At 41.7% G+C, this 104,644-nt stretch overlaps 1 protein-coding gene across 1 annotated transcript; it reads right to left on the reverse strand.

Annotated features, from left to right (window-relative positions):
* Positions 1–3,538: 3,538 nt before the first annotated feature.
* Positions 3,539–90,926, reverse strand: SLC25A26 (solute carrier family 25 member 26). Its single transcript, XM_054387375.1, has 10 exons — positions 90,894–90,926; positions 88,813–88,969; positions 87,047–87,156; positions 71,179–71,283; positions 69,608–69,655; positions 29,855–29,899; positions 18,468–18,537; positions 10,456–10,520; positions 9,214–9,287; positions 3,539–3,990 (listed from the first exon to the last, which is right to left on the reverse strand). Exons 1-10 carry the CDS (start codon positions 90,924–90,926, stop codon positions 3,894–3,896), a joined length of 804 nt encoding a protein of 267 aa, XP_054243350.1. The 3' UTR covers positions 3,539–3,893.
* Positions 90,927–104,644: the final 13,718 nt, after the last annotated feature.

Here is a 104,644-nt window from a genome sequence, read left to right on the forward strand (position 1 = left end):
GCTGAGTCTGGTGGAAATCCACCTTTGCTAGGGGCTCAAAACAAGCATCAGAGATCAGAGCAGACATATGTCATTTTCTGTTCAGCCCCACCACTTACTTGGGGCTCTGCTGGAGCACTGCCATGCCTGTGGGTGTCAGCCAGCAGTGAGGTGCTGCCCTGATATGAGGTGCTGTTCGGTTTTCTTACAAGCTGGTCCTGCCCAGCCTTACCTTGAGGAGTCATCACCTCCCATCAGGGAAAGACCTCTGTCTGCTGGTGAGCTTCACTGTAGCCTGGGCAGCTGAAGATGACCTTGATGAAGCAAGGCATAGTTGAGCCAGGTACCTGTCTGTATCAGCTCCTGATTATTGACACGTTTGCACTTTGAGACAGGTGGCCGATTATGTTGAGTGCCAAGTTTATGCAAAGCAAAGGAAATGGAGGTTAGAGAATTACAAACTGAGTACGGTTTTCCCTTTCCTGAGGGAAGGGCAGCTGCAGCCTGACTGGTCAAGGGGAGCACAGTGGAACTGGGGACATAGGGAGGATGGGAATGATTGGACTCATTTGCTGGCAGAAATGTCATCACCACTGCAGACACAAAGCACATTTGCCACATTAACATTGGATAATGATGTTTCTGAATAAAGTTAACTGCCTAATGTTATGACTTCCACTAAATATGTGAATTTGCTGCTTCTAAGAGGCAATGTGAAAGAGGAAGTATTACTTTTGTGTACAAAGTTATTTATTTATTAGAAAATTTGGTACAATGTTGTACATTGAAAAACATGTAAGATATTGAAGTGTCTAACAAACGGCATTGAAGTGTCTTTAATAAAGGTTCATTTATAATATTACAGCTGTTTTGGTGAGAGTGAGCTTTTGGGAGTTTCAGTTGAAAATTAAATAAAATTCTAATCCGTTGCTCTACTCTTTTTCTGTCTTTCTCCAACTAAAATGCAAACTAACTGCCAAAATACCTGCTGGTGAAATGAGGCCCGCAGCTCTACTGGGACGTAATATACGTCAGCACGAGATTCTGGCAGCCTGGCTTGTGGATGGGCTGGAATTTGGGGGCTGTAGTGAAAGATGGAGTAAGGAACTCATAAGAACTACATTTCTAATACATTAACTGTCTGGCAAGTGAAAACAGAACAGGTAAGAAAAATGGGGCCAGGATGGCACCAGTCTGCGCTGCAGTTGTGAACACTCGTGGCTTTCTCAAACCCAAACCCCACCCTGTATGGAAATTCCAGAGGCAGCTTTGGAGATAAGCTGAAATTCTTGCTTTAACTTAAAAAAAAAAAAACACAAAAACCAAAACAAATTATTAAAAGGTTTTGCATATTTAAAAAAAATAGAAGTATTTCCTCCTCCAATTTATAACTTTGGGTATATAAAGCAGATTTTCTTGAGACTACTCTGGTAAGTCCCTAAGCGGACATAGAAGTTAATATTCTTCAAAATGGAAAAGAGCTTTCAAGAGGCTGCTGCCAGGGCTGAGGTTCGGATTTTGTTATTCTACCTCATCCCAGTAATGGGATACAATTAATTTTTCTTTTTTTGGTAAACTTGAAACATGATTAAAACTGAAGGCAAACAGGCAGTAAGGGGAAAAGCAACCATATTTTTGGGTCTTTTCCCCCCATAGTCCCTAAACTCTCATTTTCATCAGGATCAGACAAATCTGTGTGTGCAGAAAAGCCCTGGCCAGGGCTCCCACTTGCCTGTTGTTGTTCCCAGGTGACTTTGTCCTTTCCACAGTGGTCTGGATGCAGAGCTGGTCCATTGGCACACGGGGTCCATCTTTCCTCCCAACACTGGCGTGGCTAAAACAGTTCTCCTGTACCAACCCTGGTCAGCAGGGAATGGGGGTGGGGCTGTGCTAAGCTTCAAATGATTCCCTTGGAGTAAATAAAGGCTAAACTATGCCAAATGGCTGATGGCAGGATTATTTTCAGCTCAAGTAATTAAATGCACCAACTGCAGTACTAACACTCTCATCATGCTTAAAGAGCTTTAAAAGAAAATAAAAATTAGCTTTTAAGACAGAATAATATATCTCCTTCCCAAAAAGTCCCTAAAATTGGTTCCACTTTACACATAGAACTTCATGAAAGAGACAACCTCAAGAGTGGCAGAAGCATTTCACTGTGCTGTGGAAATGGGAAGAACTAAGCAGCCAATAGAGGACTTGGCTGAAACTCCCCATTTTAATTGAGGATTATTTTTAAGAATGATGTCCTCTGTTCTGTATGTTTTACTTGCCTGCCAATTATTTTCTAAGTTTTGGCCTCCAAAAAGTCTCATTACTGTACTATGGGATGACAGTGTAATAAAGCATCCAGCCTAAGTAAGCCGGGCCTATGCACTAGCCTGCTCTGGCATTTGTTCTGGCTACACCTCTATACCTTCCCAGTGAGGAGAAAAACCTCCAAGTGAAATTGCAGCACTCCAGGGGAGCACATCATCATGGGCATGACATCAGATAACAGAAGCATTGCAATGGCCTGGAAGATACATGCACAACCCAGCAGGCACACCTGCATGGTGCCAGCAGGTTGAAACTGGTGGCCTGGGTGCTGCTGTGGCTGCACCAGCTGGGCTCTGCCACCCTTCTCACAGTGCACTGAGTCCCTGCTCACGCTGGTGCAGCTCACTCCACGCAGCCCCTGTGGCAGCCAGCACCCACCTCCCCACTCCCGTGGGTGAGGAGCCCCTCAATCAGGGCAAACATCTGAACAGCTGCTGTCTGACCCAGCCCCACTTACCCCATCCTGATGGCACAGCTCCAGGAGGGTCATCTCGGCATGTGCCAAAGTTGCCACTGCAGCAGCTTGGCTTTGCTGCCCAGACATCCCCCTGCAAACACCCCACATCTAAACATCTCCAAGCACCACTTACACTGCTGGTGTAAACTTGGGGCCCCCGACCCCGCAGTCTGGTGATCATTCTGAGCGAGTTCAGTTAACACCTTCCCACTGAGTTTATCCCTGCACCATGTTGGCCACTACGGCTTCCATTTCCTACCATGAGAACAACAGCAGAGGCTTGCTCTGCCTGCCAGCAGCCCCCAGAGAGCCCTCAGGATCCGTCTGAACATTGGCAGGAGAACATGCAGAGTTCTCCTGCACTGGCTGGCCTCCCTGCCAGGCTTCAGCATTTCCAACCTCCTTCCTGCTCCTTCAGCTGCAGAGGGAGGAAGACCAAAAGAAGGCAAGGCTGCCTGTCTTTGCAGAAGCACAGCTGTAAAATAATACAAGCTCCTACTTTTTCTGGAGAAATATGAGTCTAATTAATAAAGCTGCACTGGCTCCCACACAGGAATGCTTGCTGAGCACCTGTAGGTATAGACAGGGATATAAACTTCTCCCAACACAGCTCAAACCAGAAACAAGTGGATTGTTGTCTTCCACAAAGAGCTCTCCCAACCTGGAGAGCTTTCAGTGCTGTTGGAAGGCAGGGGGCTGTAACTCTATCAGTCTCCTCCCTGACCAGAGAAACCCTCCCTGGGTACAAGGCAGGTGCCAGGGCATGATGAAAACTTGCTTTATTTCAGCCTCCTGACCCAGCCCACGAGCTGGAGGTTTGCAAAACATTTCCCCTGCAGGAGGTTCTAACAACGCCTTTCTCAGCCCCTGTAATTAGCTGTTTACCCCCAAAACGTTACTTTTTTGGCACAATTCTCACAATGACCTCACTCATTTTCCATGCAGGAAAATTTCATGTTTGGGAAATTGGATTATTGGAGGATTTACTTTTCTTTAACAGCGAAAGCAGCTCTCAGGCTGGGGAACAGCTGCTGCTGCACAGCCAAGGGGCGGCAGGAGGAAGGCTGCACTCACGGGCGGGCTCCTCCCCTAACTCGGTGGCTTCTCCAACTCTGCGGTGACCACTGGCAGGACCGGGTCAGAGCAGCAGCTGGCGAGTCTTCTCGTATGTCCCCAGGAAGATGAAGCCTCCCAGGCCGATGGCTGCCATCCTTGGGACAACACCAGCAAACAAGCTGAAGACAAAGAAAAGGCGGTTTCAGAGGATGAGCGGATGCTGCCCAGCTGGCTGCAGGGGCCTCAGAACACAACACCAAGAAAAAAAATATCTCTTGCCATTTTCTTAAGTCTTACCCTATGACTCACTGAATGAACCTGTCTAGACTGTCCTAAGAGTACTCCCAAGCCTTGTGATTTTTAACCCCTCTCCACACTCCTCAGGTGCATAAGCAAAGGTGCAGGAGGCTCTGGGCCATGTTAGGGAAAGGGGAGCTCAGACACACCCCCACAAAAGGCTGCGGACAGATGGGAAGTGTCCCATCCTTGGCTGCCAATCCATCCTTGGCAGAGGGACCTCCTCTCTGCCAGGAGCTCCCCCACCACAGAGACAGCCTATCTTACCACAGTGGCTTATTCCCAGTAACATCCAACAGTAGCCAGCAGGGAGGGAGCAGGAATGGCTGTGTGTTCAGTCACCACGATTTTTAGGTGCCTGATCCCAATAGTTCTTGGAAGTTAACAGGAAACTCATGTAAAGCCAATTGCTCAACACATCTAAGCTCACAGTTGGTTTAACAGCTTCAGGATAGGCCACTGTATCCTCCCAGAGGATTACAGGCTTCCTTCACTACAAGCAAGGATTAAACATTAAGCTTGAATCTGTTCAGCATCCCCTTGCTGATCTATTGCCTGCGTGGTGGGAGCCCTTCACAGCAGAGTCTGGCTGAGCTCCACAGGGATGCTGCCATCCTCAGCTTTTTCTGAACACTGCATGGTCCTTGCTAGGAGCATGGCCACTGTGGGACAGGAGACTCAATTCCTGGTGAGACAGGCTGTGCAGGAGATTCACACACTCCAGGGCTTCTCAGGAGCTCCCTTGCCTGTGCCTGGCTACTCACACTGCACTGGGGAAACCTCTGGCTCCAATAACTCTGGGTTTTGTTGTAATGAGCCTTGCTAAGGAGCCTGGAGCTCACGGGCAAATGGAAACATTTTATGGCTTTACTAGACAGCAATTGGGTCATTACCATAATGACAGCTTTAAAACAAGAGTAATTTGTACAAGGCATGTACGGACAGAGCGCTGATAGGGTAAATCCTACGGTGCAGCATGGCTCTTGGAAGACACACACCATCCTTCTCCCAGATCAGGCAGCCCTCATTATGGAGCAGTGGCAGACATTCATTTAGGGAACAGCCCACTTGAGACACAGCTATTACACAAACAGGGGCAGATAACTCAGTTACCCAGGAGCTGCATCCCTGGCAACCTCTATTACTAAACACTGCTTCCAAGAATCCTGGCCCTGCTCTCCCCAGCTTCCCTTTCCCACCTGTCCTTTTGGCCTTTCCAGCCCATGCTTCCCCTATGGATTCCCTTCTGCAGGAGGGCAGAGCCAAACAGCTCTGGGGCTGCCCTGAATCTGTAGAGCTGAGCTCTGTTGCAGGCCTGATCTAAACTAACCTCTGCTGAGCCACACTTCCCTCACCAGCAGACGAGATAAATTGTTGGCTTTTTCTACAGGCCCCATCAGAAACTGCTCTGCTGGGCAGAGGTCTGTTGGCTGGCTGTTGTTTGTTACCTGTTTGCACAGATTTCACCTCGTACCCTGCCACTGCTCTCTGTCCAAGTTTTCCCTTTTGCATAAGCCACTCTTCCAGGTGCTAGTCACCTCCAGCACCAAGAGCTGGAGGTCTTCACCCCCACCTTCACATCACTGAGCTGCAATGCATGCAGAGCGTGTCAGTAACTGGCAAAGACCAAGCACAGGCTTTCAGGCAGAGACCCTGTGCTCTCCCAGCAGTGTGGGGAATGGCCTGTTAGGACTCACAGTCCAGGAGCCATGTCTGAATCCCAGGGTGAAGCCTGGCTGCAGGTGTTAAACCCAACGTGTGCCTTTGCCAACCACATGCATGCCCTCCAGGGTGCAGCTCTTCGTTTCAGTGTTCCCAGCCCAGCAATACACCTAGTTCCAAGCTGCCAGCAGCAAAGGTGACATTTTTTAGGTGACAATTCAATAACTCAAAGCAAATTCTTTCTCACTAGAGACTAACCAGAACCCCTGAAGTTATGCTTTGGAAAAGGCACTGCAGGGTCTGAACAAAGAATAGAGGGGCCAGAGCTGAAAAGGCACCATGGGATTTTTGGTCACAAAATCTCCCACCAAAGAGGTGGCTGTGCTAGGAAAAAACACCACTTTGACTGCAGTGTTGCACTGAGCTTGCTCCTGCAGGCAGCATGTGTTTGACCAAGCAGCAAGCCCTGAGCACAGGGACTGAGTCTGCCGCTTGCATCGCTGAGATCACTACAGTGTGGTTAGTGTCTGCTGTGCCATGTCCACCCTGACCAGGAAGTTCACCCAAAGAACAGGACACCTGGTGCAAACCACCAGCTCCATCCCCAGCTACACAAGCTGGGACAAGCCATCTCACCAGATTTATCATAGAAGGTCTGGGTTGGAAGGGACCTCCAAAGGTCATCTTAGTCCAACCTCCTCTGCAGTAAGCACGGACATCCTCAACTAGATCAGGTTGCCCAGAACCCTGTTGAGCCTCATCATGAATATCTCCAGGGATGGAGCCCCAACCATCTCCCTGGGCAACTTGTTCCAGTGTTCCACTACCCTTATGGTAAAGAACTTGTTCCTAATATCCAATCTAAATCTACTCTTCCCTAGTTGGAAGCCATTGCCCCTTGTCCTGTATCACTATAGGCCTTTGTTAACAACCTCTCTCCATCCTTCTTGTAGGCCCCCTTAAGGTACTGGAAGGCCACTACTAGGTCTCCCCAGAGCCTTCTCTTTTCCAGTCAAATAACCCTCATCTTTCTCACCAGCAAGTTACAAAGCCTCATCCATGACTTTCCAACACCACCACCCCCTTGTGAGAAAAGCAACTGGACAAGATGTAAACCTGCTTTCACATCAATGTCTCATCTACCCTGCTGGTAAGTGTGAAGAGGCACAATGATTGGCTCATCCCATCCCTGTCCTACCTCCTGCCACAGGCCTGGCTCTCCCCAGCCAGAAAGGGATGTGAAGTTTCGTGGTGTGAAGCAGAGGGATTTACTAGGTGCAGACCAGGAAGCTGAGCCCTGCGCTCTGGTTTTAATAAGGTGGCAATAAGCAATGCGTCTTTCTGCCCTCAGAATTCCTCCTCTTCAAGTATGAGATTTATTAGAGGAGCCATAAATCATTTCATGTTGAAACTGGCCAAAAAGAGCCCGACATTTTTATTGTTTTTGATTAATAGATCTATAATTGGCAGCAGGCATGGCAGCCTCTGCGTTTATTTTCCCCAAGACTTTCTTCCTTTTCCTTGCAGCTGACGCAGCTTGGCCTCTTTCACATGTTACTTTTCCTCCAGATCACTTATTGTTTTGATTTTGATTTGAGTTGCATTCCCTTTGGTCTCAGGCCATGGGTACTATCTTTAGGCAGGGTTTAATTTGGTGGTGTTTAGGAAAGGGCACTGCTGAAATACCCTGACAAGAACACAAACATACATTTTCCTTTTCTGCTGGTGGCTGGGGAGAGCGAGAGGTTTTCCCCAGACAAATCTATGCCTCTTCACATCCATCCAGAGTTCAACTGCCATCAGCAGCACGAGGTCTCAGCTCCCTGTTCCTTTCAAAACATGTCCTAAAGTCCACCAAGCCACATAGGACCCAAAACTCATCCACTGCTGCATCACTTGGTTACCTCAGAGAACAAACCTAAGACAACCCATGTCTGAGCACTGCCCAGGGGCACAGCTGGACATCTTCCTGCAATCGGTATTCAGGAACTTCCTGCAATTTGTTTTGAATTATTTCCCACATGTGTAGAAAGAGGATTGAACTTTTCTTAGCTGGGTGAGCAGAGATCAGACATTAAGAGAAAACTGTCCCCCACAAAGCTATGATGTGCATGCTGCTTTGAGCAACAGTTTACAAATGTTAAACCAGCGCCCTAAAAGTATCAGCCACATGGAGAGGATCAAAGGCCCAGGAGAAATTGCAGTGAAGAGCCCCAAGTAAAGCTTCCAAAAACATCTCCATTTCTCTTCCAGGCCAAGGGCAGGTGGCACACAAGCCCTACCAAAGGAAGCACAGGCTGAACCTCACAGTCTGGAGAAGTTGTTTAAGAGACATACTCACTGCAAGCAGCCAATAATTGGCATGAATCACGCACTCAAAGAGGGCAAGGTATCATAAAAAGTAGCAGGTGTCTGTAAAAATCCATCTTAATCTGGAACCTCACAACACCTCAAAACATTCCACAAATGACAGCAAGGGACTTTTTGTTCAAAACACCACTCCAAAGTCAGGAGAACAATGCTTCATCTCAGGACTGAGTAAACTGAGACAGTCAAGAGACTGGCTCCACATCACCCCAGACTTCCACAGCTGGTCAGAAGAAAGTCCAGGACATTTCTACACTCTAGCCACAGCAGGAAAGCCTCCAAAGAGCTGCTCTGTGGCTGCTCAGACTTAGATTCTTTGCACTCAAGCCTGTCTCAGAAAATGTATTTTTGCAACAACTGCCTCACTAGAGAAATCCAAGCTGGCAAGTGCTTGAGCTTGGACTTGACAGGAGGCTCAAAGGACAAGTCAGGGAGCACTTGGCTCCCTTCCTTCTGCCTCAGCTTGTCCCTACTGCTGGCACCACAATGGCACTGTCCGTTCCCATCACACTTCACAAGCACAGTGAATATAAAGGAACAGAGAAGACCTTGCTGGTGTTTTCAATCAGTAGGAAATTGGCAGGAGGAAGAAAGGACTGTCCATAAGTGACACGCAGCTCCTATGTTAGCCTTCCCTGAAATCTCAGGAGGGACGATTCACACACCTCACGATAGCACTGTGGCACTCGCTGCCAGGTGAATGTGCATGCCTGAAGTTTAGATGGATTCAAAACACAAATGCAGACACTCACAGATTAAAATCAGTTGTGGACCAATTCAACACCAAGCCACCCTCACCTCCACAGGCTGGAGCTCAGCTTAGAGATTGTGCCACAGATAGACTCAATAATGCCCCATGTCTGTGCTCTCTCCTGGACACTGCTCCCAGCCTATGCTAAAGCAAGGACACCAGATCACCCTGACGGGACTTGTGCTTAGTTACCTGACGGCTGCTCCCTGGCCATGTGTAAGACAACCAAAAGTCTTAATGACTTAAATACAAGCAGACCACCCAATCCTCTCCCACCCCCTGACACATACAGAGATACAACATCTAGCATGTAGCATGTCCTTACCCCGACAGGCCTTGTGTCCTCCAGATGCCACTGAGTGCGGACAGAACGTTCCCGCTAGCATTGCTGGAACCAGCCTGTACCACAGAGAGAGAGACTTGAAACTGCTGGCAGAGAAGTTTAGATATTTACTGACCTCCCTATCCCAGGTTAGTGCTACAGTACAGGAATTACAGACATCCTAATGGCCTCTCTACCCCAAGTCTCCTTGTCCCCAGGAATGAGGCAAAGAGCAGAAGAGGAGGCACAGCCATTAGGCTTAAAGTTTGGATCAGGGGGCTCACCAGATCCCAAATCCTTGGAGGTGGATCATTGGGTTTGAATCACAATGTGAATAGGATAGGGAAGTTGAATTACAAGGATTCATGGAACAGGATCAAATTACCAGGAACACAAGAGTGGATTCCTGCCCCAACCAAACCACATTAGTATGGATTTTTTTAATTCATCTCAATTGGCTACTCCAAAGGCAAAAGAGCCACAGCAGGTACAACACCCAGCAATGAGCTACACAACATAGCAACATGGTGAGCATAGGCGCGTGTGACTTGGCTGAGGAGGTGCATGTCATCAACAGGAAACACCCCCGTACTGAGGGACATGAGCAATAGGGTAAAAACCACCCAGAGAAATTCCAGGATGCCTGACCTTCGCCAACACAACAGCTCTTTTCAGGACAAGGAAAGGCTTTAGGAATATCCATCTGCTGAGGGCTCTTAGCTATGTGTCTGCTCCGGGTCAGCGAGATGCTGATGGGAACACCAGACGTACCAGCAATTTAACTGCTTATTAAACTTGGTGATTTTATAAGCAATCTTCCCTCTGCCCTGGTTGGCAGACATAAGCCATCACAATCTCTACAGCTTAAAATTCTAGGACTTTAAATCCAAGTTCTTTAGAAAACACACACACTGCAGCCTGACAACTATCAAAACAACAGGGTAATAAATCCCTGATGGGCAGTCTGACTCTGCAAGAATTTCATCCTAAAGGCACTGCAAAAGGCTCTGGAAGTCTAGCACAAACACGAGCCCTTCTCAAACAGCTCCTTCGGAAAAACAGCAGAACAGCAATTCAAGGAAAGGAACACAAGAATTTCATCAGTTCTGCACGCTGTACCTGTTTGTATCTAATCCTGCCTTCAAGGACAAGAGCACAAGTCGTTATTAACAACTGCTGGATTTCATTCTGTAGTGACCATACAGAGCCATTCACCTGTGTGTCTGCTGCCTCCTTCTCTCTTACCTTTGCCAACATAATTCTCGTCTTCGCTACATCGAGAGGTGTGGTGACTGCAGCTGCAAATCCACCTGAGCAAAATAAAATACCAAACACAAGTGAGACATTGTTGAGTGAATAGGAATGCCACACTGCCTATAATTCCCAGTGCTGTGGTCAACACTACTCTATTATTAATGCCTACAGCACATTTCCTCATGTCAGAGTCCAGGTTCGTTTTATTCCTGTGTGCTGACTTAAGCCAGCTCCGTACTAGTTAACTGTAAATCCAAACATCTCCAGTGATATCACGATCCCTATGGCTTGGATTCTATACATATAAGGAGAAGGGCTCTATTTCCAACATCTACCAGGAAATTTGAAAGGAAGATCCTGATTTCTCATTTGCAGAGACAGGAAAATAAGCCCATCACACTGTGTGCTGCCTTTATAGTCTGACCACTCAAATGCTAGAAAGACAGAATGAGAGGAAAGATGCTCCCTGTCCAAAACACATATGCTTCAGGGACAAAGCTATCTAAAAGACACAGACAGACTGGATCTGGACTTCAACTGTTAGACCTGGGACTCTCAGCCAGTGTTCAGGATGGAGCTCATCTCCAACTAATTAACTCAGCTCCATTTTGGATAATGACAACATGAAGCTGCCCAAAGGCCTTTGGAAACTGTCAGAAGTCTGCTGCCACATGTACCATCTTCCCCTCACAGGCATTTTTATTCTCTCTAATCATTCCCAAACTTCACCCTTGGAGCTCATTACTTTCACTTGGAGCAGCCAGCTCAGCTGTGGCTTTCCTCCTGAAAGCCAGAAATCCTCAGCTTATCCATCTGAATGTCTCACCCACAAATGTGTGTGTCTGTCTCTATATTTTAACCCTGTGACTACAGCCTGGCCTCTTGTGCTACCTAGGGACCAGCTTTGCTGCTTATTCTCCCAGGATCTTATTCCCCTTGCCTTATTTCCCCATCCTAAAATTAACTCTAATCTCTGTCTCCCTCCTCTGTTCTCAGTATTTCAAGCAAATAATTCATGGTTGAGGAAGAGCCAAATTGAAGGAAACTGTTAAAATCCAGATGCAGCCCAGCAGAAGTGAAGAAAGGGAAAGAAAGGGGGGAGAAAAGAAAGAAAGATTTGTTCTGAGATCTTTCTTCTTCTTCCTATTTTTTTTTTTTTTACTCTGTAGCTTGTATAAATCCTGTATCTGCTACAGCAGAGAAAAAAGTGACTCCAAAGACTGAAGCCTCAACAGTACCCAGGGAATAAGCTAAAAATAATCTATTTTCTGTTCCAAGTTTTAAAGAATGTAGAAAAATTGCTCTTTCTTTTCTTGGGATGGGAGAGAGGAAAAGCATCTCTAAAATCTGTAAGTAATGAAACAATCCATCTTCCCCACTGCCTCGTCTTCCTACCTGCATCTCTCTCTCTCAACCACCTCATCTTGAACACACTAAACCTTGCTCAATGTCAGAAAGGAGGCTGGGCCAGCTGGCAGACTACACTGACTTCTTAAAGTTCATTAGGGAATGTCCCATGACATTCAGAAGATGCACATGCTGTCCCCTGGATCTCAAAGAGGAAGAGCAGTTAGTGAACTGGGCTGAGATAGCCCACAGCACAAATCACCTGGTTTTGGAGCAGCTTCTGCTCACCTAAGGTTGGGCCCATCCACTTTGCTCTGACAGAAGCTTTCTAGCAGCGATACTTCACTAAAAAGCAGAACAAGGGGCTGTATTCAAGAAGCCAAAGCAGAAACTATGAGCAAGTTAAAGTCCAGCCCATTCTTGGACCTTCTTTAATGTAAAAAAATCATTTTATTGTGAGCCAGTTTTTAAGCAAGTGACCCAAAGGCTTTGAGAGAATGGTCTGGATAGAATCTTTGGTACTCATGTCAGCAATGTATTTTTAGAACAGCAAAAAAAAAAAAAAAATCTCCACGGAAAATAGTGGCTTTACAAGTCTGGCTGTAGAAGTCTGTCCTTTGCCCAGAAACCAAGATAAAATTAAACAGTGAGCCACATGGCTGTAGGGCCTGTATCAAGCAAAAAAAATCTAAATGCATCACTAAGCTATAGAGTTGGTGGTAACACTTCAGCAGACTTATTTACCTTATCAGATCCCAGTGAATTTTTTAAATGCGTTCATTCCCCACAGTTTCTTATTGGCAAAAGCTTCAATCTTGGCTGATAAAAGTAATTAGAACAAACACAACTTCTTCTGATATGATGTTCCCAGAAAGGCTGATTATCAAGGATCACTGGTTTTCATTTTTTCCCCAGTTAACCTCTGGATCTTCCAGATTCTTTTGTTATTAAGATTTCTGTTTCTTTCTCCCTCACTGGGAAGTATTTGGTACTGATTTACCAATCAACTTAGAATGACAACAAAAAAATGCTTCATAAGCACAACAAGCAGCAGGATGGCAGCTAAATTAAATGCAAGTTTATATATGCTTGACAAAAACACAAGATTAAAGCTAGCATTTTTTGGGAACCACATTTTATTGAAGGCAGGGAGCCTGACAAAATGCATTTACTCCAGCCTTAACCCTAAATGTCCAAAGTAATTTTAGAGTGACCTCCTTAATGTTAGTACACAGGTGTCCAAGAATGGGGCTACAGTGCCAGCAAGGCACTGCTTGGTCCCACCAACTACAGCATGACTGGTTCTGATCATCAGATTAATACAATGGATACAGCCAGAGTACACACATTCAAAATCAGAGGCTTGTGCACTGCACTAAAACACAGTAACACCCAACAGATCTTTAAATCACTCCTTTAGGCTATTCCTGCTGTCACTAAACTCTTCAAGAACTGCCACTGGACTCTGCTTGACTACTCAGCAACCAGGAAACACAGATACCAAAGTACCAGCGGGCAAGAAAGGTCCAGACACATCCAGCCTTACACCACTGGCTCTTCTGCAGAGCTGACAGAAAAAGGCACCTTTGCTAACATCTGCACCACACTCACCACCTCACTCCTGAAGAAGGCTTCTTTCTCCCTTGCCCTAGAAGGATCTGGTGATGACTTGGGCTCAGAAAGTAGGCACAACGATTGGTTTTTGCATGGGAGAAGGTTCTTGGTTTAATACTTCTAGCGAGTAACAAACTCCTCTATTGGAAAAATAAAACTTCACGCAGTAGTGGAAAATTCATCACCTGTCTCCCAAATATTACAATGGACACTGTATATTCACATGTCAGCTCTGCTGCTAAACTTTACCAAGTCCAGGCTGTTAAACAGAAAATCCCTCTGCTACTCACACTTTCCCAGGGACCAGTTGTTCATAGAAGTGCTAGTGACAGACATCTGCACAGAATAATTTACTTCTATTTCACAATAAGAATAAAAAGCCTTGGAAACTTGGGATATTCCCTTAGATTCCTGCTGGCATTTCCTACCCTTTTAAGCTGTCCCTTGCAAATAAAAATTGAGAAGCATCAAATAGAGTGAATTACTTCACCTGAGAACAAAACATAACCCTAGGTCCTTGCAGTAAGGTAGAATTTACTGCTATAACATAATGTTTCATGGGTTCTTTGTCACAGTCCCCAAATATCCTATGAAGGAAGGAAGACAAGTTCTTCAGTCTCCATATATTATTTTTCCCCCCCTTTACCATTTTAACATCTCTTTACCCTTTCTAAAAGGTGCAGGCAACCCTTTTGGCCACCACAGGAGATCCTTCTGATTCTATATTTCATTCATCTGGCCAGATCCCTGGCACTCTCTTCTGCAACACCAGCTCAGTTCAGATGGTGAAGCTCATCTTGAGACACAGGAACTTGCACTTGACTAATGTTCTTGCTTGAATTAGCCCACCTTAGGAAACCGACTGAAAAACAAAACCAAACCAAACCAAGCAGAGCTGTATTATTCCATGTCTTTGCTACTGTTTTCTGTACTGACATCTGAAGGTTACTCAGGACACTCATTCAGGACTGGATCCCAAATCCAGGCTGAAAAACTGAGTTGCACAGGTCCAACATAAAACTTTACAGCATCCTCTTACACTGACTGATCACAATGGGTCTTTTTCATAACTCTTCAATTAATCAGTTCTTATTTGAACTTTTATTTTGTTAATATTATGTTACATTTCTCTAAAAGGAAGATTATTCTGGTCCTTTATCACTGTGGGAACAACACCTGCCAATGGTAGAGCAAAGTCACCCAAGAACCTCCTGGATTTCAGCAGAAATACCAAGAGGCAAAGCACTGCTCCTCCAGCAATTTAACCAGTTCAGGTTTAGAAGCATGGTCCAAGCAGACACAACAGGGAAATCTTGAGAACTACTCAAAAATTTATTCAGAGCTATGGAGTTAAAGAGGCTTTTAGACACAGTGTGTAATCTTGTCAGAACTGATTAGATCAAAACAAAAGTGATGGAAATTCCTCTCTGTTAATGTGCAAAAAGCTCTCGTTAGTGCTTTATTATTCACTAGACTTGCACCTCAGTTCTCAGTGACTTTGTCACCACAGAGCATTAATTATTAATGTTAAGCCACACTTTTTTTTACCATAGGGAGAAAGAAGGCGTCTTTAACAGAGGCAATTTTCAATCACATTAAATAGACACTCAGGTTCTTTGATTGCCTCACTGCTCCAGAGCAGTGCTTTCCTTTCCCAACAGCTAATACCCAACGGCAGGATTTCCCTATGACTGCCCACCTCCATGGAGGACATACTATGAAACCCACCCAGCAGCTCTTCTGGGACAGCTTGCCCTATTATGGTGCAGGGCTGGGGTTCATTGGTCCAGCCAGGCAGCCTAAGTCCTGAGAAGAATTGAGCAGGGAGCACAATCACAATCATTCCTGGCCTGCCTACTGTATGGCAGGGACATGCTTCCCTCCTCTACCTCCAGCCTGCCAAAGCCTATGCCCAAATCTGGGCTGGTGTCCAAACAGCTCAGACATGAGGTAAGGTTTGGTTCAAAAGCAACCTTAGGCTTAAAATATCATGCAGATCTACCTTTGGGTTCCTCCCCTCTGGCTGCTCAGGTATCACTTTCTCTGACTCCCAGACTGCTCCAAACATCTCCTCTAGTTAAGACATCAGAGACGTTGATAAAGCTGGACAAGGCCTCCAGGGATTAAATTATAAGCAGATGAGACAGAGAAGATTCCAAACCTCTGATATTTATGCTCATGCCTGTTATGTTTCTATAAAAAGCTCACGGATCACACACACACATCTTACATGTGTGCTCAACAAGGAAGAGCCGGGCCTCTCTCGGAGCTTTGGCTGGAATCGCTGCCATCTCACAGGCACTGGGGATGGAATCCAATACATTGTTGATCTTGGTTCTGTCTTCGCCAAATAACCAATTATGATTTAGCTAGGAACTAACCAACGCACACAGACACACACTTACATCTGTGAGTGTGCCATAAAGGGAAGCCAGACAGGACTTTCTTTCAGTTTGTTTCAGCTCATTATGCTGCCCCTCAGGACCTCTAACGTATTTTTAGAAAGTACTGAATTCAAGCAAAGAACACAGGAGAAGTGATTTCGCCATCCCACTGCTACCATGGTGGCATTTGACAGCATCTCTGTATTTAAAGGTTGTTTCTTTGGATGATCTTCTCCTTATAAGGTTTATAACATGATGATTTTAAATCACTTGAATGCACACATCCATCTTATTTTAGTTATGGGGTGCTGGTAAGGATTTTTTTTTGTTTTGTTTTTTGTTTTTGTTTTGGGGTGGAAAGAAAAGGATAAAGAGATTGGTCTGTTTTTCCTTCCCTTGTTTGAAGATATATGTAGCTAGTTAATAATTTTTAACTGTAGAAGCTGTTCTTCAGAAAGCAGGAAATTATTTTTCCACTGTCCCCATTCAGGAAGAGGCTAAATATTTTCAGTGAAACAGAATGGATGCAGTACCAGATTAGATCAAACAGGGCCTGCCTGTTCCATGTCTGCAGAGGGAGGCAATGGAGATGGAAGGGGAAGACACATAAGAAAGGAAGTTTACAATAGTGAAGAGGAAAGCACAGGGAAACACAGAAGGAAAACCATGTTTGAGGAAGTGGAGCTGGAAGGATAACCCAGAAAATATTTATCATCAATCACAATAAAATGTACAAAATAGGACTCCAGGTCTGTAAAGGTTTGTGTTTGGGGAATAGAGCCTACAAAAACAGCTAGGCTGAACTGTCTCATCTACCAACACCATGGACCTGGAAGAAGTCTCTGTGCTGCTCCACAGGGGACATGGTGTCTCCTCTAGCACGTTATTAGGTCTCCCCAGTGTCTGCAAAGGGCAGTGAAGCAGTCATGCACAGTTGTGCCTCTGGAAGTTCCTTCTCCAATATTTCTGCAAGAAAGTGAGCAGACACCACTGAACAACCATCAAACAGCAAGCCCAAGCACAAGTGGTCACAATCAAGACATACAGAGAAGGAAATGGAGGCACTGAGCTACATTTCCAATTGAGGCATCAAATTGGACTTGAGGAAATCACTCTGCAAGGCCTTGGGTAAATCAGATAACCTCTCCAGTTCTCTGAACATGCCTGAACACAGTTCTGGTATCAATCTGACTGCAAAGAAATCATCAGAGCTAAATTAATGATCCTCTATCACACCTGCAGATGTACAGCTCGCATTTTAAAGCATTTTTAGTGTGACAGCTTGCTTTGTTTTAAACCAAAAATGAATGATCTGCTTCAATCACTCTGATCTCATTTGCGCTTTGACAGTCAGTATAAATCCAACAGCAGACCAAATTTTGAGCAGAGTAAAACTCCCTTCTTATCACATAAGCACAGAAAACACAGCTGGGCAAGACCACAAGAGATCATCTAAAATATCCCCCGTGCCCCCAGATGGAATCAGTTCTACCTAAACCATTCCCTCACTGCTCACATGCCTGGCCTACTAAGCCGTGTGCAGCTGGAGCCACGCTCCCTTCTCTCAGTCACACAGTTCCAGCGCCCATCAAACCCAAACTTCAGTCTCTGCTGGAATTCTGCTGCTATTAATACTTCAATTCCCCTAACAGAGCTTATTTTGTAAAAATTACATATGATGCAATGGCTCCAATTTTGTAAGTCATCAAAAAAGATCAAGCTTTGCTTTTGATAATCTCTATTTCAAGAAAAGCTATAATTTCTCTTTAAACAGGATTTATTTTTTTCTACATACTCTGTTACTGGTTTGGAATCTCAAAATGTATTTTAGCTCCTCGGGGAAAAGGCTCTGGCTACCCATCTCTTAACTACTAATCTGTTTTTTCTATTAAGACAGTTGAGTCTTTCCTCCCTCAAACTTGTCAGTTTGATGAGTCATTATTTTTTTTCTTTCTTCTTTTTTTTCTGTTTTTGTTTTGTTTTGTTTTTTGAAACAACTACAGTAGGCTAAATTCAAGCAAGAAGCCTACTGAAGAATTCAATTAACTTTTGGCTTGTTTGGTAATAAATAGTGCAGTATTGTATTCTGCCACTCTTTATTCTTGTTCTAGCGTCTGGAGATTGCCCAGATGTTTCGTCCTCACTGGGTTTTTTTTTTTGGCGGAAGGCTTTTGCCTGCAGGCTGTGCAGTGCTAGCCTCTGCTCTCCTGACTCTAGTTAATCTACATGGCTGTCAGAGCTGTCACATGAATGGTGAATCATGGCCTCTCGCTGCAATCACTTCATCCCCTGGGGAAGTGCTCAGAGCAGACAGCTGCACAAACCCCCACCCAAGCAAAGTTTCTCCTGGATGAGGATTTTACAAATCAACTTTGAAATAATCGCAAAGCCTGACTGACAGGCCTCTGGTTTTTAAATAACAGAAATTTGTCAAAAACAAATTGGTTGTCTTTCAAACAGACACCCTGTTTGAGTCTTTTTTTTTTTTTTTGCCTTCTTTCCTTGGCTGACTTTCCTATTTCCAAACAACAACTGGATCCATTTTCTTCTAAACAAACTTGAATTACAAAGGAATGTTGTTCTGCTATACTTAATAGATTTGCACATTTTTCTCTTTCTTCTTTAGTCTTTCCCAGTGTAACATATAATCCTTTGCACCTGCAAAAGCTCCACAGACTGCTGACTGCCAAGAATCCACCACGTGACCCTGCTTCCATGACCAGAGATCCTGTGTTTAAAGAGAAAGGAAAATAAAAAGTTATTAAATGTTTGAATCTATCTGATCCCCATGTGAGTTAACTCTGAGGATGGGAACTTAAGTGAAAAGCTATTTTTGTGGCATTTTTCAGTGATGTAATAAGTGATTTTTCCCAAGGAACTTGTGTACATGAACGAGCAGATGGAGTGAGAAAGATGTCTGGAACTGAGGAGGGCTTGAAGCAAATTGCTTTCAGGGATTTCATATGTATGTATTTAAGCCTGTGGCCATGCAACTTTGCAAATATTTTGTGAATTTGTTTTCTTTTTTGGCAGATAAAACAGTGCAAAGTAAAACACTGAGCATGCAAGAACCAGTATCAGTTCAGCCCAGATGTACCAAAGACTCTCACTTAAAATGAACAGTCCCCAGCACGACAAGAGACAAGTCCTGTTTGCCCCCAACATTTCTTAAATCAGCCCTTCCCCTCACATTCCCCAAAATCCCCTGTCATTACAAAATTACTCTTATCATTCCCATTATATCCCAAAGCAGGTGTGTCTCTGTTTTTACTTGGCGTCATCAGGGACCACACACCCTTCTCCTCTCCACTGCTCCCACACACCATGCTCCTATCCATTAATCCACAGCATCATTTAAACATGCACACTGAAGAAGACCAATGAGAACAGCACCTTCTAAAAACCACCTACCAAGAATCACGTCAAAGAGTTCGATGAGTCTGATCAGTAACAGCAACAAAGGCCAGCGTGTGCTGGGATGGTTTCCATCATACCAGCTACAGTCACTTTGTTCTCTTCTCCTCCACTCAGCTCGACCACCCCCTTCCCACCTCCTGAAATGCTTAACATTGGAAGTTCTATGGAGGAGAGGTTTCTGGTTTACGACGTGAGGATCAGTGCTAAGCAAAATGGGATGGGATCCATGGCATTTCTGAGGCCTACCGCGGAGAAATCAGCAATTTAATTTTATAGCTGTGGCACTATCTCATTCTTTTTCAAGATGTGTTACTTCTAAACTATAATTTTTTCTTAGAAGCAACCTGATATCTGTGCTAGGCTGAGATATGGCTCTCATGCTCTTGCTCTGCAATACAATCCTTTTCCACCGGGGGAAGAGAACTCGTTTCCCTCCTTCACTGACTTCATTTAACATGCTGTCCTTGTGACTCGCCTCTTCCAGCTTGGCTGGTGGTTCTATTTCAGTTGAATGTTTTAAGAATCAAACTGTTCAAGCAACAATGGCCAGCCACAATGTTGTTTGGTACTCTGCCATAGCTAAATAGCTGCAGCTCTGCTGTATGAAAGCACTAAAGGGATTTCAGTCTCTTTAATGCTAGCCATTCGTTTCCTGGTGTTTTCCGTATGGGTTTCTATTCTGCTGTCACCCACACAGCAACTGATTTTCATCTTATAAATAAATAATTAAGGATTCATAATTCATCAGACTCATAAGATGCTTTTCTGGAATAACTTACACTCTTTGGACAAAACATTTTCTTGCAACTCAATCCTGCTGGATGAAAGACACATCCTCTAAGACAAGAGGCACTACTTGCAAAGCATCTAGGCATTGGCAACGCATAAATCTTACCTTTGAAACACTTAAGGTGCTTAAGGAACCTCAAACTGAAAATTAGGATTTAGAAATTTAACTGCTGGAGCCACACGATAGAAACAGAATTACTGTATTTATTTTTTTTTATGAAGCATTCTCCAAAGGTCTATACCTCTACCACTACTCTCAAGAACTCTGAACAGTTACTTCTGTCATGCAAAAAAGAACTACAGAAGCTGGAGGACTATGAGGAAAACCAGCACATTAATACAGACATTCATGGTTCTGCCAGAAGTGCAGCCTATTCTCAGTCATGATGGGGTTTTATGCTAATACCATTGTCTGAAGAAGCAGGAAAAGGTCATTCTCAGCATGTAGCTCTGAATTCTAGTTTCCGATAAAGCCTGACTTCCCCGCAGTTCTGGATGAAGAACCTTTGCCAAGCAAGGCAAGTGGTGATGAATTCCCATCCATTATGGCTGCAAATTGACAACAGGTATTTGCAACAGTTAGGCAGTATGGAAAATTGTTTAGAAGGGTGGAGGCAGGAACAGTTCAATTAAATTAGGGAAAAGGAGAATTGAGGCTAGAGAACAGGAAGAAAATTCCCCAGCAGTGAGGTCTACTGAACAGCAGAGCCAGCCTCCCCAGGGACAAGAGGAAAGCCCTCTCCTTTGAGTCATTTAAAAATAAGCTGGAGAAGGCACTCAAGACTGTACTATGGGGAATAATCCTGCGTTGGCAAGGGCAAGATGAGATGACTTCATGCATTTTTTTTTCCATCTCTGATGTTGGTGATTCACCCAGAGCTCCAAACCTGAACATGCAGAAGAACAAGAGAGAAGTGGAGCATGAGGACACCATCCCAGAGAAAGCCAAGATGAACAAGTGCCACGGGGCCCAGAGGACTGGCAGGACTCTGGTCCAAATTCCTTCTAACCACACTCACACTGCAGGCCAAGCTGAAGGTCACACATGTTTTCTCTCATAGCCCACTGACCCACTAATTGACAGAGCTTTGTGGTAAGTTGGGCTTCTAAGTTCTTCAAAAACACTCTCCTGTGAGCTGCACTGAGCATGGTTTTAATACTACTAACTCAGGGCAAAACACAGAAGGTAGCAGAGGCTTGTAGACCACCAGAAAGGGCATTGTTCCAGGAAAGAAATACAGGATTCATACATATCTCCCCAAAACACTGTCCTTGGACACAACTGCTAGTTCTTTGCAGTGATACAGCGCCTAGATCATGCTCTGCCATCCTAGATGCTGCACAAATTCAGAGGAGCTTTCCACTCGTCAGGATAACAGCAAGAGCTTAGGTCACTCAGAAGATGGGCTCAGAGCTCATGGGCTCCCTTCTCAGGGCCTCCAAAGAGGGCAGAAGGACCTGTGCAACACCTGTGGAAGCCCTGCAACTATGCTGCTTTTCTACGTGAAACAAACTGGGAATTACAAGCAACACAACTGCAATAATTGGATCAGCCTGGTTTTCCCAGCTCCTACCTGCTGACACTGTGCTCCTCCTGCAGAAGGCTGCAGGAGATAACGGGACCTTTCCAGGGCAATACCCATTCCCACTAGCATTCACAGCCTAGGAAAGCAAAATGACAAGGAGCACATTACATGAAAGCAGGCCGCCATGCCAAGCCTGTGTCATGTGTATTCTATTAAGCTGAAGGCTGAATAGAAGACTTTGTTTTCCACTTCAAAGGACCCCATCCCAATCTCTTGCTCTTCCCTTATGAATAACAAATTGGAAATAAATCTTCTGGCTGAAGCTCATGGAAACTCGTACGGTTGGGGCCCTCTGCAGCTTCCCAGCTCAATCACATGCTAATTCTTTTTGTAAACACTTTTCTGTGATATATATGTAAATCTCACTGTGCATTGCTGCACCATGTAAAGCAATACAGCAGGCATGTCCTCAAGGGAAGGGACACAGTGGGAAGCCTGAATGCAGATTTCCAATTATTCACAGGGATAATGTTCACAGAGAAGGGTCAAGTTTTAGATGGGAGCAGAGCCTTGCTTTTCTTCCTAGCGATCCCATTTCATACTGCCCTATAGGCCAGTGTCCTCTACTTCTCACCACAAATGTTATTCAGTTCTTTTGATACTGCGAACACAAGGACACCCCATTTTGCTGGGCAGAAGGTATACCAGGAAAGTCACCCTTAGGATATCCCAAAAGCCTTGCAGTCTTAAAAAGAAAGAAAAAAGGAAAAGATTGCCACAGTCTTTAAATACAAGGGGGAAGTATATAGTGCCTACAAATAAAGGCTCCTCACATGTCTTGGACACCTGGCATCCAGATGGCAAATAACCTTTGCCTGTCTCCCACAACTCCTTACCTGTGCATGCCTGTCACTTCTGCCATACATTTGTGGTAAAAGTTTAGGGCAGAAATCATCTGTCAGCTTTGTGCTTTCTATGTATTTAGGCCTTGACTACATTCAGGACACCTAAGCTATGGTGATCCTGGGAGAGGGCAACATTTGCATCTCTCAAACCTGATGACCCAGACCAACACTCTAAATGCTGCAGGAAACATCCCAAAGAATGACACATCTCTGCTATTTGGGCACTAAAGGGCAAACAGATCTCATGGCATACACCAAACTTGAGGTCTGCAGCTGAGTAAATACCACAATTCACTCCGCTGATAAGCATCTGCAGTATTTCTGCATGCCCCTCTGTTCAAGGCAGTGTTCAACTTCAAGAAAACAGAGGGGAGAAAAATCTCTCCGAATTAATCACATGAAGTTGTGTGTTTGTGCAGTCCTGCAGACCGAGGAAAGAAAAGCAATTTTCACATTTGCCTTTGCTACTAGGTATTTTACATGTAACGTGGCATTCTGCATGGCTGAGCCTTACAGATGCATGGCACATTAGTAACAGGAGAAACAAAAAGAAAAAAACAAACAAACAAAGAAAATCAAACTGATTGCAGTTTCTATACGTGAAGTCAAACACAGAGCAATGAGCCAAACGTCCTCCCCAGTGAATTTTTATGTACATATGTGCAGCATATGTGCAAGTACATGTGTATATTATCTTGCAGAAAACATGCAAGCCTAAACATGGGGAAAATTCGATGGTCTAAGTTTACCATTGACATAAACCCTGCAAGTCCATTTACACTAATGGAGATGCACTCACTTATGCCAGTATTGAATTTGGCCCTAGAATGAAACCCATCCAAATCCTAGATAAATTGAAAGAGAACAAAAGTTGGCCTACATGCAACAGCATATTTTTTATGTTAAAAGCATTTCATTCTCTTTTCCTCCCCATATAATACTGCATTGATGCCTGTGACCCATTTGGTTGTAAAATCAAAATGGATGTGCTAAAAGCCTGGTTAAAGAAAATGTCTTCAGAACAGTATTCCCATGGCAAGGCAGAACATAATATGCTGGCTATGCTCAGTTTCCATCACACGAAGGGCCATGTATGTGCCTGGGGAGGAAAACGCACTTCTGAAAAATCACTTTGAAGTTAGAATGGCTTTCCTTGAGCATTGGCACTGCTACTACCTGCTAGTAACTCTCAGCTTCATACAGGCTTGTGTGAATAAATTACATGAAAGAATGACATGAATCTTCTAAGGTTTTCCATCAAGAAGCCAGTGTCAGAATGCAACGGTGAACCCTTCGCATTGCTTAATTCTATATTCTACCAGATGTCACTGGCAAGCGCAGAGTCTTCTAGAGAACTGCTTGTGGTTGAGACATGGCCAAGAGCATCACAATCTGGCTCTGTATCTACAGACTGCATGAGTCCTGTTTTACTTCTGCCCTCTTAAGTGCTGCATTGATGATCCCAAACCATCTGACTTTCTCAAAACGTGTCTGCAGTACTGTAAGTAAAGATTGCATTTGTTTCTGTCTCTTTGGTGCAGATGGCGTGTAACATTCCTTCGACTGTGCTTCAAGACTGTGTGAATGACACTTATTGTGACACTAATAAAGCCAGGGCTGTTTGCTGAACAGCTGTTGGGTACATTATTCTTTTGTGAGAAAAATGCAGCCGTTATGCTAATGGCATGCACACGCCGCATCGGCCGCGAGTTACATCACGCCTCGGAACGCTGCCGTGGAAATCTGTTTTCCTGATACAGCACCTAAGCAAATGGCAGACACGTTAGTGCTATTTAACGATTAGGACTTAATCCCTAAATCAGCCCCAGCGTTACTCAGAGAGGGAGTGAAGCATGGTAGAACACTTACTGCGCTGCCTGTGAGGAAATGGGTTTAAAGCTAGGCCTGGATTTCATTTACTCTTGACTTAAATGCAGCTGAGCGCAGCAGAAAAGAAATACTAGACTGCTTCTCCAGGAAAAAAGGAAAGCTGTCACCTACCTACAGAGTGGGGAAAAAGACGTTTTAGGCTCAGTTTGGCTACATTCCTCTGTTTTCTCCTTACCCTGTTAAATAGCAACAGATTCAATTGTAAATTTTAGGAGGGAAATAGCATGTGGTTTATTGTTTCAATGGTGGAGTTATAAACACGTATTACTGCTGAGAACTCCAGCTGCCTGGGCAGAAGCATTCTGTAAACCTTTCATTCTTATTAACTTTAAAAATCAGGTGCAATGAGCTCAAACCATGATTAGAGTCCTCACTCTCCATGGAAACCCACCAAGCAATCTTTGCACAGCATGCTTCAAGGTACATCTCAAAGGTACCTCTGCACTAACGCTACAAGCAAAGCTGAGCCCACTCTAAAACCAGGGTTGTTCACACCCCATACTGCCTATACCAGCCCCTAAAAGCTGAGTTCTCTGAAGAGGGGAACCAGCAGAACTAAGCAAACAAGTACATGTGCCAAGGCCTTTATGCAGATCTACAGTTAAGTTCACCATCAGATTCCCAAGTACTGTTCTTCTCAACACAAGTGCTGTGTGCCCAGGCTTACAGATGAACCTAGACAGAAAACAAGGGACCTAAGGAAATATAAACCCAATCCTAAGCCTGCTCTCCATTGTTGACAAAAACCACTTTAGGAACAACATGGGGAATCTCTGTTACAACACAACCAACCTTCTGATACCATTTATCTTCACAGGGGAACAGCTGAACTGTCTCCATCCTCTCTACTAAGGTGCTTTGGTAATCTCAAAGGGTGTAAACGTGTCTGTGCATACTCTTCAAACCTTTCTCTTCTCTTGAAGCCATCAAACCACTCCTCTGCTATTGAGGTTCTTCCACCACTATCATATGCCCATCCTAGTCATTATAAAATCCCACAATACAAAGCTACCCATGTATCTCAGTTCCCTGTCTCCAGCCATTGCCTCTAAAGGTTCAGCCAAGTATCTCTTGGTTAAACACCTGTTAATTTGAAAGACTTACAGACCTGAGATAATTACCCCATTGCTAATGCCAGTAACAAAACACACGAGCTCACTACAGCTGCACAAAGTCTAAGACCTCCAGGTTCTGCCCAGCCACAAGACAGAGAGAAGTCTTGCCCCTGCTGAGGGTGCTAGAAGAGGCAGCACATCACCCTGAGCATGGTCAGTCTGAGATTCTTATCTTTCATTACAGGTCCTGGGCCAGGACAGACAGCTAGTCCTCCCAAAGAGGCTGTGTGTGCAAAAGCAGGACTTGCTGGCACACAGGGTCTGAAGGGTGAAGTCAGCTGAGTCATAGCAATGTCCAAGTGCCTCATCTCAGAATCAGACATGTCTAATAGACAAAAGGTTCCCAGGACAGTAGGCTTGTTTTCCCTCCTTAAAAAAATATAATCAACCACACAATCCCCCCCTTATTTTTCAAGTCTACTCATTTGAGACCTATGTCCTCCTGTCCTGCCTGTTCCTTTCCTCCTCACTTGCTACCAGAGCCTTTTCTCTAGACATACAATACATTTGGTCTATAAAGAGAGCATTCTCCATGTACAGCTGCACTGGAGAAACTCTCAGGGGCTCTGAAGTGCAGCCAACATGCAGAAATATAAAACCCAGGAGGACTGAGTCTTATTTCACCTGAGAGAGGTTTATCTTACACACAGCACCGTTCTCCAGGGGACCTGGCCATTTCCACTCAGACATAAAAAGCAGGCATTATTGACAAGATGTTGCAGGACTCAAACCTAACCAGAGACTCTTGGGTTTTTTTTCTTTAAGCTCTATTTTGTTGAAAAAAAAAAAAAAAAACAACAAAACCCTGATGCCCTGTAATTCTGCAATATCCCCACAGCACAAGTTAAACGGGTCTTTTTTTCTCAATTAGGTCTAAAAAAGAAAATATATGGATTAAAATGCCACAAGAAACAAATGATACATTATCTGTGTGCTGTTGGTAGGTACTCAGATATGATTAGATGTGCTGAATAGAAGCCCTTAACAGAGCAGTATAAAAAGGTAATACAGAAGGGTTGAGCTCCATACTGCTACAGTTATCTGAGTGTAGACTACATACCCCTGTCAGCAGGCTGAAAGCAAGAAACTTGCACTAGACTCCCTGTAACCCACAACAATTTCATGCCAAATACACAGCCCTGTAATTTGAAATTTCCACAATTAAGAACATACATATAGCATTTCCAAAGCAAGTTACAGAGGCACCCTGGAAATTCCAGGGCAGCATACTAGGGTACTGTATCTTACAACATTATTCCAAAACTTGAACTGATACAGAAGGCAGAGTTTTGCTGGCGTTTGGGAAGCCCACCACATCTATGCTCTGCAGCCTTTCTTCATGGCTAGCTGGCTTTGAGATGGGATCAGAAGCATTAGCTACACCTAAAAGAACCTAAATCTGAACAAGCTGCTACAGTGGTAATCAGCCATGGTGCTCCTCTGAGGGTTGGTGTAGCAGAGAGGGAATGAGATTTGCAATGCCTCTTCTTTCCCTGAATTCTGAAAAGAATTCAAAATTTTTTTAGCTGTAAGGCTTGACCTAAAAAGACAGAGAAGCACTATGCTAACTCACCCTAGTAGAGAATTGCAATGTCTGCCTGAAATCTGATACACCACAGCACAGTTTCCTTCTCCCCTTTGGTTTTTATCAATATTCTGTGCCTAAAACAAAACGTGGAAGAATTGGGACGAGAAAAGACATTAAGCATGAATTATAACAGGGGATGTTACCTACTTCCAAAAAAAGAGAGGAACAGGGTTTTTTCCCACTAAAATCACCATAATTTCTTTACTGTTGTTTCTTGAGACACTATGAACTAAGAAAGGAGTCTTTTAACCATTTTTAATTGAATCATTAATTGATCATTAACTGAATAAAATGAAGCAGTATTAATTTCTTGCTAATTACTGCAATATCCCCTTTGCCAGCACCCATGGTGTAGGTAATGTTATAGTTCAGTAATCTATACAATGCACTCTCTTCTTCTGACTTAGTTTACCACACACAGGACAGCTGCTCTACATTCACAGACAGAAGAAAACTGTGTGTAAACTATGTGGCAAAAGCCCCCTGGAAGCATAAAGAATAACCAGAGCAGTTTGGAGGAAAGGAGACAGAGAGAGTGGGATATAAACCCACCTGATTCTACCTCTGACAAACCTTTATTAGGCTTCTGTAAGCTCAACATCCTGCTGCTGGCTGCAGCCAGCACGTATGTGAAGGAAAAGGAAATTCTCCTCTTCCTCCATTTGCCTTGCTAACTGCTCTTTAAAGTGGAAAGGTATTTCCCCTCATTTTTATGGTGATTAGCTTCTTCAGTGAATTGTAAGACTAAGTCTAACTTCCATCAGTTTACGTAACATTGTGACTAATGGTTTTAAAAGTGACACAGCCTACAGCACTTGTCCTGTTCTCCTCTGCAAGAGGAACCATGCGCATCAGATGCAACTGCTCCTGTGTTTACTTTCTCAAGTAATCCCATTAACACAGCACAGAGTAGTCCCTCAGACATTACCTCAGTGATTCCTCTCTGTTCAGGCTGCATGCCATTTGTGTCTTGTCCTCTGTACTCCTATCTCTTCTTAATGACTGTCTCTTCATGCACCCGTGAGAAGCCCCAGCCTGAATCATACTCCTGTTGATGCTACTGGCTACATCCAGCCTGTTGATGGGATCATGGTGTCTTTAGTCCTTTGTTGTACTGTCAGGACAATTTTTTTTAAGAGCTTAATTCAGATAAACAAAACATATTTTGCTTTCACTGCCTGGCCTTTGATGTGACAAATCTTGAGCTCTCTCTATGTGCTAAGCTAAAGTGATTGGAAAATGCCAGACTGAGTTTTGTAGATTTCTAGTCCTGGGTTCCACGGTCAGAAGAATGCATGGCAATAGATTCATGCACAAATTGACCCAGTTTGTGGGTCACTGACCTCTTTAGATTAAATGTGATGACTCACTCCTATAGTTAGCTAAATTCCAACTGGCTTCTTTAAAGCTTGCAATCTAAACACTATGTTTTATTGTCACAGCTATGCAGGCATTAGTTGAAACTTTGCATTCTGAAAACATCTACACAAGGTTGCTGGTTTCCATGGTTTTGGCAAGAACACTGCAGGATTCTCTCTTTAAGCATTGCCACCTCTTGCTCCCAAACACAACCGCTGCACTAACGATTAGCAGGCAAGCCAGCATCGCTGCTGAAGAGTTTACAGAAAGCCATTCCTAGACACTGGCAGGGAAACAGACTCCTAATAAGGCAGCCAAAGCTACCCTGAGCAATGGGATGATACCCAGACACTGCACTAGGCTGGAGTTCATGACCTACCTACAGAAACCTCTACAAAACACAGCTCTGTTCTGTGAAAGCTCCTGATGGATTTCATGCTGCTCCTGCCTGTGGAATCCCCTTTATATTTGAATCCCTGAAGCCTCTAGATGAAAGCATTCACTCTGTGGGTTTGTGCCCTCCAGAACAATCCAAACTACAGACACAGCAAGCAGACAAGCTATTCTCCCAACTCAGCATTCAAGGCCCAAGGAGAACATAAGTCTTGCTCCTTAAATACAGTCAGCAAGGGGTAAGGAAGATCACTAGCTCCCACCTTTCCAGTACCTCTGCCCAGTTTGTGTCTCAGTGTTCCTAAGTCCAGCACCCTTATCAAGTAAAAAGCTACTCTCTCTCCACCTCCTCTCTTATAAATACTGTATTTGCTACAACACTTTTAATGATTTGCAATAATTTTCTGTGCTTCCAACAAAGCAGCATCTCTAAGCACCTGAAAAACCCTTTCCTTCATCTTTTGCATTGAGTTAAAGCAAAAACAGAGGGATGGTGAAACTTCATCTTTGAATCCAACCCTATGCTCAAAAATCTGTCCAGCTGGTGGGAGAACACTACATCATTCTGAAAGACTGCACTAGTAAAGCATCATCCATTGACACCTTTAAATAAAGTACACTCAGCCAACCAAAACAGCCTGTCAGTGATGCACTGAGAATCTCTCCCTGCATACCAAACCAGACTCAATCAGTTTTTTTCTCTACCATTCACAATTTCTGCAAAGAGTAAAATGCTAAAACGATTAAAATAAAATAAAAATATGTCAAACAATGTAGGACAGTTCCCACTTCTCCTTAATCAGTAGAAAAAGCTAGTGCAGAAGATAAGATTTCTGGCATGTTAAGGAGTAAAATTTAGACTGCATGCCACTTCTCAGTGGTTAGATATTCCCTGTTTTTTCAAATATTCAGGCAAGTTATCTCCACATGCACAGGTAGGTTGGTACATCCATACTGGTTCTTGGACATGCCCATAAATGTGATGCTCGAGGTAGGTAAGTTACCATGGAAAGCCTTTGCAAAATGCCTTAAGCTTACATTTCTATCACTAACAAAGACTTACCTTTAAGGACTCCCAGAGGGGAAATTGTACCAGAGAGAAAGGAATCTGGAGAGGTGACGAAAGGAGAAAAAAAAAAAAACAACATAATGTTACAAAAGCAAATTAGGTTGGCATGTTCCTCAACTGACTAAATTAGTAACAGTTATTGTTCATCCAGTGAACTGCAACTTATTACATTTACAAATCTTTACGGACACTTTATGTACGCTGCCATTAAATGACTGGTTTCACTAGAGCAGTTTTACTTTGTTTATCACATTCCCTGCAGAGAGGTTAATGTATTGTTACCAGGGTGGCCTAGAGGAGCAATAAGCAGTATGATCTAGTGCAGGGACATACTTGGTTTGATGCTCAGCCAAGAAAGCCATAAGGATGGTTCAAGAAACACTTTCCTGAGGCCAGGAACACAGCCTGGCAACAACAAAAAAAAAATCTTCAATACACAGCCTCACAAATGCTGAGCTGAACAACGTTGTGCTCCAACCAGGACTTTGCAGTTGGGCATCAGCGACAGAAACTTTCCTTAACTTTCCTCCCAGTGATCTCACATTAACAAGCTCCATTAAGAATTAAAAACAGGTTAGGAAGAGCTACCACAACGCAACTGAAACCCATCGGAAAAGCTTGGCGATTCTCTTCTTAGCACCTGTAACGAGAGTTTTTTTCTGTGCAGCAACAGCCTGTATCTCCATCTAGGCTCATTAGTGCTGTCATGAGCCCCTAGCAGTACATGTGCATTTCCAGCTCCTTTACATAATTTTGCCCTGATAAATGCCTTGTGATCAACTCTCAACACATGAGGTAAAAAGCAAACATACCCCTCTGTTAGCTCTGTAGGCTGGGCAGGGCTAACACGTGCAGTCAGTCAGTTTTCATCATGCACAGCGTAATTCTTTGCAACAAGAGACATCGTTTTCCAAGATAATTCCTTCCCTTACAGCTTCTTCGTCCTCTGCTAAGTTCTGGCTCTTCCACCACTCTGACAAACCCTGCCCAACATCCACTTCTAGAACTGACCTTGCTTTTGTCAGCTCCAAGTCCCAGTATGTGTCTCAGGTCATCTTAGAGAAAGGGGTGTCTATGAAAATACTACCCTGTGCTAGAACTGCCCTACAGCTGTACCTGCAGGTCTGCTTTGCCCCTTCCTAAAAGCTTTTAGAGTTATCTCCTCCACTTTAACATCTGGTCAGCCCCAGTTTCAAATCTTCTTCCAAGTATCTATTTTCTTCTTCTACTCTTGCCTTCCCTCCCCAGACAACACAGATGCTGGGTTAGCTTTCCCCTAATAAGGCTGATTTTGCAGTTGGCACAGCGTTTTCTCAGTCTCAGAAAGTCCTTATGCAACTTTTGCCACAGAAAGTAGGAGGCATTCAAAACGGGTGACACGTAACCAATACATAAATCTTTGCTCTTTGTAATGTGAGTAATGTCAGGTGAAAAACATTTGCAACTCAAATACAGATGGCTTATTAAATTCAAGTTCAAGCTACACAAAGGAACCTGAAATGCTGCATCCATTCAACAGCACAAGAGTTAAAGAGTATTGTCTGCTTCACTGTGTTACAACTAATGATTAATAAATGAGCCTATTAAGTTAATCTGCCAGGCAAAACTAAGCTTGACAGACACCTGCCACAGAAAATTTGTTATCTATTCAGGCAGGAAATGGGGAGTGAGAAGAAATCAATGTCACTGCTGTACATTGAGCTGACAAACTGAAATCTCAGAGGAAGTTTGTCATCTTGAACAATGAGCAATATCCCTGGTGGCATCTCAGAGCCCCACAAGAAAGGTCAGACATGCCTCTTATTTATCAGGGCCCTGAAACTCTAGTGTAGCAATTAAATTTCATTTTTAATACTGGCTGAAAAAGTACAGCTATTTGACAGTAATGTGTGGTAATATATTTAGGAGAAGAGATATATATACACGCATATACATATGTATCTCCACGTGCTGCTGCATCACTGTTGAACTGGAGTTAAATGACATGATTTCTTTGCAATGTAAAATGAAAAGCAACATAATCTTCTAATATCTAGGCCAAGAAACAGAAAAAGAAACAATACCAACTACATTTGCTTCAAATTTGTTAAAAAAAAAAAAGGAAACACTCTGTATCCAGCTGTACACCAAACAAAACAAGCTTTCAAATATGGTCTCCAAGTTTTGCTTTTTTTAAGTTTGCAAATGAGTGGTAAAATTATGCAGCTGTTAATAAGACAACAAGAGAAGCTCCTAGCTAGAAGCATTTCAAAGAGGAAATCTGTTCATGACTGCTGTTTGATTTTCAGCATTAGTGGTGGGGAGTTCTGGTTTCCCCTTTTCCTGTGCACTCCACAAGATGCTGTGAAGCACAGGATTCCAAAATGCCTGAGAAGATTTCAGATATATTTTGTAGGATCTGCACAGCCACTGGGTTCCCTCCTCTCTAAGATGCCTGCACTAAACAGAATCATAGAATCATTTTGGTTGGAAAAGACCTTTAAGATCATCAAGTCCAACCATTATCTAATTCTACAACATCCAGTACTGAACCAGGTCTCTCAGCACCATGCATCTGCATCTTTTAAACACCTGCAGAGATGGGTAGTCTGTGTAAGTGTTTGAGAACCCTTTCAGTGAAGAAGTTTCTTCTAATAGCCAACCTAAACCTCCCCTCATACTTCAATAGTTTGAAAACTTGCAAAAGCCAAAACAAAACAAGAACTAGGAAGCAAAACCAACAAAACTAAGAGCAGCAGCATGTTTGCCCGCACTAAGAAGGTCCTAATGAGATGTTCTCAATTTCTTACAGTCATCCCTTGGAGCCTGTTTAAGTCAGGAGCCATAAAAACAAACTCCACACAAGCAATTTCATGGGTATTGGAAGGAAAGGGAATCTTGGCTTAGTGTGGATTTGTTTTTTGTCATCAGATTCACTCAGGACAAATAATTTCCAAGCCAGGTTTGGTGATCTTCCCATGACAGGGATCTCAATCACATTTCTTCTCAACGTCTGTTCCACAGCCCATGCTGAAGTTCAGTTCCTATTGCAAGCCTTCCCTCATAGCCCTTTAATCACCTTTATTCTCTCCTCTTGCACACATTTGTGAGACACTTACAGGACATTTCTCTTTGCAGTTGCTGCCTTTCCACCACATTTCCATGCCAGCAGGTCCAAGGGCTGTGCAGGCTCCTGAGCATTCACGTGTGTTTACACCCTGTTTGCATAAGCCTTGTTTTGCTGAGAACAGACTAAATAGGCCATGCCTAAAAGCAGGATTGATACATTCAAAAAGAAATAGTTCTGCAAGGGTAACTCAGCCAGCAATGAGAAAGCCTTTAGATGGCTTATTGCCCTTTAATCCTCTACCACCTCAGACGTGACAAAAACCTTGCAGTCTGGGGTCAGTTCTTAATTTGAGCAATCACAGCTTTTCATTCCTTTTCATATTTGGCTTTTTAAAAGAAAAGCTCTTCAGCAATGAACAGAATCACACCCTGCCAGGCAGCAGTATTTATGCCTGAAATAGGCTAAGGCAACAATAAAAATGTGGTCCACACATGTGGGTAGCTTTCTGCCAGCAAATACGAAACCCTGGCAAGCTCCACCAACCTTTCATTCAATGTTAATACAAAATAGACAGTACCAGTTCATGTGTCTGCCCTAGTGTTATATAATTCTGCTGTTTGTTCAGTCAACACTAATACCAAAAAAGCTCAAAAACCTAAGGGCCCCAGACAGCTGTAAATCATTATTCAGAAATGTTTTAGAGATTAGTGAAATTATCATTTACTCTGGTCCCTGTAGTCCTTAGCACCTGATGCCTAACTTAGTGTAATGAATGTTGCAGAATCATATTTCTACAGCTCAACGTAAGTCCTTTGATACAGAAGGATTTAAAAGGATTATTTCTAATCAGTTACTTCTAGAAATAATTGCAATTCATGTCCAGAGCAACAGATACACACATCTCTTCTTCTAAAACAAATACCAACCCTTCGATGACAGAGCAAAGGTCCTCCCAACAAATACTGAATAATCAAAATAAATGTAAGGAGGAACTTAATGATACTCTTTGTAACTACAACAGAACATTTTAAAGTAACTAAAAATTCACCCATTTACTATCTGATGCTAAATTGTAAGCTGACATTGTCCTGAAAGAAACACAGCAGACAGAGAGCAAGGAGAGTATGCTGAAGGAGTGGTAGAGAAGGAAGGGAGAGGGTGGACACTAAAACAAAAAAAAACAGCCTCATCAGCCCCTTTAGAACTGGGATTCCCTTCCAAATATGAGAATTCTTTCACACAAAGAGGAAACAGATGTCCATGGCTGGAATTTGCATGTGGCTTTATTCTCTTCTAGGATACAATAAAACTACTCTTCTTCTCATCCTCCGAGCTAGAAATTAAACAGTGGCATGTCATGCAGAGTCCAGCTGTGCTTTCTACTTCCAACCTTTATTAGCAATATATTTTAAAAGAAGAAGAAAACAGAGAGAGAGAAAGAAAGAAAGAAAAATTAGAAAAGCATAAGAAATGAAAAACTACGTGGTATGTGTTCTCAAAACAACATAAAACCTACAGATGTTCTTACTAATCTGTGGCACATGTTTGTTTATTCAGGTTTTCTCTGTCTCCAGTTCAGCGTGATTTGCTCTCCAGAAGATCTGTTTTTACAAACAGAGTAAATACTGAAGGAGAGATTGGCACAAACAGCCAGAGGAGGAAACAGGCTCACCTTTCGAAGAGCTTTCTCAATGTCCCTGAAACCGTACCTCTGTTCCAGAAACTCCTCTCACTCATACCTTCACTGTTCTCTCCATTAACAGTATCATAGAATCATAAAATGGCTCAGGTTGGAAGGGACTTTAGAGATCATCTACTCCAACCTCCCCATCACAGGAAGGGATGCCTCTCCACTAGACTCAGCTGCTCAAGGCCTCATTCAATCTGGTGTTGAACATCCCCAGGGAGAAGGCATCCACGTTCTCCCTGGGCAACCTATTCCAGAGTCTCACCACTCTTGCACTGAAGGACTTCTTAAGATCCACTCTAAATCTACTCTCCCTCAACTTCAAACTATTTCTCCTGGTCTCATTGCTAGACACTCTTATAAAGTAGTGGGAGTAAAGGCAATAATTATGAAGAAGATTTTGACAGTACAAATATCACAAAGACCAACAGCAAGAGCATCTGTTCCCTTCAGGGAGAACGTACTGCAGTCATCACAGAGTAGTTCTCAAACTTGTACCTAACCTGGAACTTTGGCATACTTTGACAAGGCTCATGGAGATGCTATCACAGTTAAGTCTGTATTTACAAGGAATAAGTACCACAGTGTCTCCACTGCAGGTGCCAAATGGTTCCTTCTCCATTGCAATTACAAAGACAAATCTAATAACCCATTTCTGAGCATCAAAAACCACACTGCTTTTTCCAAGGATACGTAATGCATAAATTTCAGGAGAACAAGTTTCCCTTTACCTAAGTCTCTTTCACATTCATTTTTTCTGTTTTAATCAGCTTCTTTATAAAAGATTGCTCTTTTCAAGTAGCAGAATAAAACAACCCTGCCTGCCCACTGGGTTTAACATCAGAACCTTCCATTCATAATCACAGTAAATCTGGTTTGGTGTCTTGTCCTCCTAAAATTCTTCACACACTTGCCCAACACAGCTGGATTATGATAAATTGATGTTTAAATTATAAATATACTTTCTCCACAATGGGATTGGAAAAGACAGCATGAAATGAGGTAAGCCTCTCCCCCTGATCATGTCAGGGGTCATGGTAATAGACAACTTTAAATACAGTACAGTAAGAAGACCCATAGTTTTCCCACCATACTGACTAAAGGTGAAGGTATAGAGGGGCTCAGCACAGCCATCATCATCAGTATCCCAAAGCTGACATTGTTGGCTTCTTTTCTTGAAAAGTTTCGATTAATACCACCACCCAGATCCTCCTTGATACATTGCAGACTCCACAAGGAACCTAACAAAGGTAATTTGTAATCTTAACATCATTGAAAGACTGTCAAAGCCATCAGCCAAGTTCCTGCAGCTCCAAGATGAAAGGTATGAGCATGGGTAAGGAATGGACAAGTTTATATGTTATATAAATGATGAAGGGTTTTGTTAATAAACATTGATGCAATTAGAAACAAAGTTCTTCAGGCAAGTATGACAACACTGGTATAGCAATGACCAGAGATTTTTTCTTAGCTCCATTCCTTTACAGACATAGTGAAAGACTAAATTCACATTCAGCACCGTCCTGTAAGACTGCATGAAGCCAAAGAGAGTTGGAACCCCAATGGCAGCTGGGCCGTCACAGGTAGAACTATAAAGCTGCCTTTACAACAAACAACTTTAAACAGTTCTGTGGAGTTGAATGCACGGCTTTACAGCACTGCCAGAGGCAAAGGAACAGCATTTAGGATGATAGAAACACTGGTCTCACTAGCGCCAAGATTATCATTAAAACAAAAGTTTCAGATGATGCACCAGTAGCTACATGAGATAATCAACAATTCTCTCAATTTCAAGCAAATAACATTAACACTATATGAGCTGGGAAACAATTGCAAATGGGAAGAGATACAAAATTCCTGATACATACTCATTATTCTGATTCCAGCATTCAGTAACCCTCAAATACTTGTACCTCGCTTCCTCTATTTTCCCATCCCTAAGCTCAAAGTATTTCCACTTGTCACCTGGCCCATGTGAATGTTTGGAAGTAAATCGCTTTCTGAGACAAAACACTACATGCCACACAGCATTGCTTGATTTGGTTACAAGCCTTTCCCACAGATGGCCTTGGACCTCTGTGGCAGAACTTCACATACAACAGGACATTCTTTTACATGGTACCACACGCTTGTTAGGAAAGAGACGTATAAGGGACATCATGCAGAGATGGATAAATGCAAGGAAAATTCTATCCAGTTTATGATTAAAGAAAAAGTTTTTCTGGAGGGGCAATGCTGATCAGTGAAGAGGAAAGACAGTCAGAGATCCAGCACAACTGTGTGTCCCCAAAACATATGAAAAAGAGAAGCACTGAGGCAGATGCACAAACTCAATGCAGGCTGGATTGATTTAAGAGAGCCTGATGATCACAGAGTCCTAACTTTGCACACAAAAGACACACCATCATTCAGCTATTGGAGGCTCCTTCCACAATCCTATCCACAAAACATATTAACTAACAGCCTCTTAAAAATTTCTTCCTCTTACACTAGCCCCTTACTTTGCTGGAAGGACAGAGAAACTGCTAGAAACTGTACAGTGGAGCCACAGAAGGCAAACCTACTGTACTTTAAACAGCTGCTGGACTGACCGGCCCCCAGTCAGACAAATAATATCCACATTCCCCCATTCCCCAAACAAGCACTGAAGGAGATGCCTGTTTTGCTATTCCTTCTCAAAAACATCAAAAAAAAAAAATCCTTAACAAGAAAATGAATATGCTGACCGACTTGTACATGCTGTTTTCAAGGTGCAGATAAAAATCTTGTAGGGTAAAAGATGAGTTTAACAGCTCTAGAAGAATGAAGGTATTGTTTAACAGGAAGCAGATGTATGTCAGATGGCAAACTCATTAAAGTGTCCCATCGTTAAAGGAAACGGGATAACAACGAGCCATCTGAAAAAACCTGAACTGATCAGGAAATACACAAGCCACAGCTAATCTCCTATTTATTGGTAGGTAATGCCTTTAAGTCATGCACATGCATTGAGTTTAGGACCATGAAGGACTAATCTTTGTTCTCATGAAAAAGAAAAAAAAAAAAAAAAAAAACCACCAACCAACAAAAACACAGGAGCAGAAGTGCAGGGAGCACAGCATTTCTGGAAAACGTCTTCTGAGGAAAAACTCAAACATTTGGAGAAGCTATTACATCAGTTTGTGGGTGCTCCACACACAGAGTTATGTGTGCTGCTGCCTGGGCAGCCTGTCAGTTCACTAACTTTGAAAGCATCTTAATGTACATTTTACAGACATGTAACATTGTAAATATAATTATGAAAATTCCTTATGAAAGGCACCTATCAAGGGAGAGCTTCTAAATGCAAACTTTTAAACTCTAATGAAAGAGGCAAAAATTTATAGTCAGGCAGCAGACTGACAGATTTGCAGTATCACAAACAGTTCCTCAAATGAGAATTTTGCAGATGAGGGATCCTAAGCACAAGGAACTAAACAAGTTTGACTCACAAGGCAGGTGGATGTATGGGAAAGAGTGAGAATGTTGTTTCATCCAGTAAATACTCAATCGAAGAAACTCGACAGCAGTGCAGCTGTAACTGCACTGACAGCAGCAGAGGAACTCTCATCCTCTGAGTAACAGCCACATAAGAAACAGACTGGGAAGAAACGTGCTTCTGCCTTGCTGGATGTATCTCAACCTGTAGCAGTTGTTACAAATGCCTTGTTACAACATTATGATTACAAATAGAATACAGCAGCTCTCACCATAAAAATTAAATACATCTCTCACTAGGAGATTTCTGAGTGTCACTAAAAGAAAATTTCATGGGAAAATCTGTCTCTGCCTTTGCATATGGGCCTGATCCAAAGTTCATTGAAATTGCTGGGAATTTTGTACATGTGGCTTCAATAGCTTCTGGATAAGGACCCATGCTCAAGATGGAGAGCAGAGGAGAGAGCAGATGAAAGGGTTCTAGCATACAATATGAGGATCAACTAATTTGGAGCTTATCATGTCCTACCCAGGGTGCACACATTCAGGTTCCTGGTGGGAGCAGCATCTAGGATGTGCTCTTCTTAATTTCCTAAGCAGGTACTGCTGCAGATTGCCTGCTTGTACACAGGTGTACACAGCAGCCCCACTGATAGCTGCATCTGAACCCAAACCACATACATTTAAAGTCCCAGTAAAGGTAATGCAAGCTGAGCAAATTCTGTGTTACCAAATAGGAACTTCGGTGTTTTGTGGTATTGATAGCCCCGAGTATTTCGCAAGATTATTCCTGCATATTTGCCTGTTGTGGAGAGAAAAAAAAAAAAAAAGCAATCAGGCAAAAAACTAGTGCAAAGCCAACATTAATGGAACAACTACTATAAACCACCAAGTTGAAACTTCATTCTTTGAAGTGCAGAAACCATGCGGCACTGTTTATAGATCTTACACCATTATCTCCATCATGTGGCAGAGAGAAAAAATGCAGATTAATGTCAAATTCAGGAAATGCTCATCATGTAAAGATATTTTGTTTCTTTCACACATGCATATGCACTTAAGTGTACACACATTCAAAATTTGGTGTCTCACAAAACGGGGCACTGCTAAGCTTCCTCTGTCACTTCTATTTTCAGCTATTCAGGATGTTCTGTATCTGCACTGCACACCACAGGTGAAAGAAGAAATCATCTTGTCCTGCAAAGTACTCGCACTCTCACAAGCATTGCCCCAGTGGGTGCCAGTGAAACCATGTGCACAGGGGAAGCTTCAGCAGGTGAGGGTGAGCCTTCATTTAGGTTAGGAAAGACCTCTAACGTCACTGAGTCCAACTATTACAGCAGCTTGACTAGCAAGTCTGTGCAGCTGGCATTAAAGGCCTGATCTTCACAGACTCCTTGAAAGAGTTCACCACGTGTGATCTCCATTGGTGTTAGCTGAATAGGAATTGTTTCTGCAAAGCACTAAAACACATGTCTAATTTCCTCCCTCTTTACAGAGAAGCAGTTAAATACGTCCTTAAGTCCTGCACTGAATAGTCTGACTATCTTGTGTGCCTCAAGTAAGACTGTTTTCTCTCCCTCATCTACCTGTTTTATTTCTTAATGAGCAGCTGCAGTGCTTTAGCCTAACCACAAAACATGGTTTCATAGAAGTCACAAAGTGAAAAGACTTCCCTATGTTACATCAGGGGACCTATGAGCTTGCGACAAGGATCTTTCCTAACTTTTCTGTATTAAACCATGAGCTTTCCTGAACTGCAGCTACAGTTCCACAAACCTTAATCCCATTCTACATTAAGGGACCTAATCTAAAACTCATTAGAGTGAACTGAAAAAAAAAAAATCAGTTCACTTGATCCAGCCTAAAAAGATCAGTGCATGTGATCCAACCTAAACGAACAGTTAGAAAATGCATGTACAGATATGGGAAGGATGGTTGCTTTAGGTTTGTTATTTTATGCTCTGTAATTTTTTTTTTTTGACAGTTTAACCAGTTCTGCAGACTCTGTAACTATTTAAACAGGAAGCCCCCCCGGACCCTGCAGACCTCCCTGCCTATGCAGCTGGAGAGCTGTTCTGCTCCTAATGGAGCATTTCTTCCACCCCCACCCAAAGGTAGCAGCTGTACGATGTGAGGTTGGACAATGTGGGGCCACCTGGGACTTGCTGCCCTCCCAGGTGTGGACTTGCAGGCTTGTCCACAGCAATTGAGCCCCTGGGAAAGCCATCTCGCTGCCTGCATCCCCCAACTTCCTGCCTGTCAGCAAGCTGGGAAAAAGCTTTAGAGGAGGCTGGCTGAATAGGCAAGTGTAGCATGGAGAGAGTAGGGAGGGTTTGCTTCCCTTCAGGCTTTATCCAAGGAGTCTAACTCTGCTTGCAGAATTGCACTGCCATTTTAAGACCAGTGGAAATAAAAGCTGTGACTGTTAATGATTTGTTTCAATTCATGTATGAGGAAGATGCTTTCATCACAAACCTTCGAATTCACTTACATGCCTTTATACGGCCCCTTCCTTTCTGTTTGCCTTGCGGATCTATTGTAACCACACCATTAAACCATAAAACTAAACCAAAACAATTTCACAGAATCGATAAGGTTGGAAAAGACCTCAAGGATCATCAAGTCCAACCTGTAAATCTCTCTCAGCTACCCAGCTTGGACATAAGCAAAGTGTGCCAAACTACAAGAGCATGAGAACAGGATCCAGAGAAACAAGAGTGCTTTGGTGGCAAGAAATAAACAACTGGAACACCCCAGACATACAAATATTTTCACTTGCTCGCCCCAAAAGGCTGCCCACATATCCCAGCTATAGGTTTAGGCTACCTTCAGAGCCTCATGGGAACTGAACTACAGGACACAGCAGCAGCTACCTCTTGTTCTACAAGATCCTGGTTATAGCTGTGATCAGCAAAACAGACACTATTAAGTTGCCTCTTTACCAGTATAAATCATCCCATCCATGCTTCACAAAGCACTTAAGCATGTGCTTAACTTTCACTATTGCTGAATAAGAGCAAGAGCATGCTTTAAGAACATAAAAGACCAGATCCCAACAAGTTCTTAGACTTCATACTCTTCTTTATGCTCCCAATTTCCCATTAATCTAAAAGCTCTTCCAGAGCTGGAGTTGGGCCAAAGTGTTTTGTTGAACTGACGCCTAAACAAAGCTTTCTGCTAATTTGGGGCTGCAACCAATGTGGTGAATGAAGAGAAAAGCCAAAGAAAACAGTTGAAACTTTTCTGTGGGTTACTTTAGATACACAATAAAGAACTCAAAGTGCCCTCAAACACCCAACAAAGTCAAGGTAACAACACAACTGTGGCTCTGCCACAAGATTTTAGCATCACAACCAGCAGTAGAAAAATCCAAGCAGCCAAGGCCCCATGATGGGATCAGATCCCACCATTTCCAGCACACTTCTCTCTCACACAGCAGGTCTGAGCACAGCATCTGTTGCACTGATGATCCCTTTAAGAAACGTATTTCTGTGGAAAACATTGACACCAAAAGGAGAAAGCCAAATTGCACGCCCACTGCAGCATGGTCTCTGAAGAGAAAGGGATGAGAAATGCTGCTCTCACAGCTTTAATTTATTTAAAGGCATCCAGAAGGCTCCACTGAGATGATTTCTTTTCCTCATTGGTTTTGCAGCCATGTCAAATGCCCATCAGAGCCAAGCGGCAGGTTTGCCAATTCCCTGCTGTCATAGGTAGGTTCATAAAGCTCACAGTGCAATGGTTTAAGTTGTGTCACCTGGAATGGACTTTTGTCTGTGATACACAGCAGCAGATGGGATTTACATATATATGATTTGAACCAGTCTGCTCAATTGTTTTCCAGCTGGGAAACAGAAAATCATCAACGAAACAATTTTCACACTAACAAGCGTTACTTGAGAGGAAAGAAAACCAAACACAAAAGTTTTGGTGGGAAAGTACACAAACACTCCCTAATTATGAGAAACTGCTAGAAATTTACCTTTTAAGTATTTTAGTTTCTGGAAAGCATTTCAGTATCTGCTTCAGAAGCCTGCCTTTAGATAGGTCTCAGGACTGGTTTGGTTCCTGCAGCATTTGGATGCCTTATTTTGAGTGCCACTCACAGACTTTGTAACATGTGCATGATGCTCATTTCACATAGAGATTGACTGGGATGTATCTGCCCAAATTAGCACAATAAAATTGAGAGGCAGCATCTGAAGAAACAAACACTGACTCTGATCAAAGACATGGCATCCCTGATGTTACACAGCACAGAGCTGGACTCAAAGCACCGGACAAGAGGCAGTGCAGTAAAGTAAAATTAGCAAGTAAGTTAAGGACCAAAGAGAAAAGGAAAGAAAGCAACACTATTGCCAATGCCTTTTCTAGTGCAATGTTCATAACCTTTTGGATGTATAGTATATCCAGGTGACTTAAACTAGGATTTTTTTCTAAGGAGATTAGCAAGCTATCCATTGCAAATTTCCATAATGGTTCAACCTCAAGGCATTTTAATTACATTTTTCATTTACCTTACCTGGGATTTTCTAATTTAAGCCAGAATACTTTCTTCACTACTAACACAATTTGTATCTCAGCACAAGTACTAATAAATCACTCCAAACAAAACAACCAAAATCTGCAGAACTCATACAAGAGCAAAAGTCGTCTATGGCTTTCATTCAAAAGATATAATACCATTAACACCTTTCTTTAAATAGTATCACCAAATGCTGGTAGTGGTCTTCTGGATCATGACATGAGTCAAGAAGCCTTCAGAACAGTGTGCTGGTTCAGCATTTGCACATACAGTTGTGCAAGCTCAGTTGACATGATGCCAGTCTGACCTGACTTCATTTGGACATCCTACACCAAATATTATCAGTGTTTTAGACATAGGACTAATCTGGGGTGGAAAGGAGATTCTCAAATTCATGTTGAAATGCTGATAGAAATGGTGAAAAGAACCTGTTATACTGGAGGGAAATTTCCAGTAGATTAAGAAAGAATTTCTGAGACAGAATGAGCTCTACCTCTCCAGTCTGTTTGTACTTCCCTTTCCAGCTGCAGCCATGGGGACAGAGGGTTTGTTTGCCACTTTCATCCTGCCCCCAAGTAATGATCACAACCCCTGCCACACATTAGTGTCTCCATCCTTCCCAAGTGTTGGTCAAGCTCTTTACGTAATTGCTCCATCCCTACTTTATGCCAAGTGGCCAAGTCAAAGATGGCAACCAGCAACAGGGGGCTGTAACCTCTTCAGCTGGCTGTGCAGCCAGAAGAGGATCTCCAAGTATGGCTTAAAGAACAGACAATGCTGGCTTAACTTCACTTTTAGGCTCAAACCACAGAGAAGGTATTTCCACCAACACAGCACACCCAGCAGTAGTCATCTCAGCAGAGATCCTGAAGTGATGGCCTGTGCCCACAGAGCAGCTGGTAAGTAGACATTCAGAAAGCATATCTGAAAACTGGGAAGATCCTATCCTGAACAACAGTCTTTACAATATGTGTTGATTGGAGAAAAAAAAAAAAACACAAAAAACAAACCACAAAAGTAAAGAACCCATACCTGTGCTTTGCAACACGTAGCAACTCAGGAAGATAAATGACAAAAGCCTTTACTGTGGTGGAATGGTTAAATACAATCACAATAAAATTCCACCTGTCAGCTCCAAAAGCACCCCACATGTAGAATTTACACAAGCTGAACTGGAGCTGGTTCAGGGCATGTCATAACAGTTAGTCATTTCTGCACTGTGTGCTGTTAAAATTGGCCTCAAGATGAATGGAGTGTCTGTAGAGGGCAACCATATTTCAAGCAAAGCAGGACACGCTCAGGGTAGTTGGACTACCCCTTCAGCTGCATTCCACAGCCTTCAATTTTTGCCACTCAGTTTTCACAAAAAACATCTACAGTACACTTCCAAAAACTTCTGAAATCCAGTAAAAATACTTTGTGGTAAAACTCTGGAGAAGGAAATTTTGAGTTTCTATTGAAAGGAGTTTGCATAGCTTTATTCCGGTTGACACTCCTAAGTGAAAAGTAACAAGCACAAGTATTTCTTTGCTCCCACAAGTTGCTTCCAAGCTGTCAGTTCCCACAACTAAAATATGGCACTTCCTATCTAATAGCATCACACAGGGTTTTCTGAATGGCAGCCTCTTTTGTTTGTGTTTGTGTTGCTTTCCAGCAAAAGCCACTGTAAATTATTTCACTCTGATGTTTCTCAAGGGACTTTTTAACTCAAGAAATCTTCTCACTGTGTGTGAAAGACTTTTGAACCAAGCCAGGAAGTGCTGAAGCACCTTCATTCCTTTTTCAAGTCAACATAATTTCCAGCAAACAAGCATGGGAGAAAAGCAGGCATAGCCCTTTCCAGAAGCTGTGCATGAGAGAAGTCAGCCTGACACAAATTAATAGAAATCCTCTTGGGCTTTCTCAGAAATTAATGCCCCAATAATGTAAGATTAATGTGTAATAATGAGACAATTTGCTTCCATGTCACAAACTACATATACTGTATCAGCACACTACACACACTTTGACACCAGAAAATTACACTGCCAGCAACAAATACGTTTCAGATATAGCAACTAGACCAGTTAGTGGCAATTTTGCAGGGAAGACTGAAGAGAACCCATATCCCCTTTGCCCACACAGATGAAATAAGTCTTGATGCTATGTTGCACAGGTCAGACCATTGGTAACATTTTTGCAAGGTTTTTGCTTGATTTTGAAGGTAACTGTTTTTGTCAGTGATTCAGTTTTTAAATGTTGCTATGCTCACAACCTTCACAAACAGTATCTTAAAACGTCTAAAATTAAAGAAAAAAAAAATCAGGTATCTTGGGATTTTCTCTTACTCCAGGTAACCTGTACCATGTGCAGGCCAGCTAATTAGTTAAAACTTCCTCCCCTATTTCCTGATGCTACTAACACCCAGTTCCCAAAATCCACTGCTTGAAGAGATAATGAGAAATCTGAATGGCCAGCTGGGCTGCACAAAGTCTGTGGTACCCCCTGAGGGTAAGGCATTGAGCAGGGAATGATGGGGCAGCAAAAAATGGTCACACACTAGAGAAAAAGAAGTAAAAAGGCAGTTATAATTTTGTTGCAGGTCACTTTTGCACCAGACATCCCACAAAAAAAAAAAAAAAAAAAAAAAAATTCTACACCTGACACAGGGCCTATCTTCCTTTCATGATAATTATAGTTTTAGAAGCCTCATTTAAAGGGTGCAAATTAATTTCCAAATTCCACCTACTGTCAAAGAGTGTATTTTATTGGGTGATTAATTACCTGCAGGAGCACTTCAGGAGATACCTTGGAGGCAAAGAAGGATTGCTGTGACAGCTCCTTTAAGATATGGCTCTGCTCTTAAAGCTCGATGAGCCCAGAGATAAAATAACTGCATACAGGTGTTATCTTCTACAGCACCTTGGGATGTTTGTGCTTCAGAGAATTGCATTTCTCATCTAGAACATGCAAATATTTGCCTCAATGCTATAGCTCGTGCTCTGTGAGAAGCCCCACAAACAGCATGGGGCTGGGTCCACTTCCACAGCACGGCAGAAGGCAAGAACAGGCATGGGGAACTATTCTTCCTTCATCTTCAGTATACTCCCGAAATCTTCTGCACTCCCAAAACATAGACTGCTTGGCCTTCTCCAGCTTATATGCCTGGACGACATACAAGTGGGTTCAAATTTCTGGACTGAAAATACTTTTTTTTTTGTAAGTGCTATATAAGTCAGTTATGGAGGTGTTAGCATTTATAGCAACTTTTATGGCAGTTTCCTTGCTCTCATTTTGGACCTCCACATTGACCACAGTATCCAGCACAACTATGCTCTTCACAGCACAGCCAAAAGATCTTGTGTTATGTAACTCCCCTATTCAATCAGGTTTGGTGCCCAAAGATCACAGGGAGAGGACACCAACACAGCCCAGCACAGCTTACATACACACCTATGCACCAAGTTCAAGTACCTCTATGCACCACAGTCACTTGGACACATTATTTAGATGTTGGAAAAAATCTCCACAGAAAACAAAATTTTCAGTAACACAAGGGGAGAAATACACAGTTGAAACAAATTCTAGGTTTTATCCACCTGTTTTACTCAAGTCTTCTATTTCACACATTACCCAAAGCACTGCTGTCACAAGAAAGCTCTGCTCCCCCTGCATTTCTTGTTTGCCTTCTCTTACAACTACACCTGTCTTTCCTGGGAATTACAGTATTATGAAGAAAACGAGATCCAAAGGCTGTTGACCAAGGGCAGGGTCTGTCCCCAAAGCATTTGTCTTACTGACTTTAATAGCCTCTTCTGATGGATGGACTGCACAGACGATCAGCTCAGGTGCTGCTTTGTTGGATAGTTCCCCACAGCAATTTAAGTCATTACTTTTTCACCTTCTCATCACAAGAATAGGAATAGATTTTTCTTTTCTCCTTTGCAGAAAATTTTCAAGTACTTGTCTTTATTTATCATTTTCCCAATTCTTTTCCTCCCTTTTACACACAAGGACATCAGTCTCAAAGACTGCTAAAGGCAATTCTCTCTGTGGATATCATCAGCAAGCTTCAGCCATATTGTTAGCAAAAACTGGTTCTGTCTAAACCAACATTAACCCTTCAAGTTTGAAAGGAAAGGAAAATAGAGAGTCTGAAAATAGTCTAAGAGAGATTCTCTCATCTGACAGCCATACATGTCCTCTTCTGATTTTGGGGTAGTGGGATGTCACAATCTCCCTTTAGTACACATGGAAGACGGAACATCAGAACTGAACATGTCTGAGGTGGGAGGAAAGAATAGAAAAACAGATTTTGAAAAGCTGGTAACTTATTGCTCTCTAACAAAATAATAATTGTATACACACAAAATGATAGGGGTTTTAACAGATCTCTGGAGACTGTCTAGTCCACCCCAATAAAAGATACAAAGTCTTTTCAGAAGCATTTGGTAAAGTTGAGGGCACATGGTGAAGGGAAGGATTGCTCTGGACTTTGAAAAGACCACCTGAAGCCAGAATTTATCTATGACAGTTGTAGTTTTCAAGATGTGGATGCCAAGGGTGATTTTCTATTGAAGGAGTATAAGCCCTGAAACAAGATCAGAGAGCTACTTGCTGCACTTTCTCTGTCTAAACAAAACAAAACAAAACCAACAAAATAACAAAAAAAACCAGCAACCAATAATGACAGCAGCAAAACAAAAACAAACAAAAAAAAACCCCCACCACACAAACTTCCCAGAAAAACAATCAGATCTCAGTGAAGATCAAACTAGAGCTAATTATTCCAAATCTGTCCTTTATTAAGTATGGAGCCTTCCACCACTCAACAGCTGTTACAAGGTTATGGAGAGAAGCCTCATCTAAAACATCACATAACCCCAAAGCAATTAACCAGCTCTGCCAAACACTGCACTACAGACCTATTCTGATTTTCAGCCATCTCATATGGGGGAAGCTCGCGGTCGAACGTTCTGTATGTTCTCCCTTGCCCACATACGCTTGTTATTAAAACCACATGCAGGCACTGAATCATTTCACGGTTCGTTTAGAGACAAACACGCAGAAAATTGTGGGAAACAAGTATAACCCTAAGAGTTTGTGCAAGCCTGTGTAAGTCTGAGGTGTGCTGTGGTGCAGAAGCTTGAGCTACGGGATGACGTTATTGTGGGGCTCAAAAGCGAAGAGAAGTCACCATATATGTATAGAGACTTTGAGGAGATCGTTAGCAAAGTCAGCCGGTGTGACAGCTTTAACCCTCAGTGCCTTGCAAAATGCCTCATGTGTGCTCAACTGTTAGTTCACAACAAAAAACAGCAGCAAGATAAGCTTTCATTTCTGAAACTGGTCTGGCAACGAGGAGAATTCCCCAACTGTGTAAGAAGTTAGAAGCATAACCTTAGGGAAAGCACTCAATCTTTCTGGATCTGACATCTGGAAAAAATGGTAGTCCTTCATCTTGTCCGTTGGACTAGAAGGTCATCAGCTCAAAGATGACCTTTTGCTGAGAGGACAAGTCAGTAAAACAGTAAGGCTTTGCATTCAATGGGGTTTGTATGGATTATTAGAGCAGTAGTTTAAGGACCCAAAGACAATGTGCAGCTCAGACGTGCAATGATAACACGCACAAAGTCCACCCAAGAACACAACCTCTTTCATGAATAGTTACTGTTGAATTCAGAAGCATAAATTCCCTGAAGGAAAAACCTTCTGGATAGGCATTTGCTACAAGAATACATCTCATCTATGGATCTTACTCTCTAACAACACAGAGGATACTCATATTAGGTCCACAGGTGTCCAATTTTGCTTTGAAGCCTCAACCAGCATATACACAATCCAGGTTTCTTGCTGAGCCCTCAGGATTGTGCAAGGCCAGATCCTGACACTGTAACGCAAACATATTTAGTAGCTGCAAGATCTGAACATTCCTCTTACAGGGGTATATGTACACACATACAACAGATTTTTCATGGAACCCAAATGCTTCAAGATAAAATGAAACCATTAATGATGAGGTCTTCCAGGAAGTTCTAGGGGCGACCTCTCAAAAAGACAACTCTGATCAAACAGCTGTCTACTAGAAGGCTTCACAAAGAGATCACCTGTGAAAAAAGTCAAGGAGGATCATAAATGATAAATCTAAAGCTGTATAAACCATCTGCCCAGATAAAGGGCACAAGAACACTAGCTTAACCTGTAGCTTTACAAGGACAGTAATAACACTCAAAAGCACTCATGAATGTCTCAGACTTCAGCCTTCCACTAATGTTTCCACCTTGCTCCTATTAACACAATGCTATAAAAGAAGAACTTCTGACTAGTATTGATGAGGCAGTAAACATCCCCTTTCAGAAAATGGAGCTGCAGGTGTAAAACTCTTATCTCATACTAAATAGCTGATTCCTGAAGAGGGAAAACAAAGAAAGCCCAGCCAGGTTCCTATGAATGAGACTTCTGATGGACAGTTAGAAAGGTGGAAGAACAGGAAGAAGGAAGGTCACAAGATTAACAAGCATGTTACAAAATCCATCAAGGAGATGATTACTGCAAATATTTTATTAACTAGGGAAAGGCATTCCTTTAGCATAAAAAAAATCCTAAGTGTATACTAAACTTAGGGACTTCGACCAAGTTTTTGTGGTAATAGAAACTATATTTGCTCCTCTGTTTTGGTCTAGGAAGAACTATTCATTCTCATCCCACCTGCAACACTGCTGAGCTGTGGATATGAGACAATCCTTTTTTCCTATGTGTTTCTGAACAGACACAAACCTTTTTTCCATGAGGAAAATCTGTATCTTTGAAGAAAAGAACTTTATAGTGCAATCTAAATATTCATCAAAGCTCTACTTGTAACAGCAGGAACTTAGCACAGGGAGGCAGGTGGGGTGAATAAGAATTTATGGGATGTCTGCAGACATATTAAATATCGTTCATTCTTCAAAGCACAGGTAACACTGAAATGGAGTTTACAGACACAGTTGATTTGAAATATGCACGGTCTCAATCTATACTCAATACCTTCTCATATTAAAACACATTCAGAAGATACCATCTGCTCTTTATAGGCACTGGTAATCAAAAGGGTTTCTGTAAGGATAAGCAGAGACATTAAAGGATATATTGGGATAAGCCTCATGCTCAAAAGGAAGCAACATTCAACTTTGCATTCTTTCATCCAAGGGTACACCTGTATCGTTAACCAGAAAGTTTATTCAGGCTGTGGCATCTGCATTGTGCCCATATTCATAAACAATTCCATTTTCAAATACTTTTGGTCAATAGGATTTTCTAATGTTGTCATTTCTTTACTGTCAAAGGATCGTTTCTGTTAGGCAACAAAATTCTTTTATCTCCTGACTATTCTCATGGAAAAATACAAGAAGGAGAGAGGCAAGGTACTAGTAATTTCCTGTTAATTCAACATGCTTCATCAAGTAAAGAAACCAGGATATCTTCCATCTAGATGCCTGGAAGCTGCCTGCAAACATCTCATTTGGGCAGTTCACACTTAAGTTAGCAGGATCTTGGAGAGCAGAACAGAAATACCAACAGTTATCTTTTATTGAGATTTCTCTTTACTATACTAAAATACTTCAAAACACACTTGTACAAAAATCTTTTCCATTCCTGTAATGTGGAATGTTAAGATGTGATTGAACACAAAAGCTCTAGGGTCACAAAACGTCATCCAATTTTACTGTCTCTTATCCAAACTGTAGCCTGGGTATCCATTTTCAAACAGAATTAAAACACACTGGGAGCTTTATACTCTCTGAACTGTTATTAAGTTGCACTATAATTACAGAAACACCTTTGACAGAATTAAATAGTAGTGCTTGTAGAGAAATAAAATCACCAATGGTAGAAATAACACTGACAGATTTACATAGAGCTTGAGTACAAGTGCTAAACCTTAAAAGTAGCAAAGTACCAGACACCTTTAAAAAAAAAAGAAAAAAAAAAAAAAAAAAAGACTTTTAAACTCATTCAGATTATCTGGTATGGTCACAATTAACGGAAAATCAACTAACAACAAAAAGCTCCACGTCTGCAAACATGGAAAGTTTGCAAGGCTGATTCATGATCAGCAAAGGTCGTTACAACCCAGTGCACATACACCACCACGCAATACTAATATCTTGGCTTTAAACTGCCTGATCCTCTTTCACAGACTTCTTGGTTTTTTGGTATTTCAGGAATTTCACTATAATAAACTACGGAATTCTGCTCATAGAGAAAATCCATAACTAAATCTTCAATTAAGCAGTCTCATATCTACCAGGAAAAGGAAAATGGTACCTCAGAGCTGCATCATGATTTGGTTACTCACAGAGTAACCATAACAACTACAGAGAGGACATCTGCACTGATCAAGTTTGGGGACATTTTCTTCCAAAGATTATTCCTCATTTTTAATTCCTCATTTTTAAAACCTGAGTGGTTTCAGGAGTGCCCTGAACTAAACCTTTAACTTGTTAATCTCCACAGGTATTTGGACTGCAGCCCATGTATTTTCAGTGGGTACCTGAGATGTGATAAACGACAATATTTGGTTAGTACAGGAAAACTCAGTGCCTTTGCCAATTACTCATACCATAACATGGTCCTGTTCCAAATTTCACTGGAATTGTTGGATTTTGCCTTCCACCAGCTCCAACTACACATTGGGATGGTAAAATTTTAGTTAAACACTTGGATAATACTACTTAATCAGTATTAAGGTTTCTATTTCCACCATATGCTTATAATCTGGCTCCAAAAAATGTCACTGCTCTACCAGTAACAGAACATGAGCCATTCAAGAGGATATTTACTGACACCTTGCCCCTGACTGCACAGAGGTGCATTTTCAAACTGATTTGCTGTTGAAGCACATCAGAAATTGCCCTTTTTCCCTTCTCCTTAACTTTCAAGCTCATTATCGGGTTTTAGGCAAAGAAGACAGAGGCATGGGCAAAGCTCCTAAAAATTCTGTGAACATCTAAAAACCTCATCTCAAATACATTGGTAAGCATCCTAATTCAGTTGAGAGACTCGTTTTGAGAGCCCCACTTTGCAGGAAAGGCTGCAAAAGCAGCTCAATAGTTATTGGTGTGGTTGCCAGCCAGGCAAATGGCAGATCGGTACAGACAGGAAATCAGCACACAGATGCTCAGGGAAGAGCCCCAGAATCTGTTGTCATCTGCTCAACCAACAGCTCAAGGCTGTAGTAGGGAGTTTTGAGGCCATGCAGCAGAGCTTGAGTCTGTGTAATAGAGAAAAAGTAGAGGTGCTGTGGATTACAGGCCCATGGGAAATGTGTTTCTGTTGTTTATACAGCTACTCAGTGGAGAACTGGTACTAATGGCCTTGAGACCAGGATGCTAGTCATGTATTACACCATGTGCAGACACGACGAGGTGAGTGAGTGTACAGAGAAGGCATTATACATGCAGCTTAAAAGCCTTTCAGAATTTCCTACAGAAAACAGAGTCACCCAAAACACTGTGAGAGGAAAATCACTGATGAAGCAACAAAGAACGCCACTGCAGACGTGTGTAAATAAATGGTAAAGCTGCCTAAACCCTAAAGGTTTCTGGTTTGTGGTGCTGAATTAAAGAATAGAGCAAGAGCCCAAGAGATTCTGCCTGTATTCTGCTCTCAAACACCACAAAATTCACAAAAGAAAGATTGGCAGCAGAAGGAAGACACAGAAGTGTTTCAGGATCAGCATACTACTGTTAAAGCTGAAGTGCCCTTTAACAGGGTTCTCTGACATGCAGCCTCTGTGGGGAACCTCCAGAGACCATTTAGAGAGCCCCTTTCCCAAACTCAGGGCAGCACTTAGTCTTTCTTGGCTACAGAATGTTATCTCTGGCTGTTTAGGATGTAGTCAGAGCCCTTAGTCCTCCTGAAGAGATAGGGAAATCTGCAAGGCCAACAGGCATCTGAGGAACAGCTGCTGAGAACTTAAAAGTTCCAGGGACCTTAAAGTTGATTAAAAATAGAAATAATTTAATCAAGGTCACATTTCTCCTCAGAAAGAAGGAATTCTCTTAAAATATACAGTATTCTGTTACAGTCCCTGTGTTGGCAGTTCATGGGCTTTGAGAAAATAAATAGTTTAAGTTGTTCTAGGTCATCTCATTTCAAGATCATAATTTCCAAGGGGACAGAGATCAAACAGTAACCTCAGCAAATGGTCCCATGTTTTAGTTTTTGCCCCATAACTCAGGTGGGATCTCCCAGGTACCTACTTAGCACAAAAATCACATTGGATCCTTGAGTTGGCTTCTTCCTACCAGTATTACCCAGCTCTGTTCCCTATTCTAGTTAAAAACGGAGAGAAATTCCATAGAAAGGAAATCTAGCAATGGGAACAGTTCCCTTATACACACAAGAGACATTTTCCACTCATATACTTAACAGCTAAAGAGCTGAAGCAGATTTAAGCACTTAAGCAGCCTTATTAGTTTCTGGAAGTCCTAAGCTCCTTCCCCAGTGTTAGTGGGAGCTCTGCATGACTGGTGGATTTTGGGAGAGCATGGAGGTGAAATGAAATCACAGGTGTGAGGAGACATTATTTTAAGGTCCCTTAGTAATATACAGGATTCCTGTGGCCTTTGCATTCCCTTATGTGCCCTTCTGTTGAAGTAAATCAACAAAAGAGGTTAGTTTATTAAACCATGGATACTCACATGCTTAGCTGTGAGTCACCACACCTAGCGGTCTGGAAATTTTTAAAAGGACACAAAATTAACCATGAGCTGGACAAAACAAGGAAAGGTACTTTAGTCACTCTGAGTACAGAACACAAATGGATAGGTTGAATTTTCCTAGCATTAGCTACAATAAATACATCCCAGGGCATGAGGGGTGACAGAGCATTAGAACAAGGAGATATTCTCGAATGCTTTTGTAGGTTTTGTTTGTGCCCAATGGCTTAAGAAATTTGTTCATCCTTCCTTGAAGACTACATTTGTAACACTGTACCATTGCTGGGGTGAGTCAGAGGTTAAGTTACTGGCTGGATAAATTCCAATAGCACAATTTATGTTCACCTGACCCATGGATCTGTGCAACATATTGACTCAGATATTAGAGTAAAACAAAGGTCTAAAGATCTTTTGCATCTTGCCTTTCACCACTCTGAGCAAGTCATGGCCTTGTAAGATCTTGCACAGAATTCTCTCCACATGGTCTGCCAACCTCAAATATTTAAGTATTTCTTCCTCACCCAATGTTTCCACTCACTTATCTTCTCTTTTAGGCATTTGAAATATCTAGGCAGGATGAGTTTACTCTCAGTCACCATGCAAGGAGACCATTAAATCACACCATTACACTGTCTTCTTCAAGCACCCTCCTAAAATTCTGAATCAAACATCAACAGTCATGAAATAAACTCTACAAAGTACAGGAATGAAAACAAACATCAGGCCTCTTTTGTTAGCTCGTGTTTGAAACTTCACCACAGCATCTAGATCGCCTCTCAGACCCTTTTCCCATGGTTGTTAGATGTTTCCACACTGCTGTTTTGTGGGTTGTTTTTTTTTTCAAAAGCATCTCACTTATTACATATCACATCAGAGAGATGTGGATTGTACAAGACAGAGGACACAGTAACATCCAAGTTTATCCAGAGAACATTTATCCACCAGGCACATTCGTACTGTCTCTCAACAGAGCGTATGACACATATCATAACATCAGGGAAGGGAATGCCTCAGTGATTTGTAGAAGCACAGTGAGCTTTATTCTCCTTCCAGTCAATAAGAGTTGAAGCCAGAAGTGCCTGACCTGTCATGGAAATTCCTGGGCTTAGTTTCTAATTGCATTCTTTCAGAAACTACTTGTTCTGAAAATAACAGTTTGTACCAGTAAATATCCAGAATAAGCATCTCTTGACTATCTAATATTCAAAATTAACAGATTAAACACACAGCTAGACTTACAATCACACAGCTAGTCTTATAATCAAAGTGACTTATCATCAAAGCTAGACTTATAATCCAAAAACAGGAGGGAGCATTAGTGACAGGTTTTAATTCAAAACTAAATTCCTACTCATTACTTTAAAACGCAGTGTTAGCACTCATAGAAAACTCAGATTTCAGAGCACCAAAAAGGGTAAATAAATTGGGGGGAAAAAAAAGTAAAAAATGTATAAACTATAATCTTGTGGGATACAGCTTGGGTACATATACTAGAGACAATCAAAAGAGGAATAACTTTCCTCAGAATCTAATTCTACCAAATCCCAGAAGCTTCAGATACTGATTTACAAAACAAATCCTGCTGAGATTCAATCCCAAAACCATCACAGAGGGCTTTTACCTTCTAAATTAGACCTCATTCTCCTGTTCCTCATCATACCCTTCTAGCCATTTCCAAAACCAGGGTGCCCATCTCTTCTAACTGGTCAAACTGGAATCTTCATCTTGACCAAGCAGCTCAGCAAAATAAAAATGCTGAAGAGTAAAATGTCACTGATTCATTTCTTCTAGGAAATGCAGGTCACCCTACATGTCATTCTGAAGAAACTTCTACCACACAGGTCAAGAGACATACGGGTTTGGGTTGTACCCCAACTTGTCAGCCCACAGTTCTGCCAAGAGGATAGTCTGCAGGAGAATACAGATGAGAGCATGATTTGGTCCATGAAGATTAAAAGCTTATTTACGATAATGTTTTGCAAGGAGGGATATAGAAATAAATAAGGAGGTTTCGGAGGAGAGTCTTGAAGGGAAAGATAAATGGGGAAAAAGTAGAAAGGATCATTTGTTTTCCCAGATAACAAATACAAGTTGCTCCTCTCAAAATATCAGTCATTGTTGTAAGAAATGTGACCCAGCTGCATCCATTTAAAAAGGTCAATGTAAAAGTTTAGGAGTTGTAGTACCTACTTCCACAGTCCTTTTTGTTGGGGGTGCCAGTAGGAACAAGGGTTCACTGAAGGGAAGTTGGATGCTTGCCTTTTAACAGCTGCCAGCTGTGAGCCCAAAACACAGCAGGGCACCTTTCCTCCCTCCTGACTTCCCTGAGGATTTCACATCTGGCCCCAAGGAGCAACAGGATAACAGACTGGACAGAACATGTAGCTGATCCTGTCACACAAATTCTAACGTGCCTCCTTGGGTTTTCAGATCTGCCATCCACACCAATAAACACTCCAAGCATGAGGTTCCTGCCATGTATTGAGTGACTATAAACAGAAAAGGGACAAAGTTGCTTAGAAAAGAAGCTTGTTTTTCACAATTAAGTTTCAGGCTTATGGGAGAAGGGGGCCTGGGGGGTGGAGGGTTGCATTGAACTTTCACTGTGTACAAAATTGTATATTAGGGCAGCAGAAAAAAAACTAAACACACTGCACTACTGCTAACGCTGAACTTTTCTAAGCAAAACACTGGAGTTAAATTAAAAGCAATGGAGCCAACCAACTGGAAGGCTGATGGTGAAACATCGAAAAGCCATAATTCCCCACATTCTTTTGTTACCAAGAAATCATACAGCCCTTTCATAACCAACTGATAAGCCTAGAGGTAACACATTTAATGAACTATTGAAAAGCAATGATGCTTACTGAACTAGGTCAGCACCTGTGTGTGTGTCTTTAGGGACTAACAAAAAGAACTCGTCTGGTTATCTCCAGTTAGTGTCTGGTAGATGGCACAAAGATCCCAAAGTTCAGACCTAGGAAAAAATCTGCTATGTGCAAGATACAGCATGAGATACTGAAAATCACTGCACAGTGTGGTGAAATTAAACCTCTGGTTAACTTAGACTGCTGAAAGAGTAAAGGAAGACATCTATTTCTATCAGGTTGTAGAGGACCTGCAACACAGGAGATGGCCACTTTTGACTTCCTAAAGCATCTGTTGATGCAGTCTGGGGTGCACATTAAGACAGACAAATGTTTGCTGCTTTTCTTAAAGATGAAGAATGAAGAGAGCCATCTTTGGTAGCTTTCTCTATCAAATCTCAAAACATGAAGAGCTTTATGAATCTTATTCAAACCCATAACTAGAAGTGAGGTAAAATGTAAAAGCAAAGTCGTGTGATGTATTTTAAGTAAGGCACTGAACTGCAGTTGTTATTTACAGATCAAAGAAGCTCTAGCAGTGTCCTGAAACAATCTAAGTGAGAAATGCCAAAATCTGATTTCATCCATGTCCATATGTTGCTTTGAACTCGTAATTCACAGAATTGGTCACTATATTGAACTAATTACCAAGCTTAACGCTTGCCAATTTTGATGGCTGTGCTCCCTTATAAAAAAGTCAGGTTTGAAGGGAAGCAGAATGATAAATTGGAGAACATGCAGCTTTTATTGAAATCTGGGGAGTAAAATAATGAATGTACAAAAAATAGTCTTTCCTTCCAAAACCCAAACATAATTTAGTTTTCTACATACTTGCTGCAACACAGATTAGCAAAGTAAATAGTTTGCATTAACCAATACTTATAAAAAGAAAGTGCTTAATTCCTCCTCCCTCATAGGAAAAGTTTCTTGTAACAGTTAAGTGGAAAAATCCCCATGCTATCTAAAAATCTAATGAGGACACATTGTACGTGGAAGTAAACTAAAATAACGATTTCACAGCACAAGTTAATACATTTAAATTAAAATACTCATAACAGCAAAAAGAAACACTGATTAAGTATTTCTGCAGACAGGAATACATAAGCAAAGTGCATTCTGATACCAGCAAAGATTTCTTTTTTTTTTTTCTTTTTTCTTTTTTGCCATTTAGTTACAGTGGTTGGAAATGACCACAAACACTTGTTTGCCAAAGAACTGATTTCAGGAATCACACACCTTAGGCTACAATTTAAAACCAATCTATGGGAAATAGGTTATTACCAGTATTTAGCAGCTAATTTGTTAGTTAATGCCTTAACAAAGCTCTCCTTTGCAGTGGAGGGGGGAAAAGCTTCAAGAGGATTGTTTGCTATTAAGACTTGCACTCAATTCCTGAGAATGCTGATGTGCTCCTGCACAGCAGCAATCACCAGGAAAACTGGTTGGATTCAGTCTGTGCCACAGACAGCAACTGCCACACACAGGGCAGAAGTCTGGCCTCTGAATTTTGAATACAACTCACAGAGGACCCTCACAAGTTTGAACGTTTCTAGGTGCAAGCTTAATGTTCCTTGATGCCAACCACACATTTTGTTTTATCATCACTCACATCAATGTGGGGATTTTTTTTCCCCTATGTTAATTCCATTTCTGAAGGAACAGACGCAGCTGTTGGAGTCTGTAGATAACATTTTTCATCAAGACAATATGAAACTCAAGGGTTTTTTTTTTTTCCTTCTCACAGAAATGACAACACAAAAGATATTTTCTGTCAAGTTCTATGAATATATTTAAGTCACATTACTGGAGATAAACATAACAGTAACCTACAAATATATCTCATGTACTGACAAGTCATAATCGACTCAAAGCTATCATCAACTGCTGCCATCTCCTATCACAGTTACTATGCTGCTGATCAGGGCAGGGAACTAAACACTTCACTAACCCTGGACAACTTCAGTCATGGGAAATACAGCCTACAAACTTCTAGCTAACAAGACAAGGGAAAAAATTCCAAACTCACCCATATTTAGGAATTGGTTTTCCTTTCAATAGTACCTCTTTGGACTCTTATTACAATGTTTCAAAAGACTTTCTTATAGCATATGCTGTGAGTAAAACACCTTCAGCAACATAACTGAACTTAAGGCATACTTTCTATGTAAAGGTTTGGGGAGCTGTAGCCCAACTGACACAGAATCTCAGGAAGCCTTTAGCTCAGAGCAAAGTGGAGAGGTCCATTAATCATATTTATCAAGACTGTCTACCCTGACTTTCATGCAGTTAAGGGAATTGTGCTGTTCTACTTAAGCAACAAGGAGCAAGGCTAAAACAACTGACCTAATTGCATGGGTCATTTCCAGAAATAGAAAGTATACCAGCAGCACAGCTGTACAGGCCAGCAGGCAAAATGCTGGGAGGGTTGGAGAAAAAGGGGAAAGAACATCCATCCAAAACTTGTGAGGTATGTAGCCAGTGGCAAAATTAATACTAGGCCAAATTTTGCTTTAATTGGCATTCAGTATATTAAAGTCAGCAAGACAAGATTCAGTTAAGTGCCTTATGGTCTTGTATTTCATGAGACTCACCAAATGTTTTATTGCACTTCAGAATTTCGTATCAGCAGAAGCAAGAAGAAAGCAGATAACATCCCGCTGAGGTATGAGCATATTATTTATTCTGATATGCACAGATACTCTTCTCTTTTAAATTAAGAGACTGTACAACATCAAATGCAAACACAGAATACAATGTACTAACTGTTCTCCCATGGGAAAGCAAGGACAGTATCCCGGCTTATGTATCTCTCTTTCTAGGGAGTTCTGTTTGAAAGAGCATTGAGATGCCTCAGTTTACTTGTGACAGAAATCCATCCATGTCACATATTGGGTATCACTGGCAGCCTTTAACTGGTCAAGATTCAAGCCTGGGATAGCCTGATCTGGCAGAGTGACATGGGCATTGCTGTGTCTGCAGCACAAAGCCAAATGTTCAGGTCAATCTCTACTTTATTGCAGCTAGACCTGCTGGCTTTGAAAAGCAAAACCACAATTTTCACATATTCAACTAGCATAAAAAGAAAATTTGCAAAAGCTTACACTTTAATGGCTTCTATAAAATTAACTGAAAAATAAAAAAAGAGAGAAGAGCTTGGTTTAATAATGCTATTTCCATCTGCAGTATGCATACCAGGCTTGCTTTGCCTACACTTCTAATAAAATTAATGAAAATCACCAGTCTCCCCTGTTCCATCCCCCCTAGGCATTTCTAACTACATACAAAGTGACAAGGGACTTTCAAATTAAGGTGCACACCACATGGCTATTATCTTGAAGATTATAATGCTTATTGTCTTTCCTCTTTAAAATAAATAAGCTAAAGAAATGCAGAATCTTAGCAAAGCCTGATGCTAAAGTAAAACTGAAAAAAATAGCCTACTATGTAACCTATGAAGTCTCAGCATGGGCACTGTAATGTGTCACAATCATACAATCTCTTCCCTCTGTATAACATATTCTGCTGGGCAAGAATACACAGGGAATGTTACAGACCTATAGACCTTATACAATCAATTCACATCAAATGAAAACCTAATCAATGTTAAAAAACAGAAATCCATTAAATTACTCCCGAATCAAATCTCACTGCATTAACTCACACAGGTCAGTCCCAGGAAATTCAATAGGACTACTCCTCAGAGTTGAATTGAAAAAAAAAAAAAAAATCAAATAAGTTTCCTTTGCAGCTGGGCTGAGAGGCAGGATTAAAGCAAAGGCAATTCCAAGATCCTCACAGGTCATCCTAAGATTAGATCCCCCTCGACAGGCATTGCAGCAAGCACAGACATCGTCTGCCCTCTAGTGTATGGCAGCTTGCGGCACTGAAGTCTACAGGCCCATAGCGAGGAAGAAACAGAAGAAAAGGTCATTATGCTCCAAGTTTTTTTCTTTAATAGAAGCAAGGGTTCCCATACCCCAAATTAACTTATTTTCCCTTAACCAGCCAAACTGTTTACTGTAAGAATGGATTGCTAGCACACTCCCAAGATTCCCCTTTAAACAAGCTAAGAAATTTGTTTCATCTGTTCTGTCTGTTAAAACTAGCCAAGTCCAGCCCTTAAAACTTTCTGAAGCTAAGTATGACTTTCAGTATTTTTTTTTTTTTTAGGGAGTCACTTCTCCTACAATCCAAACAGCAGAATCAAATCCTACTTCTTGTAATATAATAAGACAGTCTTTCAAAAATTGAAGTATGACCTGTATTGAGCACTTGGAAGAATTGTTCTTGTAGCAGACTCTCACAAGTGCCTCTCTAGCCACACTTCCAAACACTAGCATAACTGATAAATTACATGTGCTCTTTGCCACAGAGCTGGGTTCTTTTCACACCTTCAACCATATCCTTTGCTTTTCAGATTCAACTTTGCAGTTTCATATTTCTCAGGAGATGTTTAATACTTAAACACAAACATTATGTGTAATGTAAACAGGTAACAGAGAAACTATTATGTGTGTGTGTATATATATATATATTCTAGTGACATACCAGGGTCAGGTGGAATTACTCATGGTCAAATGAAGGCACAGTTTCAGCAACAGCAGTCTAGATTAAAATCAGTTTTCTCTTTCATACGCTTTTTAGCTAGATCCCTCCAAATCTTCTGTTTTATCTCCAGATAAAGGTCATGATCTCCACAGTCTTCCAAAAATCAGTACAAATGGTAACCAAGTGCTCCCACCAAAACCAGCACCACAGACAGGAGTGTTATTATGGATACAATGAGACCTGAATTTTCATGTAGGGGGTATGAGTGACAGATTTTTTTTTTTACAGTGATTTAAGAGGCAGTTTTCCCCAGCTACCTGCTTCACCCCAGTGCCAGAGGTTCCTTATCCTGTACCAGAATCAGAAGAAGCTAGTGTATGTCTGACCCTCCTTTGATCCCCAGCTCAAAGCTCACTGCTTCCTGCTACTTCAAGCTAGAGCAGTGCTAAACTCACAATAGAAAGGACTCTCACATCACTAGTGCTCATGTGTCAATGCCTTGAGCTATTTCAACAAACTACAGAATATGAAAACACTACTTTGCTAAAAAACATCATCTTTCTGATAAAAGAGAAAGCAAGATGAGAGCCACTATTCAATTAGTAGCTGCACACTCACAACTGCTAAAGGTTCTCGCTGCCAAGCTCAAGGGCAAGCAGAAAGCAGACTGCCCAGGCTCCTGGTCCCACACTAGCCCTGCTCCCCCAAACTCCCAACCATGCCCTTAGGTCCTGAAGTCCATCTTCTCTTCACTAGAGCAGACACTAGGGTCTTTGTATGAAAGGAGAACTGCTGGCTGGAATAAGATCATACAAGTGATTTCGGGGAAATGCTTTTGATCTTGGATTGCTGATTCTTTTAACTGTGCTTCTGTTTATTAGCAGATGTAAAGAAACTAGGCAATAGCAGCCCAAGCATGAAAACCAGATAATTGCTATTAATATTGACAGCAGCATGATTCTGCTGGTGGAAGACTTCCACTGTAAAAATCATGGTTTGGTCTACTTAAGGCAAGAATTTCATCCTTCAAAGACTGTACTTTCAGAAAATTGGTCTGGAACAACAAGCAATTTAGCAATCACATGCATTTACAGGACAAGTTGCTTCAGAGAGTCCAAGATCCTTGACAAGGTGTTATTAAGAACAATACCATGTAGATGTGTGCACAACCATCCACAGGTCTCTTGTATACATTTTATATAAACAGATACACTACTTTTTAGGGTTAGATAACTACCCACTTCAGCACAGACATACAGAAATTGCTTCATCCATGAATGAAATGCAGTCTCCACCAGCTACAGCCCAGCAGCTCCTCAGCTATCAGCAGGATTACTCCACAACTCAGTAAAACTGGAAATCTTGTCTCCCACTGAGAACTACAGAAATACTTAGACAAAAATACAGTTGTCCACAGGGGAATGTAGCTATGAAGTTAACAATAAAAACCACCTCTCAGCCAAAAAGTCCAGAGATTTTTGTTGTTGTTGTTTTTTTGCTTTTAAACAGTCATGAGTGTTAAGACCAGTCAAATTTTACAGGAGGTAGGCACAACTGTCTAATCCCTGACTTCAGTTTCATGCTAGCAGGACACAACGACTGAGGATTCAACGTTATTCCATTAACTGTGATATTCTTAGTTTTCCCTGGAAAAATGTAAAGATGCTATTTATCCAATAACATCATCAGAGAGCTTTTCTCTTATTTTTTTTCTTATTTTTTAAATACACTTTATAATAATTTTTATTTGCTACTTTTGGGGATTTGTTAAGCCTTTTTGCCTACTTTTATAATGAGGACTATCTCTTGGCACCTGTCCTTCCTCTTGTTACAGTCCCACCTTCTCAGAAGGGACAGAGTTGGTTTTTTTGTGCATTCTCCTTTATTTTTGCAACCATTTCCTAATACTTTGCCACAGATAACTTTATTTAGGTGAGGAAACCCATGATCTCCACTAGAGATAGCATGTAGAGTGTGCTCTTCAACCCACTGTGAAACATGTAGAAGAGAAGATTGAGGGGTGACCTCATTAATGTATAGAAATAGGTGAAGGGTAAGTGTTGAGAATTCAGAGCCAGGCTCTCCTCCATGATGTCCAATGACAGGACAAGGGGCAAGAGGTGCAAGCTGGAGCACAGGAGGTTCCACATATACATAAGGAAAAACTTTCTCACTGTGAGAGTGACAGAGCACTGGAATAGGCTGCTCAGAGAGGTTGTGGAGTCTCCTTCTCCAGAGACATTCAAAAATCTGCCTGGATGTGTTCCTGTGTGACCTACTCTCTGTGATCCTGCTCTGGCAGCAAGGTTGGACTCCATAATCTTTCGAAGTCCCTTCCAAGCCCTAACATTCTGTGATTCTGTGAAAGCAACCAATGCAAAGAATAGGGTTCTTAGGTTATTTTAAATAAAAATTAAAAACAAACAAACAAAAAACCCCTACCAAAACCCAGCAATAAAGACACAAAAATATCACAGCATGAAGAAAACCAGGACAAAGTCAAGTATTTCCTTCTTCCCAATTTGTTCTTGCCCAAGCGTTGCTATCGATCCACTAAACACATTCCTACACCACAAATGCTGCAGAAAATGTCACTTGTAGGAGTGCTTTAAAAAGCTGCTCAGAGAATGTATGGAAATAGTATCTCTACTTCGAGCAGGCAGTAGCATACTCTTCCTGCAAGACTCTGCTTGCATACAGATTCATTTGGAAAGAATCTGCATTATCAGATCACATACGCCGCTTTCAGTGCACATAGTTTTCAAAGTGGCTTTTTTTTTCTCCTGTTCAAAGAATCCAGATGCAAGTCTGTAGTTTTTAAAATGCAGAGACTCTGCACATATGAAATTTTTTTCATCTGAAGATACCCACTGATGTCAGACAGATGCAATAGCTGTGTGCTCCATTGGTAACTGCAAATCAATGCAGCAAGGATGGCTGCACTCTGCTTCTAACCAGTATATATGGGTACAGCACCTAGCCTGCAAGAGCCCGTTCAACTGGAAAATTTGAGATCATTGCACATGCTTGACACATGGAAAAAAAAAAAAAAAAAAAAAAGAGAGAGAGATCAAGACACGTCCTCCCCAGACATCAAAATGGAATTTGCTTCAGGTCTCTATCCACCCCAGCCAGTTTATTTGCTATTCAGGCATGTCACAAAACCCATTCCCACAAGTGGTAAATTAGAAAAAGCAGGGTTATTTTGTGGTCTGTAAAAGTCATTTTTAAGTGCTTACTGAGATCTCCATTTTCATTCCCAAGTACTATTCCAGTGTTTTCAGGGAGAAGGTAATGAGCACAACCTACGACAGCAAAGAACAGTTACTCCTTTTGTCTATTTATCGGTGTTCCAGTTCATGAGCTAGGATGTGCCTGAGCCCTTATCCCTGCTCTTATTTCCCAGGAATTACCTTTAAATCTTACACATCTCTTAAAAGGAAAATATTCCTTCAATGTAGATATCTGGAAGGATACAAGTGTACAAGTGATACTAAAGTGGACACAACCCCAGTGAGACACTACACCAAGACAGAGTAATGTTGCGGGGTAGAGAAGTAGGGACTTATTTTTCAACTTTCTTCTCATTAATCATGTCACTTAAGTTATGCACAATTTTCCAAGGGTAGGGATAAGCTAGTTAATCCATTTTACAGTTCCTATCCCTTTAATGAAACTGTTGTGAAGTTCTATATTGAAACACCCAAGCCAAAGAAACACTGGTTGTTCAGTAGAAGTCAAAACCCCAGTGTTACAGATCCTGCATGCCAAATTCCTGGTTAAACCCAACCTACCTAGAACTGCAAGATAAAATAAAGCCAGCTGAGTTTTCCAGAAGGTAACAAAAGACAGATACTGCACATATTTCATTAAGGGGGATGTTTATTTTTCCAAATATTGTGTTAAGATAGTGTCCTGTTTGCCTGTTTCTATCGACATCTGCTCTGTACTACACAGAGAATGACAGAAGATCAAAAAGTTTTGATTGTGCAACTAAAAGAATTTATTAGTAACATTCTTTCTGTCCTACAGCAACAGAGAGAAACTTAAAAAACCCCACAACACCCTAACAGCTAGAACAGGATATTTATAAAAAGATGTCCTAACAAATGAAAAGCATGCAAAACTACCTCTAGCAGATAAACAAACCGGGCTCCCTGGTTGCAGACTGCTCCCTATTGAGCTCAGCCCTGAGAGACCCCCGTTCCTCCCTCAGTCAACAGGGTCAACACATCTCAACTGGGTTTCACATTTTAATACAAACCCTTCTCAGCACCCCTTGTTCACTGACCCTTTAAATTTAGGAAAATGCAGCAGGTGTGCCTTTACAGCCCATTTTGCTGCTCCTTGCTTCATTTTCCTTCTCCCAGGTAGTAAGTTATTTAAGGAGGAGTTTTTTTGTTGGTTTTTCTTTTTTGCTGGGTCCTTTTTTTGTCTGCATAGGGTCCACTGCACATCCTCCATACCTGTTTTGATACATACATTGTAACTGGGCAACATATAGTATCCCACCTCAGAAAACAGTAATACTTCTTGTCTCTCTGAGATCAGGAAGAGCCTGCATTTGTCGCCTGTTTGTCAAACTGCTGCCACTCATTAAAGCAAATGCATACTTTGAACTATCTGTCCTCCTCCTCTCCAAAATTAATAGAGCATGGAATGCTCTCTCCCTCCCATGACAGCAGTAGCTGCCTTTATCTACTTAGGGCTCTGACTTGCACACACTGAAGGGGGAAAAAACAAAACAAAACAAAACCAAAAAAAACCACCACCCACCCAACACCAACCCATAACTGTACTAAATTAAACTAGGACTCTCAAAAGTGATGACTAGCCTCTCACTGAGAGTAAGATCAACAGCAAGCTGTACAAGGCTCAGATTCACCAGTAGTTTTCTTTCAAATTCAGAGTACTGAGATGAGTTCTGAAACAGCATTGTGAAGCACCATTGCTCATCTCTACCTGCATGAAGGCCACCAGCAGAGAGCCTGAATGGCCTCAGAAAACTCTACCAGGCCACAGACAAGCTTCCTCAGTGCTACCTGCACAGCAAAGACTGACATTTGAAAGCAATTCTCAGTCTCCTTTCAAGACATCTGTGAATTACAAACAGCCGCTCATGCTCCATCCCCTTTGTTTTTAAGGAAAAGTTTACTATTAATTTTAGCTCCTTTTGAATCTACTTCTGGGCCAGGACCCAGTCCATTTGTAGAATTTTCAAGTGACAGATGAAAAACACACAGAACACCCACTCAGGACTCAGCTCTTCCAAACTGTGGTTAATTCACAACAGAAGGGACACTACACTTAACTGTGGCATAGCTTGTGCAAAGCTGCAACCTGTGCACAGACGTGCAGAGGGTGAAGTAACTCACTGTACAGCAAACCACTGTACACAGAGACACTAGACAAGGCACTTCCGTTTCTTTGTGTTGTCCCCCCATTCATAACATCCTTCAAGACATCTGCTAGAGTCCTGTAGCATTAATGGAAATGGAAAAGCTCCAGCGGGAACTCAGAGGTTTCTCTCTTTTTCCCATGAACTGCACATTATGGAATTTTAACAGATGTTCTACTTGGTCATAGTTAATAAAATGAATTATGCAGGAATTAAAAATCTGGCTCCATTTGCTTATATAAGATCTCAGCAGCAGAACTACATTCCCATTAAGAAAATCTAGAGGCTTTACAGTGGATTTAGAATCTGTTCCTGCTTTGTTATAAGATGGTTGGAGATTTTACAAATTAACTTGTCTCTGTTGTAGAAAACATGAATAGATTTACCTGTTCAATTACTGTTCTTAGTAGTATGATTCAGTTCCACATTGATGCACACTGGTACACTACAACCATAGGAAGGGACAATTCTCACTTGGATTTGCTTTGGAAATGACATCATGGGAATTCCACATCGTTTCACAGCCCCCAGTTTCTGCCATTCAAAGTCTCATTCAGCAACCTAATAACCATGCTCCCACTTTGTGCATTATCACAAAAGCTTTCCTCTTGGAGCATAGACATCTCTTTTGGGCTACTACTGCCAAGAGAATGATCCACTGTACCTCACTTCCTTTTCAATCTTAGGATTAGTTCAGTGTAACTACATCAAAGCAAGATGTGAAGACTGAAATGTAATGGAGATGTGAGAGAGAACACACCAAAAAGGAGGTGAGTCACAGACAAATCTTCCAAGCCTTGAGGCTCACTCAAAGTTATTTAGAAAGTGTTACATATTTAGCCATCTTCTTCCTATTCTAATATTCATCTGTACAGAAAGTATTCTGATGAGAAAATTAAGAGGACAGTGAAAGAGTAAGAATCAAAAATGAAGGATGAAACAAATACTTTCATCAGAAAGAAGCAGCACAACAGTTAATTAAAATCACACGGTGGAGAATAAGGCTATCTTGAAAATATCTACTACACTACAGTAAAAAAAGAGGTTCTAACATTGTACTCCCTTTATAAACAATCAGACTCATTTTCACTTAAGTCCAAGCAAGCAGCTCTCTGTCCAGGCACTGAAATATGCTTTATGTAATATCACAGAATATGCAAATTTAAAACAAAAATATTTTTTTTTAAAAAGCAAAATTATATGAAAATTATAGCCAAAATTTTATCCCATTGCAACAATTAAACTTTCCTAAATTATAGCTGAACAATGTTGCTAGAGCAACAATATCATCATCTGAAAAGCATCAATATTCACAACCTCTTCCAATTTCTTTTTTTGTCAAAAATCATGCTCTGAGGCCCCTCTTTCCAAAAAAATCTCACTCCACTGTGACGAAACGAAGGGGTTTGTGCAAGTAAAGAACCAAAGCATAAAAACAAACTCTGTAAGTATAAAAGTCAGCTGGAATTAAATAACAGTCTGTGTAAGCTATGCAGCTACCTGGATGTGTCCCATAATGAATTTATCTAGATTTTTATCTGAAAATAAATACTTTCCCTATAGGAAAAAATATATTTAAAGAGAAGGGAAAATATGAAGATTAAATGTCAGGCTTACAACAGTTCCAGCTGAAGGTTCGGTATGCTGCTCTTACTCAAGTGGACATTGCTTTACAATATTTAGTGTCAGAAAAAAATGCAACAGCCTTAACAATATTAAATTCAAGGATTTTTTTTTTTTTTAAAACATCACCTATGATTTGTTTCATTTTGAAGAGAAAGCACATTTCATTTAGAAATCATTTATTTCTCATTCTATTGGACAGTTTCTCCCAAAAAGCAATACTTCAACTGAAATCGGTTCTGAAGGATCTTTTATGAATATACATAATGGAGAGAGCCCCCATTAAATTTCCAACAAAGCACTGCCATTTTGAGTAAACAAAGTTATCTCAGCAGGGTCACACACCATGCCATGAATATGGTCTGCAAATTAATTACCACCCTGACATATGTCAAAACAAATTTTAAGGAGAATAGCACCCAGTAGTAGCCGCCTGTTTTATCTACCTGTTAGTATGCAAAACCTGTATGCAATGGGATCTAAATTTATTCATTTATTCAGAACCCCTCAGAGAAAACAAAATGATTCGTTGGCCTTTTTTTGCCCGTCCCCAAATGAAATCCCAGCGAAGAACATGTATTTAGTGAGCCAGAAAATAAGTACAGGACGGAGCTGTGGTGGGGGTTACATTGCAGAAAAGCAGGTGTCATCTCTGCACAAATAACTAATTCTTTAAGCACTCAAAAGTGCTAAAATAGACTGCAGTGTGTTATCACTTGTCAGCACTTTAAGGAACACTAAATTTGGTATTTCTTATTTTAGGTAATATCCATCTTTACTCAGTAACTGTAACAAGAGCTGGTTAACATAACTGTTCTAAAAACAGTTTTCAGAACGAACAAAGGCTTTTAGAAGCAGAACTACTGAATAAAGGCTTAAAAAGCCTCTGCAACTGGCTTCATTATTATCAGTGGTAACACAGCCAACAGATCTTGTGTTTGAAAAACAAAAGAGGCAGAGATCCAAACCTAGTTTACGCAGTTGAGTTAAATAAGGAGAGGACAAATCCATTCACATCTCACTGAACACAGTACATAAAGAACCCATGCTGGACAATAGCTGTTCCGTTTTCATAGGAATCAAGCCTCGTCTCTTTGAGGTACTCATGGTGCAACTTCTGCTTTGTCAAAAGATGACCCTCTGGGATCTGATTCCGAAACTGTTTTAGCCTGGGAGTTGATCAGTGTGTTTTTCTACTTTTTACAATTTGCCTTCAGTTCACATAGCATATCAAACACTTCCATGATACTAATGCTGTAATTCACAGCATATTTATGAAGAGAGTTTAGTTTAGGCCAAAATATTTTAACCTCCATTCTTTTCCCAATAGTGAAGCACTTCTGATTTACAGTTAGGTAATGCCACATCACAGACTGGACATCTAAATGGGCATTTTTTTCCACACATTTAAAAAAAAAAAAAAAAGATGAGAGAGAGCACAATCCTCCCTATATACAGATGACAGATAATCCTCTGGTATCTGATGACAAATATATTTAAAGAAGGTCTAAATCTGTCTGTGCCAAATTTGGCCTGAAGCCACCAGTTCACCATTGCTGGCATATATACTTTGCATGATGCAATCATAGTACTGGAAAGTTCCTCAAGTCTTATTTTATTGTTTCTGAACATACACATTTCCATCCTTTTATGGTTTAGCAGCAAAACAACTAAGAAACAGGATGGTAGATGACTTTTTGAATGTATCACAGATTTTCTTAGTGCACATTACCAGTATTCTACTTAAACTACAGGCTAATAGTAGAATAAAACACGCTAGGATTTAGAGCTCATGGTTAGAACAATTGAACTCAGTTGTATTACCAGCTCTTGTCAGAAAACAAAATGAAGTAAAGGAATCAATTTTTAAATAAAGAACAGCAAAAAAAAAGAATGACAAATGTTTTACCTCTCTTAATACTGTGCTTTTATAACCCCGATAAAGTCCTTGAATACCCTGTAAAGAAACAAAATAAAGCATCAGCTGTAGGGAATTAGTTTGCCAAAGACCACAATTTATCGGTGATTAGGAGGCAAGCATTGCAGCCTTACTGAGTGTCCTGAACTATATTGATTATAAAGTTGTCTACTGAATTCCATGATTTACAGTGCCAGAGGATTTCATGTTCATTTAAAAGATCATTTAACTATTGTGCAGAATAACCAGTAAAAAAGAAAAAAAAAAATATACTTTACAGTTAAAATTAAAAGGGCATGAAGGCACAGAAACACATTGCAAATTCTACTTGCCCAAGACCTTTTTCTGCAAGTGTCCGCTAAGCCATGAATATTTTGAAACTGCAAAATTAACTCATAGGATGACAGCTTCCTCTGTTCACTTTCTTAGCCTTGATTCAGAGCTTTTATCAAGACATATTTTGTATTTTTAACCAGCTGATAGCATCTAAACAATTGAATTGTTTTGAAAGTGTTTATGAAATCATGTTTAATATCTTACAGGACAATTTATTCAGTGTATGGCAAGTCTTACAGTTCTCTGGCCAGCTATAAAGAAGAGGAAAACCAGACACTTTTGAGAGCATCAGCTTTTAGAGCTGAATGTCCAAGTCACAGAAAGAAGTTTCGGCAAGCCTCTTGTGCAGGGTTACCACAATGGTTTTCCTTTACAAGCAAATAAAAAAATCAGTGGATCATTTAAAGATCATATTTATGTCTTCCCTTTCCTGGCTTCTAGACACAGAAATGTGTATAGTATTTTTCCCCACAATGTTTTTAGGAGCCACTTACGGAATGCAACCTAAAAAACCTTGTGAGACTCAGTAAAAACACTGGTGAACAGGTTTCTACAGGAATAAACAGCAGAACTACTGAACAGATGACAAAAAGCCCTTGTTTTTCACAAGTTACAAAAACTGGGTGAGCACTAATTTCCAGAGCTCCTACAGAGCCTCTCTGAAATGGTACCTTTAGAACATCCTCTCCAAAGCCTGCTTCAAGATCTGGAAACCATTCAGTAAACCCTAGATTACAGAAACTTGATGATCTCTTATTCCACACAAGGACAGCTTGCACAAATGCAAGCAGAACTTTGGAAACAGGAACGCTTTTTCTTTTTTTTTTTTTTTTTTTTTGAGGTGGGGTTTTTTTTGTTTGGTTTGGGTTTTTTTGGTGGTGGTGGTTTTGGTTTGGGTTTTTTTATTTGTTTAGTTTTGGGGGTTTTGTGGTTTGTTTTTTTTTTCTTTTTGTTGTTGTAGGTTTTGTTTTCTACTGTAGGTACATCACATAAAGAGAGAAGGAAAACGTTTTTCAGAGTGTGCATGTAAGTGCATGCACATGGGGGAGGTGTGGGTGTGGCTCCCCCAAACATAACATGCCAACTGCTTTTAACAACAGAAGAATAGATGGGAAAGTGCTGGGAGAGCACACAACAGGAATAACATTGTAGAAATGCTTCTGGACACATATGGCAGTGAGCAGGAAGAATGAAGCAACTGCTTTGAAATTTTGCTCTGAACTCACCTCATGATACAGGGTGTGAGAGAGAATCCGGAGGGTGCTTGAGGAAGGAGACACCTGGGCCCTTTGCTTGACAACCTCAGATGGAACCCGTATGAGGCATGCAACCTGCAAAAGAACCATATGTTCAGAGAGCAATTCCTCTTGCTACCTCACTTGTTCCAAGTACAGAAACCTGAGAAACAAGGAAATACTATTTGTAATTATGTGAGCTGAACTCAAAAGCTGTTTATGAGCAGCTTATGTGTTTGCTCCAAGAGCTACATGCTTTCTGCACACAAAATTACACTGAAAGAAAAATGCAGGTACCCTTGACATTTTTAACTTCCAAACTAGAAGTAGCTTCAGGTGATGAAAAATCACTAATTAAAAATTTGAAGCCATCCTGTCTTTTGGCAGCCACAGCAATTCTTCCCCCCCGCTTTCACAGATCTAAACTGGAGATTCAGGACTTGCAGAACAACGAACTTCTTTCCTAGGTAGGTCCTTTGTGCCCTCTAGTGACTGACAGCAAGAGACACTGGTTAGCTTTATCTGCACACAATATATTCAAGGTTTATCAAATGCTGGATTTCATTCAAGGTGAACCATCAGATTTAGCCTTTCCTACACAATGAATTTACTAGGCAAGTAAAGCCTTTGCAGCTGAACACAATAATGTGGCTGCTGCCACAAACCTCCAGCTTTTCTGAAAATGCCAGATCTGTCCACTTCAGCTTCAGGTAGGAATCAAGCTTGTGTGCACACAATTTTGAGGAACAAAGATCCTGAAAGCCCGAGAGTGACAAGCCTCTCATCTCTCTTAAAAATGCCTGTTTATCAGCACTTAAACTTTTAAGAAGAATTTGCTTCAGCTGGCTATTTAAAGCAGTGCTGGGACTGGTGGCAAAACACTGGAGACACTGTGAGCCTTCACTAGGTTTTTAGCCATCCTTGACCCCATCTAATACTGGGCTCAGGAACAAACTGGGGTTCCTACATGTAAAGGTGATCAATGAGTACTTCAAGCTAGAGCAACATAGGTGAAAATTGTCCATCTGAAGTGGTAAACCAAGCTGCTAACTCAGAAACCTACACATGCCAAAGAATGTCCATGAATTCTCTGCCAGATTGTACAGAGATAGTAACTTGAGTGGTCATTTGTGGGTAACACAGTAGAAGGTTTAAGTTCTATTTTCACAAAGACACCCAGAAAAAGTCTGTTATCCTGTTACATTCCTACAAGTTTACCAGACAACAATATCCCAAAGTCATTACAAACAGATCTAACTCCATGTGCTCTTCAATTCTCAGGGTCAAAAATAACAAGTGACCCCAATCTGTCAAGAAAATAAGAACTGTCAAGTTTTTTGATAGTTCAGCATAAATATTTATAGAACTTCATGCTTCATAACACTCTATGTCCTTATATTAGCTTTTTATTCCTTAAAAATATGGAGGCAGGAGGAAAGCTTTAAAAAGGCTGGGACGAAAACAATCTAGTCAATCAAGACCAGACAAAGAGCACAGCGTGGCTTCCTGACATCTGGGGTGCTGCAGTTTTGGCAGGAGAAGGGTAGCTACAAAGTAATGTCTCCATTTCCCCCAGACTACTTGGGGTGCATTTCATTTCAAATTAACTTTGATGTTTCTCCCATTTGAATTTGCGCTTACAAGGGAGTCTGTGGCTGCACAAGAACAAAAACAGTGATTACATTGTGCTGTTATGAAAGGAAATAAAGGCTTGTGTCACCCGGGCTGTGCTGTCAGACTGGCTTCATAGGGCACTTCTGGGACTAAAAAAGCCACAAGCTGCAACTGCCAACATCAGACCGAACGGTGACATTTTCACCGTGCTCCTGAACTTACAACACATTGCCTTATTCGTTCCTACATGTGTACCTTACTATCAATAACAATCCAAGCAGCCTTTTGATGTCAGACATGGGTCTCTGAAGGGAAGTATAGAAGAATACTTTCACACATACCTTATCAGCCCTGAGGTAAAAAACCAAACCAAGCAAACAATAAGTTGGGACAGATGGGTGCAGAAAAATCTCGTATATGTTACGCTCAGATCTCAATCACTGCAGCATCTTCCAAAGTTAAAAGAACAGAACTCCCATCTCCACAGTTTACTTTTTTAACTAAAAACGTTCAAGCAGCAGCAGTAGGGTAAATGCTGCCCCAAGAGAATTCAGACTTAAATTTTCAGACATCTGAAAATTAGCTATATGCAAATTGCACCAAGTGAAGGTGAAAGATAATTGTGCATCTGCTCCACAGTAACTGGCCACTGAGAAGCTTTTTCACCTGCATTCACTACTAGATAAATAGACATGGAAGACAGTCAATAACGTGACCTCGCTCAGTGGGGGTCTGTTCACCTCCCTAACCACCAAGATTCCAGAAAGAAATTGTTTTTTAATCTCTTGGCTATTCACATAGATCTGGCCAGTCACTTGCCACAGAAGAGCATAATGCAGCCTGCCAGACTGAGGCCATTCTAGTGCATCCTACCAATTCTGGGGATGACCCTATGACAAATGAGCTCTCTGCTGAACATCTGCACAGCCAGCCATGGAAAGGGTAGAGAACTGGGCCCTCATCTACCTCAGATGACATCAAGGCATCAGACAATAGCACCTTGTTGGTAGGGACCACACTCATTTTTCCAAGCAAGCTCTGAAGCCAAGACTTACCCCCATCTTCGATGGAAGCAGAAAGACAGAATCAAGGTCCTACAAACCAAGTTCAAGGAGAAAATGGATGTTGCCCCAGAGGCTCCTTCTTTATTTACCATGCCAGGTAATACAATTCTCTCTCCAGCTTTCAGACTCTCTCCCCCATGTCAATGCACATGTATACATACTATAAGAGCAAAAAGATTACAGCACTGAAACAAAAGGCTCAAGGATTTTCAGATTTAAACTTTAACGAACCAAATTTCACAGCTACAAGCAAAGCTGCTGTTAGTTTCCAGAGCAGGTTGGCAGAAACAGCAATTCTAGCATCTATTGCCCTTCTGGCCTTTTAATACTATAACCACTTCTGAACAAAAGAGTACTGAATTTCAAACTCCTTGTCTTAAATCGTTACCAGGTCAAAAGGCAAGTCCAATATTTAGATGCAAACCCAAGTGCATTTTTAGTTTAGTGACTGGCATTAGCCAGTTAGGAAAAAAAGCTAAAAAGAGGGCTATTTTCTTCACATTTTCCATGTATTGTTAAGAGAATATGTATTCCAATTAAAGGAAAGTATTTTTTTCCCCCTCTGTCAGCTCAGAGTAGTTTAACTTTTGGATGCTCCTTGCATGCATCAATGCTGCCATCTCCTGGTCAGATTCATGTCAGAACCAGACTTTCCTGGTTGGTCTGACCCATGTCTCAACTGACCGTGAAGAATGACCAGTGCAACTAAAGTCTCAAAAGTGACTTAAGTCAACACAAAGCCCCTTTATATACACCTGTCCATGTTTAGCCCATATCTGGGACTAAAACAGAGCTGCTGCTCTGTCACTCAGTGACCCCTCCCCAGCAGAACAGGGGAATCAGGAAAAGGAGAGACCTGCAGGTTCAAACAAAAATGCTTTAAATGGAACAGCCAGACTAACACCAATGCCATTATAAAGTATACAAAGTTATACTCAGCCCAGTGCACATACCGTGGTCCCACTAAACAGGAAAGCAGTCCTCAGGAGATGGAAGAGAAGCAGGGTCACCAGGAAGCCAAGCAGGAGACCCCCAGCCTCGGCAGACCTCCCCTTTTATACTGGGCATCACATTCATGGGATACACCTGTGGCCAACTCGGGGCGGCTGCTCTGGCTGATTCCAAACTGCTAATGGTCTGCAGCAAAACCAGGGGGTGGTGGACAATACCAATGTAAACAGTTTGCTTCATTAGACCTGAAACCTCTTCCTTTAGCATGGGCTCATCCAAGTTAATTGGAAACACCTTACTTTGAAGCACTAACTTATGCATAGGAGCCAGGCCTACTTAAAGATGGAGCAGGTGCTTAGAATTAGGCAGTACTCATCTAATTCATCAGCACAAGGCTGCTGAGCATTTTTCTCCACCTAATAATACATAAAAAGGACAAAGAAGGGATATAGCCCTGCATATCTGGGGGGTTGGTACAAGTAGGTCATCCAGGCCTTCATGATTCAACAGCCAGGGAACTCTGAAAGCTGCAAGATGTGCGCAGCTCACTGCTTGTTCAGAGCAGCAAACAGCCTATCATAAAAATGGCTGAAGAGAATTCCCAAAGAAAACCAAAAGGATATTTTTATTTTTTAATGATTTTGTGGTTAATGTGACACATAATCTGAAATAGCTGGTTGGACTAGAAGGAACCCGTTACAATTTCTGGAGTAAACACTTGTGTTCAAACCACCATGGCACCATTTCTAGTTCACCAGCAGGTCCTTGCTCCTCTATCCACTATGTTCTTTCCTTTAAGCAAAGCCAATCATAAGACAATGACAACATCTTTAGAAAAGAGCAAAACTCCTGATCTTCAGAGCTATATTATTATCCAAATATTAACATACCCCATTTAGATTAACAGCCTTTTGCTTCCATACTTTGTGCTCCAGGCTAACCATTTTCTACATCACTGATTTTGCAGGATTTAGTACAGAATCAAAGCATGTGCATTTGTTTTAGGCATCTATCTTACAGCTTGCAGAGATGATCTGTGCAGGAGATGTATCCAGAAATACATGAAAGACGACAGAGCAGGTGACACAGCTGCTACTAAGGGCTGGGTATGTAAATTGGGTTGATGACAGTCTTTTCTCAGACCCAGGGACACAGCTGGTACAACACTATTAGCAGCTTTGTACCTCTATGGAGAGCAGCCTGAGAATGCATTTCCTGATGAACCCCAGCACACACCTTGCATAGGTGACCCACACTCTTAAAAGCTTCCACAACCACACAGTTTGAGCATTTCTCTTTAACAGACAGATATTACCCATGCTCTTAAAACAGGATACTGAAGAGCAAAGACAAAGAAGCCATTCTTGTTAAGATGCTGGCACCTGATGTGCTCCTGGCTAACAAGTAGATCTATTCTCTGCACTAACCTGGGCTTGAGTGAGCATCAAGATCAATTTTTTTCCACTTAGTAATTAGCCAATCAGTCTGCTGCAAAGCAGGAGAAGAGGATCAGAGAACTGTTCTGGAATATGTTAGTGGCTGGTGATTTAGGACCTTGTACTCACTGACTCCAAGCAAAGCTCTGGTTTGCACAGCTAAGCTCACTTTGAAAACTGGGTACAGAAACATACAGTAAGCACCACCAAAAAAAAAAAAACAACAAAATCTGTATTGCAGCTTTATACCCTTTAGAACCCTTTCTAAAAGATTTTAATTGTAAATTTCCCAAGTAGGAGGTTTACCTAAATTGCTTTAATTGTCTGTGTAGTCTGTTATGCTTCAATTGGTGTTCACCATATAAATATAATTCAATACTTAACACAGAACTAAAGGAACATACCTGAGGAGAGTTACTCTTAAATGCCATTTTCATAAGTTTATTCTTAACTAAGAATCTAATTTATTACATTATACAACTTTGCATGCAGAGAGACTTTAAACTAAACCTCACGATACCTGTGCAAAATAATCACTGACCCATTTGGGAGGAAAAGCTGCTGCACAAAGATGACCATAAAGAGGCTATGATTTATCAAAGGGCATATGTTTAGGCTGCAGTCAATCTGGTAACAAAATCCTAACCTCTTATCCCATTCTTGAAGGTCAGGATTGCCTGCTCCAATGCAATGTAGAAAGAGCAAGAAAAATGGAGCAAGCTTTGTTCAAAGAGAGGAAACAATAAAGGTGGCTTTGAAGTTTTGGGGTGCTTGGTTGTTGAGTTTCTTTGAAGTGGACTCTGCATTAGCTCTGCCCATATTCCTGGAGACAAAAGCTGGCTTGTAACTCAGGTTTGGTTTGTTGTTGCATTTTGGCTTGGTTGTTGGGGGTTGGTTTTGTTTGGGGTTTTTTTGGTTTTTTGATTTTGTTTAGGTTTTTAGTTGGTTGTTTGTGGGATTTTTTTGAAATATTGATTCCCAAAAAAAGTTAAAAAACATGACAATCTGAGCACCTCGATTTAGATGTCAGATGTGACCTAAGCAGGAAGCTATTCTTTTTAATCTAAAACATGAAAAATATCCTTTTTCATTCCTTGGATGACTGAATTATTAAAATAATAGGCAAGTCTAAAAATAAGAGATCTTAAATGGTACTGATATCCTTTGGATTCTGAAAAAGAAAGGGAAATTTCCCTCTCAGTTCAGGTCAGAGGCTCTCAAGAAACCTTGACCTTCAGCACTGAAGCTTTCTATGCCTCTTCAAACTCTTAAGTTTCTTGGGTTTTCCAGATCTCACTGGGATTCCCCCTTCCAACAGGAAAGAAAAAAAAAAAAAGAACTTTTTTGATGCGATGGTATGAGATTACGAAAGTATTTCATCCTCCAAATAATTTTCTAATCTCTGATCAAAAGTCTTGGGTTGGGAATGTTAGCTAGCAGGGGAGGTGGTGAGCATTAAGTTGTATTTGTAGGTGGAAGATGAACTGGCTCACCCTTTCCACAATTAGGAAAACTTTAAAACATGAAATACACACTTGTCATTTGGTTTCACATCTTCTTTCAGCAAAGCAGCCTGAACTGCTGCAATTATTGACCCATAACAGTTCAAACAGCAATAAACCTTCATCTAAATAACTGCTGCCCTTTTGACCAAGATAGTTTCCACGGTCTGTAATTTGCTGTGGGTCACAACTCAAGTTGTGAACAAGTCCTTCCACATATGCTTGTCAGCAGGATGTGCTACCTGCTACAGCACAACTGAAATGGAGAACTGAAGCATTAACACCTATTTTAATGATGAAATTGTCTCCAGGGATGACAGAAACTGTCCAGTGTATGTATTGTCCACTATTAGTTTCTTCTTTAAGTGCCAGCCCCAAAGAGAAAGTGCTCATCTTCAAAATAAAACCTGAGGTCTTTTCCCCTCTCACACTCATGCACAGCATGATGTGCCCTTCCTGCATAGTTAAATCCAGTTCTGTGCAAAGCTGCTGGGGTCATGAACAGGTGACTCCATGCCTAATTTAAACCCCATGGAGTGAACAAGTTTTGACTAATGGGCTTTGGATGGGAAAGTTTAGACAATGCCAAGCACTTTGTCCTGTCTTTTCCTCTGACTGACACAATAGGGCCTTCATTAATTTAACTGCAGCTCCCCTGTATGCTGGCAGGAAACATTTCTTCAAAGAGTAATCTCACCCAGCAAGATCCCTCAGATCTCAGCACTTCCCAGAGCTTAAAAATATACTATTGCCGAGATGAGAACATTCACAGCAACCAAATGTCACAAACATTTGGAAAATCACAGCTTCTACATGAACATTTTCAACTTCCTCCACGTTTCCACCCTTGACAAGTTCACCAGGAGAGCTGTTGTGCAGGGTGTTATTTCATCCAGTCATTGTCAAACCTAAGTCAGCTCTTACTGTTTTCCAGAGCTCCCTTCTTCCTTCTCTAGTGCACCACCACACACTCATTCCTTTGCAATGGACATCGTAGCTAAGGCTTTTCACTCCAGCTGCCTGAAGTCCTCAGGTGGCTCCTTGTCCATCACTTCAGCATCTCTCTCAGCCTGGACTTCTGCACCTCTCTCACATTTCCTTCCCCATCTATTGCTCTTCAGTTGCCCAGTTATATGCCTTACAACTCCTGATTTGGGTTCCCTGCCTGCCTCTCCCTCTGCTGCGTCAGATACACCTTGGAACACTCATGCCTTCAAGCAGTGGAAACTTGTGTGGAGTTTTCTTCACCATGAGGATAAACTGTAACCCCAATTATATCAGTTAATGGGCAAAGAACTGGGAAAGTCTGTCGAGCTGACAAGGCTGACACTAAACACTATTTAATGGAAGTACTTTTCACTGCAGATGTTTTGAGAGTTGTGTGTGTGCTTTGCATAATTAAATTGATCTGTCAAAGTTTAATCAGACTTTTGCTTCCTTTTTAAAAGTAAACCTAAAACTTAGGAAAAGCAGCCTGCTATTATGTACATCTTTTACACTCCACCACAAAATAAGGGTCTCAGATTTTGAAGTTGCTCAGTACAATCACAAGCAGTTGGGTTTAATCTAAGTGGCAAAAGTCAAACAGGTGAACAGCTTTACTTAACAGTACCTTCTTTAACCTGGTCGATGCTTGAATTATAATTTACTGCCACATTGAAACACAAAAAAGCCTTAAAACTGAAAAACAGTAAATTTTTAATTCAACCTTCAGAATGATCTGCATGATCCAATCTATCCCAGTAACTCTTCCACCACTGAAAGTCTGTTAAACTTATTTTAAAAGCCTTAAGAAATGAATCACATCCACCAGCCAAACTGTTCCTGCAGCAAAAGTAGTATGGTGTGTCCCATCCAGCATAAAAACTGTTTCCAAGGAGCCAAGTGGGGTCGGGCTGTGTTATAGGAGGACAAATGTTAATGAGATTCCAGGCAAGAGAACACAGGCAGTATTTTCTGAAAACACATTAAGTCTCCTGTTGAAAGATGACCAGTATTTTACAATTTGCTCAGTCTCTTGGGGTCACACTGGCCCAGAACACGGAAATTTCAACTACATTGTATTTTATCGAGAACTTTCCTTTAATTGATCCCTTACTCTTTTCTACAGCCTTTTCACTTAAAGAATTATGGGCTTCTCCACATATGGAGCTATTCAGAAACAGTTATTACTGACAAACCCTGTACAGAACCTTACTTTGGAATAAACTTAACCTTGAACTATCTCAGACATTTCCAAAGCTGACTCTGACAGAATAACTTGCAAGCCAGGAAATCCATCAGGAAAGACTTTTAAATTATTTCTCAATTACACTCTTTTAACCCAAAGTATTTTCCTCTATAGACACTTTGAGCTACAAATATACTTAAATCAGATGAGCATCAGCCCTAGGATTGAAAGAAAAGAGATGACAATCACTATGTTTCTACTTTTCACTGCAGAGTGGCATGTCCCCTAAGCCCTGGATTGAGTAGATATCACAAAGCAATCTAGGAGGGGCAGATGATGAAGAGGCAATACATGCAGTTAACATGAAGCATGCAAGAGAAGATCAGCATGGGTGGCTGGTTAGGTGTTTGACAGATCTTAATTAGCTGTTTCAGCCTTTAATTGTATGATGCATCGGTTGGCAGCATTTGTGGATTCATGCCTTCATTCATCTTTATTTACAACCAATTAGAGCTGCAGCTCTAATTTGAGTCTCTATCTGCTCTATCTATGCTTCTTCTACACTAGCTCTTAATGGCAGCAATCTCACCTTCACAACCGTCTTCCAACAACTGCTCAGCCATGCTTGTGCATAAGGATTTGGCAAAAATCCTGTAGCATCTGTACTGCAGCCTGACCTCACCTAGATTAATTTATGAGTATTTCCAAATACCCCCATGATTATTTCAGCAGACCACTTATGTTGCTGCACTCTCCACCACTGCTCATCTTGCCAGGATCAGCATGTTCCCCTTCTCATTGTATGCACCCAGATATGCACAGTCATGCCCAAAATGACAAGCATTAATCAATGAAAATGGCCAAAAAATGCTTAAGTACCACCAAAAAAAAAGGCCTCAAACTTTGACTGCTGTCAGACTTTCGATACTACTTCGAATACAAAAGTCTGCCAGCCCATACTACACTGGTTGAGACAGAGTGCAAAGCAGAAAACCTGGCTTTTTCTTTTTAAAGGGTTTTGTCCATTTGTGAGTTCAGTTCTTAGAAAAGGGATAGTTAAAAAATTGAAGCCATTAGCCCAAAATCTAGACACAATAAGTACTAAATCACATCTCTGTTGCATCAGACAGTTGTTTACTAAGATGCAACTCTCCTTAGAGTGTCCAACTTGCCTGTTGAACTGCAAAGCCACATTTTCCAACACACAAGTTTGGGACTTTTATTATCTTAAATCTTAACTCCATGTCTGATGTGAACAGATGCTTCATGCTTGTTAGACTGGGCTTCTGCAAGCAGACCTCCTTGGGCTTATGCTGCAAAATCCTAACCAATTATCCTGCTGGAGAGTTTTTGATGATATTACTCTGTGGACTTGTCTGACACATGCTTCAGCCTTTGCCTCAGAAATGGCATTAATAGCACCTTTCTTCTTGGACCTAGCCAGTCTCTCTCACAGAATTCATACCTGTACACTTTTGGCAATTCCTATTCTACTAAACTGAAACTAGTTAACTGTTTCAAAGAATATGGCCAGGGCAGAGGGAAGAAGGGGTTGATTCATGGACAGAGAGAGAGAAGACAACATAATGTTGGCCATCACATTAAAAAATTTATTAAAAAAAAAAAAGAAACAAACCCCATGTCTGAAATAATATAAAATGTGCACTTCTTTATTTGAATTACAAGCACACTCAGAATGTTGTTCTACAGAATCATGACTTGTAAACTGTAAACTTGCTTGCATTTGGTCTTGCTTCTTTTAAGGAACAAGCCAGGGCTAGTAGATAAAGCTTGCTGATTTCCCCAGAAAGATAATTCCTGCATTAAGAAGCTTTCCTATTTGACACATCCCAACAACAGATAAAAAATTCCCAAGTTATTAATACTGAGGGTCAGATGCTAATCACAAATGAACCACACACTTTGCTTTTATCACCGAAGTTTCTTAAGTGGCAAGGCTCTGGAATACAGGAGTGAGCTCAGAATTCCACCCTGAAATACCAGTCCTCACCTTGCCCTGTGCAACCACACAGGGATACGACAAATTTTTGGACATTGCAATTCAAATTGATTCAACAGCTCTCATTATCATCTCTGAAGGGAGCCATCCTTACTTAACCATTCAGAACTGTTTTAGAGGATAGCCAAGGCTACCTCCTTTGAGGTTCCATTAAAGTTTTGTAGGTAGCCCAAGTTTTACCACTTCCAGACAGGCAATAAACAACTTTCTAGACCCACAATCTTGTCCAGCATTTATACAACCAAAAGAGACCACTAAAGCAGAATGAAAATGAGCCAAATGAGGAACCTAAAGTATCATGGCTACATCAGCATAAAAACATAGCAGGACAAACAAATGCAGGCACAGCACCATAAATATGACTTGGCAGCTTTCAGGATCCAAGTTACTTGGTCTAACACCACAGTGTACTCTGTAGACACATCACAGTGCACGTAACCTGGGAGCCTTGGGGAAATACTGCACAGTATCAACACACCTCCAGCACTGTAAACCTAAAGTACTCTGGAAACTAACACAAGGACATAAGCAGCTCAATAACTTCAGCTGGTAATCTACTTCCAGAGCATGGTCATTACCACTAGCTGCCAAAAGAACAGGACATTTAACTCCCATTCCGGTCCTCAGTCCTCCCACACACTTTCTCTCACAAGTGAGCTGCAAGCCAAGGTGTCAGAATAGAAAAAAAAAAACCAAAAGTCACCAAAAGCAGCCAATTAAAAGGTCAGAAAGATAAGAGTGTACCTGATATTTACAAGCAACAGCTCAAAACTTGCACTAAATATCTTGCAAAGCCCAGATCCTAACCATAACAGTATCTAAATAGTAAATAGAAAAGGCTGTTGCCAGCTCACTTCCCTAGAATGTAACCCAAATTACTTTATTTTCACCTCCATGGAAAAGCCAGTAGGATTTAAAGTTAACCCTGCTGAATCTAACCACTTTGTCACTCAGTGACAAACTCAGACTGGGGCAATATTAAACTTGCCCCAAAAAATCAAGTTTGCAGGAAGCTGGGTGAGGAAGCCCAGAGGGGCCCTACTCTTTATCAAAGTTTCTTGCCATGTATACACTGCCATAAAAAATTCTGTACAGTCCATCTGGAGCTGCACATTTAACTTTGGATCTGCAAGAAGCACCTGGTTACTATGTAAAATGGGCACTAGAAGGTTAAAAATACTGTTCCTTCTCCAAGTTACTCACACTGCCTTAGAATATTAAAAGTAAAATTTTGGAACATCTGGTTCTCCTTTCCACTCCCTATGATATCATGTTTTCCAAGCACATTTGGCAGCTCACTGTAAAGATACAGGCAGACTAAACATACAGGGCAACATAGAGTCAAGACGAAAAATTCCAAAGCTCTGGATGCAGTAAGTGTGTTTCCTATCTCCAAAGTTCAGTTACACGAGTGGCATAATAAGGGTTTTCCCCTCCTTGGTAACTTATGTACTCTTCAACCTTCTTCTTCCTTGATGAGATGGTATGATATACCATGTATCTGCCCTCTAGAGTTTTGGCTCTGTCCTGCTAAGTAATTTTTCATGTACTATGGGCTATTCAGAGCCTCTGCATAGCAAGATTCAGTTATAGGAAAAAATAATTCTGTAACAGGGTCAGATTTTGAATGCAATTTTCTTTATCCCATTCCTGGAGATGAAATTAGCCTTCAATATCCCTCCTGCCTAAAAAGGGAAAAAAAGACCCACCCAAACACACTGTAACCACTGTCTTTCTACTGCTCGGTTTTGTGCCTCCTAGGCTGGAACTGAGAAACTAGAGCACACCACTTCCAGGGGACTCTGCTTCCCATCAGCTTACACAGGTTTTAAACAATACAGAAGAATGGCTGGTATAAAAACTAAGAGTTCACATTTGACTGATGTCTCCCATATAGTTTAACACATCTTGATGCAACTTTTGCATTTTTATCCTTCTACCTATAATTATTTTTACTGGGCCACATTCAAAACACAAATTAGCCAGCATTAGCATACCTTTAAGCTTAAGCTATGCTCAGATTTTATTGACCCACAAGAGGGTAGCTGACTCATTTATGCTCATCAGTGAAGGAGTAGCAAACCTCGAAATCCAATGTCAGTTTCCTGCTCTAAATCTTAATTTCTCTGTTTTGTAAGAAGGCAGTTTGGAAGGGCAAAGAGATGCCTTGGGAATCCTAACACGACAGAGTGCTTGGCTTATTATTTCACATTTAAAAGCAATTTATACCACAGTAATTGTTAAAGTGTACAAAGGAGGAAAAGTATGTATTTAAAAAAACCCTACTGACAAAATAATAGTCCCAGTGGTTATGCTCTGATTAAAACTTCATGACTAATCAATAAAACTATAATTATAACTTTCACCCTGATGCTGTTTGGAATAGTTTATATATTTCTATTGATTGGCTAAGGCTTTATATAAAACAAATGTGAGAAGATCTCGCTTTGTGCTGTTTTTATTACAAGTTGGTTGCAGCAAATCTCTAAATCCCCACCTCAATTATTTTACAGCTTAACTCTCCCATCACACCAAGAGGAGAACAAAAGCTAGCAAAATGCAGAATCTTATTAGCTGAAAAATGGCTGACAACATCACATAAAGTTAAATTGCCATTTCAACAGCTATCAATATATATTTTCCTGGCCTTAGAGTAGCAAGAACCAAGCATATGAGACAGCCCTAAGCAACTCATTTAACCGTGCTGCATCTACCTCTGTCAGCCTGAAAATGAAAGGAGCAAGTGCCCTAGTTGTAAGGGTCACAAGATTACAGACCACCTTGGAAAAAACAGGCAACACATTCTGTAATGACATAAGGAGTCATCTGAGACAAACTGGTCTTAGCCTGCTGCTGCTTAGATTACCCAATTACACTTTTGTCACAGTACTCTCACAAGCAGAGGAAGTATACCAGAAATAACCCACTCACAAAAAAAGATACTTTTTTTTTCCTCCTAGTGGATTTTGTCCCAGAGCACTGGCACCTCTCCATGAGCCAAACTGTCATTTTGCTTGAATTTGAAAGCACATGAGAAGCTTAAATTGCCTTTTGGGTCTGCTGTTCCTTGGGATACCAGGCAAGCAAGGAATTTAAGGGCTATGCACTGCCATAGCAGTGAAGAATCTCTTGCTGATTTTTAACAGCCTTTATAGAATTTCCATGAAAGTAAGTTCTGTGCATTGCCTTAAGTTAGAAGTTATAATCTGACAGCACAGGCTCTAATCAAGATCAAAAAGAATCTACCTGAGGCAGCAACATAGACATATCCCACCCAGTCCTAAATCTATCACCTTGTATCTCCTCCTGCCTATAACCACTATCAGAGCAGTTAGTGGGTGCTGCATTCACCTATCTTAGTGTGCTCGGTATGTTAAATTAAGTTCCCTGGCTAAGTTCCATTCAGTCTAATCAGTATAATTTCCACAAGTTAAAAACTGATACCACAGAGAGCCTAGAGGAAGCAGCTAGGCAGTGCTGCATGTGGCACTTAGAATTTACAATATATAGCAAGGAAACAAAAACACAACCTCTTGCACAATTAACGTCTGCAAAATCCACACTGTCGACAAGGCAAGGATAACCCAGGCACCAAAATTCCCTTGTGACCTTCCTCAATGATCATCTAAAGTGTTCAGCAGAATCTGGTCCAAATTAGTCTGGGTATTGTATAAATCTCAGCAAAGCCAGAATATTCCTTGCAGCTCCAGAATATGTTACAAACTAACTAATGGATGTAATGGATAAGAAACACAGTAACTTTTTCAAAAAGAAGGCTCTGGGAGAGAGAGGTTTTCAAAAAGGTTGTATTTAGAAATTCTTTTCCTTATTCATGGGTACCTTTATTGTGCAATAAGCCAACCAACACGCTAAACTAAGAACTATAGCTATCAGGGAGATAATGTGAAAAGCTGCCACTAAAATGTACAGATGTCCATCTCACAGGGAAAAGCTTCATCACATTAGCCAGGGCACTTTCCACTGAGGCAGGCTTCATCAGGAAAGCATTACTCATCATTTGGTAAGTTCCACGGCTCCTAGGTGCCCTATCCTGTCACATCACTTTGTGCACCCACTGTTTATAAATCCAATAAAATATTTTGGTAAATTATGTATTCCTCAGTTTAGGAAAGATGTTGAGTTGCTGAAGCATGTCCAGAGAAGGGCAACGAGGCTGGTGAGAGGCCTTGAGCACAAGCCCTATGAGGAGAGGCTGAGGGAGCTGGGACTGTTTAGCCTGGAGAAGAGGAGGCTCAGGGGAGACCTCATTGCTGTCTACAACTACCTGAAGGGAGGTTGTAGCCAGGAGGGGGTTGGTCTCTTCTCCCAGGCAAGCAGCACCAGAACAAGAGGACACAGTCTCAAGCTGCGCCAGGGGAGGTTTAGGCTGGAAGTGAGGAGAAAGTTCTTCACAGAGAGAGTGGTTGTCCATTGGAATGTGCTGCCCAGGGAGATGGTGGAGTCACCATCCCTGGAGGTGTTCAAGAGGGGATTGGACGTGGCACTTGGTGCCGTGGTTTAGATAGTCATGAGGTTTAGGGTGACAGGTTGGACTCGATCTTTGAGGTCTCTTCCAGCCTTCTTGATTCTACGATTCTATGATTCTATGAATTCACAGAGAGAAGGAGAGTGAGATAATGATTAATTAGTTAATACTGGTTCTTACATGTTAAGGTTTCAGATGATGGCACCCACCTACTTCACATAAAACATCATTCTCTTACGGTTACTTTTAAAACAAAGTCCTTTCCATGATTACCCCCACAGGAAGCTGAAAGGCTGTAAAAACCTTTCTTGGGTGTTCACACTGACACCCAACCACTACAGCGTGAGGCTGCATTGTCTATTGGAACAATCCACATTTCCACTATCTACTAACTTAGCAAGAACAAGCTTACTAACAGACTAACTCTTTACTCACATTGAAACAACCCTTACAATTGCGACCACATCATTAAAAGGTAAGCAATATTTTTGTAAAACCTGTCACATGTACAAAGATGGTCAACACTCAAGAAAGATATGACAGCACACCTAAGCTTTCATAACTACACAGTTTCCCCTCCTCTCACAGACACACTATGTATGAAATTCTTTCTTACCACTTCTCCAATGGAGGCAGCCACCATGTGTGTTGCTGGAGTCAAGTAAGATGTAGAGCCATGGTGCATGATGGTTTTCACATTCTCATAGGTGATAAAAAATGCAGCAGCTGAAATTCAAGAATACATGCAGTCATTTAATGGTTCCTCCATCACTGGACTAGCACAAAAACATTTAGAGGTGGACTTTGCCCCCTATTATTCTGCAAATGTAATTGAAAACAGGTTATTTTTTTCCCCAAAATAGTACAAGAGTATGAACACAATCTGTAGTTTAATTCCTTTAAAAGTTCATGGTCCTGGCTATCACTGGCAAACTTCCCATTCATATTAAAGATGTCAGGACTTGGGGCCATATTTAGTACTGAGCTAAGAACTAGTTGACATGTCAACTAGTCATGAATGCCCAGAAATTCTGGAAGAAATGGTATATTCAATATTCATAGACAGCAAGAGTACAGAGAAGGTGGTTTGGTTGAATTGGAGGGAGGGTCTTTATTTTTGGGGAAGAAAAAACCCACTCAACCCCTACATCAGTTGATTAGCTGAAAAAAACAAAACAAAAACCAAACCAAACCAAACCCCACAACCCACCAATCATCAAAGCAGTTGATACAAGTCTGCTACCCCACAACGTGCAGAACTGTTATTAACAACTTCTTCCTAGCTATCATCATTTTAATGTTTTGCACTTCAGCTCCAGAAAAAAGTTCTTCCAAGCTTCCAAAGGAATTGCAGAAGTCCTCTCCAGTGAAGAGGAAACATACAAAACTAAGCTGAGCTTAGCAACATGAGCTATGTTTATTCACTGCAACAGCCAGCTACAAAGGCACTTGCACCTTAAGGGTTACTCCTTCTGCTAAAGATAATTTCAGTTCCCAGTCATATGTTGGAAAGATAAAAACCACAGTTCAGATTTTGGAGATGTAAATCCTGAAAAAACCTGACATGTCTTGCAGGTGAACAGATTTTAATTGTAAAGAAGGGTTATGTGTATTGCCTTCTGCTAATCAAAAGATGCTTATCACCTCAAGAGGAGATAACAGAGCAGACAAGATAAAGAACTGAATTTTGTGATATCATTTTATGAAGGACATCAAACATCTGAAGGTGTCAAAGCATTTGTCAGCAAAATGCACTAACATTTACTACTGACAACATAGGTTGCTGCTTTTTTATGACTCCCTACAAAATAGACAAAGGCATTAGGAATTTTAGATGCCTTCTTTTTTCTGCAGGGACTACAAACATTACTTTTTTAAAGCTTCAGTTTCAGAAGTATTCCTGTTGTCTTCTCATTTTAAGTGTTGTAGTTGTTTCCAGGGAGAAAAATAAGAGAAATAGTGTCCTCAGGACAATTAGCTCAAAGACCTCCAGTGCTCAAGCACTTTGAATTTTGATTCATTTCCAGTACCGTGAGAGGGTGATGACAAAAGTGTTCAGGGAAAGCAAGAATCAAGCCCTCTTTGGCACCTGGAAATGCTTCAGGGTGTCCCTTAGAAGTAAAGATAGGCTTGTAAGAAATATCCAGGAATCTTCCAAGGAACAAGGGTGGCTTATCAGAGTAAGCATGCAGCAACCTTCATTAAGGCTGCTCAAAGAGCCCACACAATACTGTACGATTTTAGGAACTGCTCTTTACAGCTAGACATGGACTCACAGAATCCAAAGAATTACCTGCAGCAGAGAAAGCCATGGACATGAACACCTTATACTACAGAAGTTCCAACTTAAAGAAGACAAAGCACAATCCAAAGAACATTTACCATTTGGAAAGGATCCTATAGCAGTGGAAGGAACACCAGCATAGATGCCACGAAAACCACCAGCCTTCCTAAATCCTTGAGGACTCTGCAGTCTTGTTTTTACAGTATCCAGGGGAAAAAGGATCAAGTCAACACAGACACCAGCAACTCCACCAGCCTTTGAGACAAAACCATAGAGAGCATTAATATTCATAGGGGTGAAGCTCTGGTGATCGCATGAATAACTGAGGCATGCCTAAACCAAGGCATTTCTGTGTCCTTTCTGTGGTCAAATTATAAACTGATAGTCTGACCCAGACCTCAGTAGCTTCTACAGCTATAACAATGATGTTTCAACAAAAGCAAGCAATAGATATTACACCTCCTAACCATTTTTAAGGTATTTTGAAAACAATCTCCGTGTTTTGAATAGCAGGAGCAAAACAATGCAACACTGACACACTATACATAAAGGCAAGACAGTGAATGCCACTTTTCAAGATGAAATGGCACAGAATGACAAACACCTGTAGGAAGTAGTGTGATAAGATCAGGGAAAGACAGAAGCAATTCTGTTTCCCCTGGAGGCACCTCTAAAAAGCAGACTCACATCTTTGTAGCAAATTTCTTCATTTAAAGTGTTGAAGAAAGTAAAAAAGTAAAGTAAAACTCCCTTTTTTTATTGACAAAAGTCTCTAGGAAAAAAAAAATCATGTTAAACAAAGATGCTTTCAGAGTCACAAGGAAAAGGGGAAGGTTATTATCCAAAGAAATTCTAAAACCAAATCCTAAACATACAGCTTCAGCAACAGCTCAATCTTTTTCCATGGCCTGTGTTTCCAGATTACCTTTTCTTTTTCTTTTCTAATTTTCCCCAGCACAAGGCTGATTTGAAGGAAAGAATCACTTGTCAAAAACAGGAGCAGGAGACTGAAATGTATAAAAACTTCATTTCAAAAACACGGAAAAAATAAATAGTTAGCATTAATTCTTTATGAGACATTATTTAAATGTACTATTATTCACAACAGAAAACAGATTGCAGTCTAACTCACATACAACAGGGCACAAAAACCAGCTGCACTGATTTTTAACTGCCTGAAAACAAATCACATGTGTGTTACTCTGATTTATTTTTTAAGGGCCAAGAGAGGATTCAGAGAGATGTTCACTATCTACTACTAAAGTTTTAATCAATAAGTTAATTACTCTTTTAATCTAATTAACTATTTTGCATGCATTGATTTTTCTTCAGTCTTTTTCATCAAAATCCTTATCTGCTCAAAATAGCATTGATCAAATTTAATCTACCCATCTGTTAAAACATGAATCAAAAGTTACTGATGGCTTCTTCAGTTTTCAAAGTTCTGCATCTTAAATGTCATTTAAATTCATGAAGCTGCTAATAAAGCACCTGCCAGAGGGCCACAATACCTGTAAGACAAATAAAATATACCTTCTGCCCTCTCCTTTCAGTGACAGCAGTATTATCAGAACTTAAGACAGCTGAAAAACCTTTACCAGGAGTTGGACATACCTGCTAAACCTAACTGCATTGAAATGATGAGGGAAAACCAGGACCTAATTCGAATGTACTGAACCATGACGTTGCAGCTAGCAGCCGACTGTCACCGGGGTACTCAGGGCAGGGAGCAGGGCTCTCCCAGCAGCCACAGGCCCACAACTCTCCTCACACTAGCCCAGGGCTCGACGTTCATGGCTTTCCAGACAGAATTGAAAATGATCGCTGGATACTTTCAAGGAGGTCCCCAGATATGCAGACGGGTGGCTTTAATCCCTTGTATGCCACAGTGCTGAGAGTGCACGTGGGAAAACAGCTCTTTTTAGGAGTGAAATACAGCACCAAGCTCACGACCCACAGCGCACTAAAGCAGCAGCGCCACCGGGCCGTCCCTCAAGGTCACGGTCTCACCACTGCCCTGACACCTGCTGCCCGGGGCTGGCTGCTGAATCCTTGAGGAGGCGAACCAAGGCATGCTCCCACCGTCCCTCAGCGCAGCACGGGCCTGGGACCTGCGGGGTCGGCAGCCGAGGCCGCCGCGTCGCCTCGGCAACAAGCAGTCTCGGGCCCGCGCACTCACCGCCAAGGCCGCCCAGGACTCCCGAGAATCCATGCAGAGGTGGCGACACGGGACGGCAGAGAGCAACTCCCCCCACCAAGGGACGGGACTAGACGCCCCACTGTAGCCGTGGCCCGCGCGTGCACATGGGCGCAGCCATGTTGGTGTCCCTGATCTGCGGTCAGGCGGGAGAGCGTCAGAGCTGCGGCACTGCTAGGCCACCGCGCATGCGTATTGCAGGCAGCGGCGTCCCTGACGACGACCTTGCCCTTTCTTCGGCCTGCGTTGCTAAGGGTTACGAACTCTCGCTAAAGTTACTGTTGGAACGAGAGCATGCAGTAATTAAAACTGAGCGTTAATTAAGTATTGCTCAGTGGTGATTGGCTGTGCAGCAGCAGCAACGCTGCTCCAGAATATGAGGGGAAGAGGCGTTCTTCTGGGTGCTCCGAGGGACATTGTGGTTCACTGGAACGGGTTGGAAGGGACTTCTGAAAATCATCTAGTCCAGCCCCCTGGTAGAGTGGGTTCCCTAGAGTACATCACACAGAAACACCTCCAGCTGGTTTTGGAACCTCTTCAGAGGAGACTCCACAACTTCCCTGGGCAGCCTACTCCAGTGCTCTGTCACCCTCAAAGTGAAGAATTTTTTCCTTATGTTTATGTGGAATCTCCTGTGTTCCAGTTTATGGCCATTACCCCTTGTCGTCTCACTGACACCACTGAGAAGAGTCTGACCTCCATTCTCCTAACATTTATTTATAAGCATTAATGAGATCCTTCCCTCAGCCTCTTCCAAACTGAAGACCTAGCTCAGCCTCTCCTCGTAAAGTAGCCCTCCACCCGTGGCTGGGATCTGTTCAGAATGCAATCCTATATCCATTGGGGGGGAAGGGAGGGGAGAAAAAAAAAAAAAGCATTGTGAGAGGAAAACGTTTCTGAAGTAATGTAGAGGTTTCCCTTAATTCATGCCTGCAGCCCAAACCCCCAGTGCCTGTTCGGCTGGCATCACCTTGTGTGTTTTCCGTGGGCTGTTTCTGCAAATGAATAAAGACTCCTAGCCAGGGCCATCTTTCCTCCCTGTTCCCGGGAGATGTGTTGGCTCTCCCTGGAGGGGAAAATGCCATCTTTCATTCCCATCCCATTGGAAACATTTTAGTATTTTGCATTTACTTTTTTACTGAGGTCTTAACCACCTCAAAATGGCATCGGTGTCAAATTGGCAGTGGTTTGAAATGCTGCAAAGAGGTTTTTGGCACAGCCTTCACATAATCCTCACTCATCAGGAAATCACACTTGAAATTACAGGAAATACTGTTCCAAGGGAGGGAGCAGAGGTAATTGTTGGAGGACATTTTGGTGCATGCAGAAACAGAAAAATCAGCAGGCTTCATTTCAAGATTTTCTTGGCTGTGAGCACATTACTTGGGATGAATTTTGGTCATAGAAGCTAAGGATGTGACAATGCCTCACATTCTCAGCATCACTAGCTGCCTTCAGTCAGCTCAGCTTCTCTTCATCAAGCTGCTAAAGGTGTTTGCAGGTAGAAAGCACACATGGTGTCTTGTCCTGTAATGTCTGCCTGCAGCAGCATAGTGACTGACAGCAAAGTGGAATTGCCAAGTCCAGCAAATTTATTACAGATCTTCTGCAGTGCTCTGATTTTTTCTGGACTGCCTCAGTCTCCAGAGACTGACAATGTTAAAGTAGTCTTCATTTCATCTAATCCTCGTTTTCATTTGAGTGAAAAGCTCAAAGCTCTGCAGGCAAAAATAGAAAGAACCTGAATGTATTAAATTTCTCAACCTCCTTTGATTTTTAAGGCAGCTCCTTGGTTTTCTAGTCTTAACTTACAATTTTAACAATATTCTGATAGGTTATCAGTACTTTGTTTTAGTTTAGACTTTGTTGTGTTTATTGAGGATCACTTTTTGGTTTCCCATCAGAACATGAACAAACAAGTAGACATTACTAGTACACCTGTCCCCAGCATGGCAGCCTTTTCCTCAAAGACTGTTTTTTTTTTTTTTCTGTGGAGCCAAAGGCAGGCCAGTTTTCTGTCCTAGGAGTTAATTTTTTGAAATTTTTGATTCTGATTTCTGGAAGAAGCAGGAGCCACAGTTACATTATTCAGCTGTAATATAAAGAAGACTGGACTGTGAGCAATTGTTATGGTCACACCCAACAGAGTACCTGGCTTTCTGAAAGAAGCCTGCTACTAAGACAGAAATAAAAATTACCTGAAATCTACCATTTCCAGCTGCAGTGAATGAGGCATGCTTTTAGAGTTATTGCTGTCCCCACACAACCCACTCATGGCAGCACTTAAAATGAGACCTTATTCCCTGCGTGTGCCCAGGAGGTGTCTTGATGTAAAGGTTCTTGGGGTCATAGCAAGCTTTTTCCATGTTGTTCAATGAAAAGATTTCAGATACACTCTGTGGCAGTGACACTTTTATTTATCACCTTCTGTCAGAAGAACTGCTGCTGCATCAGAGAGGTCACAACCTCCTATTCTGTCAAGCCACTGTCCTGTTAAATGAACAAGTTCTGCTTAATGCCACAGGCCAGACATTAATCTTTATGCTAAATCCTTCAATGGACTCCCCTAGAGCTCCCAGAGTAAGCTGAGTGAAGAAAGAGGTCTGTTTTCTTGTGTCTTTTCTTCCTTGTGAGAAAACACTGCAGGTGCTCCCCAGCATCTCCACTGAAAGGGAAGAAGATGGGCTGAGCAGAAAAAGTGAGCACAGGTAAAGGAGGTGTCTGACTGCACCTGAACAATGGATGTTCACTGTACTTTAGCTTCACTCAACCCTGTTTTCATCTTCTTCATGGTCCTGTACCTTCTCCAAGCCTGCTTTCAGTTGTGGCTGAAGCTCAGGGACTGAAGAGTGAGCCACTGAAGCTGAGGAACAGCCACATGGTGCTTTTCCCAGACGCTGTGAGTGCAATATTGTGTAGCAGAGGAGAGAATAGACATTGGTGACCATGCTGCTGCCAGTGCCCACTGGTTTTTTGCTCAGCCCTTCCTTTCATCTCCTTTTCCATTCCCTGCACCTCTCTTCCCTTGCCAGGGCTTCAGGCTGGTAAGAGTGCTTTTTAAAATGACCATTGTGCCTATAACACCTCACCTGCTTTCCTCAGCCTTTGTAGCACATAAAATCCTTGGCAAGAGATTAAAAGCCTTTAATTATGGTGTGATAAAGAACATACTGCTTCTGTGGATGCACTGAGTGGGACATGAGCTGCCAACAATCCTCTAGCTGTACACTGAAAAAAAATAGATATCCTGGGGGACTAATATTGGTCACTGATGGGTCCTCTTTGTCATGGCTACTTCAGCAACATTTTGAATCAATTTCACATTATTCATTCTTCCACTGGTACTACAATGCACATGTACAAAAATGCCAGTATCTGTGTGTCCATGTATGGATGTCTATATGCTTGTTTGCTTGTATTTCTTCCCCCAGGCTCTAGCTGCTGTAGGATGTCTGACACCAGCAGCAGAAGACAGAGTGATCTGGTCATAACATATTAAGGCTGCTGAAGAGCAGATGTTTAAAACAGACTTCTTGGCATATATCAGCCCCTGGTGGTATCAGTCACACACATGTTCCAGTTTATTTATTAAAGCAATTGCTTTCCTCATTCTGTTTATTATCTTTCTCCTGGGCAATTCAGGCACATCGGAGCCAAGCCCTTCCAGTCAGCCCTTCTTGGATTGTCTATTTTACTTCAGTTCAGACAACACCCTGGAACTCTTCCTTCTTAAGAAACCAGGCCCATCCCACTGTTCTTAAAAGCAGATGGAAATTTATCAGCTGCAAAAATTTGTCTTGGCATAAATATAGTGAAAATAAAGACTTAGAGAGCTCTCGAATTTGATACGAAGCAGGTACATAATGAGGCCAGGGAGGCCATCTGGAGCAGGGAATTTCACTGATATGTCCATATACAGCACTGAAGAGGTTGTGGTGCACCACAGGAGCACACTGTGGCAGAGGGAGCCTGTTAATTGAAGAACTAGGAAGAGAACTTAACCCTTTAGCCATTAAAATCTTGTTTGTCCCATTTTGTTACAAAGATATGCAGAACTGTGAAATTTGTGTAGAGCAAAGGGCCTTCACCAAGATCACCTCAGTGCATAGGAGAGTGGTGTGGCTCCATGCACTGGAAAGGTGTGACACTGGTCCCCCTCCAGGAGACAGCCTTCTTAAGCACCTCATGGGCACAGGGTAATGTGAGGGCTCCTGTCACACTCTTGCAAAAGCACAGGCTCACATCTTGCTGTTTGTTTCTGCCTGGTATAGGGCAGCAATGCATTTGGCCACAGCTTCAACATGGTAAAATCCAAGAGGCCCCCTTGACACCAAGTAGCCAGGGACTTTTGCACAAGGGAAGTACTTACCCCCAGGACTGAATCATAGAATCACGGAACACCAGATTGGAAGTGTTCATCTGGTCCAGCCTTTCTTGGCAAAAGCACAACCCAGACAAGATGGCCCAGCACCCTGTCCAGCTGAGTCTTAGAAGTGTCCAATGCTGGAATTGGTACTAACCTCCAGCCCTATATCCCCCTGCATGCTCTGTAGCCACGCTGCAGACCTCTACCTACTTCCTTGCCTGTTTTTTGTGCTTATAGGGCTGCCTCCTTCAGAAAAATGTAAATGAATTAAAATTATCCTAATATCCAGCCAGCAGTGGACAGCTGGACCAGGAGAGGCAGCCATTTTTCCATCCTCTCCTCATTTTGCAAGTCTACCTTTTGCAGCTTCCCTGAAAGCTCCAGGGAAGGCTGGTTTAATATAGATTTTAGATCTACTTTTTGCCATTCAGACACCATAAGCTCCCCTTCACACTTACAGTAGTTTTTCCTGTTCTTAAGAAATCTGGCAGTTTTTAGAAATTTTACTCAAATACTAATTGCAGTAAATTTGTATGAAAACAGATGGGGGAACCAGACAGCCAAAAATTTAATAACTCCTTTGAGTACTTAGCAGCAGAAACACTAGTCCCCAAGTTCATTATTTAAAAAAAAAAAAAAAAAAGTGATTAATGAAGATACAGGTTTTGCATAGTGATAGAAAGCCTCAAACTGTACAACTTTCTGATGATCTTCATTTATTCTGCCTTATTGGCTGCCTGGAAGATTGAAGATGGATGGTCTGGGAAAGACAGAGATCATGCATTTTAACTACTGGATAAAGTAAGTGAAATAACGATCCAGGGGCAATGTAGTGACCTTTTCCATGTGAACACATCTTCCAGAGACTCTCTGCAGTTAGCCTTACAGCACAGCTGAGTTAATTTAATATTTCCATTTAGCACATAAGAGAAATGAAGGAAAATCTTAATTATCCTTGCATTTGTGGTTGTGGTCCAAACCCCTGCCATTGGAGTCACATCTGTTCTCAGCTCGTTTTGTGGGCTGGTGCAATGACTTGGTTGACTCAGGAAGCAGAGTTAATAATAAGTTTGTGACATGATGGCTCTAAGCTGCCCAGACAGTTGTGCATTTCCAAGTGGTCCCAGAGAAGAATCCTTGTCATTCCCATAGAGCATTTGGAACTGGGGCACACAATTCCTTCAGCTTGAGTCATTCTGGAAATTAAACAGCATCCTGGAATTCTTAGTAGTGCCTAAACATTTTCAGGTTCATAAATCCTGTTGACTGCACAGACTTAACCTTCTTGGGCATACTAACTATCCCTAGAGGCATCTGCATGCAGACACCCAAATCCCTGGCCCTTTAACAGCTGCTGAATCCAGCAGCCAAGCCCAAGAGTCAGGGAGTGATTTGCCATTACAAAAGCATGGTTTAGCCCAATAGCACATGAGCACCCCACACAGCCACGCTGCTGCTCTTCTGTGTGAGGCTCCCACTGCCCTCTCTCTCCATGCACTGAGGTAAGTCTTGTTCTCAGTTCTGGCTGCAAGATGCCTTTCCATGTTTTCTTTGATATTGTGTAGCACAACCCTTTGGTGAGAGGCAGCCAAGAGGTCCTTCCCAGGAACAGCGGAAGGAGGCTGATGACAAGAAATTCATGACTGTGACTTTCCAGGACCCTTTTCCTTTTCCTTGTGTTTTGCAGCAAGAGAGACTTGCCAGCTCTTCTCCTCTCAATAGGATTATCAGAGCTGGCTTCCTACGTGAAGGTTCCCAACAGTGAAAGTTTCAGATCATTTCTTCGTGTGGTGCCATCGTTGAGACGTGCTGCCATTCCCAGCCGATAACCTATCACTGGTGTTCTGCTGCAGAAAAGCCATTATCTAAGGGAAACACAAAGGCTTGGGAACACAGGCTGTTTGTACATGGGGAAGGAGAAGCATATGACATGTGAATTTGCCAGATGTTACCACTCTGAATCTTATTAAAATATGCCCTGTACTGACCACAGCTGTTTTATCAGTACATGGAAGGAGTTAGAAGATAAGAGGCATTTTTACTGACGGTGTTCTAATAGCCTGACCAGGCAGCCTGGGAGCAACTCCCTGACACAGGGTCACAATTTCTTGAAAATGTGCAGGCTGTTGACCTGGGTTTTGTGTAGTCCCGACCACTGCTTCATCTGACTGTATCCTTCATTCAGACTGAAGCTGTTCTCCAGAAAATTACAACGGCTCCCAATATGTACCTTTGGGTTATAAAGGGACCTGGCTTTCGTCCAGTTCAGATGATGTCTGAAAGCAGGTTTTAATGCTCTTCTGACAGTGTCTTGTGTTTGTCTATCTGGAAATATTCCTGGTGATTCAAGGATTATACAATGCTGCTTAAAAATCTATTCTGTATATATTTATTTCACGTCTTGGCTTTAGAGGAGGTTGTTTCAATTCTCCATCCTCTTCCTCAGTCCCTCCCGTCTCACTCCTGGAAGTGGTTTGGGGCACACTGTGGGGGCAAACTGTAGAAGGGCTTAAGCTCAGCCTGCCCACACTTTGAGATGACTTGGTCTGTGCTAGGTCAGATGCAGAAGGCTAAGATCCATGTCAGCTCCTCCATGGCTACTCCCAAGGCTGCACATCTTTGTGCACAGCACCCAGTCAGCAGGTACAGAGAATTAACATCCATCCATCCATCCATCCATCCATCCATCCATCCATCCATCCATCCATCCTCCTCCACTTGCCACCCCATGGCTCATGATGCTCTCCAGAACTGGTTCATGTCTACCAGCAGCCCAGGCTCTGGGGCAGATCTATGAATCTTTTGTTACGCAGCTGCAAGTTCATCTCTCTCTTCTAGATAAGCCAACTCCTCTGCAGAGCTTACTTACAGTGCAGACAGGGCCTGTGTAGTTGCCTGTGGACAGGATGTGCCAGCTCCAGCTTGGAGATACCAACAGAGCTCTGCATTCAACTCACAGCTCAAGCACCTCCAAGGCAGATATTACAGCTGCCACATGTCCAGCAGCCAAGATTCTTTTCTTTTTGCAGAGCAAAGTTAGAATCTCCCATGGCAAGACCTGAGCACAAGCTCTTCTGAAATCTTCAAAGCCAGAGAGTGCCCTTAAGTGATGCTTCTTTATTCCTTATGGCCTTTTATTCCTTACAGAAAACAATATGTGAAGGCTGTGCCAGAAATACAGATACTGTAATTATTATTTTTATTATTACAGAGTATACACAGGAGCTTATTATTTTTAAGTCAAGTCAACTCTGTACCCTCCAGTACCTCAATTGGGAAGTTCACACTTGAAAGGAGAGAGAATTGCATCCAAACTCATCATCTGTCCTTGTCGACAGGCGCGGGGCTGCACTGATGAGCTCTAATCACATGTGTGGGTCCAAAGCGGGGAGAGACAGCATTTTTTCCGTGCACAGAATAATCAGCTCTGAGTTCAATGCAGTGCTTTAAAGTGATTTGTATCCATTCTCACCCCCCATTCTCACCCCCACCTTCTCAGTCTAATTAACTCCTCTAATAGAATTAATCAGCACACTAAAGACGAGATTCACTAACGACTGCGAAAACCACACCACTATCTATTCCAAAATACAATTACACTGACAAACTCAATTACATGCCTCAGTCGCTTCTGAAATTACTCCCTGATATTGGACTGTGCACAGTTTAAGTTTCATTGTTGAAAGAAATCATAAACACTCTCTAAATCGTACAATGTTTACAGAAATACACAGAAGCACAGCTTTTATTACCCATGTGGCAAAATTAATTTGACACATTGAAAGCAAATGAATAGAGCTGGAGGACTCTATTCAGGCAGTATTCTTCCTTCTGATATAATTTACACTGGGGGAACATCTAGCACATTAACCTTATTAAACTCTGATGTGGGTAAATAGCATGTGAAAGGGAGGAGGGATCCAAATCAAAATCTGTTCTGCATTTGAATGAGACACATCAATTTCTGCACTTCTAAAAGTTCATTTAGTACAAAAACAAACAAACAAAACAAACCAACCCTTTCACTAATTTTTTACATGGAAGTAAAGGAAACTTTTGCAGCAGGGACAGTCCACAATATGCAATTATGATCTCAGCTTGAGTCTTTTAAGTCTGTGATGAAATCTTCAGCTGAAAATAAACTCTGATCAGATTTGATTATATGAGTTTAGCTTAATTTGCAAGTCAAAAGAGGAAGAAAAATGTGGCTTGGGTTTGTTGTTTGTTTGTTTGTTTTTTTCAATAACCAAGTTTATCAAAGTTCATCTTGATCTGAAGATACAGAGAAGGGCTTCCTGAACTTTTTCTTTGTCTGGTCATACACAACATTTGCTTCCCAGTTTAATTTATTTTCAAGCTGTGACAGCAGTCAAACAATAATATTTCTAATCTAAGGGATGAATCTGCTCTTGTTTGCATTGGTTACAGGTAGAGAAAGTTTCAAATTCCAGGCTGGCAAAGTCTGTGTTGAAGCACCCAAATCCTGCTGCAAACAATGACTCCCCTCACTTAGCAAAAGCTTATATCCTTGCAAAGCCAGTACAACAGGTTGGTTTATATCTGTTGAGCCTAAAAATTACAGTGGCACTTGCCTAGTAGGGATGTCTCATCTCAGCAGAGCAGGCTACTGAGGGAACTAAAGATGGCTCTGAGTTGCCTTGGAACAGAAGAGTCCATCATCTTGAAGAGTCCAGAGAGGCAAGGCACATCCTGCTGGGTCTCACTGTACTTGAGGGAGACCTGAGACCTGTCAAAGGGAGGAGGGACCAGGAGTTCCAGTTTAAAAAGAACATCAGAGGTGTTAAAAGTTGAGCAGATGCATTCAGGGGTCTAATACCTGCTCCACAGGCCTTTTTCTTCTGACACTGGGATGATAATGGGAAGTTGTGTTTGCAGTATCGTGTTTGAATTGACTGATTCCCACATGCTCTACTCATGTCTGTCCCTCTGGGTTCACTCATCCTCTCACCCTATCCTCTGCTCTAAAACAGAGGAAAATCCAAAGCAAAGGGAAGGAATATTGTTAAATGCAAAATGATGATTGGCCTGTGTTAGTGAGAAAGACAATCTCCTTCCATTTCCCTTAAAACCTGTTGATGCTTGTTGTGTGCTGGGACAGTAATGTTTTAGGGCCATGGCAACAGAAGGGGAAGAGATCTCCAGAGCAACCAACCCTACATCTTGTGAGGAATGTTTGTCATATTTTAGCTATTTGACATGCCCTTTTCTTTCACAGGATCCCTGTCACACATAGCCCTTCCTGCTCGAGTTCCCTGCATGTGCAGCCTGCCACTTCACACCCATCTACTATCCATTACTACCTTCCTCTGCTTCAGCTATTCAAGGGTAGCAAAATATTAAACCAGATTTTATTCTAATTCACGTGTCTGCAACCCCAGGGCCACTCCTGTTAGAAGTGCTCTAGCATGACTGCAGGGTTTCACAGTTGAAGATGCATGCTGGGATAAAGACAAATCAATGGTATGAAACTGGGGCCTCCAGCAAAGGGCTTCTTCTGCTGGAACTAAAGAATAAGACTCACTTTGTGAACTGATAGATTTCTTACTTTCATCAGAGGAATATCATACATCAAACTGAGGCCTTTAAGGAAGATTGGAGGTGGGTAGCTGTTCCACATCCAGGCACCCTCTTTATTAATTCTGCACATTTCTGCAGTCACCAGTGATGCATTAGATGACACTTGCAAAGGATTACAGGCCTGATACTATATTAGATAAAAATTACAAGTGAGAAGCTATTTTACTGCTATTTATTTTCATCAGCTAAGCATCGTTCTCCTAACCGCCATTCTAGTTGGGTCGATATTGGCTTTTCATGCTGCTGAGAAGTTTTGCAATTCTTTTTTTCTTCATAGCTCATGTATAGAAATCAATACTAGTTTGCAATTTGCTGAAACTGAAATGGTCACATTAGGAGTAACATATGCCTGATTTCTCCTTGTATTCTATTCCCAGTCCCTAAGCAGACTAAGAATTGGATTCATTTCTTAGTTTGTGATAGCTAATAATTAAAACCAGTTATTTCCACATCTCACACACATTTTTATTAAACTCACACTGAAACATGGCGGAATAAAGCAAGCAGAAACATGGCTGTGAGTCTTAACATCACTGGTGTCAAAGGGAATCCTTTCTTTGATTCAGGGAGGGATGGAAAAAGCTCCATTCCCAGCCAATGCATCTAAAATAGACTGAATATTGGTCAGTGTGGAATGAAGGCAACTAAGTCCCTTCTGCTTCAGTGCTGCTATTGAATTCTTCCATATTCTCGTGTTCTTGAAAGTTTCATATCATATGGGGATTTTATTATTTATAAATATACCTGCAGTAGCTGTAAAATAAGCCTTAAAACTTCTGACTATTTCAGGGAAGAGAAGCAGGTGAAAAGGAAAGTTTTACAGAGTGTTGGGTCTGTGGAAGATACAAATTAAAGTTTCTACTGACTCCTTTCAAAGAATAAGCTTGAACTGAAAGCATGTTGGAGCCCAAAGAAAAGTGCAAGGCACTGAGGACTTAATGATCTGTGCAAAGTAGAAGATACCAACCTAATCACATGTGATAAAACTACCAGGGCTTCATGGGTCACAGTCTGTCCATTCCAAATGTGGAATAGGATAACTTCATATAATAGCCTGGAAGCCATGACACTGAGAACAGAATCATAGAATCATAAAGGGTGGAAAAGTCTTCTAAGATCATCCAGTCCAAAGATCAACCCAACACCACCATGTCCATTAAACCATGTCTCAAAATGTCATGTCTAAACAGTTTTTGAATGCCTCCAGGGATGGTGACTCCACCACTTCCCTGGGCAGTCTGTTTTAATGTCTGACCATTCTTTCAGTAAAGGAATTTTCCCTCGTATCAAATCTAAATCTCCCCTGGTGTGACTTGAGCCCATTTCCTCTTATCCTATTGCTGGTCACTTGGGAGAAGAGACCAATATCAGCCCTCAGCCTCCTCTTCTCCAAACTAAGCAACCCCAGTTACCTTAGCCACTCATAATAAGACTTGTTGCGTATACTCTTCACCAGCGTTGTTGCCTTAGGCGACACTTGCTCATGCATCTGCTCCAAATTAAGGAGACCCAAACCAAAATAAAATTCAAAAATAGAGGCTAATTCATTTTCCACATCCCATTGACTCCTGTCATCGAGATACCTAGGAACTGGGTTTCTCTTCTAATTGAAATTTGTGCTTACACCATAAATTAGAAACAGAGGTTTTGCTGGTTTTCAGGTAGCTCAGGAATGGTCCACTGCAAAATTACCAGACTCAAGATTTCCTTTTCTGGAATTAGTTATCAGCTACCCACCTAATTGTGAAGAGTTCAGCTTCGAGTAGCATTTCCACATCACAACCGATTCACCTCAAATCTTGTACTGCAAGGAGCAAACCCAATGAAACAGCCACTAGTAGCTGTCGCTGCAATGTCAGATATCCCTTGCAATGTTTCTGAACTAAGACTACCATCTAGTGTCCCCCTGACAGACTGCGCCTTCTTCGGGAGGGAAAAGCAGAGTGTCTGCACAATGCACTTGTTTGTTCACTTCTATAATTACATTATCATAAATAATTCATCTCCTGAGACACGTGTACAAATAGAAGAGGGGCTGAAGACCACACAATGCCGTCTTTCTTTCCCACTTGAATTAGAATAGAAAAGTCAAGTAGGCTTGTCATCTTGGGGGTAAAAAAAAAAAAAACAAAAACAAAAACAAAAACAAAAAAAACCAACAACTGATCTGGTTTAATAATAGCTCTCACAGGAAGCCTAAGTGATATGTTCAGTTTATACATTTTCCCTCCAAAGGTCCAGTAAAATTGATAGCACAATAATGCTTTTATTAGCACAAGTGGGATATTCAACAGAACTGGCACAGATCAGGAGTGGAATCTCAGTGCCTCACAGGGCATGTCTTGGTGCCTTGGGAGCATCTTCAGCTCTCCTTGGAGTAGCCCAGAACACAGCTCTGCTGGACCAGTCATGCTTCAAGACACTTCACAATTCCTCAAGTGGGAGTGATGACCATGTTAAGAATCTCTCCAGGATGGTGGAAGAGTTATTTTTTTCCTCCAAAATGTCTCACTTAGAGTCCCAGCTCCATGGCCCTGACTGCTTCAATGAGGAGAAGTTAACTACAGCAATATTAACCTAGTTCACAGTCTTTGCCTGCTGTGCCCACCCTGCAAAATCAAATACAAAGACATATCAAGTGATCCACCTGCCCTTCAAGGCTAGCTGAAGAGGAAGAGGACTGTTCTGGCCAGAATGCTGCAGGGGAGACTGGAAAATACAGTGAAAGCCACTGAAGTACTGAATGCTTATTTGAAAAATAAACAAACAAACAAACAAAAAAAACACAAGCAAGCAAGCAAGCAAACAAACCAACAAAAAAACACCAAACAAAATAAACAAAAAACCTCCAAAAACAAACAAACCCCCCCAACAAAACCAAAAAACAAATGCCTCTTCCAGCTTTTGATTTCTATTGAATTACTGTTCACTTCCTATTATACTTTCCAAAACGATTTCCAAACCGAAACTCAAGTTCCTCTTTGACCTGTGAAAACTTGTGCCTTTCTAAGAGAAGTTCCCTTAAAATTGCCCCACTCCCCCACTTACCTCTTCAATGTGCTGAAACAGCATTTTCAACTAGAAAAATATTGCTTTAGGGACTGTTGAGGCAGCTCTGCCTTATTGCAGCTATTGAATGAATTGTGACAGACTGCACCATGCCTACTACAGCAGGATAAGGGTGAGTATCCTTGCAGAAACAGGGAGTCTGCAGCTAGCAGCTGCAGCAGTCAGAGGCATAATTAAAATCTGTATGAAGCTGTCTTAGGAAAGCTGGAGGAGAGCAGAAATCAGGCTGCCATTACAAAAAGGAGAATTGCTGAAAGCTGGTGTCAGTTGAATGTCAGGCAGGAAAAAGGACTGAGGAACTGAAGGAGCAAAGCTGTGGTGGTCTGGTCCCTTCCAGTAGCTTCTAAGCCCAGGATTCACACATAGTGCAGGGGTAGCAGTGCTGGTGAAAGGTTGGCTGAGGCTGTAAAATGTCAGCTTTAGCTTGGCCAGTTTCTATGGGAACATGGGGGCTGTGGTGAGGGAGGAGGGTCATTCCTTTCTCATCTGCACTGGCACTTCCTCTGAGTAGGTTTTCCAGAATTGCATAAAATATTCCCTATTATCCTCTACTTAAATGTGTTTTACTTCATGAGGATGGTCTTTGCTTTTACTGGTGCCCTCTCGGTCTTGGTGCTCATTACTTCCATTTTGCCTTCCATTCAGCCAAAAGGTGAAGGAGGACAAACAACAGCCCAAGGAACTCTGTGCTGTTTCCCTT

This window comes from Indicator indicator, chromosome 15 (genome assembly GCF_027791375.1).
Source record: "Indicator indicator isolate 239-I01 chromosome 15, UM_Iind_1.1, whole genome shotgun sequence".
NCBI lineage: Eukaryota > Metazoa > Chordata > Aves > Piciformes > Indicatoridae > Indicator > Indicator indicator.

Bases quoted from the DNA above. Each gene is read 5' to 3' on its own strand.
- SLC25A26 (XM_054387375.1), bottom strand. From the start codon at position 90,926: ATGGATTCTCGGGAGTCCTGGGCGGCCTTGGCG. The intron at 71,284-87,046 runs GTAAGAAAGAAT...GTTCTTTTGCAG, and splicing joins CTGCCTCCATTGGAGAAGTG to GTTGCATGCCTCATACGGGT. The intron at 18,538-29,854 runs GTAAGTCTTTGT...CTTTAAACACAG, and splicing joins CCCTCTGGGAGTCCTTAAAG to GATCTCTGGTCATGGAAGCA.